This window comes from Coenobita brevimanus, chromosome 86, assembly GCF_032717465.1.
Source record: "Coenobita brevimanus isolate Jiangsu-jjx chromosome 86, ASM3271746v2, whole genome shotgun sequence".
In the NCBI taxonomy this organism is placed as follows: domain Eukaryota; kingdom Metazoa; phylum Arthropoda; class Malacostraca; order Decapoda; family Coenobitidae; genus Coenobita; species Coenobita brevimanus.
This window is the reverse complement of record NC_137039.1, coordinates 24,501,498-24,613,997: the sequence shown is the minus strand read 5'-3', so window position 1 is coordinate 24,613,997 and position 112,500 is coordinate 24,501,498. Positions and strand designations below refer to the sequence as shown.

The 112,500-nt window shown below is 41.1% G+C and overlaps 1 protein-coding gene and 1 non-coding gene across 2 annotated transcripts; one reads left to right on the top strand and one right to left on the bottom strand.

The window, feature by feature from the left end:
- Positions 1-34,262: 34,262 nt before the first annotated feature.
- LOC145410883 (5S ribosomal RNA) lies at positions 34,263-34,381 on the top strand. The gene has a single exon (XR_013899335.1). It is a non-coding gene; the product is annotated as a 5S ribosomal RNA (ribosomal RNA).
- A 10,793-nt stretch (positions 34,382-45,174) lies between these two features.
- On the bottom strand, positions 45,175-109,727 carry LOC145410616 (sodium/glucose cotransporter 4-like). The gene is made up of 14 exons (XM_080280729.1): positions 109,635-109,727; positions 103,869-103,940; positions 90,668-90,772; positions 85,361-85,525; positions 83,288-83,486; positions 76,907-77,133; positions 73,327-73,570; positions 71,266-71,470; positions 61,960-62,074; positions 60,079-60,166; positions 53,426-53,574; positions 51,629-51,803; positions 49,601-49,778; positions 45,175-45,241 (listed from the first exon to the last, which is right to left on the bottom strand). The coding sequence occupies exons 1-14, from the start codon at positions 109,725-109,727 to the stop codon at positions 45,175-45,177; spliced, it is 2,082 nt and encodes a 693-aa protein (XP_080136855.1).
- Between the last annotated feature and the right edge of the window lie 2,773 nt (positions 109,728-112,500).

Below are 112,500 nucleotides of genomic sequence, written 5' to 3'. Positions count from 1 at the left end.
TTGGAGTATTGGTATCGGCTGAAAAGTGGGTATCAGTATCGGTATCAGCCAACATCTTGGTACTGGCACAACTCTCTCTCTCTATATGTATATGTACAAAAACCCTCCTAATTCTGGCAGTGTTCTACTGTCTTTCAACTGATTTTAGACATCAAAACACACATTGCAATACAGTCACTACTTGTTATAAATTGATTGGGTATACGATAATTCGCCACACGATAACAGAAAAGTTCCACACCAAAATCCAATTTACGGTGAATTTCCTGCTATAACAATATTGCCCTCGGAAAATTTCGTACGAAGCACCAGGCACATGCAAGGCGACCGTCGCTTGTCTCAGGCAAGATGGCGACCCCGGTGTGCAGAGCATTGTTTTGTTTCAGTTGCGGTCCCACCACCCCTTCAAAACCCTGTCTTTTCCACTAGTTCAAGTGTGCCCCCCAGCTATCGTCACCTCTCAGCCATGCATCGTGCTGCAGCAGGACTATACATCGTGTAGCACCAGGCCAACGTTACACAAGTGTGAGTGTTGTGTTGTTGCAACGAATTACTGTACGTAACACTGCCTGTATTGGTGAGATAGTGTTTGTTTAGGTCTTGGAAACGACTTGGACAGACACAGGAAGTAATTAATGTGGGTTGTCATTTTGTTTCAGTCTTGGGTAGGTGACTTTGGGAAGTTGAGTTAACATAACTCCCCTTTGATAATGTATTTCAATCTGCCGATTAACGATAAATTCATTATATGTTAAGGTATGACCTGACATAACCCCATCATATAAGTAGCGACTGTATGCAATGTAATCCTAAACACTAAGAAAACAATGTATAAACAAAAAATTTAAAAATCCTACCAAAATGCACAGTGCCCCTCCCAACTTTGGCAGTGTTGTGCAGTCCTCTGGCTATTTTTAGACATCATAACACACACTGGTATGAAAAAAGCAATCCCTAAAAAAAAAAAAAAAAAAAAAACATACCCAGTGAACGGCAGGCAGGAATTGTAGCCCGTCAGATTGCAGCAGGTGTGCAGGTATCCCATGTGGTCTGGTGGCTAACATAGCAAAGGTCAAAGAACTCCTCCTCCTCCACCTGGTGAAGCCAAGCGATGAGCTGGGATGTGCGGTGAGGCAATGGAGCCCTACCCACCTCATGACTCTTCGAAGACAGTTGCAAGCTCAGGTCCAATGGCAACGTAATGGCTGTCGATGTGCTCATTTGTGGGTCAAGAGGGTGGTGATGGTCGTGGTGGGCAGAAGGGGCTGGCACTCATGGGGGTGGCAGGCTCGCAGGAGTCGATCTCCTGCTGATGATAGGTGCGGCAATTTTGTTGGAGGATGACGGTGTCCCTGACTGCCCACAGATCCATGCCCAGCTTGAGTGGCACCAACTCTCTGTCACACTGATTGTACTCAGCATATTCGAGCACCTGCTCAATGCCAGCTCGCAGCACACCAAGACAAGGAAGTGTTTGAGTGGCCAGAGTCAGGGTCCTCATCCTCGTTACTTTCCCAAGTCGGCCCTGCAGAGACAGCAGCGGCAATCTCCTCATCAGACAACGTCTGATAACCTGGATCACCACCATCGACGTCCACATCCTCATTTGCGTTTCGTAGCCACAGGAGGAAATCGTCCATGTCAAATCCTTTAAAGTCATGCACGGCCTCGCATCCCTGAAGGAGACGAGACCAACCACTTTCCAAGTTATTGATGGAAACTTCCTTCCAAGCATTGGCCCAGTTGAAAATCGCAGACTTGATGTTGTAACGCCACAGATTCTCCAAGGTCTGCTCTCCATGTGTGTTGACCCCTTCCTCATCCTCAAGCACCACCAACACCTCGTCAAGGAACTTCCAACGGAACAGTCTCTTGGCTGCCACGATAACACCCTGGTCCACTGGTTGAATGACAGCAGTTGTATTAGGTGCCAGAAACAGGCATCTAATCCACCCGTCATCAAATCCTTCTCTGACGGATGTACAAGGGCATTGTCGAGGGTCAGGGGAGCCTTCACCTGGCTGCAAGGGATTCCAAGTTCTCCCATCTGATAAAAGATAACCTCCTTGACAAAGTGTCAGTGGAACCAATCTCTGAAGACCTTTGCGGTAATGGTACCACACGACAGGCAGGCTATCCATCAACCCATGGAGACACTGTGGTTATTTTGCACATCCAACAGTAATGGGTTTGAGGTGCATCCTATTAGCACTGGCACAGCACATCATCGAGACATGTTGTTTGGACAACTTCTGACCAAGCACAGCCTTCTCCATCTCTTTTGCCAGGGTGTTGGTGGGCATTGAGCGAAAGAACAGGCCAGTTTCGTCAGCATTGTACACCTGACCGAGAGCACGGCCCCCCTCCTTCATCAGGTGCTGCACTTTCTGGCAAAACAGCTCAACATCCTCCACTGCCACACCCAAAGCCTCACCATGTGCCTTACGGCCAGCTAGACCATGTCGAAGTTACCAGAAGAGCCAACCCTCAGATGCCTTGAAGTCATGCACGTTGTGTGCCTGCAAACTTCTCGGCTCCAGCCTTCAGATTAGTCCCACGTACAGGCACCCTGCTGCTGGCAGAACCAAACCAAAGTCAACTGGTCGATGCAGGCACAGCAGGGCTGGGACATCTCCTTCCGGTCGCCTTTTAGAGTGGTATCGCTGTAGTCCTGTCCGTACTAACACAGCATCTCCCATGATTTCTTGATATCACACAAGGCTGAGTGAGGCAAGTCAAATCCATGCAGAGTATGTGAAGTTGGCCAGCCCGCGCCAACCTTGGCTAATATTTCACGCTTCATCTCCAGTGTCAAAACCTCCTTTTGTGTTTCTCGGGTGGTGTTGGGGCCAGCATCACACACACAAGAACACCACAGATGAGAATTAAGGCCTGCAAAAGGTAGGGCACCACAACAAACACTACAATGGAAGCTGCCATGTTTTAACCTCAGCCAAGCACATCCACATGCAGAGACAAAGGCGGAAATTGAGATGCGGTTGCACTTGGGAGTGTACAGCGCTGCCATGTCTCTACCCACACTTGGCTATAACCATGCAAGAAAAAAGCAGCACATTGACCTATGAGCGCAAAGGTTCTTTTTGCTTGCCCAGGCAATGATGCAACATGGCAGAAACACTGGGTCCCTGTACATCATAGGCCTGAGTGGCCGAGTAATCCGGAGGGAGATGCGACTTTGACTATTTGGTAAGGGGGTGGATGGCCATGAGTGGCCAGGAGTTTTCAACTAATCTGGGCGGCTGGGGGGATTTCAACCATACCGTAGGGACCCATACAGCCATTCTCTCTCACCTTGTGGATTACACTCTGTTCTCCTCATGCGCCTCCAGAATGTTACCAGTGATCAGGGTGGCTGGGGGATTTCCACCATTCAGTAGGGACCTGTACAGCCATTCTCGCTCACCTTGTGGTTTACATATGTTTTCCTCGTGTGCGGCCAGGATGTTTCTATTAATTGGGGTGGCCAGGTGATGTCAACCATGTGTTAGGGACCTGTACGGCCATTCTCGCTCACTTTGTGGTTTATGTCCGTTTTCCTCACGCGCGGACGAATGTTTCCGTTGACTGGTGTGGCCGGGTGATTTCGACCATACGTTAGGGACCCGTACAGCCATTCTCGCTCACCTTGTGGGTTAGTGTCTATTACCCACGCATGGACACTGAAACTGGTGAACTACTGAATGAATTTCCGGGGGCTGGCCGCCATAGCCAGAGCTTTTATGAATGATTACAGATAAATAAATCCTGTTACGGTTATAATATACCCAAGGCCTAATGAATGGTTACGGACCATGAACGGAAGGGGACTGTATGGACAATCAAGTGATTAATGTACTGTATAAATAAGCTTGTTGGTCGGGATGCCTTAACACAGTATCAGTGATTTAACTAAGCAGCTTCACTGCCCTGTTGTGTGCATGTCCCTGTATTCTCTCCTATCCACCCTAATGAAGCTGGTACACTACAGTTCACTAGGTTCATATCCAAATGAATACAAGGCCACAAAAACAAGGACAGGAATAATGCAAGTTACATAAATCGAGGTTTGATACAATGAGGGTCTAGTATAATGTACTACTAGCTTTGTAGAGTTGGAAACTGTGAGACACAGGAAAGAAATGATTGCACAATTCCTGACCTTACTGAAGTAACATCTTGCTCTGCAGTGGATGGACAGCAACACAATCTGAATTTACAGCAGGACTGGCTGTGCTGCCAGCAGCAGTGAGACAACATATTGTTCTCTAACTCATCTTCACATCCCACAGAAACTACCCTTTATACTTATTTTTGGTGGTAGGCAGCAAGCAAAGTGATATAACTACCAGTTTAGATGGGTTACAAACTTGTTTTTAGACTTTATGGTAAAAATTGAAGGAATCCAGGAAATCCTTATAGGATGATTTGAATTGTTTTGCTGGGGAGAAAAAAATATCTATACATACGGGTCTCTCACCTCATTTGGTGACACTATCTGATCAAACTTTTGGTACTCAAATTACTGCATTTTTTTTTTTTTTTTAGGGATGGCAGTGGTCTTTGGAAAACAGGCTGACCTACAGTATATACAGAATTACACTCCACGTCTGCTGTGTCGGGTGATTTCTTGTGTGCTACGGGGACAGTTGTGTCAGTGTTATCAGCACTGTGTTTGCCCTGCATCATTTACTCATTTCCTACCCCAAATGCCACAACCACACCCAGTTTAGCCAACTTGTCCATCCCTGCACCACAGAAGATACTACTACCTGTCTTTTGTGGAATGCTATTTATGCAATACCCATATACTGTACATCGCCATCTCTTTCTCAGTGTGATGTTTGCTTCCCACTGAAATTGTGTTCCATGTTAGGATAAAGCAGATTAAACATGCTCAGGTTAGGATAACTTAGGTTAGTTATGAAAACTTGTTAGGCTGGGATCAATTAGGTTAGGTTAGGACAAATTAGGTTAGATATGAGTAGGATAGAATATATGCGGATAGGTTTAGATAATCTGGGTTAGGTTTAGATAAACCAACACTGACGAGGATAAACCAGTGCTGTACTAAAATGGCGTTTTAGGATGGCAGCTGTCAGTCTTTGGCACTACTGCAACTGTAAACAAAGATCGATATTTAAACAGTATTCACTACGTATAAAAAATCATAAGCAGCACTGAAACTTGGAAACACACACTAAAAAAAAAAAAAAAAAAAAAAAAAAAAAAAAAAAAATCAAAGAAGAGGGAAAGCAGCCATGTGTGATTTGCCACAAGGGTGTGGGAAGTAAGTACTTCCATCTTGTGTGGTGTTTGTGATAAGTGGGTACATGAGAGATGTAGTGGTATTAGAGGCAGACAAAAAATGCTGATTTCATGTGTGTGGTATGTCGGGGAGAGTATGTGGAAATTGTCATGCATGAAAGGACTGAACTTGCTGGTGAGTCTCTCGAGAGTTAGGAACAGTTTTGTTATTTGGGAGACATGTTATGTGCTGGAGGTGGGGCTGGAGCTAGCTCTGTGGCTAGAATGAGGAGTGGTTGGAAGAAGTTCAGGGATCTGTTGCCTTGTCCTGACACTGAGAGGGCTCTCTTTCAGTGCTCTGGGATCTTTGTAAGCAGCCTGTGCTAGGAGTATGATGCTATATGGTAGTGAGACCTGGGCAGTAAAGGAAGAGTATATTTGCAGGCTCAAACATATGGAAATGATAATGGTTAGATAGATGTTCAGTGCGTCCCTGAGTGCGAGGACTGGGGGGCTAGGTTTAAGATTGATGAGTTGGAAGGCAGGATGGGACTGGAGTGTATTGGTGTTTTGATGAGAGCTAGATTGAGATGGTTTGGTGATGTGGAGAGGATGAGGGATGATAATTGGGTGCAGAAAGTGATGAGTGTTAACGTTAGGGGTAGGGTTGTGAGGTAGACCGAAAAAGACTTGGGATGACGTCATTGAGTGTGGCCCCAAGGATAAAGGACTGAATAGGGAAGCTGCCAGAGATCGAGCAGCACAGACTGCTGCCATTAGGTGACCAAGGCCGACATATGCAAGTATGTTGGAGTCTTGAATAACGAAACGATAAGGACTTTAATAAAGAAAAACTGGAGAAAACTGCAAAATAGGGCTGTCCCATGTCTCCTTGAGGAGTACCAAGGAAAAAAAAAAAGGATTAAAAACAAAATTTATATCTGCCACAGTAACCTGGAAACGTTAATATTTTTTTAAAGTGAGGAAAACTGCATAATGACGTTGTCCCATGTCTCCTGGAAAAAAAAAAAAAAAAAAAAATAGGTATAAAAATGTCTTGTAGTTCATTTATGTTTATTTGCATCGTTAGGTTAGACATCGTTGGTTTTCTATTATCTTAACTGTGCAATATCTGCCTTTACTTCAAATTAAAATGTTCATCCCATGATTATAATGTACTGACGATTTTTACTTTGAAAATCGTCCTCCAATCCCTATGTGCTGGCAGGTTATGAAACTAGTGATTTGCGAACCATCTTTCAAGACATACCAAACCATGTAATTTCATGTCTATAATCCAGTGTTACAGTTTTCTAATAATTTAAATGATGTATATAGATTTATAGGTCTACCTTACCTCTTAACACCTCAATCCAAAAACATTTTTTTTTTTTTTTTTAATGCTACCTCCAGACAATTCTAAATTCTCAAAAAGCCAAACATAATGTTACACAACCGTCCTAAACTTCCTCACAATTTGATATCACTCACAAGGGTGGACAATGTTGTCTGAGGCTAGCACGAATAAAAAAATAATACAACTAGTAAAATACATTAGACTGAACCGGCGACCAAGTGACGCTACTATTTTCGACGCCATTACCAGCAAAAGGAATTTAACCTGTTTTCACTTTAAATTACTTTTTAAAAACTTTATTCCATGTGTTCCAACTGATCTCGAATCTTTAATCACACGGCATATTCTGCCTATTTCACGTAAAATATGAAGGCAGGGAAACAGAAGAAACAAATAAAGACCAATCACCTGCAACAAACCGTCGCCCTCTTCCACGACTCCGTTCCAGTGATGACGCAAGCCTGATAAAGGACGAACAAAAGTAAATAAGTCACCGTAAAAACTCAAAATAATGCATTGCAGAATACGTAAACAGTTTATTCTACAATATTAGATTATTTTCTGGTTCCTAAGTCTAATAGAAATAACAAAAATCAAGGCGAGAATCCGTTTTATGCAGAATTTACTAAGATCATTTCGAGTTTTAGTGCCTGGGATTCGTCTTACCAAAGTTAATCATTTTTCTACTCGATGTGGTATTCTAATTGGGGTCAAGAGTAGCATCTAGATGTAAGAGACGTACCTTTTTTTTTTTTACAACAGTATGAAGCTCTATCAATAATTTTCGTGACTGCATATCGTTTTAAAGCTATTTTCTTCAGAGTACTGTATTTAGCATCAATCTAGTGTGTTTTGCTCTACTTCCATTTAGCAATTACATTAACTTTTAGGTGCTTGATATCTTTCTATATTCTTCAAATTTCTACATATTTATCGGTATTCCGTAGATTATATCATGTTTCTGGGATGTGCTAGAGAGTTTTGATATTCAATATTCTAGCGCAGTTTGAGCGGTCTAGAAGCATTGGTAACACTACTTCCTCCGGCATTTAAAGATGGGCGGGTCATCATCATGAACTAGGTACAGTACATCGCTACCAAATCTTCTATATTATGGTTCTTGGGAGGTACGTGGCTTGAATGCTTTTACACAAATGTTTCCACAGGCGCCATATTTAACTTCATGCAAAAATTCGTAGACCGGTTAGCTTTTCATGCTGTAAAGAGGATTGTTTATGGTCACTTGCCAGAGAAAGCCGGTAGCCCTTTAGATTCATTTAGCCAGTGATCTTCCATATTTGGGTGTCAGGAATGAATTCAGCAATCTTTAGTAACATAAAGGATATTTCCACACGACCTGGTTGTCGAAAATGGATTTACAAATGAAAAACCCCGGTTCTAAACTTAGTTTGTTAATCGGAAGTCCTGCAAATTGTCCCTATGTTATTTTGTTATTTTCTTTATCTTGTAATATATAAACATACCGTACAGAATTTAACCCATCTGTGAAAGCCGTGCACAGTAGGAATATGAACTTGAAAATTTTATGACCACAGAATATCCTATCTAACCTTAGCTCATGTAATTAATGCAAGTTAGCCAAACCTAACCATATACAATGTTCATTAGAAAATATAGGCTTCATTATCAAGATTTTTTTTTTTACATGTATGGGAAATCATCAGGAAAACGATATTAACAAGAAACAGTCAGAAAATACAATTACAAATCAGAAAAGGACACAATCCCCAATTTAACAAACCCAATTTTGCATGCCGAATCCTTTCAAATATTCCGTCTGTCAATCTATCTGTCTTCTCTTACTGCCCAATATAGCAACCATATACAGTAATTCCTCGTTATTAGCTACTTTTTTTATGGTCACTTTTGTTTATTCAGCTGGAAATGTTAGAAAACTTGGTTATCAAAGAGCCATTCCAACCCATAAAGCTGCTTTGCCACATTCACTGATTCTGCAGTACCAATTGTATAAAAGAAGTTTGTGATATTTTGGAAATGTCCTTGATTTACAGTGACGACTGCATGTACAATATATATCTTTTTGGATATATGTGTTTTCCATGCTCTCTGAAATTAGCTTCACTGTGCATGTGTGTTCTTGTTGCCCTTTGAACCCTATCACAGTGTATGTGTTTTTCTTGCTCTTTGAACCACACCTCACTGTATTCATAGGTGGGAGGTGAGCTGATGATGATGATACTGGTTTACATTCGTATATTCATCTTGAAGAGCAGTTTTCTTGCTGTCATGGATCAGGGTGTCTTCATGTGTGACTTTTTGTTTCAGGTGCCTGGTGGTCTGTTGGTTAGAATGCCTCAGTTGGGGTGATGGCCTTGCATACATTCAATTTCCAAGAGGTGGCTGGAGGTTTTTGATCGAGTGGTGCCATCCGGGGAAGAACAGACTACAGGAACCAAGGTAAGGAACTGGGGCTGGATAGTCAAAAAGTCCTTGGTATATGTTGTGTGTGTGTGTGTGTGTGTGTGTGTGAAATCCCCACTAATTTACTGAAAAAAAAAAAATGGCAGTTTAAGTTCCATTGGTATTGCTATGCCCAAAAGTTCACAGACAATCCTTGCCAGGATTATGCTCTGCCTTTCATATTTCTAAGTCCTTCCTGAATGACAGAGTACCCTTCCTCCTCATACTCTTTTATGTGCTTCATGTTATCACATGGTTGTCAGAAACCAGAGCCGAGTGCTTGTTACCAAAAAGACTCATCCTCCAGTGTGCCATTATCATTCTAACATAAGCAGTGAGGACCCCTTCTCTTTCTTAAATTTAGCCCTCCAGTGCCCAACACATACCGATGTTGTAATGATAAGCAAATGGCACATAATAGCAAGTCGTGTATACTGTGAGATTACCCACCCACCCACACATCAGTCAACCTTTTACAACCCCACGAGGAGCATAGGGACCTGGGACTTAGTGGACTGCAGGAAGAAGTACCCTTTTGAATTCCTTCAGTCTCCTTTGGGGGGATATGGATGGGACTGAGAAATGTTAATATAAGCAGGCAGCTCCTCCCCTCAGTTCTTTTGGTACCACCACATGAAGGTGTCCCTATCCATCTCTAATACTTTGGAGGTTAAGATCAGTATTGAACTCCTCCACAGAGACAGGGTTAATCACCAACATACCTGAGATATCTCCTAAAATATCTCCTAAAAACTTGTCATATTTTTTGAGGCCACTGCTTTTTCTGCTACTGCTGTGGTGGTGGTGCTGTTGCTAGGATTGTTGCTGTCACGGCTGTTGCTGCCGCTGGGGTTAGTGCTGCTCCTGCCACTGGGGTTGGTTGGACTCCAGTTGTAACATTGGACTCCAGTTGCTGCTGCTACTACTACAGCTACTACCAACCTCCTGAAATATGTGGGTTGCACATTATTTGGTTTGTCCACCTTGGCTTGGCGGAGATTTTTGTTCTTTGGCTGCCTAATTCTCAAAACTTAGAAGCAGAATAAGACAAGGATAGCAATACTGTGGTTCTGCATCTTTTCCAAATCACTTTTAAGCCAAGCTGATGTGGTCAGAGTATGTTAACAGTTGCTCCCCTACTTAGGAAATTTTTCTTGAGAATTCCACACCCCATCCTTGGGCAGGAAAAAGAGTGTGCTGCTGCTGATGATAATTGTGATCTGCAGCAAAGCCAGGCTCCATAACTAGATTATTCCATCGATAGGGTATACAAGTCCAGTTACTTCATCTAGGTACTCATTTCACTTGCTATTGGACAACAGAGATGCCGATGCAATGCCAGGAATCAGTCCCTGGCACTGTCAGGCTGACAGCTCTAAGCAATTATAATAACATAAAGCCTAATAAAATCTGAAGCTAGTAAATCTTTAACCTTGTCAACAGCAAAAGTTCATAGCTCAAATGTTTGTAAGTGGGAGAGCAACTGTCTTTATTCCATCTAACACCAGATGATTTTTTTAACCGAGAGTTATTCTTGGGGGTCTAAGGATGATTACGATCTTTAGTTTATAACCAATGTATTTATTTATATTAGTCTGCAGGTCTACATCCTTCCCATTACACCTTCTTATGACTAGCATTACTTCATATGATAAAATATAACTGTTGTTGAGGTGGTAATTTTATGCCAAGTTAGAGTAAGGGAAAAATTCTAAGCAAATTCCCCAGGTATACCAGTACCAGATAGCTTTATAGCCTTTCCATTGCACTTCTTCATGATTAGTATGTCTCTTTGCTAAGCTGTTGCATCAACTCAACATTATTTCAAGTTGACAGACAGACAGATAGACAAGTACACAGATAGATGAATAAACATTACAGATACACATAGTAGACAGACAAGTACACTGATAGATAATCATGACACAAATACACATGGGTAATAAACAGACAGCTATAAGTGTTAGCTAGATAAACTGCTAGAATTTTGAGATAGAAAGGTTCCCCATGTTATTTTTTATGCTTTTGACCACTAGTACAGTATATCTCTTAGTTGAACAATATCTGGTGTTAGTTTAATGAAAGTGGCTTGTCTTCTTTGTGGTTGTGGTGATTTCCTAACATAATTACTTAGCAGACCTCCTCTGCCACCCAAAAGACACCGTAGTGAATCACGCATGTGATTATTGACTGACCATTATTGTTATTAGCTATTATTATTTATTACTATTATTATTTATTATATACTATTATTGTTATTATTATTATTGTTGTTGTTTCTGCTGTACTTGCAAGATGTGCAGTGGACAGATTTTTATAGCCTGTGGTTTGCCCACTTGTTTCAGTTCAAACGCTTATGATTAGCACACTGTACTAGTATATATTGTAAGCTTCCAAATCAGATGATCAATTTTTCAGAAACCTCCACTTACCAGTATACGTTTTCCTGCAAATTTCCCTTCAGTGTTATCTGTGCTTGAGATTATTCCCTGAACTTTTGGAGGTACCTGCATGTTTTCCGTTTCAGTTACCCACACCAATCAACCCTGTGGTGTCGACAATTCTCTTTGTATACAAACCTCGGCCCTGTCAATTCCCCATTGTCCATAGTTAACCTTATCATTCCATCAAAGTGTGTGAGGCAGGAAAAGCGATTACGGTATTCTTAACATCAAGTAGAAATTGGATGTACTTTATAAAATGTGCTAAAAGTTTGAGTAAGGTTAGTAACAAGTGTGGTACGGTTGGCATACATTTGCACATGCTTGCAGTACATCACAAATAGATGCAGTAAGTCCTAGTTATATGCCACAGATGCTCAAAATACAGGGTGGTTCATATGTGACATGTCTAAGTACATGTGTTTTGTCCTTTCTTTTTGGACCATACTTTACCCTATCCTTAGGTGGGAAGAGAGGTTAGGATGATGATGATTATGATTGTAATGATGAGTATAATATAAAGTCTGATGTAGATTTTTATAATGATTATGATAAATAATGATGATGATTGATGTGGTGAACAGCTCAGTCAGCATTACCAATGTCTTCTGTGCATAATTTTCTGTTTATAGTGATTGTTTGCATCCACTGTTTGCATTATTTTTTATAAAGTAATCAAATATCTCCTCTTGCATTTGCTACCATTAACTGCATAAAGTTCACTCATTTTAAGTAAGCAGAAATTTTTCCCCTCCTCTGACTTTTATCTACCTAATGCCAAACACCTCACTCTCATATGGGGTGGCCACAAACAGATTTAACTCCACATCAATGTCTTCTGCCATTTGACTTCCTTCTCTCCAGCTCACAGTCCCCTCCCTTGTATCTCCCTACTCCATTCTTCCATGTCAGTCTCCCCCTCCTCCTCTCCCCCGCCATCTCACTCACATACACTCCTCTGGTCAGTCTTTCATTCTGCTTTCTCTCTACATGGCAAACCATATCAAAGTATTTCTCCTAACAGTACCACAATGTTTCATCCTCATTTGTCTTTCTGTCTGTTCATAAAACTCCACACAATTCTGCTTCATTTCTGCTGCTCTCACTCTTGACTTGTGTTCTTCCAACAGGATCTAAGCTTCACATCCATGCTAACTTCCCTATTCCTTTTCACAGCTTTCAATGATCCAGCAACCTTTCTACCCCATTGTACCCTTTCAGCACTTCCTTCCATCCTTACTCATCACACTGCTTAAGTACTTGGATACACAATCATCCTCGTTTTCCTCACCGTCCAGTCTCATTGTGTACATTGTGACTTCTTTTCTCTCGAGACCATAGTTTTACTCTTCTCTGCATTCTCTTTTAGATTCAGTTTCCTACATACACCCCAGCCTCATTCACCAAGCCTTGCAGTTCACATTCATCCTCACTTAACAATACAGTATCATCAGTAAGCAACAGTCCAGAAAGTTTCCACACCTTTCCCTCTCTCATTAGATACTCAGTATATTTACTTCCCTACTGTACCTATTCTCTCTCTTATAGCACTGTGCATATACAAATTGAACAACCACAGAGACATGACACACAGAAACAAACATGAGATACAAAAAAACATGACATAAAAGCATAACACAAGGAGATATGACACACATACACACACACAGACACACACACACACACACACACACACACACACGGAGACATAAGATTTTTGTCTTTATGCAGATTTACTTCCCATACCCAACTGGCAGAATAAGATAGCATTGTGGCCCAACTTCCTTTCCATAGCAGTTCTTCATGACTAGCACCATATTTGTCTTGTTTCAAGTAGCATTTACAAAGGAGAGATGGTAATTTAATGCCCTGAATTAAATGGAGCATAGTTGAATACCCGGTAGCTATTTCTGAAAGTCCTCAAAATACCTGCATCCCCCATACTAACAGACTGAGCTGATAACCCACAATATATATATATATGGATAGCCCTGTATTATGGTTCATTAAATTGTGGGTTGCTGTTACGGTGGTCCTGTATTCCTCTGTAGTAGTGCTGTAACCAAACCACTTCTCTGAACCAATACAGCATCATTTTCAGCATTTTTACAGCACTGTACAGTACTTGCTCCCTGACTAAGTGAAACAGAGTCAGTTGTTTGTGTAGTCTATATGTGTGTGCTGATCATCTGGCTTTTTGAATGAGATGTTGCTAATTGAGCTGTGAAATTTTGCGAAGGATATATGAGGGGGGTGTGAGTTGGGACCAGGGCAGTGAAATGGTGGAGGACAGGGTGACATGGAGGCAATTTGTTTGTGGCCATCCCATACGGGATTAAGGCATCTGGGAATAGATAGACAGATATATGCTTGTCATTTTCCAAAGAAGACTGCTGGTAGTATGAATCACACACACATCTGAAAAAGATTATTAGAGGATAATCTTTGTTGTAAGGATAATTTTGGAGCGTCTCTCACTTCGAGAAGGTAATAATGCCTGTTTTCTTTCATAAATTCGAGTATTTAGTTTCTCTAGCATTGATTGTGATTCTTATTAATTAAAATGAGCCTGGGACCACCACAACAGCATGTATTATCAGGCCAAAAGATAGAAAAAAAAAAGGTGGCAGATAAAAGGATTTCTGGAAAGTCATAGTGCTTTTTTACCCAACAATAACAACAGGTGTTTTGCATATATTATCCTACCTGGAATATTGATTTTTGCTGTGTTATATTTTTATGACTGGTTTCTTGTATTGATATGTTATTTTTTTGCAATTTTATTATTGTCATGTCTTAGTGATGTACTGCTTAGTCTGCCACAGGAAGAAATATGCTGAAAAATATGCACCCATAGTCCGTGTTTGGAAGATTTTAATTGGCAACAGGTCAACTTTGAATCTGTTGTCCTCAGTCTTTATTTCCCTCTCCCTGTGATCTCCAGTTTTAAATGCAATATGTGCAGGAATCTTAAAATTAACTGATCTTGAATCAGTCTCTCTTTTGTTTATTCTTAAAGCCCTTTGCTTGTTCTCTGCATTAAAAAAAATATATATATACTGCCCTGAATACCTTTGAGAAATTAAAAATAACGAGCATCCTTCGTGAACTATTATTGAGCATCTTGAGTTGTTTCCCTTCATTTATATCCAAGAATAACAAACAACCATTCTGAGTCTATGCCGTTTATTAAACATCCCCAATTGATTCCCTTCATTGATGTCAGAGATTAATGAGTTGAAATTTTTCCCTTCCTATACTGCATACGAACATTTGTCGTTAAAACGTTTATGTTTTTTGTTAACTGTTTATTTTCCCTGTGGCCGACTGTACAATTATATATATATATATATATATATATTTTTTTTTTTTTTTTTTTTTTTCCCCCCACCTGACAGAGATTCATTATCTCTTAGGTTGGTTGATGGCCAAGTGCTGTCAGACTAGAGAGTTAATTGTACTAGTAACCAAAGAGGCTCATCCCTACCTCATGACAAATGCTTTTTGAATTATATACACCCATGATTATTTGTGAAGTTGTAAAAGTTGCCTGGTATTGTCAGATAACAGCAACCTGACTAGTAATACATGTGTTGAATTGTATTATGTTATTTTTACTTTTCTGTTCCTATTTGTTATAGTCAGGGTAAATGTGGCTTTGTATGGTCATCTTCAGCTGTTTAATGTTGTATGGAAGCATCATAAGGTTCCCGAGTGGAGTGAATTATTTTGATATACCGTTTCAAATCACATGGCCATTTGTCATATTTTCTTAGGCATTTTCAAGAACTAAATTACCTTTCAAGGCCCTATCGTCTGTGAACCCATTGTAGCTTAGAAATCAGCAATATTATTTGAGCAGATTATTTTGTGCAGTATGCAATATTAGGTTATGCAGAGTATGTTGTATAAAGTTGTAAGGTCTCAAACATCACAGCCAATTGTTTATTAGTTAGAGTAATATATCCAAGGCTGTTCGTTGGGTATGCTGGTGATGTTTCTCACTCTTTGATGGTTTTCGCGTGTGTGTGGATCTTTTTCGTTCATGATGGTGTGGTGATATTTATGTTTATTAGGTGTATTCAAGATTGTTAAGGCTATTCTTAGGTTATGCTGTTGATGTTTCTCCTACATTGTTGCTTTTTCTTTGTCTGCGGATCTTTTGGGGTCTTTTTGATGGTGTTGGTGTCTGTCAGAATAGGTTGTTGTGCTTTGTGATTCAAGAGAGGGAGAGAGGGGTGAAGTGTCTAAATGACAGTGGTTTAATATCAGTGTTGCAGTGAGCAAGGATGTGTGATGTATCCATGTTTGTGTGTGTGTGTGTGTGTGTGTGTGGAAGATTTTGGGATGTGAATGGTTAGTGAATGAGTATGAACCATTTCAGTTTGCTTGTAATTGGCAAGTTCCTCCTTCCGTTGGGTTCCCTCTTTGATTTATGAATCCTGTACATTTCATCCATATGTAAAAGGAAAATTGGATAGGTTGGTGGTGGTGATTGCATTAAAAAAAATGGTTGCAATGCTGATTGAAAAACTAATTACTTACAGTGATGATTAGTCCACTTCACTGGGCATGGTACAGGTCTCACTCATTTTACGATTGGTATGCGTTCCTAGAAAGGCAATCGTAAACCGAAATAAAGGTTTAATGGGAAAAATAGGGATGCGTTCCTGGACTTGTGTATAAGGAACCCAAGACCCATACAAGTGATCTAATATGCAATAATAATGCTGATGTTTTATGTATTGTAGAGTCGTGCTTGTCTCCCTAGCTTTCTTAATGTTGACAGCATGCTTTATAACAGTCGATACAGTCAACTGTGCAAGACTCATGGAACAAGCGATGGAGTTTGCCCCCTCACCTGCTTCGTGCTGCTTCTCAATATTAAGCTTAGACTCCAAGGTTAAGGACGTTCTTGCTTTCTTAGGCTTCATATCACCAGCACGAGATGTTGCAGGGCTTTTACAAGACATCCCAGTGGTGGCACTAGGGGTGCAAAATATGAAGAACAGGAGAAATAGTAATGTCATGGGTACTGATGCACACAGATGCAAAGAGGTTGTATGCTGATCAAGCACGCGGGTAAGACTGGCAAAAGCGCAGGAAACTGTGTAGGTGGGGCGGGTATGCCACGCATCTCTCAGCTGATCTGCCTGTGAGTGCAGGATTTCCACATGCCGAATCGTAAATGCGAGGGAGCTCAATCGTAAAATGAACACTTGGTACTAAAGAAGAAGGATCGTAAATGCGAAATATCTTAAAACGATACAGCGAAAAGCAAGGGAGACCTGTACTGAAAATTCTTCCACATAAATACCTGGCCATTCTTAGCTCCTACCTCAAGTGGTTGTAGCTGGAAATAAAATTGAGAGAGAGAGACCTTGGTACCCTTGTTTGAAAAACCATTACAAGCTCCTGACACTCCCATCACCTATACTGACAGTCTCTCCCCTCACCTTCCCTTCAAGCAGAAAAAATAATTCTTATATTTTATTCCTTGTCAATAGATAATAAACTAATTAATTCAAGATTACACAGCTTTGAAGAATATTTACTATGTAATAGTAAATCTTGCCTTGGTTTGTGGTCTGTTTCTGGGCTCAGGCTCCTGTGTTTTGGGACAACCCCCTCTCCCTGGCTTTAGTAGCTATGTACAGATAGGTAGTGGCAATGTGCAGTCTGAAATAGTAGAAATAAAATGTAAAAAGTGGATGACGACCACTTTCATTGGCGGAATGCAGATAGCGCGGATGGTCGGAGTCGATGACCTGTACTGTGAAATACCATGTGCTTTTCACAGCATAGTTCCTTCTGAATGGGGGTCGTTTAGGTAGTGGGAAAAAAAATAAGTGAGAGATTTCGTGTTGGTAGAGGAGGAAGACAGAAGTGTAGTGTTGGGTGGAGGAGGAAGAGGGATGTTGTTGAGGCACTGCATCTAGTGTTGTAGGTTTTGAATGGCTGTAGTGGGTAGGTAGTGAGTATGTACAGGATTAAATATTCATAGAAAAAACAAATGAATTAAATAACAGGGCATAATTAAACACTAATGCAGTTCCATTCACATTTCATTTGGATGAAGGTTGCCATTTAATAAATTTGGGCCATTGGTCCAGTGAGAGCTCTAGTACAAATTCCTTGCTGGTTTTAATGGCCATAATCCATGTACTTTACTCTGATAAAGTGCAGTCAGACTGGAGGGTCAGTTGAACTAGTAGCCCAGAAGACTCATTCCTGTCTCATAACTAAGTTTGACAAAGTTTGATGTGATTGGTCCAGTTCTGTCAGATAAAAGTGAACTAACTTATTGTGATGAGGTACATAGTGAGGCTGGGGAGGAGGCAACAATCATAAGTCTGTGTGAAGGTCTTGTTGGGGTGTGGTGGTTGTTTACGTGTCGTGTTTTTCTTGATTGAGAGTCCTTCGGTTGTCTTGTGTCTGTGTGTTTAGCCACAAGGGATCTTTAGTATTGAGAACACCAGGTGGTATTGCACTGGTGTTGGTGTGGAATGGAAAAGTCATGGAGCTGATAATTACAAGGCACTTATGTAGAGAAAAATGTGAGATACTCTGGATTCCAGAGGCTTAAATGGTCAGTGAGTGAGCATCTTGCTCTTTTCACATGACATGGCCTGGTTATATCAGTGCCATCACATGGAGGTGTCTCCCGAGCACCCCATTTGTGTAGCAACTGGGTGTGGAAGGTGAGAAATATGAACGTAGGGGGAAAGGTTGAGAGAGGCAGACTGAAAAAAGACCTGGGATGAGGTCATAGTATGTGAACTCAGGGATAAGGAACTGAATGGGGAGGCTGGTCAACGCATGGATGTTGCAGCCTTTTTAAACAACATAATACATATTTTATGAATTTCAAGTTATATATTGCAGCATCTCAGTATATATATGCACAGGATTTAAATATATTTAAACATATCATTTGAGACCTAAAGTCACATTTTCCACACTATAAGAAACTGAATATTCATAAATTGTGAGTTTAGTTTGTGTATAACGCCAGCCAAAAGTAAATCCTCATTTAATAATTGATATATTTCATTCATTCACTCATTGCCAGACGCCATGTATCCCAGACGGGGTGGCCAATGGCTTAGAGTTAATTGTTTTACAGGGAGGGGCACTAATCCTCCACCAACCCCACTTGACACGTAGGGATATATTCTTGTAAATTGGTGATAGGTGAAAGGTGCTTGAAATTGGGTAAAGTCCCAGCAAGACTGAATTTTTCATAAGCATTTAAGGATCATATTCAAGACAGCAAATAAGTAACGAGATATTTATTAATGGCAAATATAAATTAGTGATATTTGTAAATGAATTAACCTTGATGTTTCACAATTTTGAGAATAATGTAGTGTGAAAAGTGATTGTCTTTTGACTGACAGATTAACCGAGAAACTGTGCTTAGTGAAAGTATCTTAAATGAGGAATTACTGATAGGTGTTTCACAGTTAGTGCTTATTGTTACTATTATTTTACTCTAACAACTTCAAATGCATATTGTTACTATTATTTTACTCTAACAACTTCAAGTGAAAAGAGATTAGGGTATTTTTTTTCTATGTATTTTAGTATTTCCTACAGTTATGTATTGTATTAGGCACCCTCCCTCTTTGCACACCCTCTTCTCCTCCTCTTTTCTTCCCTTTCCTCTTCATTTCTTCTTTACATCTTCCTCCTCCTCACCTTTCCGTGCATCTGACCATCCTACCACCACCACCCTGCAACCCACCCTACCACTATCACCCTGCTCTGCTGTATTTCCTGTCCTGCCTTTCTCTTTTCCCTGTACTCTGGCGTACCGTTTGTTGCATCCTTGCCTTGCACCCCTGCCCAGCTGTGCTTCCTTGCTATGCCATGTGCTGCACCCTTTCCCAGCATTGCTGCCTTGCCATCATTGACATGCCCTCCCCTGTTCCCTTGCAGTACACAGCCATCTCTTACCTCCCCTGCACCTTTATTGTGCCCTGTCATCCATGCTATTCTTGGCTTGTTGTGTCTTGTCCTGCCATCTCTGTTATGTTCTGTTATTATTGCCTTGTGTCCTGTCCTGTCCTATTCTTGACCTGCCATGCTCTTCATCCTCTGGCCTCTTCTTCCCTTCCTTGCCTTACCCCTTCTGCAAATTGTTTATTTTTGTTATATATTTTTTCATTTATAATTTCAATTTCTTGGTTTCTATAATTATAAAACTTCAAACAGAAATATTGTACCTTTCTGAATGTATGTTCATGCTCAGCTTTTGCATGATCATAAGACATGTTTCATATGTTGTGAAGACTTATAATTTTCTAAGTTCAGTTAGTGATAAGTGCAAAATTTGTCTAAGTTCAAAAATTTTTGTATGTCCATCAACAATCAGCTTTTCCATATATAGTACATAGTGATCTCTCCTTCGTACTATTCGTGTGTGATGTATTCTTTTTCTGATATTTTTCAAAGTCCACACTTATATATATATACATGTAAGTGATGTACGAAGGTGTAGAATAAAGACATAGTAGTATAAGACATTGGTTTTATTTCCACTAGATGTACACAGGAGTGGTGGATGTCAAAAAATAACCTATCTCGATAAATGGGCCAAAGAAATAAGGACTGGTAACCCCAAGGTGTGAGGGTTGCCAGTCCGTATTTTTGTGGCCCATTTATCGAGATAGGTTCGGCGCCCTTCCCCAAGATGCTTCCAAGAGCGTGCCCTGCTCATCACTTTGTATATGCCATGTCTCGTATTGCTCTACCCAGCTATAAGCTGACCAGAGCTATACAAAGAAACATGGCAATCAACAAATGATGAGAAGGGCTTTGTTAACATGCACTGATTGCTAAACACATTGTGCACCTTGTGTTTGCATTAATGCATGTTAAAGATAAACACAAAATAGTTTCGTACACAAAAAATCACGCAAGTCAAAATGGCATATCAAAGGACGGACTACGGACAAGTAACCTCTTCAGTACAAGGACATTTTATGCCTGCTGACACCACACGATTTTACTCAGCTTAAGGTTACGTGTTGGAGGGGAGGGCATGGAACATATGTATGGGTATAACAACGGGCTGACTTCATCCTGGAGGGGTTGGGCAGATATGGGAGGGCATAACTGTGTATAGCAGAGGATGTAGGGTAGGCCAGAGCCAGGAGTGGGAGGCAGGGATGGTCCAAGAATTCCTTCCTAAGCTGAATAAAACAGCGTGGCAGCAGCAAGAATAAACCTTAATAAATGTGGGATGTAGCAACAATAAAATGGGAAATGACATCACGGTACTGAAGGGGTTCAAAGATACTAACATGCACTGCCTGTGATGCATGCTAAATATCCATCAACATAATCACATTGTACTGAACCTAACATTTTTATACTCTTCACTGTAATTTGCCCCAATTTTTCATTCTTTTCTAGCTGTCACATAACCTGCGGCATATAAAGGCAATGCTAGGGCTCAAAATCCTTTCACAGTGTCTGTGACCAGCATCATGTTTTAAGACTATTACAACTAATAATTCAGACAAATGTTTACATTTCAGGCCAAGTTAAGTATTCCAAGTATAATCTCAGCAAACAAATCTTTTTAAATATGTCACTCAAGGCCATGTTCCTATAACTGAAAATGTGAAGGCGTCGACAAGCTCTCTCTACCTATAGCCACATTCACTCAGCCTGTAGGGGTATAAATTGCCTCCCTGTCCTTTGCCGTTTTGCTGCCCTCCCTCAGACTTACAACCCTCTCTCTCATATACCTCCCCACTACTGTACATCCCTCCATCTCATGCTCAGTAGCTACCCCCACACCACCCCCTCACCTCAGTCACAAACTCGTCTCCCACTCTCCATTCCCCCAAATAACACCCATCCCCCTCTCATACATATCTCTTCACTCCATCCCTCAGTCTCCCCCTGCCTCTTCCCTCACCTCCACCTCACCCACATACACTCCTAGTAAGTCTCACTCTCCATCCCCCCCTAACTGCACCATCCTCTCTCTACCTCTACTACATCCCTCCATCTCATCCTAAGTCTCCCCCCCCCCACACACACACACAACCTAGTTAATTTTCTCTGCAGCATCTCCACTCCATTATCTTCATATCATCCTCAGTCTCCCATTTCTAATTTTTGGAGTGAAAGACAACAGAATGATCTATTTCTGACTAGACTAAGATGTGGAATACAGGCACAGCAACCAAAAACAGGTCTTCCTTAATAAAACACCTTCACTCCAGTGATGATAAACATGGCCAAAGTTAAATATTTTACAATTTATGAAGCAATATTTCTTGCCTTTAAGACTGTTCCATTAATAAAAAAAAAAAAGGGGGGGGGGTAATAAGGGGTTGGCTTATGCATTTATGAACAGCCTCCTACAGTTTACACCCCTTAGTAAAATCTTGATCATATAATAAACAGCCACGCAACTTAACCAGAACGGGCTGAAGTTTTAATTCATTGCTCATGGTCTGGTGCAAGTAGGCAACAAGTACTGTATGTACAATATCAGTACGCTATTCCTGCCCTACCCAGCCATTTCATACCCAGGCAACTGGTCTTTAGTCCAACATGACAGATGAACACTACAGCAGATAACTTTTAGGCAACGTTGTTCCCACAGATTTAAATAAATATTTCATGGAAGGAACAACGAACCAAATGCTTGAAAGCCTGAAAAACTGTTCCCTCCAACAAAAAACTAAGTTAAGAGCCAAATTCAAAATTCATTCCTTTTGAGATGCGTGGACACAGCATTTAAAAGACTGGACGGTCATAGGCAGTAGGAAGTGAAAAGGAAGGCAGTTCCACACTTTACCTATTGCATACATGCAGGAATGGGAGTAATGGATAACTCCTGCATTAGACACTTGGACAAAAAAGGGGCAACAGTTGCAATCAGACGTTTTACAGGAAATGACCATTGACGTACGGTAGCAATAGAAATGAGGACACTGGCACACTGCATCACTGTGTGCCACTAAAGCAAAATGTCCAAAAGTTTCAAATAATTTTTTGTCTGCACCAAAATCATGAATTTTTTTTGCTGCAGTTCTCAGGTTACGTGTTTAGTATTTGGATTAAGTCACAAAAAAATTCCACTCATTGGCAAAACTGACATTAGATTGTAAAAAGCACGAGTAATTTTACTACCTCCAAAATCTCGGAAATTCTACGACTACCCTGTCAAAATCATGCTGTTTCTCATATTACAAATGTCTTAAAGGCAACAAAAATTTTGTACAGTATAAACTACACTGAATATTTAAACATTTCTATAAAAGAATCATTTATTGGAATAAAAAAAATATTTTATGGTCAGCACATATAAATATACAAGTAATGGATGTGGGACCATGAGGGGCACAATATACTATAATCTACATGAGTGAAAATCTGTTGAAAAGTCAAAGGGTCTGACTAACTGAATGGCTAAGAGATGCTCCCACACACAAATACAGACAGTGCATATACAGATGTCCTTGTTTAAAGTCACAATTATGGCCTAAATACAGTACAGTACTGTACAGTATATAGTTTTCCTTCAATCCAACTGCTAATGAAAAATTTGTACCCTGCTTAAGCTTTATAGGTACACTTTCACTGACAGGACTAGTAATAATAAAAAAAAAAAAAAAAAAAAAAAAAAAAAAAAAAAAAAAGGGGGGGGGGAATTGCTTGATAATCTTTATTTATGAGGTATGAATTAGTCTTCTTGGTTACTTCTCTTAGTATCGCTTACAAAGGCTCCATCATGCTTGCATGAGTCGCCCTTGATCACCTAATGACAACTCTCCATGCTAATCAATCTCTGGCAGTCTCCCTGTTCAGTCCCATATCCCTGAGGTCTCACTCAATGACGTCATCCCACGTCTTTTGATCTGCCTCTCAACTCCATCTTAAACAGTCACCTCTCACCCTCCAACCTCTCCATATGTCCAAACCATCTCCATCTACCTCTCCTCATCACTACACCAATACATTTAAGTCCCATCCTTCCTCTCTAATTGAAATCTTAACACCCCCCAAGGCCTGTCATTCAAGGATGCACTACATACAAATCGGTGATTTCTGTCCATCTGAGCCTATGAACATTCTCTTCCTTCACTACCCAGGTCTCACTACCATACAGCATTACACTCCTAACATGCCACATACAAAGATACCTTAACACTTAGCAGTGAGGGAGAGTCCATTCAATGTCTGGAGGCAACAGCTCCCTGAATTTCCTCCAACCACTCCTCATCCTGGACACAAAGCTAAAACCAGAACCATCCTAACACACACACGACTCACCAGCAAGATCAACCCTTTAATGCTCTGCTATCTCAACACACCACACATCAAATCTGCTATTTTTGCAGTCTGCCTCTAATACCACTACATCTGTTTATCCAACACTGAATAAGATGCAGCTACTTCCCACACCCATGTGGCAAACCGTAAATGGCCACACTCCCTCTGCTTTGGCAGTTGTGCCACCAGCTCTAGATATCATCACTTATGTTTACTAGTCATTTCAACCCTCCAATCTGACTACACACTGTCATAAACTGAGACAAAAGGGAACAGGGATCTGTCAAGTTGGAAAACACACTGGTACTATAACAATGAAATTTTTTAGGCACTGGAGAGGGCTGCCTTCATGAGATGGCACTGTCTCCTTGGTTAATGGTCATATCAAAGTGGTACAGCAGTAGACTTTACTAGGGCGGGAGACTTGCTTTCATGTGTTTCCTTGGTTACTAGTCCCTCTGGTGATGGTTATCATTCACTCACTTGATATACAGTGCAACCTCAAAAATTCAAAGTTCTTATGTCCTCAAACTATTCAAACTCATGAAAAATGTGAATTTTTTAAAAAGCCTTTCTCTGGCTGTGTCAATTCTCATAGTTTAGACATGTTTCTGACACGAGCATTCTTGTATGGGCTAACTACCTTGCTTCGGCCACCCAGTTTCCCAATTTTTATAACACCACCATTAATCTCATCTCAATTCAAGGTAATAATTATCAGTACAATACTCATTACAATCCATGAAGTGATTTTTCTGGCACATTTCTTTCCTCACCTTGTGTATGCCCACTTGTTTTAAAACTCTTTACAATTGTCCTTATATTCAACATTCATCAATAACTTGCAGGGGACAATATTGCATTAATTTACTCATGTAAAACAACTACAACACTATACATGAATATTTACTCCTTTCAGCAACCATCATCCACTCGATGTAATGCTCTCTACTTCTTCCTTTACCTTTATTCTGTGTCTGCCTTCCTTTCTTCCTATTTCTCCCATTTTTCCTGTCACTTTACGACACTTCTTTCCTTTTCAGGTGGCTTTACACTGAGTGACAAGCCTAATGGTTTCCTGTGAGACAGGAAACCATTTATAATGCTGGAAGGCAACCATATAACCAACCCATAGGTGTTCCCCACGTCACCACGTGGGTTGGTGGAGGGTTAGTGCCTCTCTCCATAAAACTAAAAGTCAAACGGCCACCCCTTACCCAGTTATGGCATCTGGCTATAGACCAATATAGCCCACCACCTTCTGTTGCATAGCAGATGATCAGACGACTGTTTATATTACCGTACAGCCTGATCAATGTGGTGTGATGCTAACACTTCTCCACATATTGTGCATTGCTCACTCACAGAATGCTTAGTTTAATCTATGATATTTTTTATGATAATGTACATGTATGGCAAGTCTGCATTATTTTAATATTGCAATCTGTGATGTAATACGTGTGTACACTGTGTGAGAGTGAAACGAGTGGAAAAATGATGGTGGTTTATGTAGGCCTATACTCAAATATACTGTAGATTGCACAGTGGTTTAACAGTGATGCAAATCATCTAAGAATTATATTAAGAGACTGCTGCCTACCAACAATCATGCTTATGTTAAAAATTAGTACAATTTCTTAGTTTATGACGTCTGATAAGTGGTGTTCCGTGGTGTTGTGTAGTTATGAGATATTTACCATTATTTCACTCAAAACTCTTATCCCCCTAATTTGTAATGTAATACCATACTGTTATGTTTCACGCGACCATTATCTTTGAGAACATCTGCAGAGAGTTATTTACTCTAGTTTCTGTTGATACAGAACTGAGTACATTCAGTTTTTTTGTCATTCATGGTTGTTTCCATCACCACACACACAAACACACACTGTGTACTTGTGCCTGGATTGTTATGTTGCATACGTTAATTTTCACAGCACTGCACCGATCAGTAATCCCAAGACACCATTTTCAAGCCACAAGTATGGTGAAATTTGACAAAACTCAAAGAATCGAGTTTCTTAACCACAATGAGGCAATGAAACTTATCGGCGACCAGACGCTTAATATTAAGGTCATCAGTACTAGATAAATGTAGCTGGCAATTTTTTATGCGAGAGTCTGGATCATGGGAAATAAAAACTACCGATTTCTAAAATTATGGTACCATATTTGAACTTTTCATGCTTCCAGCCTTTCGAGGTTCAAAGCTTCAAGGTTGCACTGTAGTACTGCCTACTTCCTTTGACTATGATTGTTTCTGTCCTCTCCCTACTTCTCCCTTTCTTTCTTGTCACTTTCTCCCCCTTCCACTTCCGGTGGTTCTACACCGGGTGCATGCCTAATATTTTCCTGCAACCCTGAAAACCAATTACAATGCTGGGCAGTAACCATATAACGGGGTGATGTGGAGCCTACTATTGTGCCCATGTTAACTGGGTGGGGAGACGCGAATGCGGAACCCATCCAAGAACCAAACTTCCACACTTTTCACCGGACCTCACTGTTGCAGGGCGCTGTTAATCGCAAGGGAACTTGGGATCACTTCGTAGGGTGACCCTGCAAGGGGCTGTCGCTTGCCTGTGGTTGATAGGTCTGCTTGGCCACACTGACTCAGGTTGATCAACAATTAGTTCTTCAATTCACAATCCCATTAAACAAAACGTCCCTCAGTTTCCTCCCTAAGGATAATGGTGTACTACAAGAATCTCCTTGGTTACTAGTCATACCTCCATATCCTACCATAAAGGATAATGGTGGACTACAAAATATGGGCAAATTCAGTATGCAGACCACCTTGTTCATGCTTACATAAGCCTGGCGACAAAATAATTCAGCACTTCTACATGACAAAATAAAATAAAACAAAACAAAACAGCCTAGAAACAATGAGTAAACTACAGTGCTTGGGGAGGGGGGAGGGGGAGTTAACAGCACTTCGTGACTATAGTCTCACCAATCTAAAACCTAGGTTTGGGTGGAGTCTAGCCGGGGATTTCCCGGCGTACAGCGTTGCCTTGTTTCCTATACTCTCATTGGCTAGTGGCTGACCTGACACCGTTAGAGTTCGTCCGCTCCCATCTCGCCACCTGGCCTGACATGACTTCACCCACTTCTGTGTGTGTGTGTGTGTGTGTGTGTGTGTGTGTGTGTGTGTGTGTGAGTGTGTGTTTGTGTATGTGTGTGTGTGTAAAGACAAACTAGTTTAAGTTATAAATATAATCAAAATAATGAATTTAAAAGTCGCATTCTCTCTCTCTCATATAATTTATGATTTTTTACCTGGTTATAGCCTTTAAATTACACTCTATATATTAAAACTTAGACTTTCTTTCCACCCCACCCAAGAGGTAAAAGTGACGGCGCGTTTTTTTTTTTTTTTTTTTTTTTTTTTTTTTTTAAGAGGTTTCCCCGATAGGCCTATTCCTCTTCTCTTACAGCATGTAAGAAATTATCATGAATCCTCCTCATCAGAAGAGGTGAGAGTGATTTTCTTGGGAGACGTAAACTCTGGAGAGTTGTTTTCTTCATTATCTCTTGCTTCTCTGCGTATTGCTTCAATCCTGCTCTTGCTAAGTCCTGTTGCTGCAGCTGTTCGATGAATTGCCCTTGACACATCATCGAAAATTCCTCCGTACTGCTTCTCCTGCAGAAAATACTGGCTTACGTTGAAGGCCATTTCTTTGGCTTGACTATGTAGATGCGAGCGAGTTGGCGTAGCTGCCATTGTGTCTGCATCAACATAGAAAGTGAATAGTGGAAGCACCTGACAGAAGCTTAAATCTCCCTCCAATGGATTAACTCCCAGTATGGGCCTGGTGTTGCCGCTCGTGAGTGTTTTAACTTATTTATTTCTATTAAGAAAATAGCGTATGTTCTACTGATTCCTTCAAATTATATTATAAACGTAACTGTTACATTACTTACCCAACTTAGAACTACCGTGAAAGTCGGTAAAAGTAACTACATATTTTTCAGCACTACTGTAAAATATGTATGCCACGTTTCTTTATTGATGTACAAGAGCCATATGCATTACACGTTTACCTTTCTTTTATATGCTAGAATACTTACGTTTATATTGTATTAGTATGTGTGTACCTATCTGTGATGCCTATTACATATATAACAGAATCTACTCATCGCTCGTTTAGGAAGTATGGCATGGCTGCACCCAGCGCCAGACTCCACCCAAACCTGGGTTTAAGATTGGTGAGACTTATAGCATAAACGAGGACTTTCTGTATATACAACTACAGTTCCTTCACTTTAACTTGGCCAAGATTTATCCTTTAGCAGTTTACTTTTCAAAAAAAAAAAAAAAAAAAAAAAAAAAAAAAAAATGGGGGGGCTCTACATCCTTTCCAAAGCACTTCATGACTAGCGTAACTAATTTTAATGTTATAGCTAAACATACGATTCAAATACGGCAATTCTAGGCCAAAATTAAACCTTCCCACAGCACTTCGTGGCTTGAATGGTCATTTTTCGGCCAAGTTAAAGCAAAAAGAGATGCAGTTTTAACACATTACCAATCTTCTTTGAACAATGAGCATTTTTCTTCACACACCTGTCATGATCTTCCTGTCTTGATATCTTCAACCATCTTAGAAGTCAACTTACCTCCTGTAAATATAGAAAGATATTAGCTGGTATGTTTTTATCTGATGGAAATGAATTATTACCAAAACTGAAATACTAAGCTGTGGTTGCTGAGGCACCAGGCGCCCAAGCAGTAGATCACCAGACACCCAAACCCACTGGACCACTAGGCACAACCCATTGGACTAATAAGCACCCAAACCCTCTAGTACATCAGGCACCTCAATCCACTAAACCACCAAGCATCCCAACTCACTGGTTCAACAGGGACCTAAACCCATTAACCTAAAAACACACACACACACACACACACACACACACACACACACACAGCATATAGACAAGATTGAAAAAGTTCAAAGGGCCGCTACAAGATGGATACCAAGCTTAAGGGACCTAAGCTACGAAGAAAGACTAAATAAACTGAATCTACCAACACTACAGGAGAGAAGGAAAAGAGGTGACATGATAATGCTATATAAGTGCAGATCAGGAAAGGAGAAAATAGACATAAATGATTACTTAACATACGGAGAAGCATCAGCAAGAGGACACTGCAAAAAACTGCATAAGAAGAGAGGTGATAAAGACGTAAGGAAATTCAGTTTCCCAAACAGAGCAATTGATCAATGGAATGCACTACCGAATGAAATAGTGTGCGCCAAAACAATTCACAAATTTGAGGATATGTACGATACATAAGGTTTAAGACACGGGACAGTACGAGCTTGACTCATTCCTGTAAAGATACAATTAGGTAAGAACAATTAGGTAAGAACACACACACACACACACACACACACACACACACAAACGTATTCAAACCCTTGTTAACTGGATCATCTAAACAAGATCAGAAACTTTAATTCCATACCTAAACAAGAACCTATTTGCTCAGACCTGCAGCAAAACTACTGTAGCCAATTTTTAAGTTTGTGAAATTGTTTTATTGGAATACTCACTTATTTGGAGTTACACAGACAGACTGACAAATGAAATGAAGGAGCATTCTGGTGTGGATGTGACAAATGTGTTAGGTTAATACACTGAGGTGGTTTGGCGATGTGGAGAGGATGGAGAGAGGCTAACAAGGAGAGATGTGAGGTGAAGGGGAGGGGGGAGGGAAGCTGAGGAGATTGAGTGATGGAGTGGAGAGCTATATGAAAGGGGGGGGGGAATGCAAGGAGGGCAGTGAAACGCCAGGGGACAGGGCGACGTGGAGATTTGTTTGTGGCCACCCCTTACGAGATTGAGGCATCCAGCAATAGGCAGACCACCTTATGGTCAAAACTGAAAATTGCCAAAAATCAGCTGATGCAACAGATGACATGTCAAAACTAAGATTATACAAGCTGAGCAATTCTGTATTTACGAAAATTGCTCAGAGCTCTCCAAGAGCAGGTATTAAAGTTTTCCTTTGAAAAGGAAAAAAAATCCCAAGGTGTGGAGATTGTCAGGCGTGAAAGGATTGGACTTGCTGGTTAGTCTATTGAGTGTATGGCAGAGTTTTAATTGGGAGACATGTTATGTGCTGGAGATGGGGCTTGAGATAGCTCTGTGGCAAGAGTGAGGAGCAGATGGAAAGAGGTCAGGGAGCTTTTTGCATCTGACGTCGAAAGGACTCTCCCTCCGTGCTAAGAGATCTTTGTATGCAGCATGTGTTAGGTGTGTAAGCTGTATGGTAGTGAGATCTGGCCAGTAAAGGAAGAGGATGTTCACAGGCTCAAACGTACAGAAATGATGATTTGGTGGATGTGCAGTGCATCCCTGAGTGAGAGGTCTAAAGGGGCTACGTTTACAAAGGAAGAGTTGTGAGGTAGGATGGGACTGGACTGTATTGATGATGTGATGAGGAGAGGTAGGCTGGGATGGTTTGGGCATGTGGAGAGGATGAGGGATGATAATTGGGTGCAGAAAGTGAGAAATGTTAACGTTAGGGGTAGGGTTGCCAGAGGCAGACTGAAAAAGGCCTGGGACGAGGTCATTGAGTGTGATCTCAGGGATAAGGGACTGAACAGAGAAGCTGCCAGAGATCGAGCTGCATGACGAGTCACCATTAGGTGACCAAGGCTGATGCATGCAAACATGCTGGAGCCTTGAAAAAAGAGAAGATAAGAAACGTACCACTTACAGTCTTGTTGGCTTCGCCACATGTGAAAAGATCATAGATTCCAAATCAATTCTAGCTGAAGCACCTTAACTCACCAAACCACCAGATATCTACAGTATTGGCAAACAGTAGCAAACACCTACTTAAACTCCAAACATATCCAATGGGAGCACCTAAACCCACAAAACAAAGTTGGCAACGATGATGCCCAAACTTTAAGACAGGCAAAAATTGTAAACAATGCTCACACACCTAATCATAATCTACCATACTCCCTGTGCTTTATAACTATCTACTGAAGTAAGCCACAGACTATTTCAAAGCTTGGATTACAAAAATTTAGAACAGTTTTTAAAAAATCTCTGACAAAAAATGGTCAAGATCCACTTGCTGAAAGATACCTGTACACTGCATTAAAAAATGTCACGGCCAAAAGGAGAGTTGTTACTAGGGGAAGGAAACATTTACAGTGACAGGCAGGAGAAACAGTCACACAAATTTAAACATACTTCTAATTCCTTTACTCCCTTAGCACCTCTTCCCAAGTGATTTATTTTTGGTTTCAGTCTTTTTCCTACCAGGCATTTTACAACTCAAGGAGGGGCTACAGTTCTGATAGGCTCCCCTAGTACCTCTTCCAAAGTGGCAGCTATTGAACTGCAGATTTTAAACAGGACAATGAAAAATTTTAAAAACTGCTTTACATCTATATACACACACCATCCTGCAAGGCGTGACCACAAAACTGCAGAAATGAACACAATCTCCACTTGAACCAATCATTCCCAGTAAATTAGCTTTTCTAGCTAGATCACTACATTCTACCCTAAAAACTGATCCATTTTAACACCAGACATTGCTCATATCACCTGTCTACAAGCGCAAAATGACACCTTTTACAAAAGACCAATTTACAACTCATGGGGTTACCAATTTTGCTACAATGGTAAAGTCCATTCAACAGCTTAGGTCTCTGACCAGTTTAAAGTTATTATTATTATTATTATTATTATTATTATTATTATTATTTTTTTTTTTTTTTTTTTTTTTTTTTTAACGGGAATTTTGTGGTTAGCTTTTGTTTCAAGTGGGAGGACCTAACAGGGAGGCAAGGTTCAAGAGAAAACCTCAAAAGCATACTCACCTATTTAGAAGCCAGTCGACTGCCTCCATGGAACGATAAGTGGCTATGGTAGTTGTGGTGGTCTTGACTGGAAGTTGTGGTCCTAGAAAGCTGGGATACAGTAAATCTTTGTTAGTTATGCTATTATACAAAATTTAGTTTCCAGATAATTAGTAACCTCTCCCTCTATTCTTCCTGTCATTATGTCAGGCGGTTCTACACTGAGTTTAGTAGCCTAATAGTTTCCTTTAACTCAGGAAACCATTGACAGTGCTGGGTGGTACGGTAACCATACAATTAAATTACGAGGTTAAGTAGGACCTCGCATGATGCCCCGGTTAAATGGGTGGAGACTGCCATCCATCCAGAAACCAAACCACACTTTACCCCGTACCTGTCCCAAGACATTGTCAACCACAAAGGAACATCAATTCACTGCATGGATTGATTGATTTATAAAAGGTTTGGCACAGTAGTGCCTGGCACTGCAGCTGCAAGGCTATTCAGCGCCATCATCAATATAAGTATGGAATATAACAATTAATCGGAAAACTGGAAGACTGTCATGCTGATTAACAGATGACCAAGGAGCAACTGATGTACAAATAAACCCTAACTTTGTATCATCACCCATGACCATGATGACTGCCACTTCGAGCAAATTCATGCTCGAAGTTTTGACAAAGTCAGAGGGAGGATTACTAAGTGGCTCACATGCATTTAAATTACAAGACTGTTTTGTAGCCTGATCTACAAGTTCGTTCTGCGTGACGCTAACGGTTCACTGCATGGGACGGTCCTGCAAGGTTGGTTACTTGCCTACAGCAAGGTGGGTCTGCTCTGTCAAAAAGACTGGTTCATCAAGTTGTTCTAGATACCCTAATACAGGCAGATAGGTAAGCATATTACTTTTAAACGTATCAATGACACCACGTTTCCTCTTAGGGATTCCCTACACTGCATGGAAGGGGACAGCTGTCTTCTAAGGACTGGAAGTAAAACTACTGTCAAAAGATAACCAGTTCACCAATTGCTAGAACTTAGAAAAACCCTGGACATGTAATAAGATTTTTAACTTTCACAGTCAATGCATCTTTGCTGTAAACAACGTAACATATCTATTCAAGGAGCAAATTAATGTGAACATGTCAAAGTGTACTATTTACGTTTGTCTTTCTCAACCCCTTTAATCCCATGACATTTTATTTTGTTTCAAATTTTTGTTTGGTAAGGTAGCTCCCTAACACTTTTTCCTCAGCAATTTCTTATATATGGCTGGTTAATATTCTTTTGTCATATATGGCTTTTGGAAGGATTCATATAACAAAAGGGCAGTAAAAAGTAAACTAAAGACCCCTCACCCAATGGGGGAATCACACCAGCCGCAACCTAATGCTTATCTAGCGCCTTGACCTACTTTTACGAATTTCGAACTAAAATTTTCATCCCTGCTACACACCTGTAAAATTTTGTGGTATCTTGAGTGGTTGCGAAGTTATCGTGCTAACAGACACACAAAGTAAAAAAATACTCGCAGATTTTCATCCCTATTACACACCTGTAAATTTGGGTGATACCTTGAGCAGTTGCAAAGTTACTTTCACCAATTTCGAACTCGTGATCGCTTTTTTTCCCTACTACACACCTGTAAAATTTTGGGATATCCTGAGCGGTTGCTAAGTTATCTGGCGAATACAAAAATTGAAAACAATAACAGCCTCGCTATCGCGGCTGGTAATTACTAGTGTTAGGGAGTTCCCTTAATATACCCTACTATCAAGACATACGGCTATATCTTACAGTGATGGGTTTAAAACTAACCAACCCAGTTTGATGTCATCTAAGCTGAACAAAAGTTTAAAGGCAGGAATAAAGTTTCAGGGGGGAAGCACTCAAAATTAATGCCACAATACAGGGCCGGCCTTGGGAGCTGCGAGGCCCAGTTGGAAACAATTTTGGTGGAGCCCCCAGGTTCACAGCCAAATCTGTAGAATCTGATATAAAGTCTATTATACTCTTTATAGGTGGGGGCGCTCACCATCCACTCAGTCGATGTAATGCTGTTCTGGGGTACCTGTCTTTTCCTCTTCCTTCTTTCTTCCTTTTCTTTCATTCCTTCATTTTCCTCTTCCTTGTCTATGACTGACTACCCCAAGTGGTTTCCTGTACACCAGAAAGCCATTTACTGTGCTAGGTGGTAACCATATAACCAAATTATAGCACCTGGTGGTTTAGTGAGCAATAAGGGCACTCTACTTGGACTGAGCTGGTGCAGGTTTATATCCACGGGAAGGTTGGGGTTTATTGCTCATATAATGCCACTCAGGGATGAGAGGCTGGGCATATGTCAAGACCAACTTGCCTGGCCCTAGCCTCCTACACTCCTCATGGGGCAACACTGGATTAAATGATATCTATGGTTGAATGGAAAGCAATAAAAATGTGCATTTAAAAAGTGCATGCGAGTTAATGCACCAAATAACGCTTAAAAAGTCCATGTGAGTTAATGGACCAAATAGATCTACGCTACATTTTAATATAAGATGGCATACATGTAAGCCTACAAGAAAAACAAAATGTATAGATCACCTTTGAAAAGCATACAGTTTTCTAAAACCTGCCATGTGGTGCTTGGTTTATGTTGCAAACGGCCATGCCACGTTGAGTACACCGCTTCCCGTCCGGTCAGCGAAGTTAAGCAACGTTGGGTCTGGTTAGTACTTGGATGGGTGACCGCCTGGGAACACCAGATGCTGTTGGCATCCCTACGTGTCAAGTGGGGTTGGTGGAGGATTAGTGCCCCTCCCTGTAAAACAATTAACTCTAAGCCGTTGGCCACCCCATTTGGGATACATGGCGTCTGGCAATGGATGGATGGATGGTGTTGTGTACCTGACACGACCTACCCCAGCTCCCTACCGCGAGGCCACCTTAGGCGCGGAGCCCAACTGGCTTAAAGCCAGCCCTGCTACCATACTCCCTGCATTTTCTTTTTACAGATGGTTAAAAGGACAGTGCAGCAGGGCAATATCTGAAAAACTCAACCTCTCATTTTAGGTATTTAAGTCGGAAATAAAAAATTCTGCATATGGGCATAATTTCAGGATGTGAATCCAGTGGCCTGCAGGTTGGCTTCCCTTTAGGGGACGGAGCCCAACTAATTAAAATTATTCCCCTACTACTGTATCTCCTATCTATACTATCCATTATTTAAATCAAATAGAAAAAATTAACTCAATGTACCAGCCACAATTTGATTTTTTGAACCTGACATGGGTGCGGCATCAAATGAGCCATTCTCTCTCTCTCTCTCTCTCTCTCTCTCTCTCTCTCTCTCTCTCTATATATATATATATATATATATATATATATATATATATATATATAAAGGTTACTACAACTCTTCCACCTTTACCCGAGATATCTTCAATGCTAGATCATGGTAACAGGAAATTTATGTTAAGATGTAGCAATGAGTCTCCTTGGTTAACTGTAAAAACCCTCCAGTTTCCATATAATTGCTAAAGGAAATACGTCTGATGGAGTAAGTCTCCTTGGTTGCTAGTGAAGACCTTGGTCTCCAAATAATTGCTAAAGGAAACGTCTGATGGAGTGAGTCTCCTTGGTTGCTAGTCGACCATGGTCTCCAAATAATGCTTACAGGATGTTTAATGTCTAGGAACGAGTCTCCTTGGTTACTACTCGAAACCCACTAGCTTCCAAATAACTGCTACAGGAAATATTTTGGAACGAGTCCTTACTTGCTAGAAAAATCCGTCTTCAAATAACTGCTACAAGATATAAGTCTAATGTAGGAGTCCTTGGTTGCTAGTCAAAACACTAGTCTCCAAACACTTCAACCGAGCCGAAAGGTAAAAAATAAATAAATAAATACAAAAATAATACCTGAAAAGCTTTCGTCGCCTGTATCCAAACACCCGTCTTCTTGGTCGCCTGTATGCAAACACCCGTCTTGGTCGCCTGAACCAATCACACCCGTTTTCTTGGTCGCTTGAATCCAAACACCCGTCCATCTTCAATCCAAACACCATTCTTCGTAGACAAAATCTATATACTGAAAAGCAAAACGAAAAATTTAAAAAGCAATACATAGGCCTTAAAAATGACTATTGGTTAACCCAGTAAAGTACTATGAAAACCTAAGCATATTAAACCTGCAAACCTAAAATGAAAATCTAAATTTAATGGGAAACCCAATGTCTCGTCCACTTTATGCTTTCTACTCCAGATGACTACAATAAAATCGTTAAGCTCTTACCCCACATTGCCATGAATAAAAAAATTGGGCGAAAAATCAAATTAAATAATGCAATTCAATAATCTATATAGCTTATTCTTCATTTTTTGCCTGATGCTACTATCATCGCCTTGAAAGTCCATCTATAACCTAGGATTAACACAATATGCAGCAAATCACGAAAAAGGTGTTAGGAAAAGTTAGGAAAAGACCAAGTACTATCTTATTTTGCCACTGAGGTACGGAAAATGTTGCAAAAGCAGAAAAATCAACTGAACGCCACCCGTTAGACAAAAAAATCCAACTAAACAGATTTACTAACTTCACAGGAAGTCAAAGTATTCAACAGTGTAAATTAATTCCAAATTAATGATTATAAGAGACACTAGAGGCAAAAATGGACATTATGCTTACCCAAAACGACGCACACCCTACCACGAGCTCGGCCTAACTCAAAATGAACCGGCGCCGGCGGTGCTTCGTCGCACTATCCGTCACCCCCCCTCCCAAAACTCTTTTCTCTCCAGTCCCTCCAGCCCTCCCCTCCTCTTCTTGGGCCCTTCTATGTCATTATGCGGTTTTCCATTTTTTCGGGTGTACATTATATGGATGTATGTACGGTATATGTTCATGTACAGTATGTGGATTTATGTATATATTTTCATTGCTCTTAATTACCGTCCAAGAGAGTAATGACTGCCTTTGTGATATGTGAATACGTACATATTTACGAATAACTGATCTGTGCATATTATGTAAAAGTTTTAACTGAATCTCAGTCTAACAGAAGTCGGTAATTTCCTCCAAACCTCCTCCTTTCCGTCCCCCACTTTCTCTATAGAACCCTCCCCCATTTCATTCCCTCCTCCTGCTCCTCCTCTCCGTCCCCCCATCTTCTTTTCTCTACTCCCTTTCCTCCTCCCCCTTCTCTCCAACCCCCTTTGCCCTCCTCCGTCCGTCATGCCCTCCATCCCCCTTCTCCCTCCCCCGTCCCTCATTCCCTCCATCCCCCCTTATTCCTCCTCTCCTTCCTCCCTCCCTCCTACTACTTTCCCTCCACGAAAAACCGGCAGAAATTCCTTTACCCCCCTTCCCTCCCTCCCTCCATCACCCCCCCCCAGCTATTCCTCCACTTCCATCCACAAGGTTCTACATTCGAAAACATTTTCTTTTTTACCTTAACCCCCATTGTGGGCGATGTGCATTTAGGTTTATTCTCACTGATAATAAACGATTATGTTCACCTCAGGAAGGATTTATTCAGGTAATTTATTAAGGCTACGAGTATATCCTCACACGTTCGAAATTAAGTAACTGAAGAAAATCCTGGAGTTTGCTAGAATGAAACGGAAATTACGTAATAAGTCTTACCATCACCACCACTACTACTGTACTATTACAGCTACTATTTACTGCTGCTGCTGTTTCTACTACTACTACAACTGCAGCTACTGCTGCTTCTGCTACCACTTCTGCTGCTGTGGCTTCTACTACTACTATTGTTGTTGCTGCTGCTGCTGCTGCTTTAGTCTCTATTATATACTACAACAACTGCTGCTGTTGCTGCTTCTGCTACTACCACTACTTCTGCTACTGCTACTACTTCTGCTACTGCTGCTGCTGCTGCTGCTACTACTACTACTACTACTTCTGCTGCTGCTACTACTACTACTACTACTACTGCTGCTGCTGCTACTACCACTACCACTACTACTACATCTGCTGCTGCTACAACTACTACTACTACCACCACCACTATTACTGGTGCTGCTGCTCCTGTTCCTCCTCCTCCTGCTTCTACTACTTCTGCTGCTGATAATGATGTCGATGATGATGCTGTCACTACTACGACTACCATAATGCTACTACTACTGTTACTGCTACTACCAGGCTACTACTACCACTATTACTGCTGCTGCTGCTGAAACCGCTACTACTACTTCTGTTGCTGCTGTTCTGCTCCTCCTCGTCCTGCTTCTACTACTTTTGGTGCTGCTGTTGGTAATGATGATGCTGCCACTACTACGATTACCATACTACCACTATTATTATTACAGCTGCTGCTGCTGAAACTACCACCACCACCACCACTACTACTACAACCACTACTACTACTGCCACTACTACTTCTGCTACTAGTAGTAATGATTCTAACGGATACGTTTATGTGAAGCTACAGAACGTGGTGAATGTTTTTGGCGTATATGATAGAGCCGGGGGCTTGAATGGCGAGTGAATGGAAGCGTGACCCATTGGACTGGGAAAATATGGGCTGTCTGGGCGTTGCTACTCCTCACCCCGCCCTAGGGTGGGAAAGGAGGTCCGGATGATGATGATGATGATAACAATAATACCGGCACTACTATACTACTACTTAATAATAATAATAATAACTAGAGACCCCCCCAAGGGGGGAATCACAACAGCCGCGAACTGATACATATCTAGCGCGGATCGGAATATGACCTTGACCTACTTTCACCACTTTCGAGCTCAGATTTTCATACCTGTAAAATTTTGTGATGATATCTTGAGCGGTTGCGAAGTTTCGTGGTAACAGAGACACAGACTTTGACCTACTTTCACCAATTTCGAACTCGTGATCGATTTTTTTTTCCCACATCACACCTGCAAAATTTTGTGATGATATCTTGAGAGCCTGCGAAGTCATCGTGCTAACAGAAACACGGACAGACTGACAGACAAACTGAAAACAATACCAGCTTCGCTATCGCGGCTAGTAATAATAATAATAATAATATGATGATGATGATGATGATGATGATGAATAGCCTACCAAGAAACGTGACACGGGTTGGAACAGAGTAACCTAGCCCCGGGCCCTAAGCTCAAGATGGGACACAAAGGGATGACTGATGGAGGAATTAAGAAAGTTTTTTCTAAAGGCCTTTGGACAATGCAAATGTTTCATTATATGAGGATGATGTGACAGTAAGAGTGGTGTAAAGAGATTTGACTGGTATCTCTAACAGATATGATGCGACAAACAGATTCCGTTCAGCTTTTACTCCCACTTAAAATAAGAGGGTGACGGATCCAAGTCTTAGAATTTTTGTTGGACATTTTGGTGTTAGATTCCTCCACAGATACATCACGAAAAATAGGATATAAAAAATATTGTTGCCTACTACATGAAACCTCTTTTAATCCAATGGTGAGGCTTATCCATCAGGCAACCAAACGGAAGCAAATAAACTAGGAAATAAGCAGCACTCGCCTCTGTCCCTGGATATATTTGTATTTCTGAGGGTCTAGGCCAGCTCAGACTTTCCCCCTCTGACTTCCTCATGGCTGACAGTAAAATTTCTTCAGCTGATGTACTTTCTGCCATCACTGGCCTCAATACTAATAAGGCATATGGGCCTGATGGAGTCCCTCCTGTTGTTCTCAAGAACTGTGCTTCTGTGCTTACACCATGCCTAGGCAAACTCTTTCGCCTTTGTCTGTCAACTTGTACCTTTCCTTCTTGCTGGAAGTTTGCTCTCATTCAGCCAGTCCCAAAGATGGGTGACCATTCCCAACCCTCTAACTATCGTCCAATTGCTTTAACATCCTGTACCTCAAAAGTTTTCGAGTCAGTTCTTAATAGAAAAATTTTAAAGCATCTTTCCTATCACAACCTTCTTTCTGATCATCAGTATGGGTTCCATCAGGGACGCTCCACAGGCGATCTTCTCACCTACCTTTCCGATTCCTGGTCATCCTCCTTTCGGGACTTTGGCGAAAGCTTTTCCATTGCACTTGACATCTCAAAGTCTTTCTATCGGGTCTGGTGTAAATCTTTAATTTCCAAACTGCCCTATTACGGTTCCTATCCTTCTATCTGCGCCTTCATCTCTAGCTTCCTTTCTGGTCGTTCTATAGCCGCTGTTGTAGACGTCCATCGTTCTTCTCCTTGATCTATCAACAGTGGTGTTCCTCTGGGCTCTGTCCGATCACCAACTCTCTTCCTTTTATTCATCAATGACCTTCTAAGCTGTACATCTAACCCTATCCACTCTTACGCTGATGACTCCACCTCTCACCTTTCCATTCGGTTCCCGCAACGTCCATCTCAGCAGTTACTTCCACAAACAAGGGATGAGCCTATGGCACACCTAATGTCTGACTTGGCTCGTATCTCTGACTGGAGTAAAAATAATCTGGTTGTTTTTAATGCATCAAAGACTCAGTTTTTACACCTATCAACCCGACAAAATCTTCCACAGGTATACCCACTAATGTTTAATAATATTCAGCTTAATCCTGCATCATCTTTGAACATGCTTGGGGTTTCATTTACTCGGGACTTATCTTGGAAAGATCATATTACACCTCTTGTAAAATCTGCTTCCAAGAGATTGAGTGTGCTAGGCCGACTCCGTTCCTTCTTTACCCCTGCTCAATTGTTGACTCTATACAGGGTTTTTTTCCGCCCCTGTGTGGAGTACAACACTCATGTGTGGGGAGGCTCCCCACATACAGCTCTTTTCAATAGGATGGAGTCAAAGGCTTTTCGTCTCATTAACTCTCCTCATCTTACCGACTCCCTTCAACCACTGTCTCTTCGTCGCACTGTTGCATCTTTATCTCTTTTCTATCGCCACTTCAATGGTCACTGCTCCTCTGAACTGTCTGCATGCATTCCTCCACCTCTACGATGGGCGCGTAGCACCCGTCTAGCAGTAAACTCTCATCCCTTTTCTGTCCAACTCTCTAATGCAAGAGTTAACCGTTACTCCCAATCCTTCATTTCTGCAACAGGTCAACTCTGGAACTGTCACGATCTATCTGTATTTCCTGCTTCCTATGATCTCCAGTCTTTCAAACGCAGTGTGTCCAGGCATCTCGACAAAAGTACACGTATGGGTTGGTTATATGGTTACCATCCAGCATTGTAAATGGTTTCCTGGCTTATAGGAAACCATTAGTCTTGTCACTCAATGTGAGCCACCTGGAAAGGAAGAGTAATAAAATGTGAAAGGAAAGATGGAAGAAATAGGAAGAGAGGAGGGCAGACACGGAAAAAAAAAAAAAATAATAATAAAAAAAATAAAGGTGAAGGAAGAAGTAGGCGGCACTACATCGAGTGAGTGGATGATGGTCCCCACCACCAACCACAATCACCACCTACCATGCATACATCACTGTACGTAATCTGTAAAACTTACTTTAAAATGGGAAGAAACAGTTTACTGTATATCAATGATAATTAAATACTATTCTGTTTTGGCCTCCATGAGGCCTCCCATTTATGGTCTTAACGTAGAAGCCCCTTGAGCAAGGTCCACCTTGACCTCGGCCTTCACCTTGTGGTTTTCTGAAAGCATTGGCTTCAACCTTCCATCCTGAGGCTTGGCCTCAGCCCCATGCCAATTCAGGTGTGTGTAGGAGGGGCGATAGTATGGATACCAATGCTACTTACAGACTAACACATACAAGCATAACCATTAAAACATTTCCACTTTTACATGCATCACTCTTCCTATGGAAATCCCTTTCCCATTCGTACTTCACCAGTATGGAAAAGGGTTACTTCTGGCTATCACTTTCCTTCTGAGGTGAAGGTCCAGCCCTGCATTGGACTTAATATGAACTGATACACATATAAACAACTGATCCAAGGCCGTGCACATGGGAGAAGTTAGGGGCCCTCCATTTGGAAAGAATGAAAATAATACTAAAAATGCAACTCATTAAATTAAATCCTGTTATGAATGTTACGAGATAGAAAAACAATAGAAAACATTAACATTCTGCAAATTCCAAGGGGCAATTGGGGTTTATTGCTCACGTAGTGCACTCTGGGATGAGTGAGGCTGGTCACTCTCATCTTAAATGTCAGGACCAACTTGCCTAGCCCCTGGCTCCTATGCTCCTCATGGGGCAACACAGGATTAGACGATCAATGAGTGAATGAAATAAAGTGAAAAAACTGTTATGAAAAGTATTTTTTACCCCCCCCCCCTCAAAAATCTTGCTCACGGTCCTGAACTGATCATAGAGCTAGAGACTCCCAGCCACCACCACCCTCTCCATTTCAGACTCCTCTTTGATATGCAAGGTACAGTTCAGTATCATTCTTTTCACCCAAACAGCATACCCACTGTGTGTGAAATTACATACAAATGATATTACAAATTTGGGAGAGACTGGAAAATCAGCATTAATAGTAGCACTGGAACTTTGTTACATAATCTTTTCGTAATTCATTGTGGTCTTAATTGCAAGAAAAGGACATAAGAGAATACATAATGAGGACATACCTTTTCATATCCTTTATAATCATTTTCAAAAGTTTACATAATTGGGAAACTGCCTGTACTGAACTAAAACATATACAGTATTTAAATAATTACCTATATTAGACATAGCTATGTAAGTTGTTAAACTTACTGACAAAACAGAAGGGATAATGTCTAGGAAGATCCTGCCTTCACTCTCGTTATGATCAATCTGGTTTATTAATCATATTACTGGTATACATTTTCATATTTAAATATTTATTTTAAGATTCATATACAGTCAGGTCTCGCTATAAGACAGGGTTGCATCATGTGAAAACCGATTGCATTACGATTTATCATATAGTGGGGTCAATATACAGTAACATGGGTTCAATGGGGCTATGGAGGGTGCCCTCAACCATGAAACCTAAAATGTCCCCCCAAAACTCTGCCATTCACCTGAAGTTTGTCCTACGCCAGTATAAGTCATCACCAACACCATGGGTCCCACTGAGGCTGGGGGACAGTTGGAAGGTCTATATGAACACTCCATGTCCTCAGGAGGAGGTGAGGAGAATCGGGGACAGGAATGCAGTGAGGACAAGGGATAGTGGTGCATTGAAATCAGTGGAGAGTGATGCACTGAGGCCGGTGAAGAGCGATGTGGTGAGGCCAATGGATAATGGAACAGTAAGGGTGGGAGAATGCGGCAGTGTGGTGTACAGGCAAGTCAAGCAGCGATGAAGATGAAGCAGACATGAAGAAGACAGGTGAAGCAGGACACGGCATTCGCACACCACTCGTTCATGGCTTTGGATTTTCCTTGGTGCTGCTGGCGGGGAAGGAGATGGTGATGAGGAGATTGTGGTCTGCCTTTTTCCTAGCTGCCAGGAGCTCCCTGTATGCTTTCAAGTGTTATTCGATGCCATTTGTTGATGTGTCACTCCTCTCTGGGTTTGGGTCCTTGTCCTGTATTACGGCAATGCCCTTGTTCATTATCGCAAGGAACTCCTTCAAGATTTTAATATACAGAAAAAAAAGGTGCCCATCCTCATCACTTTCCTGTGCCTCCACCACTCATTTCCTGAGCTCAGTGAGTTCTTCTGTAGACAGCTGCACAGTGTGGCTGTACAGGAGCTCTTACACATAATTCACATCGACCTCATCAAATTCTGACTCGGTCATGGATGTCTCAACGGACATTTTTAACCGCCGGGAACCCCATGAAGGAGTATACCCAGTCTGGCCACACTTTGTGCCAGACAGTGTTCCATGTGCTCACTGGCACCTCCTTCCACACCACTGTTATATTGTTGATGGTATGCTTGATGTTGAACTTCTTCCAAAAGCACAGCACTGCACTGCTCACCCCAGAGTCACTTGCCCTCAGCATCTGTTCCATGGTGCAGTGGTGGTAGTACACCCTGAGGGTTGCAATGACATTCTGAACCATTGGCTGGAGAAGTGGTGTGTTGGGGGGCAGGTGCACCACTTGGATGTTATCCACCCAGTCCTCCATGCACTCAGGGTGGCTAAGGGCATTGTCAACAAGCAGGAGGAAATGACTCCCAAGGATGCTCCTGCTGGTAAAGGAATGCAAGTGGGGTGACAGGTACCCTGCCATGTATAACTGGCAGAGCATGGAGGTCATCCAGGCCCTGGGGGTCACTCCTCCAAATAACTCTATGGTTCTCTTTTATGAACCCTGCCAGCACCCGGGAGTTCTCCCAGTGGTACATTACGAGCAGCTTGAGCTTCTGGTCCTCTTCTGCACTGGCAACAAGAAGGAGGGAAAGGCAGTCCTTGGCATCCTTGAACCCTGGCACACGCCATTCTTCCCCACTGATATATGTCTTCCTTGATATCTGCCACCAAAACAGACCTGTTCTGTCAAAGTTTACGAACAGCTTTGGAGAATATCCCCCCTCCTCTATAACTGCCTTCAGCTGTAAAACCTCAGCCGCCACTTGGCCTGTGCTAGTACCATGCATGGTCACATGTTTAAGGCCAGCACAGGCCTTCAACTGCTCAAACCAACTCGTGCTGGCCTTGAACTCCTCCTTGGCCTCCATATCTTCCTTAACCTTAAGGTCTTTCCACAGATCGTAAGCCTTACTGTAGATGGAGATGTGGTGAGAAGGCTGCTTTGCTCCGTTCAGGTCATAAACCCACAGACCCAGGAGATGCTCCATCTCTTCCATGACAGGCTCCCTTGCTCTTGTTAGACATTTTGTGGTCGGGGAAGGCACGTTCTGCAACACCATAACTACAGCATCCAATTTTTTTTATGACCATCAAGACTGCGGACGGGGGTGGCTTTAGGGCATCAGCTATCTTACTTGTGCCCTGCCCCTCCTTATGGCTTAACAATGTCTAATTTCACGTCAAGGGAATGGTGACGTCTTGCCCTATTAGTCTTGCCCTCAGCGGCATCAGTAGCACCTGACATGGTTTCCAAGTTCAGAGTTTCACTTGCTTCACTCTCCATTTACTACTGCACACAACACTATTCATAGCATATTTGTACTGTAACTTGGTATTAGCAATGGTCTAAAGCAAGCAAGAAAGTTAAGTAACTCGGAGAACGCAAGGGTGACACATGTATGAGACATGTGAGCGAGTGGGTGAGTGAGACTCAAAGAGTTGGTGCGAAGGCCACTGCCTGTGTAGAACCAAGATGGGGGTCACTGGGCAGCCATGTTGGCTCAGACACCTGACTGTCAGCTTGTGAGTGTGCATCACTAATAAGTCTGCATGAGATTCTTGCAGGCAGCTGTCACAAGTATCATTCTAGTGATATCACAACCAATTTTTAAACATTATTCCGAAAAAAGGTACAACTTTTGAAGTATCATTGTTGCAATTTATCACTCTGTGAACAGTTGTATAATGAGACCTGACTGTACAGCAGAAATTGTAGTTTTCATGTAAACTATCACTGTATGGGTGACAACATCATCTTATTGTTACTGTTGACTGATTTGTGCGGCCATTTTGAATGGAGCACAATTGGTTTAAGTTAATGATGCCGTCCCCCCCTTCAAGGTTGTAGATGAACAGCACATCGATATTAAGCGTAGAAACCCCAGAAGAAGGTGGCGCCAATGAGGACAAACATGGCCATTCCACTGACAATGCTGCAAAGATAGTAGTAAAACAAGTGTGATTTATACTGTACTGATATATTGTTTTCTTCATTCCTATAACTGGCTACTCCAGTACAGAACCTACAAGCAACTGGGGCTGCCACTGAATGCCACAGGTAAGTATGGTGGTAGTTTTGAGCATCCAGATTATACAATTTTGGCCTTAACCCCTCCAATCCAATGGCATTACATTTATGTTTAGAGACCTCTGACCATGCTGGTATGTGTTGATATTATTACATGATAGTGTTCTCCATGTCCTGCAATCTTAAACCATTTTCTACTCTATTCCTTATCCCATCATGGAACTCTGCATGCAGGACTTCATCTCAAGTCTTTCTCACTCTTCCTTGGAGCATTTAATTCTCCACAATCACACCTGCGATTTTCCTCAGCTGGTCATTTTCCCCCTTCCTCCCAAAATATCCAAATAATCCTATCCCACTAGTTCATATTATTTCTTTATTATCTCTTAGGCCAGATCTCTCTCACAATACACAAGTCATTCTCTGCTCTATCATTCTGTGGTGTCCTACTCATCCATCTCAACTTAGTAATTTCTGTGTGTTCCAACCTGCTGGTGCCTCCTTACATCACTGGCAAAGTCTTATATTTTTGTGTAAAGTACCCTTAACTTAGATTAAGACTCATTAGTCAGGAGTGCTAACAGTGCCCTAAACTTCTTTCATTAAGTTCTCATTCTAGCAGGGGAAATTACTTCACCTCCTGCAGTCAGCATGTTCCCCCATGTAACAGAACCCTTCCACACACTGTTGCTGTCACTCTAAACCACTTTCCATTATATCAGCAACAGCTTGAGCACCCCTATATACTGCTCATTGAAAACTTCTCATATCATGCAGTCTACCTCTAACTGTTTCAAATACCACTGTATCTCATTTGGATCCATCTATTACATGTGGTACACAAAACAGAATTCCTCCCCTCTCTTCCTACACAGCACAGGGTCACACACCCTGTTCCACAATATTCCTGCTCTATTGTTTTGTAAGCTGGGTATCAACTTCCTGTTTCTTGTTTCCGTCCCATCCCTCCACTTCTTGTACTTCTCACTGACTTCCTGAATACTATCAGCAGTCTCAAGACTGTTTTATTCACCTTAAGGGAGGTTTTTCAAACAGGAGAGGTAATATAAGTCTCTCATTTTGTTTTTGTTTTGTTTTCATATTTTTCATCATATTAGGGGTCCCTTGATGACATACACATACTTTTTTAATTACAAGCAAGGTAATCATATGTGATTTCCAGCCTACACTCACAAGCCTTCCACACATATGCTCAGGCATGAAGAATTGGCTGGGGGTGGGTTACTTCTCCAGTGGCAGAAAATTATGTTCCTTGATCCTACAGATCAACAGCCCTTCAGGATCACTAAATTACAGCTTGAAAGTATATAGTAGAGCTGCCTGCTCATGTCAGGCATATGCAAGCCAGCACTACAATATATGCCATACATGCATAAATTAGTCCAACATTAGCTCACTCCCTTTTTAATTGCCTCATACGACACAGGAAGACGTTGTTGTGGCCTCAGGCTCATCTGGAACCAGGTAGACTGCAGGCTGAAGTTACCTTGCTCTTGAAGTTCCTCATCCCTTTTTTGGAGAATAGTGGGGGAGCTGAGGGATATATGCATGAATGCATAGTGGAAGTACCCTGTATCTGGTTTTATTAGTGCCATTGTGGGAAAGGATCCTTCACCATTACCAGCCCTCTAACTATCTCCCAATCGCTTTAACATTCTGTATTTCAATAGTTTTCAAGTCTATTCTTAAAAGAAAAACTTTAAAGCATCTTTCCTATCACAACCTTCTTTCTGATTGTCAGTATGCGATCCGCCAGGGATGGCAATCTTCTCATCTATTGTACCTTTCAGATTCCTGGTCAACCTCCTTTTGGGACATTGGTGAAAGCTTTGCCATTGCACTTGACATCTCAAAAGCTTTCGATTGAGTCTGGCATAAATCTTTAATTTCCAAACTTTCCTCTTACGATTTCTATCCATCTATCTGTGTCTTTATCTCGAGCTTCCTTTCTGGCTGTTCTATAGCTCCTGTTGTTGACAGCCAACATTCTTCTCCTAGAGCTATCAATAATGGTGTTCCTCAAGGCTCTGTCCTATCACCAATGCTCTTCCTTTTATTCATCAGTGATATTCTAAGCTGTACATCTAACCCTATCCACTCATATGCTGATGACTCCATCCTTCACCTTTCCATTCGCTTCCCACAACGTCCATTTCAGCAGTTGCTTCAACAAACAGAGGATGAGGCTATGGCACACCTACTATCTGAATTGGCTCATATCTCTGATTGGGGTAAAAAGTAATCTTGTTATTTTTAATGCATCAAAAACTCAGTTCTTACATCTATCAACCTGACAAAATCTTCCAAAAGAATACTCTCCAATTTTTAACAATATCCAGCTTAATCCTGCATCATCTTTAAATATACTTGGGGTTTCATTCTCTCAGGATTTATCTTGGAAAGAACATATTACCACTCTTAAAAATCTACTTCCAAGAGATTAGGTGTGCTAAGCCGACTCTGTGCCTTCGTTACTCCTGCACAGTTGTTGACTTTATACATGGGTTTTATTCGCCCCTCTGTAGAGTACGGCTCTCATGTGTGGGGAGGCTCCCCACATACAGCTCTTCTCAACAACATGGAGTCAAAGGTTTTTTGTCTCATTAACTCTCTTCCTCTTACTGGCTCTCTTCAGCCTCTGTCTCTTTGCTGCACTGTTGCATCTTTCTTTTCTATTGCCACTTCAATGGTCACTGCTCCTCTGAACTGTCTGCTTGCATCCCTCCACCAGTACAACAGGCACATAACACCCATCTAGCAACAAACTCTCATCCCTTTTCTGTCCAACTCTCTAATGCAAGAGTTAACCATTACTCCCAGTCCTTCATAAATGCAACAGGTCAGCTCTGAAACTGTCTTCCTCTGTCTGTATTTCAAACTGCCTATGATCTCCAGTCTTTCAAACGCATTGTGTCCGAGCATCTTGAAATGTACAGATCTTGAATTTGGCTCTCTGTTATCTTGTTTTTGTTTTTTCTTGAAGGGAACGGTTTGTGGGCTCCTGGCCTTTGGTACCTTCTTCCTTGCATTATTTAAAAAAAAAAAAAAAAATTACAGGCAGTACATACTGCAGGTATAAAACACAGTAACAGCCAATCTCATTCTACCCCTCTGAGGTGTAGGGGTCTGAGACTAGGCTACTGTAGTCCAGTACATTTAAGAGTAGATGGACAGCCTATTTCTTTTTGTGGCATTACATGATTTAAAAAGTTCCAATCACTGCCTGGGAATCAAACTTTCGCATTTAAAAAGTTCCAATCACTGCCTGGGAATCAAACTTTTGCAAGACAGTCACTTTGAAAGGGGAATTCTAACCATCAGACTGGCAGGTACCCATAAATTAAGCACAATGCCATAATAAATGTGTAAAATTGGAAAGCCTACAAACAGGTAAGAATCTGTCGTAATGATGCTACCCCGATTACTGAATATTACAACAGAGTTAATACTGAAAACATAATGTAAGGTGCAGACAACAAATCCTCTTTTCTCACAAGGATGAGAGACTGATAAGGAAAGTGTATGTATGTGTGGTGGATGGAGAGATGGGGAGAGCGAAAGCAAGGATGAGGTACAGGGATTGGGTAGAGAGGTAAATGAATAGGGGTGGTGTGAGGAGGGAGGACAAGCTTACGGCAGAGAACAGGGAAACATGGAAATTATTAACTTGCTTTTGGCCACCTCCTAGATTAAAGCATCTGGAATAGACAGCACAACTTACACTTCCCAGTAGACAGACAGACAGATCAATGTACTGTACACTCCTCATTAGACTGGTAAATCAACTTACTCTCCTTATCATATAGCTAATCAGTGTACACTCTCCATCAGACAAATAAATAAACTTAGTCACCCCATTTGATGGACAGATCAATGTACACTCCCCATTAGACATACCATAAAGCAACATACTTTCTCCATTAGACAGATAGATCAATGTACACTCCCCTTTAGACAATTTAATCAACTTACTAACCCCATCAAATAGATATATCAATGTGGACTTTCCATTAGACAAATTAATCAACTTATTCTCTCCATTGGATAGACAGATCAATGTACACTCCCCATTAGACAGATAAATCAACTTACTCTCCCCATTAGACAGATCAATATACACTCCCCATTAGACAGACAAACCAACTTATTCTCCTCACTGGATAGATACATCAATGTACACTCCCCATGAGATTAATCAATTTCCTCTCTCCATTATAAAAACATAATATTTAGATCAACTTACTCTGCCCATGGCTGCTTCTCATGTATAAAAGCTGCTGCCTTCTCTGCCTTTTGCTTTGGTGTGAGATACCTGTCTGGGTCTTCCTGATTGCCTTTATTTATATTCTGTGTATCCACACCACACACACAGTTCAAGCAGCGACGCCATAAAGGGATGTTGCTGGCACCTGGTTCACCAACTATGAAGAAAAGTATTAGCTTTGAAATGGCCATATGGAAAGCATGGAGAATCAGAGACTGACTAGGAGAATGAACATGAATAGGGTGGACAGCAAGAAGGGGAAGGGTGAACCAAGGATGAAATAGGGAGAAAGAGTGAAGAGATATGAGTGAAGGTGGTGTGAGCAGGAGAAAGGGCAGCTTGATGGTGGAGGACATGGTGAAAATGAAGGCAATCTAAGGCCACCCCTTTTAGGATTAATGCATCTGGCTATAAACAGATACACTGAATCCATACATGACTGATATACATTCAGCCCTTATTGTCAGTCCCTTTTTTTCCTGTGTACTTTTTTGTGATAAACACCATTTACATATTTCCAGACAATTTTACTTATATTAGGAAAAACTTTTACTAGTGATGGGTATGCCTAACTCCTCCAGTTCAAAAATACCATCTAAAATAAATAAAACTGTCAAAGAGCAGAATGAATGAAGTGAAATGTCACTGGATTGCAGAGTAAAAGCTCCACTGTTACCTATAAAGCTGATTTGCCAGTTTCCCCCAGTTTTTTGTGTCAGCTGTATGGAAAAAGGTGTGGTATCTTGAAGCACATTCATGGGGTAGTAGTGGTGGTGGTGGTGGTCCACCATCCTCCTTTTAGAAGACTGGGAGGGAACTGAGGGATGATATGGAGGGAACTGAGGGATGTTAGTACAGTATAACCAGGTAGAGGAGCCACCCAATTATATCAACGCCACTGCATGAAGGCATACCACTTCAACACCCATCCCTGAGGCAAAATTAACTAACACTTTACAGAAATTTTCCTCTCACCCCTTAGATCTGTTTCTGCAGGATGAACTACAGCTAAAACACTCTTCTTTCTTTGTTCCTCCTGAAGAAACTGATATGACCTATGACTGTTTTCCCCTTGTAACTAAGATTCTTTTTTTATATTTATTACTATCAACTGTACTTTTTTCTTTTTTTCTTTTTTTAAAGAACAGGAAACATGGTGAGCCTCTACAACTGTCTTTTTATTTTATTTTATTTTTTATTTTTTTGTTATCCCCGGTGAAACAAATAGCTATGACAGAAAATAGATTATGAATGTGTGAGGGTTAGATCAAGAGTCCCCACATTCAGGCAGCCCTACAGAAGTCAGTCATCTGTAACTGATGATCCTTACAGTCAGATGATTTATTTATTTATTTCAATTATATATTGTTTTGCAAACCTGATATATTTTTTTGATTAACAGTAGAAATCTGGTTGCCCTGAGGTTAATGGAAAATTTCTAATGTTGTGACTACAAACGATCTCTGGCTAGCTGAGCAAAAACAGGCAACCTGGCTCACTTGAACTAGGTCTAAAACTGCCATCTTTTCATCCTGAATCCTGAGCGGTAGCAAAAGATTAATGCTAGAATATGGCACTGACTATGAAGACATGCTATGAAAAGGATACAGAACCCTGGCATTGTGTTGGTTCCACTAAGTTACTGGAAATGGGCTATAAAAGAATGAAAATCTCCACCAAGTTAAGGTTAAAAAACTACTGTATAATTATGATTAAAAAATGATGGGAAATGTGTTTGTGAATCTCAATCCTTCATCAGGTGCCAGATAAGGATGCCTTCACAAGGTGGTATTGATATAACCAAGCAGTTATTGTAATGATCCCCAGATATACAAATGTCCCTAGCAGCTTTCCTATTCCCCAAAAGGAGGATGGTTGATGGCAGCAGGGGGACAACTTAAACTTGCTGTCTACTGGGTTCACATTCAGATGAACCTGGGGCTACTACTACTACTACAACCACTACTACTACTACTACAATGGTCTACCAACCTTTTATTAGCCCACCTCCTGGAATGACAGAGCTGACTGAAGATACTGTGCTTCGGTGTCTGCCTTTTTCTTCTGTCTCAAAAGCACTAACTATTTTCTGCCTTTCTTCTTCTGCTGCCTCATTCCTCCACTCCCTGATGGACATTCGCACCTCCGTACTGTACCGGTTCCAGTAGGTAAGGCGGTGCAGCTGCGTAGGGAAGAGACCATAATTACAATCCATCTAGACCATGATTACAATACACCTGGACCACAATTACAATACACCAAGACCACAATTACAATACATCAACACCACAATTACAATACACCAAGACCACGAATACAATACACCAAGACCACAATTACAATACATCTAGACCATGATTACAATACACCAAGACCACGAATACAATACACCCGGACCACATGTACCATTTAATACACCAAGACCACAATTACAATACATCAAGACCACAATTACAATACACCAAGACCACAATTACAATACATCAACACCACAATTACAATACACCAAGACCACAATTACAATACACCAAGACCACAATTACAATACATCAACACCACAATTACAATACACCAAGACCACAATTATATACACATCAAAACCACAATTACAATACACCAAAACAACAATTATAATACACTAATACCACAATTATATATAATGCATCAATATCTCAATTACAATACACCAAGACCATAATTATATACATCCTGACCATAATTACAATACACCAAGACCACAATTACAGTACACTGAGACTGCAATTACAATACACCAAGACCACAATATTATATACAATACATCAAGGCCATAATTACAACACACCAAGACCACAGTTACAATACACCAAGACCACAACTACAATACAATGTGTGTAAACATAAGGAGGGTATTCTAAGTGGTATAGGAGGCTTTGAAGAATCTCATTCCTAAAATGGTAATGTATCTTGCTCATTTCATCATCATCACCATCATCCATTCCTCTTTTTCCATTCTTGGATGGGGTGAGGTTGGGTTCAGAAAGAGAGGAAACAAATGATTGGAGAAACTAATCAAAATCTCTGTGACTGAATGGGCCATCCTCATTCATGCCCTTGGAATCCTGACTCCACTTAACAGGAGCTATGACAATAGATTAATTCTAGAATATGGTGCTAATCACTGAGATGTCCACAGTATTCTTCTATTCTGCTAATGAGCTGGCTATGAGAAATACCTGTATGCTGGAAATGGATGAAAATCACCACCTATTTAAAACAAATGAAATATATCCATCCAATATATTACCCCTATGCCAGGAATCGAACCCTGGACTCTCAGGTGAGAGCCAGACAGCAATCCACTACACCTGAGAGTCCCGAGTTCAATTCCTGGCATGGTGGTAATATACTGGATGACTTTTCCTGTGTAAAGTACAGGTTTCTCTCTTCAGTCTGACCTGCTGTAAGTGCTTGGGATAGATTAAAAGCATCTACTTGACAAGTGCCAGGGGGTTATCTCAACCTCTTCAGGCCCACAATGGAGACAGAGGGATATTGGTAACACAATTGTGACAATGAGAGATAACTTTTACCTGGTCGTGGTGGAGTGGATTGCTGCCTGGCTCTCACCTGAGAGTCCCGGGTTCCATTCCCAGCATAGTGGTAATATATTGGATGATTTTTCCCGTGTAAAGTACAGGTTTCTTTCTTCAAATGAAGTAAAGTTGTGATATTTTCAAACACATTCCCAACTTATAAGGACCGTTTATAAGTTTCTTTTGTTTTACTTCAGAACACAGCATTCTTGATTCATCCTCAACTTACACATTTTTCAGGAATTGGTTGTGTGACATAGGAGATAACAACTGCCACGACCATGGTGATGAGAAGGAGGATGCACCCGAAATGAAGGTAATGTACGTTGCCAACTATTATCTTGATCCATTCTGGCCTCTTGTCCTCTGTGGTGAAATCTGACAGCATAAAGGAAATACTGTATATAATATAGAAGGGACGGGAGGAGACTTTGTACTGCAAAGTAATATTTCTCCCTGTATGAAATAGAGGATGAGATGGAGGAACGGAATGGAGAGGTACTGGGTATATGAGGTGATGAGAGGTGGAAGGATAGCACCCTGATGGCTTGATGGCAGAGAACACTGTGGCATGGAGGGAATTTGTTTTGGCCACTCTTTCCTGAATTAATGTATCTGACCATATATATATATATATATATATATATATATATATATATATATATATAATATAGATAGATAGATAGATAGATAGACAGATATACTGTATATACACAGTAAAATCTCATTATAATGGACTAATTGGGGTCCAAGCCATTCTGAAAAATGCGAAATTCCAATAAAAGCGACATCCAGACTTCCCCCTGCTGATCCAGACTTTGTCCGTTATATCAGACATTAGTCCGGATCACACCAATAATTTTTAAACAGTTTTCACTACCACTGCAGTACTGTACTGTAATATACATTCACTACAATAACCAAAGGGTATGTTATACATAATAATAATGTACTGTACACTGATAAACATGTCTTTTATTTACCTTATTGTGGTGAACATAGCTGAAGGGTCAGGCAGTCTGAACTGTTTCTGGCTTTATCAGACTTTCTCCGATATATAAGAATTTAGTCCCGTAGCTCCTCGATTTCAATAAATGCAAATTCTGGTCTATTGAAGTCAGTTATATCAAGGATTTATTGTACAGATGAAGGTGGTGAAAGCAGTACAGTAAAATCTCGATATAACAGACTTCAATATACAGTACTGGAATTCGCTTTTATCAGAATTGAGGAGCTACTGAACTAAATTCTTATACTGTATATCGGAAAAATTTCAATAAAACCAGAAGAGGTCCAAACTGCCTGATCACTTCAACTATGTTCACTGCAATAAGGTAAATAAAAGACATGTTTATCAGTGTGCAGTACAGTATTATTATATATATTATACCATCTGATTATTGTAGTGAATATATAATACAGTACAGTATTGCAATGGTAGTCAAAACAGTTTAAAAACCATTGGCGGGATCTGGACTAATGTATGATGTCAGAAAAAGTCCAGGTTTGCAGGGGGAAGTCCAGAAGTCGCTTTTATCGGATTTTTTTTTTTTTTTTTTTTTTTTTTTTTTTAATGGCTTGGGCCCCAATTAGTCAATTATAGTGAGGTTTTACTGTATTAGCCTCTTCACTACTGCACAGTGATGGATTTGTTATTCTTGCTACTACCAAAATTATGATGGGTATGTGGGAAGGGCATGTACTGTATTAGACTCAAGGAAGATGGACACACCTGCCCTGTATAGTCCTGGGTCAACCTTGGGCCAAGTGTAGCACCTGTTAGACAACCACAAGGAATGGCAGTCAGTGGGTGGTTACCTTTGTCCCATGAGGTACTACAATGGGAGTGATGTGGAGCCAAGGCCTGGTATCTGGCCTTGCACAAAGCTTCCCGGCAGGGAACAGACTCTATAGTCAAAGTCTGGGATGAGACTACAGCTCAAACGTATCTCCTATACACAGCTTATCCACTTGGGGGTTATGCCTCCTCCTTTTTCCCCGTATCTTGCCACGTGGAGGAACCCTGTTCCAACCCTGGCAAGATGCTGCCTGCCACAGGAAGGCAGCTGCTTGCTTGTGGTCAGTGGATCTGCTCTGCTGGACTACCAGGTAACACCAACATGAACTACCAGATTACTTTATTTTGGTAAGCTGAGTACCCAGGTAGTTCAAAAAATCTAATCTTTAAATGAACTAAATCAACTGCAGATGGCAAGAAGAATAAAAAAAATATGTTACTGAATTGAGGGGGTTAAGATGATTGTTCAAACCAAGCTACATTGATCATCAAATACTGTAAGGTTGGACACATCTCACTCTATTCTCCTTTTGCCTAACCTGGCCCAGATTTTAGTTCTTTTGCGGGTTTCATGTAGCTCAGTGGCAAAATATGATGGTGCTACAACTCTAGAGCATTTGCATGGAACTTCTTTGTAATCAGCAGCAAATTGTACTCTAGAGGTAATCTTTATTATATCATTCAAGATGGAGAAATGACATTTTATAGGACAAATTAAAGTGAAAAGAGTATTGCAACATCTGAAGCATGGAGAGACAGAAAATTGGTCTGTGAGGCAGTATATGGGAAGTTCCCATGAAGTTTAAGCTGTCACAGATATCTACCAACATCTGAGGCATAGTGTGAGAATAGCACTTTGATCTATCTATCTATTGCCAGACGCCTCAATCCCATTTGGGGTGGCCACAAACAAATCACCTCCAAGTCGCCCTGTCCCCCGCCATTTCACTGCCCTGCTCCCAACTCACACCCCCCTCTCTCATATACCTCTCCACCCCATCCCTCCATCTCATCCTCGGCCTCCCCCTCCCTCTTCCCCCCTCCACCTCACTCACATACACTCTCTTCGTCAGTCTTTCACCCTCCATCCTCTCCACATGGCCAAACCACCTCAGTGTGTTCCTCATGACGCTTCCTATCACATCCACATCCACACCACAATGCTCCTTTATATCCTCATTCGTCAGCCTGTCTCTCCATTGTGACTCCACAGGCTCCTCTTAAATAACTCATTTCCACTGCTCTCACTCTTGACTTGTGTCCTTCCAACAACGTCCAAGCTTCACTTCCGTACGTTAGAGCTGGTATCACAATACTGTCATGTAGTAACTTTTTCACTTCCATGCTCACTTCCCTGTTTCTTATCACTGCTTTCAAAGAACCAGCAACCTTTCTTCCCTGCTGTACCCTTTCAAGCACTTCACCCTCCAAACCTCCATCCTTACTCATCACACTACCCAAATACTTAAACGTACTCACATTTTCCAATTCCTCACCATCCAACCTCGCTGTACATTCACTGACTTCACCTCTCTCAAAGACCATCACTATACTCTTCCCTACATTCACCTTTAGATTCCGTTTCTTACACACTCTCCCAAACTCATCCACCAAGCCTTGCAGCTCCCCTTCGTCTTCACTCAGCAACACAGTATCATCTGCAAACAACAGTACAGGAAGTTTCCAAACACTATCCTCTCTCACCAGGGCCACTCCAACATCCACTACCCTACTTTGTACCTCTTTTATTACCCCATCCATGTACAGATTGAACAACCATGGAGACATGACACATCCCTGTTTCAACCCAACTTTCAAAGAGAAAAATTCACTTAGTTCACCATCCACACGCACTGCAGCCTTCGCACCATCTTACATACTCTTCACAGCATTCAACAACTTCCCATCTACTCCATATATTCTTAACACTTTCCAAAATCCTTGTCTATCCACCCTGTCATATGCTTTCTCCAAATCCATGAAAGCCGCATACAACTTCTTTCCCTTCTCTAGAAACTTTTCCACTAAAGATCTAAGAATGAATATCTGATCTACACAACCTCTTCCCTTCCTAAAGCCTCCTTGTTCTTCTCCAACTAATTTCTCTGTTCTTTCTCTAACTCTGTCAATAAGTATCCTACCATACACTTTTCCTATTATACTAAGAAGACAAATGCCCCTATGATTACCACACACTTCTTTTTCCCCTTTTCCCTTGTCCAAGGGAATAATTATACCTGACTTCCAATCCTCCGGGACTCTACCTTCCTCCCAGGCCAATCTGCACATCTTCCACATCCATTCTACTACTATCTCTCCCTCATGCTTCAGTATTTCACCACACACTCCATCAATTCCTGGGGCTTTCCCCGATTTAACTTTCTTCATTGCTTCCACAACTTCTATCCTACTGATTTCTTCCTGTCTTCTCACCTCCCTCCTTCTCCCAGCCATTCCCCAGCCACTTACACTTGCATTACTTCCATCCTCTATGTTCAACAATTCCTTAAAGTGTTCTCTCCATCTGCTCACTTTTTCTCCCTTCTCCACTAGTAATCTACCATTTTTATCTTTCACTCCCCTGCTAACTTCACTTCCACCCTGTCTTACTCTTTTCACCTCTTTCCAGAACATTTTCTTACAGTCCCTCCACTTTACACTCAAATTCCTTCCAAATTCCTCGTCCACTCTCTTCTTACTCTCTCTTACTAATCTTTTCACCTCTTTCTTTCTACATATAACTCTCTCTTCCGCCTCTCAACTTCTTCCACGCCCCTATTTCTCATCCATTCATTGTATGCTTTCTTCTTTTGTGCCACAGCCTGTCTCACCTCTTCAGTCCACCATGCTGTTCCTTGCACCCCCCTCCATCTTCTCTTCCTTCCAAGCATCACATCACATGATGCACATATTTCTTCTGTAAATATCCTACACACACCTTCCACGTCTCCCATCTGCTCCAATTCATATTTGCCCAATCGTTCCTCCACTTCTCTCTTATACTGTGCCTTTTTCTCATCCTCTTGTAACCTTTCCACTCTCCTTGCAACTACTCCTTCCTATCGTCTTTCCTTTCTTCTATTCCTCCATCTTACTTGAATTCTAATTCTGGCCACCACCAAGTAGTGGTCAGAAAGTCCACTCCCCCAACCTCTATAAGCTCTTGCATCCATTACGCATCTTCGCATCCTTTCATCCACACACACATAATCAATCATTGCCTTCCTTTCATTCAGTTCACCACCCACCCTTCTCATCACTCGCGACATATACCTGTGGATCATTTTATGCCTGAAGAGGGTATTGGCTATCACCAACCCCCTCCCAGCACAAATGTCCACTAATGCACTCCCATTCTCATCTATCTCAGCAGGCACACCCCACTCACCAACTATTCCATTCACCTTCACATTCCCAACTTTACCATTCATATCACCGATCAAAAACACTTCCAAACACTTCCAAACTTTTCCATGCACACTTCTACATTTGTCCAGAACTCTTCTCTCACTCTTCTAGCACGATCTTGCGTTGGCACATAAACACACACAATCACCCACATTTGTATTCCAACTTTCAACTTTACCCACACAATCCTTGACCCAACTGATCCATACTGTCTTATGCTCTTCTTCCATCTTTTACTCACAACTATACATATTCCTTCCTTTGCCCTCTCATTCTCACCTACTCCTGCATATATACCCCATCCATACTCCCATTCTCTCACACTTTCTCCTCTCCACTTTGATGCAGTGAATTTTTTATACTCTTTCTTGCTACTACCAAAGTTTCTCCAGTTTGGGACAGTACTTGTATACCAAAAAGGGTAATGGAACTTATGCCTAACTCCTCCATTCTGAATAATCTCTCATAAACTTAATCAATTTATCTGAAAATAACAAGAATAAAGTTTAAAAAATAAAGTACATTCCCAGACTGAAGGGACTAACTGTGAAGTAGTGAAAGTGAAGCCCCCCCCAAGTTTAAGTAAAACTGAACTTTCTGTGCTTTCTACATTCCAACAACCATGCCAGTCCCACTAAGTCTTTGGGCAGTGACAGCTCTGTTTATATAGTTGTGAAATTCTGCAGCATCATTCCACCTTGGATGAGCTGCACACTATATAGGATGGCATGGTCAGAAAAAGGGTATGTAAGGACCTGGCAGGTAGGAAGTAAGTGTGGGTGGCTGGGCTATCACACTGCCATATTGCAGAACTTCTGCCTAACAGAATTCATTTATTCCCTGAACTGCTTCTCTTTGGAACTTGCTTTCCCCAACTAGTTTCTCTCCAAACTTCAACCTACAGCAGTTCCAGTCCAACAGTTACAGATATTTTATGAATGGAGGAAACATGTAATCTGATGTATAAATTTTAAAAATTTGATTGGTTTTTCCTTCCTCTGTTCATCTTGCATTAAAAAAATGGAAGAAAACAGGCTTTAATTAGTACAGAAAAAAATACTCATAGCTTGTGAATATGGAGATACTGAATGTCTTCCAGAGTCGTCTATTTATGATGAATATGGCCTAATAGTAATTGCACCATCACATGTCAGAGTGCTTTGACTATGTATCAGAGGGTAAAGTGCACTAAAAGGTTTGATACTTTTTTAATTAATGTTTTTTGACCTATCAGGTGGAGCCAGGACTCTGGGGATTTCAGTGGTGAGTGAATGGGAGTGTGGCTCAATCAACTGGGCAAATTTTGGTTAGTTTTTCATTCTATCAAACTTATTTCTGGCTCTCTGGACCCTACTTCACCCAACCCTGGGGTGGAATAGGAGGTCTGGAAGATGATAATGATGATGATAATGTCTATATACCAGCTTCTTCAGCCAAGCAGTGGTGTAAATGTACTTTAACATAATAATGGAGATAATTTCTACCACATTTTGGAGAAAGCTAGTTATTTTCCATGCACTTAGAGAGAGAGAGAGAGAGAGAAAAAAAAAATTAACCCCTCCAGGCCCAAGCACATTCTCTGCATTATACTGATCCAACACCATATAGTTTTATTCAGATTAGGAGGAAACCCCTGGGGCTGATAAGGGTAATCAAAAAGAGCCATGCCTACTGACCTCCACATAGAGGAATGGTGAAGGAAAACTCCATGATGAACCTTGCCAATCCAATCACCAGTCCAATGATCAGCCCCCAGAAGGCACCCTGTTGGCAGAAGATTGTTACAATATGATTATTCTAACTTGACAGAGGTTCCAAAGCCTGTTATGGTGCATCTGTTCTAACATGACAGAGAAACCAAAGCTTTGTTACGACGCATACTGTGTATTTGTTCTAACCTGATGACAATCCCTGTTATAAAGCATTTGTTCTTACCTGACACAGATCCCTTTCTGGTATATTTGCTCTTACCTGACACATCCCTTCCTGGTATATTTGTTCTTTCCTGACACAGATCTCTTTCTGGCATATTTGTTCTAACCTGACACAGATCCCTTTCTGGTATATTTGCTCTTACCTGACACAGATCCCTTTCTGGTATATTTGTTCTTACCTGACAAAGATTCCTTTCTGATATATTTGTTCTTACCTGACACAGATCCCTTTCTGGTATATCTGTTCTTACCTGACAAACATCCCTGTTGTAGTGGATTTTACCTAGCCTGATGAAGGCCCATATGGTTGCCAAGTGCCTTTGTTCTAATCGGACAAAAATCCCTAACTTTTGGTACAGTGCATCTACTATAACCTGACACGGTGGCAGGTGGTGGTGACCATCATCCACTCACTTGATGTAGTGCTGCCTACTTCTTGCTTCAACCTGATCATTCTTTTTCTGTCTACCATCCTCTCTTTCTATTTCTCCCATCCTCCTGTCACTTTTTATTACTCTTCTTTCCACCTTTGGTGGCTCTACATTCAACAGGCATAATGGTTTCTTGTAACCCAAGAAACCATTTACAATGCTTGATGGTAACCATAGTATATAACCAAACAGCAGGGTTATGTGGAGCCTACTGTAGCACTCCTGTTTACTGGATGGAGAGATGCAAACACAGCATCTATCCAGGAAGCAAATATTCTCACTCTTTCCAGCACCTTGCTATGGCAAGGTGTTGTCCACGGTAAGGGACATCACTTTACTTCAATGGATGGTCCTGCAGGGGCAGTTGCTTCCCTGCAGTAAATAGGTCTGCTCAACTAGACAGACTGGGGTTGCTTGACACGACAACAATAACTCTAACCTAACAATGAGCCTAGGTTTGCTACAGAGTGTTTGTTCTTACCTAAGATTCCTAATTCTGATCAGCTCAGTTGATGGCCAGTTTTCTTAGACTCGTGGATCAGTTTAACTATAGCCATCTGGTTTTCACCTGAAGGAACTGGACCACTCCCACAACCTGATTAAAATGTCATGGTTGTATGAAATTTAATGAACAATGATTCTGATATGGGAATGAGCCTCCATGATTACTTGTCAGAGTGAGCCTCAAATCTGATTAAAGCTGGCCATCAACTGGGCTATAAGAAGTAAAGGGACTTCTTGTAAGATCAGATTGAAATGCACTGCTGAAATAACCAAGGAGTCTATTTACTAACTCACAGCTAAAGCCCACTGAAATTGATGCAGCCATGCAGTATGCATCCAAGCTGTGGGAGTGGCCTACTTCCATCAGGTGAAGATAGTTGGTTTCTTGAGATTATATTTACTCATTATATTTACAAACAGTTGAAATTACAGTGAATCATTGTTATATGTTCCCCTCCCCCCTTTTTTTTGATCCACGATAACCACAGAAATAATAAAAAAATTTACTATTCAAGTTCCATTGCAATCCATTTTGCCAAATCCCCCAACCTACAAGTACAGCACTAATTGTATTGGAAGAATTGTGATACTCTGGTACACATCCCTGATGCATAACAAGAACTGTCTGTGCTGTATGCCTAATTCTGACTTCAGTGTGACATCAACTACTGTAAAACTTTGGACTTACTGGCTCTGTGGTGCGGTTCCAGAAGATGGCAAGCAGATAGATGCCACAGATAGGAGGTGAGAGGAAGGAGGAGATGCTTTGAATGTACACAAACAGCTGACCACTTGCAGTGTTCCTTTGGAGATTAAGGGCCTTGTTATGAAAATGGCATAACAAAGGTTTGGACAAGACTTTAGGTTTTAACTAAGATAATTATGTGCTGATGACAGAACACGTCTGACATTGCTGTATTATTACTGACTACAATGTTTCATTTTAGTTGAGTTTGATCACATCTAACAGTTACAGGTGTTCCATAAATGACCCTGAAATATCTGGGGCTTGTTTGTATCTTTGAATTCTTATCTGTCATAAAATGACAGTAACTGTTTTAGAGCTTTCCTGAACACTGAAATAAAGTAGCAAGTGTAATTTTTATGGTGTGTGTGTGTGTTCTTACCTAATTGTTCTTACCTAATTGTATCTTTACAGGAATGAGTCAAGCTCGTACTGTACCGTGTCTTAAACCATATTTATCGTACATATCCTTAAATTTGTGAATTGTTTTGGCACACACTATTTCATTCGGCAGTGGATTCCATTGATCAATTGCTCTGTTTGGGAAACTGAATTTCCTTACGTCTTTATCACCTCTCTTCTTATGCAGTTTTTTGCAGTGTCCTCTTGCTGATGCTTCTCTATATGTTAAGTAATCATTTATGTCTATTTTCTCCTTTCCTGATATGCACTTATACTGTACAGCATTATCATGTCACCTCTTTTCCTTCTCTCCTGTAGTGTTGGTAGATTCAGTTTATTTAGTCTTTCTTCGTAGCTTAGGTCCTTTAAGCTTGGTATCCATCTTGTAGCGGCCCTTTGCACTTTTTCAATCTTGTCTATATGCTTTTTGAGATGAGGACTCCAGACTACTGATGCATATTCCAGGGTTGGTCTAATGAATGATGTTATTATCCTTCTTAGCATGTCTTCATTTATGTATGTGAATGCTATTCTCATACTGCAAGCAGTGTATACATGTTCCATACCTTCTCGCTGATGTGGTCAGCTGGAGATAGTCTGTTATTGATAATCACGCCTAGGTCTTTCTCTCTTTCTGATGTGTATAGGGTTTTATTTCCTAACTTATAATCCCAATCAGGTCTTTTTCCACTTTTACCAAACTTGATTACATGACACTTGTCCACATTGAATTCCATTTGCCATGTACTACTCCATTCATGAAGTTTATTTAATTCTTCTTGTAGCTCCCTACAAGAGTCTGTGCTAGTAATTCTCCTTTGTATTTTTGCATCATCTGCAAACATATTCAGATAGCTCTCATTTCCAGTGTTACTGTTTATATCATTTATATACACTAAAAACATGATTGGTGCCAGCACCGAACCCTGTGGTGCTCCACAAGCCCCTACACCGCGGGCTTGTTTACCAATGACTTGCATGTGCCGCGGGGTTATTCGGGCTCCGACAGACTCTCAAAAAATATTTGCCAAAAATCAGTTATTAGTCCTAGAATAATAAAATTACATATGCTTATGGCACATACATTCAGCTTTCTCCTGGAATGATTGTTGAGCCTTCGTCGGTTACCATAGGACTTGTGGAGACCTCTGAAGTAGGGTAACGAAGTCTCCACTTTACACTTCCCGACAACCCGTAATATGATTACCACAGCCAGATACAAACACTATAAACACTATTCTACAATTTTCAAGTAGTTTGGGATCCATACTCAAAAAAAAAAACACTGTGAAAGCAATGGAAATTACGAGCACGTCTGATCGTCGCACTGGCACTAGTTCGCTCTTGGTAGTCTGTCATTTATTATTCATAAAACCCCTCACACTTTATATTTCTATTACTATATAACACTTATATATATCTACAGTCTTTATCCATAAGTTTCCTTCAGTAGTATTAGTTTATTGTCACTGTAGGGATTCAATTTCTTTCAGTAAAATACGTAGCATTCACTTTCTCGTCCTGTATACTGGCATTGAGAGTGAATGTCACTTTCATCTTCACTCTCATAACTCATAGCATTCAGACATGCTAGAGTGAAACTTTCACTTTCATTACTCCTAGGGTATATACTCGTATTCTTATAATACTACTCATTTACATTTCTGTTTACGTTCTCTATTTTATTTATGTTATTTACATTTCTATTTTATTTACACTGTGTTGTGCACTGTCACTTGAAATAACTTATAAAACTATTTTCCATTGTTCACGTATATTTACATTCATTACTTTCACTTGCTGTTTACACATTATTTACACATTATTTACAATTCCACTTGCACTGTTTTACTCAATAGAAAGATCGTAGTCACTCTTTTATCAATTGTCAGCCCTTTACCTCTTTCCACACGAGGTTTAGTAGGGGGTAAAGGTCACAGAGCCATTTGCATGGGGGTGAAAAAAGGCCTTGAAGTCAGCAAGATGAAACATACGTCCTCTCACTTCGGAAGATGAGAGTACACTGATAACGCAGGGCCAGCCAGCCTGGAGGCCTGTTTTAGGGGTTATTCAGAGTTACCAATATTACTTCTTGAAACAGCTAAGTCTAGCACTAATATGATTGGCAGGAAATCTAGACAATACATTATAAATTAGGTAGTTCCAGGTGAATGTAAATATCACTTAGGCTTCTCCCTTCCCTCCTTACATGTATATTTATTACGAAAATAGATTATACGGCATATTTCAAGGGGAAAAAAACAGCGAAAATTAGCGAACGAGTGCACGTGAGGTGTTGTCAGGTGATAATTAGCCAATTCCAGGTGTATGGCACTCTCACTTACCTGATTTCTTTCTTGTATATATTATTTGGTATAAGAATACGACATAGGGCTTATTTCAATGGATGAAATCAGTGAAAAATTCCAGGGAAGATTTACTTAGCGTAGCATGGCCAGGCAGGAGAGAGAATAGGGTAATGGTGGGGGGGTAGGGAGGGGAGTCAAGAACGGGGAGAAATGGCTAAATTGTCAACAATGGATGGGAGTACAGATGAGATTAGGAGTGCTGACTAGTGTTGGACATTGTCAGTACTGATAGATGATACAAGCCCCCACTTGGAAGCCCGGGTGAATTCAAAATAACACAGAATCACAAAAGCGACGCCCCGCGGTATGATCCCTTGCTCCCAAGCGTCACGAAAGTGACGCCCCGCGGTTAAGGGGCTAGTCACTTCTTTCCATGATGAGTAGTTTCCTCTTAGTACTGTCCTCATTTCTCTTTTTATGAGAAAGTCTTGCATCCAACAAAACAGTTTGCCTCGAATTCCTCCTTGATGGTACAGTTTCCATAAAAGTGTTTGGTGTGGTACTGTGTCAAAAGCTTTCTTGAAATCTAAATAGATACTGTCCACCCATTCTTCCCTTTCCTGTACTGTGTTTGTTACTCTGTCATAGTAGCTCAACAGATTAGTAACACATGATTTTCCTTTTCTGAAACCAAACTGTCTTTCTGTTATCATACTGTGTTCTTCTAGATGATTTACCCAAGCTTTTCTTATAAGTTTTTCTAATACCTTGCTTACAACACTGGTCAGTGATACTGGTCGGTAGTTGAGAGGATTTTGTCTATTTCCTTTCTTGAATAAGGGGACAATATTTGCTTTTTTCCAAATATCAGGTAGTTTCCCTTGACTCAAGGATTTCTTGAAAATTAAAAATAATGGTTTACTTAACTCCTTTGCACATTCTCGTAATACCCAACATGAAATTTCATCAGGACCACTTGCTTTTCCTCTGTCTAATCTACTTAACTCCTCCTGTATTACTTTTTCTGCTATTTGTATATCTGGTAGTATGTGTGGACATGCATGTTCCACATAGTCCCTCTCAAAATTTTTTTCTTCTTTAAAAACTAATTGGAAATTCTTATTTAGTACTTCACAAATATCTTTCTCTTGTGTATAAGTGATTCCTTCATCCGTAATGGATTGTATTATATCTTTTACTTTGGTTTTGCTTCTGATATAGCTGTAAAACAGCTTTGGTTGATCACTACTTTTATTTATTATATCCTCCTCAAACTGTTTTTGGGCTTCCCTCCTTATTCTTGTATAGTCGTTTCTTGCCTGTTTGTAATTATTATACGCCCTTTCACTATTGTGTCTTCTGTATCTATTCCACAACAAATCTCTTCTTTCTTTTGATTTTTTACATTCTGTACTGAACCATTTCTGTATTTTCTTATCTGCTTCTTTGTGCTGTGGGATGTACTTCTGGACTCCTATTTCATAAAATTCACAAAAATTTTTATATACAGCATTTAAATCTTGTCCTCTAAGCTCATTTTCCCAATCAACTTCTAAGAAATACTTCTTTAGGTCTTGATAATTTCCCTTTTTATAGTTTAGGCTCTTTTTGTAAATGTCATTGCTATTTACTATGTCATATGCTATCCTGAAGTTATAATTTAGTACTGCATGATCGCTTTTGCCAAGTGGAGGGTGATATATTAAACTGTCAGTGTCATTTTCTTGCCTAGTAAATATTAGATCTAGCACTGAAGGTACATCAAGTCCTCTTTTTCTGGTGGTCTCCCTCACATGTTGCGTTAAGAAAAACTCTTGTACGAGATCCAGGAGCTTTTGGTCCCAACAGCTTTCTTGGCTATTTATATCTAGAGTATTCCAATTTATATTTGTATTGAAGTCCCCAGTTAGTATAATTCTTTCCGATTTCTCTTCCATTTTATGTAGCAATGATCTTATACTCTGAATTGTACTCTCTGCCAGGTCCTCATATTCATCTCTTTCCCATGTGTTTGATCTGGGTGGCATGTACAAATTGGCTACAATTACTTTACCTTCAGATGTGTCGATCTCTACTGCAATCAGTTCTACTTGTGATGGTATATCTAGGTTTATTTCCTTGACTTTTAGCTTTTTCTTAGTTAATATTATAATTCCTCCTCCTTTTTTTAAATTTCTGTCTCTTCTCCATATATTGTATTCCTCTAAGTTTAGTATGTCATTGGATATCCTTGGTGTTAATTTTGTCTCAGTTAGGCATATTATTTGTGGTTCATTTTCTCTGACATAATCATTCATCTCTAGTAATTTAGATACCATTCCATCCACACTTGAGTACATCAACTTTATCATCTTGTTTATATACTTGTCATGACATGGTTCTACTACCTTCCTCCTTTTTCTTCCATCCTGTTTGTGTACCACTTTCGTACCTGCAATCCTATTACTTTGTAAAAAAATTTCTTCTTCTCCTCTTCTGATCTTCCCTCATTTTTTGTTTTTGCTTCCTCCCTTTTCTCTTTCAGTAATTCCAGCTCCTCTTGAGTTAGGCAACTTTTTATCCATACATTTTTGAACTCCTTTTTTTCCATAAGATTCTTTTTTCATTTTTTAGTATCTCTTCCACGGTGTTTACACTCTGGAAAGTCACCTTTAGAGGTCTTGTCTTGCTTTTCTCGTATTTCCCTAACCTTTTGTGTTCCTCTATGTCTTTTCTACAGATTTCCTCTGATACTTCTTTCAGTAAGCTCATTACATTTGCCATCCCCTTTTTGTCTCTAGTGATCTTGTTTTTAACTTCTTCCTCTTCTATACCAGTGATTACTATTGACTTATTTATCTCTACTGAATCTCTGACTAACTTTGGATTGTTTTGGATTATTCTTTTCACTTCCTTTTTAATGCTTTTTTCCTCCACCCTTGTTTCTAAGTCTTTCTTTACTTTCACCATTTCAGCATACGTGGTTTCTACATCATTTTTGTAGCTTTGCACAGCTTCATTCACCTGTGTTATCTTCTCCTCAATATCACTGCTCTGGTCCATAAGACTGCTTGCTTGCCTAATTGTCTCTGTGTTATTTTTGAACTCTTCCATAACACTCTCGTGATTGACTACTGTACTTGCCATTTCACTCACTTTCTTCCTAAGTGTACTCAATTCCACTGTTAGTTCACTGATGGTTGTGTCTTTCTTATTGGCCTCCCTTCCTAGTTTTTCTATCTCTTCCTTTTGCAAGTGCATTTGCTTCTTTATTTCATCAATTTCATTTTTGAAAGCCATTTCTAGTTTGTGTACACGTTCAACCAGTCTATTGTGAGTCTCCACTTCAACCAGTTCTTGGTAGAAATCATCATTTTGCTTTTTACTTTTATCCCTTTTCTTTTCCAAATTTGTTTTGCTGAAGTATGTATCCATTTTGTAATACTAAATGAACAGAGTATGTACTTACAGAGTATGTACACTTTCCCCGTGTTGCTGTAGTCTAAACAAACCTAGCTGACTCAGCGCATCGTGGTTCTTTGTTCTGTTTGAACCAGTCTTATTTAAACTTATTATTTCTTTTCCTTTTAATAATGAAAAATCATTTAGTCTAACCTGGTACAGAGCTTGACTCATTCAAAGATACTAATTTAGGTAATGCCACTGGCCATGTTGGTCTTGTACGGAGCACCGATGACGGACGTCTACCTCCGATGACTCCCTCTGTGTGTGTGTGTGTGTGTTCTTACCTAATTGTATCTTTACAGGAATGAGTCAAGCTCGTACTGTCCCGTGTCTTAAACCATATTTATCGTACATATCCTTAAATATGTGAATTGTTTTGGCACACACTATTTCACTCGGTAGTGCATTCCATTGATCAATTGCTCTTTTTGGGAAACTGAATTTCCTTACGTCTTTATCACCTCTCTTCTAATGCAATTTTTTGCAGAGTCCTCTTGCTGATGCTTCTCCATATGTTAAGTAATCATTTATGTTTATTTTTTCCTTTCCTGATATGCATTTATATAGCATTATCATGTCACCTCTTTTCCTTCTCTCCTGTAGTGTTGGTAGATTCAGTTTATTTAGTCTTTCTTTGTAGCTTAGGTCCCTTAAGCTTGGTATCCATCTTGTAGCAGCCCTTTGAACATTTTCAATCTTGTCTATGTGCTTTTTGAGATGAGGACTCCAGACTACTGATGCATATTCCAGGGTTGGTCTAATGAATGATGTTATTATCCTTCTTAGCATGTCTTCATTTATGTATGTGAATGCTATTCTCATATTTGCAAGCAGTGTATACATGTTCCGTACCTTCTGGCTGATGTGGTCAGCCGGAGATAGTCTGTTATTGATAATCACACCTAGGTCTTTCTCTCTTTCTGATGTGAATAGGGTGTTATTTCCTAACTTATAATCCCAATCAGGTCTTTCTCCACTTTTACCAAACTTGATTACATGACACTTGTCCACACTGAATTCCATTTGCCATGTACTACTCCATTCATGAAGTTTATTTAATTCTTCTTGTAGCTCCCTACAAGAGTCTGTGTTAGTAATTCTCCTTTGTATTTTTGCATCATCTGCAAACATATTCAGATAGCTCTCATTTCCAGTGTTACTGTTTATATCATTTATATACACTAAAAACATGATTGGTGCCAGCACTGAACCCTGTGGTACTCCACTAGTCACTTCTTTCCATGATGAGTAGTTTCCTCTTAGTACTGTCCTCATTTCTCTTTTTATGAGAAAGTCTTGCATCCAACAAAACAGTTTGCCTCGAATTCCTCCTTGATGGTACAGTTTCCATAAAAGTCTTTGGTGTGGTACTGTGTCAAAAGCTTTCTTGAAATCTAAATAGATACTGTCCACCCATCCTTCCCTTTCCTGTATTGTGTTTGTTACTCTGTCATAGTAGCTCAACAGATTAGTAACACATGATTTTCCTTTTCTGAAACCAAACTGTCTTTCTGTTATCATACTGTGTTCTTCTAGATGATTTACCCAAGCTTTTCTTACAAGTTTTTCTAATACCTTGCTTACAACGCTGGTCAGTGATACTGGTCGGTAGTTGAGTGGATTTTGTCTATTTCCTTTCTTGAATAAGGGGACAATATTTGCTTTTTTCCAAATATCAGGTAGTTTCCCTTGACTCAAGGATTTCTTGTGTGTGTGTGTGTGTGTGTGTGTGTGTGTGTGTGTGTGTGTGTGTGTGTGTGTGTGTGTGTGTGTGTGTGTGTGTGTGTGTGTGTGTGTGTGTGTGTGTGTGTGTGTGTGTGTGTGTGTGTGTGTGTGTGTGTGTGTGTGTGTGTGTGTGTGTGTGTGTGTGTGTGTGTGTGTGTGTGTGTGTGTGTGTGTGTGTGTGTGTGTGTGTGTGTGTGTGTGTGTGTGTGTGTGTGTGTGTGTGTGTGTGTGTGTGTGTGTGTGTGTGTGTGTGTGTGTGTGTGTGTGTGTGTGTGTGTGTGTGTGTGTGTGTGTGTGTGTGTGTGTGTGTGTGTGTGTGTGTGTGTGTGTGTGTGTGTGTGTGTGTGAAACAATGGTGCACTTCCTGAAGATGGATCCCTGACAGTAATCTTCACAAGAGAAAAATTCCAGGTAATCTTTTGGATTCAAACAGTTACGTGTAGCCTATGCACGGCCATCTCTCACCAGGTTCTCTACCACCAGACCATCAGAATGTTTTGCATACACATTCAACACTGTCTGGATCTCCCTGCAATGCTACAAAGATACAAACATTGGAATCTGGCAATGATGATGCTGGAATATTTTTGTTAATCATATGTCTGTTTTTCTGTCCATCAGTCCAGTGCAGGAGAGGACCTTATTAATCAACAATCATATCTGAGACAACTCTAAAAAATGTGGTAACATATGTTTGTACATGTAAACTGTTAGTATACTGTATAATGAAGGTTATATTCAGGCTGTGGTCATCAGGCTTATCAATTTGACATGACAGAGCCACGTCTGTCTGTGTGAAATCTCCAGTGTCACTTCCTGATGATGCCTTCTTGGCATAAGTCACAGTCTAATTGATATGGACACTGTAGTGAAAGATAGAGGTTTGGGCCTGCTAACAGATGCTTAGATACTGATATACTCACACAGTACTATGGACCAGTCAAACCACTCTGTAAATTATTGAAATATTGTTTGCTGTCTATGCTACCCAAGCTGAGAAATGAATGTCAGCTACAGTTTAACTGGTTGCTTCTGAGGACAGGCATTATTCTTACTACCATCATTCAGTTTTACTCAATTGAAAAAAGATTTTTTGCACCAGAGAAGCTAAATATAGCTTTGGTTTGCCTTTTTAATACAAGAGGTCTCCTAAGCAATATAAAATTATCTGGCTATAACAAGACTAAAATATAAAATACATCATCACAGTGAAGGAATTAAGAGCATTTACTAGTAATGTGGGTGCTATCCCTATTTAGGGATAATCAGGAAGCTGTCAGAGATCGAGCAGCATGAAGAGCCGCCATTAGGTGACCAAGGCCATGTTGGAGCCTTAAAAAACTAAACGAGACGTGGGTGCATAACTCACTGTATAATTGGGATCCAAATGACCGAAATGATGACCATGAAGAGGATGAAGACTCTGCCCACGATGAGAAGCTCCACCTCACTGGCCTGTCTCCTGATCCTGGTCCAGATGTCGATGGTGAAGATTGTGGAGGAAGAGTTGAAGATGGAGGTGAGGGAGGACATGAGTGCTGCCATCATCACCGCAAACAACAACCCAGTCAAGCCTGTTCGGGAGGTTTACAAGACTGATGATGCTGGAGAGGGACTCCATCACATGATGTCACTGATATGACTGGGTGGTTCCACTACCTGGTCACACAAATGTCCCTCAGTTCCCTCTCTTTCTTCCAAAAGAAGGATGGTAAGGTGAAGGGGAAGAGTAACTTCTCCCTGCACTTCCCTCGGCTGACATTGAAATGAGCCTGGACTGCAACTAAAGACTGACAGAGTTTTGGATTATGATGCCAATAGTGATGATGTGGAGGAGTTGAAGACTGAGCTACGGGAAGACATGACAGGTGCCATTACCACTGCCTACTCATCTCTGACAGGACTTTGTGAGAGCAGGTACAAGATTTATGAAGCTCTGGATTTGGGACTATAAGTGGCAAAAGGAATACTGCCTACTGAAGAGACTTATATATCACATTACACCTAAGCTTTCATGTATGTTATTTATACTGTGTTAATGTTGACACAGTTTGCATCAGTAACATACCAAAGACTTATAAAAGTGTGATATACAAAATAAATAATTCAGGAAAAGGCATCATGAAATCTCCCAAGCCAACTACTGTATACTCTTTTAATTCTAACTTAGCCTAAAACTGCCATCTCTCCATCCTGAATGCAGAGTTCTAATGGCAGATTAACACTAGAATATGACGACATTTATGAGGAAGTGTTATTAAAATTAAATATGATCACAGCAGTCTTGTTCTGCCACTTCGGCTACATGACATAAGCCACAACAGGACAAAAATCTACAGTAGGCCAAGTTAAGGTCAAGTGTATAGTACTGTAATACAGTATGACCCTTGGATTAACGGCTGATGCTATCGTCCATATGTGAAACAAACATTACATTTCTCTCCCCCTTCAGACCTTACTCTTATAGCTAATTTACAAATTGAATGAGGAAAACCTACTTATTTTGTGGTGATGTTGTGTTATTTGGCTTTATTCCACTGTTTGGAAATAATTAACTTAATCAATAAAGTGCAATCTGTAACTGTAACAGTACCAACTTGCTTAGGATCAGCAAAAGAAAAATGAGAAACAGCATCACTAAGTCTATAGTCATGAATATAATATTCTCTTATAACACTGTTTTAACACTGAGATCACTCTGTTATTCTGTGGTCTACCAGCCTAGTTAGGGATGACATTAAATGTTGCTAGTAAAGCAGCACAGGTATTACAGATATCTATCTCTGTTGCCAGTTGCACAGTCATTAGATTCATTCAAGATAACTGACAAAAACACCTCCAAACCTCTGTCAACATCTTTAATTAGTAGTAAATGAGTGTGTTCACCATCCACTCACTCGAGGCAGTGCTACCTGTAGGTGATTCTACAGTGTTCTACAATGTGTGACGAGCCATACAGTTTCCCAGAGCCCAGGAAATTGTTTACATTAAAGTACTGTACCTGTACTATGTTGGGTGATAACCACAAGCTAACAAAATGCTGCCTAGTGATCTACTGGGATAAATTGCTTCAACCAGATGTGGCCTATAAGGGTTTAATTTCAAGGTATGGTTGGATTTTGTTGTGCACATACTGTATTGCCACACAAGGGTCAACAGTTGGTCTTTCTTGTATCTTAACCCCAGGCTCGAATATTCCTGACAGGGCAATACAAGACTGCAATGATCTCTCTCACTGCTCATCAATATTCTCTCTCTCTTACTGCTCATCAATATTCTTTCACTCTTACTGCTCATCAATTCCGTATTTTTTCTCCCTACTCCAAGTCTCCCTCTGTCATCTCCTCCTCATTTCTACCTGAATTCAATACACAACAGAGGTACTTGTCATATTATATGTAGAAAATATACTTATCTCTTGACAACCAACCATCTGGCAAGATGTTGAGGACCAGTTCAACATAGGCAATGTTTGTGCAGCCAGTCTCACTCCCACAGTAGCGCTTGCACTCCTCAGGGATCACACAAGCCACTTTATCTGGGTAGAGGACCCTGGCAGCCATCCCAGGGAACACCAGCATGTAGAGTGGTAGGAACTTAAGTAAAGAAGCCGCCACACACCCGGCCTTGGCATAAGTTAGGGTTTTGCTGGAGAGGGATCGCTGTACGATCACCTGGGGGATATAAAGCCATACTGCAGTTAGTTTCAAAATTTCTATCTTTCTTCCCAGGTGACCAAGGTCAATGCAAGCAAGCATGTTGGGGCAATTAGATACAATACAACTGAACAAACGAATGAAAGTTGAGGTTAAGCTAGTCTGTTAGGGTTAGGTTAGGCTGTGCTAGGTGAGTTTAAGCTAGGTCAGCTCTCAGCGAACTGACCACGATGATTATGCTTAAACTGAACACATAAAACAAAAGAAATAACAATATGATACCAGTATGTAGTTTTTATCATTTATGGAAGCAGGTCCACTTACGTCCATCATACAAGACCCCATATTCTCATCAGCTTCGGAGACTATTGTACTGTACATACCCTCCTCCATAATAGGACAGAGGTAACTTATGCATATCATGTTCATTTTTTGCATAGTATGGTATATTTATGGAAACTTCACTGACATTAAAGAGGTACAAAGTGACAGAATAACTAACAAGTAAGAGAATAATGTGTAATATTAAAGAGAATTTGCTAAGGACGATGTGTGTGATAACCTTCTAAGCTGATGTGAAAATGACCCAAAGGATCATTCTTGAGGGCTTAGGAGGATTTTTAGCATCTCTTCCTTACTACTCTATTTCTCGATAGTGCAAAGTAATTTTCTTTCATGTGACATGGAGAAGATTTTTTTATGGCCACACCTTCTGAGATTAAGACTTTAGATAGACTGACAGACAGAAAGACAGACAGACAGGTAGACAAACAAACAAATACAGACACAGACAGAAAGACACTGATAGATATTATTAATGCAATCAGTGTTAATATTAAAAACAGATGTAAGTAGCATACAAAACTACTGCACTGTACAGTACTTTGAAAAATATATTGCTAAGGAAAAGATGGTTGAAGTTTCCTAAGGTAGCAAGAATACGGTCCTGGAACCTGGAATTACATTTTTGTTGTCTTAACCCTTTGACTTACCAATGACGACCTGGGTCATCATGCATTTGTCAACCTCTGACGTCAGTATGACGACTTTGCCCGTCATCCGATGTAATCTCTAAAGAAATATTTAGGAAGTCGACATTTTTGTTGGATGATGGGCAAAAGTGGGTGGAGCTAAGCCTGCCACAGCTGGTGCATGTGTGCTCACTTAGTTTCCTTGGCTCAGTGTGGTGTGAGGTTCCTCACAGGTAGGATGTACACCTCTTGATCTCCCGCTGAACACTTATGCTTCTTTTTTTCGCGTATATATGTGGCATAATTATTTAAGAAAATACAACAAATATTACATTATTGGAAAGCCCCAGGAATTGATGGAGTGTGTGGTGAAATGCTGAAGCATGGGGGAGAGATAGTAGTAGAATGGATGTGGAAGATGTGCAGATTGGCCTGGGAGGAAGGTAGAGTCCCGGAGGATTGGAAGTCAGGTATAATTATTCCCTTGTACAAAGGAAAAGGGTAAAAAGAAGTGTGTGGTAATCATAGGGGCATTTGTCTTCTTAGTATAATAGGAAAAGTGTATGGTAGGATACTTTGACAGTTAGAAAAAGAACAGAGAAATTAGTTGGGGAAGAACAGGGAGGCTTTAGGAAGGGAAGAGGTTGTGTAGATCAGATATTCATTCTTAGATCTTTAGTGGAAAAGTTTCTAGAGAAGGGAAAGAAGTTGTATGCGGCTTTCATGGATTTGGAGAAAGCATATGACAGGGTGGATAGACTAGGATTGTGGAAAGTGTTATGAATATATGGAGTAGATAGGAAGTTGTTGAATGCTGTGAAGAGTACGTACGATGGTGCGAAGGCTGCAGTGTGTGTGGATGGTGAACTAAGTGAATTTTTCTCTTTGAAAGTTGGGTTGAAACAGGGATGTGTCATGTCTCCATGGTTGTTCAATCTGTTCATGGATGGGGTAATAAAAGAGGTACAAGGTAGGGTAGTGGATGTTGGAGTGGCCCTGGTGAGAGAGGATAGTGTTTGGAAACTCCCTGTACTGTTGTTTGCAGATGATACTGTGTTGTTGAGTGAAGACGAAAGGGAACTGCAATGCTTGGTGGATGAGTTTGGGAGAGTGTGTAAGAAACAGAATCTAAAGGTGAATGTAGGGAAGAGTAAAGTGATGGTCTTTGAGAGAGGTGAAGTCAGTGAATGTACAGCGAGGTTGGATGGTGAGGAATTGGAAAATGTGAGTACGTTTAAGTACTTGGGTAGTGTGATGAGTAAGGATGGAGGTTTGGAGGGTGAAGTGTTTGAAAGGGTACAGCAGGGAAGAAAGGTTGCAGGTTCCTTGAAAGCAGTGATAAGAAACAAGGAAGTGAGCATGGAAGTGAAAAAATTACTACCTGACAGTATTGTGATACCAACTCTAACGTACGGAAGTGAAGCTTGGACGTTGTTGGAAGGACACAAGTCAAGAGTGAGAGCAGTGGAAATGAGTTATTTAAGAGGAGCCTGTGGAGTCACATGGAGAGACAGGCTGACGAATGAGGATATAAAGAAGCGTTGTGGTGTGGATGTGATAGGAAGTGTTATGATGAACACACTGAGGTGGTCTGGCCATGTGGAGAGGATGGAGGGTGAAAGACTGATGAAGAGAATGTATGTGAGTGAGGTGGAGGGAGGAAGAGGGAGGGGAAGACCGAGGATGAGATGGAGGGATGGGGTGGAGAGGTATATGAGAGAGGGGGGTGTGAGTTGGGAGCAGGGCAGTGAAATGGGGGGGACAGGGCAACTTGGAGGCGATTTGTTTGTGGCCACCCCAAACGGGATTGAGGCGTCTGGCAATAGATAGATAGATAGATAGAAAGGAAATTTATTCTGCTACATACTGAAGCAAAAACTATTATTACATCTTGAATAGTCTTTTTTGGGGAATATTTTTTTAAGGGACAGTGTAGAACTTCACATGTCAGCTAAATTCTGCTCACTTTTTTTTTTTGTATACACGAATCACACGCGTATCATATCATACATGAAATCGAATACACTATTGACGAGTAGGTTGCCAGTGCATGATAATGACACCCTCAAAGCTGCACACCGCAACTATAGTCATGAAGAAATGCTATGGAAAGAAGGTAGAGCCATAACACTGTCTAATTTTAACACTGAGCTATATGAGATATTCTTGAAAATGATGAACATCTGAGACAAGTTAGGGGAAATGAGTATACACCATAATAAGGTCTTTCATGCTATTCATGTTTTACTGTTTTTAACAAAGCTTGCATAGTATGCTAGAGAATACTGACATATCAAAGCCACAAATAATTTGATAAGCAAGAGGTGCTATGAGAACTTCTTAAGTTGATGAGAAAAGAACTCTCAAAGTCTTCAGGCCTCACCTGGTCGGTGCACCAGTACCAGATGCTGGAGATGGTGATACCAAAGATCATGCCAGTCCAAGGCAGGTCAGACTCTCCAGGTTTGATGGACCTGAAGAAGTGCATGGCATAGCTGGGAGGCTCACCACAATTGGTCATGTTGTCAGTGCCACCATACCGAGTCTTGTTCGGGATGGCATAAAAGTAGTCATCAACCAGCTTTTCATAGCCTCCCACCTCATTAAAAGCTACCGATAAAAAAAAAAAAAAATGTTCCTTGACATACACAGTGTTGAGACTAATAACCAATTTATATACTGTACAAGGTGACTCTGTGCTAAATATGTGGTTTTAAAAAATGCACATAATGTATATTAGGGTGATAATTAATAATAAAAAGAGTGTATTATGATCCACAATGATTCCATGCACTGTATAACAGTACTAAAATTAAACAAGAGATAGTATAATAGTATTAAACTGTAAACTGAAACATGAGGCAGTCCTCATTAGAAGTCACAGATGTGCAACAAAAATCACAAATTGTATATGAACAACTACTACTGTTGTTGCTGTTACTTAACCCTGATTTGTCTGGATGAGCAGACCCACTGATCATAGGTAAGCAACTGCTTCTGTGGGGCCAACCTACAGATACAGTACAGTATGCAGCCTACACTGTGTAGGGATCAGTGACATCTTTGTTGTATACAGTAGTGCCTCATATGCTTCAGACCAGGGTCCTTCCCATGACAAAATGCAGGGAAATATGAGGAGGATTGACTCCCAGGTGAATGCTGTAGGTGTTCTACCCACGAAGCACACCATCGCCATGTGCAGACTCCTCGTCAGTGGCATATCTGGTACTGCGAAGTTGGTCAGCAGCAGAAAATAAGCAGTGTTTCTGACAAAATCAGAAATGACTGCAACTAATTCAATTTACAATACATTCACACAGTAATGAAATACTTCTTATAATGAAATACCCTGATAACAGTTGCTTCCAGTAACTGCTGGGAGGTCATCTGCTGATTTTGGGGCTTGTTTTAGCTTTCCGTCCATAGAACACATCAGTTCTACTAAGATCAGCTTCAATATAGGGATTCCTAATGAGGAAGTATGGGATTATTTTTATGTATATTGTAAGATAATACAAAAACACAGTATAGTAACTGTATCTGTGAACCTAAAAGTGCAATAAAAACACTGATTAATCAAAATATTATGATATGCTGTACGGTAAAAACTACACTACAATGTATGTATGATGGTGGACAGTAAGCTAATCCCCTGTGGATATATGCTAAATCTGATGAACCATGAACACTGAACCAAAAAGTACAGTATAGATTTCCAGTAATTGCTGATATTAAAAAATGAGGTACATGAGTCAATTCTCAATAGAAAAATTTTAAGGCATCTTTCCTATCACAAACTTCTTTCTGATCGTCAGTACGGGTTCCATCAGGGATGCTCCACTGGCAATCTTCTCACCTACCTTTCAGATTCCTGGTCATCCTCCTTTCGGGACTTTGGTGATAGCTTTCCCATTGCACTTGACATCTTAAAGGCTTTCGATCGAGTCTGGCATAAATCTTTAATTTCCAAACTGTCCTCTTACGGTTTCTATCCTTCTATCTGTGCCTTCATTGCTAGCTTCTTTTCTGGTCGTTCTATAGCCGCTGTTGTAGACGGCCATCGTTCTTCTCCTAGATCTATCAACAGTGGTGTTCCTCAGGGCTCTGTCCTTTCACCAACTCTCTTCCTTTTATTCATCAATGACCTTCTAAGCTGTACATCTAACCCTATCCACTCATACACTGATGACTCCACCCGTCAAATTTTCCATTCGGTTCCCGCAATGCCCATCTCAGCAGTTACTTCAACAAACAAGGGATGAAGCTATGGCACACCTAATGTCTGACTTGACTCATATCTCTGACTGGGGTAAAAATAATCTTGTTGTTTTTAATGCATCTAAGACTCAGTTCTTACACCTATCAACCCGTCAAAATCTTTCACAGGTATACCAACTAATGTTTAATAATATTCAGCTTAATCCTGCATCATCCTTGAACATGCCTGGGGTTTCATTTACTCGGGACTTATCTTGGAAAGATCATATTACATCTCTTGTAAAATCTGCTTCCAAGAGATTGGGCGTGCTAAGCTGACTCCCTTCTTTCTTTACCCCTGCACAATTGTTGACTCTATACAGGGGTTTTATCTGCCCCTGTGTGGAGTACAATTCTCATGTGTGGGGAGGCTCCCCACATGCAGCTCTTCTCAATAGGGTGGAGTCAAAGGCTTTTTGTCTCATTAACTCTCCTCCTCTTACTGACTCCCTTCAACCTCTGTCTCTTCGCCGCACTGTTGCATCTTTATCTCTTTTCTATCGCTACTTTAATGGTCACTGCTCCTCTGAACTGTCTGCATGCATTCCTCCACCTCTACGACGGCCATGTAGCACCCGTCTAGCAGCAAACTCTCATCCCTTTTCTGTCCAACTCTCTAATACAAGAGGTAACCGTTACTCCCAGTCCTTCATTTATGCAACAGGTCAACTCTGGAACTGTCTCCCTCTGTCTGTATTTCCTGTGGCCTATGATCTCCAGTCGTTCAAATGCAGTGTGTCCAGGCATCTCAAAATGAACGGATCTTGAATTTGGCTCTCTCTTGTATTTTGTTTTTCTCTTGGAGGGAACTCTTATTGCAGGCTCATGGCCTTTGGTTCCTTCTTCCTCGCATAAAAAAAAAATAAATAAATAAAGCAACAAGGTGCAAGACCGTACAGTTGGCTGGGTATATTTTATCTAATTTAACATGACCTAAAATTGCCAACTCTCCACCTTCAGTGCTGAACTACAACAATGTAGCATTAAAATGTGATGCTAGTCATTGAAGACGTGTTACAGCAAAAATGCTCAGCCATTGTACTGTACATTAACATTAGTAGCAAAAGTCCTGTAATCCGAATCGCAGAGGACCAAGGGTCTTCCGGACTATTGTTTTTTTTTCAGACTATTGGGAGGGCCCCTTGAAAACATTAGACATATGTACATGATCATTAAACAAATATTTAAAATTACTGTATGTGGGTTATTGTTTTACTCACTGGAAATGCACAGAAGTGTAGATGAATAGTTGCAGGCTGGTTCATCCAAGTCCAAGGGCAAGTACGACCCAAATAAATCCTTAGATAAAGCCCAGAAAAATTCGAAAAAAGCCCAGAAAAATTTGAAGAAAGCCCAGAAAAATTCAAAGAAATTTGCCATGACAATTCGGAGTATTGGGATTTTCAGATTAATGGTGGTCAGATTGGAGGACTTTTACTGTATATGGTGTTGGTCATAAATATGTACTATGAAGAGGATATACTGTCACAGTATTGTCTTATTCTGTCACTGAGCCATGGGACAAAAGTTTAAAAATGGACGAAAATCTGCACCAAATCAAGGTGGACGTGCTTTGGCATAATGTAGAGGTGTGGCCAGCTGGTCACAGGGATCAAATGGTAGCTAATATTGCAGGTTGGAAGTCTAGTGTAACTATGAGAGTTTTATTGTGGTTCATTTTACTGCTACTAGCTTCAGGGGAGGCTCCCCACATACAGCTCTTCTCAATAGGGTGGAGTCAAAGGCTTTTCGTCTCATTAACTCTCCTCCTCTTACTGACTCTCTTCAACCTCTGTCTCTTCGCCGCACTGTTGCATCTTTATCTCTTTTCTATCGCTACTTTAATGGTCACTGCTCCTCTGAACTGTCTGCTTGCATTCCTCCACCTCTACGACGGGCGCGTAGCACCCGTCTGGCAGCAAACTCTCATCCCTTTTCTGTCCAGCTCTCTAATGCAAGAGTTAACCATTACTCCCAGTCTTTCATTTATGCAACAGGTCAGCTCTGGAACTGTCTCCCTCTATCTGTATTTCCTGCTGCCTATGATCTCCAGTCTTTCAAACGCAGTGTGTCCAGGCATCTCCAAATGATCGGATCTTGAATTTGGCTCTCTATTGTATTTTGTTTTTCTCTTGGAGGGAACTGTTACTGCGGGCCATGGCCTTTGGTTCCTTCTTCCTCGCATAAAAAAAAAAAAAAAAAAAAAGTTAACCCACCCCGTCCCGTCGACGTATGGGTACGTTGCAATGATTTGCATTTGCCAGTCCCAGCGACGTACCGGTACGTCGTGCAATTGCAAGGTCCCTAATTTGCACAATTTTCAATTTTCGCGCGTGATTGTTCGTATGTATACACGGGACACCTTCCTCTATTCCTCTACAAGATCCCAAGCAGGGACAATGCCTTACACCGCATAACCCCCCCTTCCACCCTCACGCCATTGTCTCGGCAATTCACCTGTTACTAGTGACCCGGCCAATAAAGACATTCAGGGCCAGAGTGATTCCCCAATCGATGACAATGTGGAGGACAAGGTTTACATAGCATTAAAGGAAGAAATAGTCAGAAAGGATGATCAGGTAATGTGGGAAAAAAAAGGTCATAAATGGTGATTACCGGTAGTTAGTGAGTGAAACAATGCTTATAATGCCTATATTACTGCTTGAAAACCAATATACTCTCATACTACATATAAATTCGTACCAAGTAAATAAATAACTACCGTTTATGAGTAGATAAAATAGTTACCCTCCCATAGAACTCGTTTTCTTTGGTGCCAGAGTGTTAGAAAACCCAGTCAGGTAAGAAGGAACTCCTACCTGGATTGAGTATTTTAAACCTCAGGTGAGCGATTTCTCTATAAATTTTCGATGTTTCTCACCAAAAGCGGAGGTTTTAGCCAAAAAAAAATTTTTCGAAAATACCTCGGGACTGGGGGATGTCGGAGGTGCGAAAAACCTCGGGACGTGACGGGTTAAAAGATTTAGTTTACGATAGCCCACTCCTCAGGCCGTTACATACCCGACATTCCTGGGCTCCTAAGGAACAAGAGAAATTGGCTGTTACAATTCTTTTGCCATTTCAGTACTCTTCCATATGCCCACCAACATGTCATAAAAAAACCCTTGCTATTGCCAGCATGCTGCGCTGCATGAATTTCCCCAATCTCCTGTACAGAGTACTAGTTGTTACTTAGTGGTGGCATGAGCAGTATGAGTGATGGCTTGCAGTAATTCCATCTACTGTTGTAAGGTACTATGAAAACAGGATTTGCTTTACCACAGGGAATGGACTGAATGTTCTTTGTCCAGAATCAGGAACCAGTAGGTTCAATGCCACTGGTTGTGACTTCAAATTAAACTGGGAATAATATGAGCTCTTTAACTGCTGGTTTGAAACACAGACACCTGACATTACTGCAGTCTTACTGCTGGCTGAATACATTAAGCAAATGGGAATGATCTACAGTAACCAAAAGTTTTTCATTTCTGATCCTGAACATACTACAGTATTTCAGTCCTGATGACTGCCTTATATTCTTATGCTCCTTCCTCTTTTACATGATATCAGAATGAATCTTCCCATCCCAGTGAAGAATGAGTGGTTGAGTCTGAGACTTGTCTAACCTTTATGAACAGTATATTCCTAAATCTTCCATTGGCTGCTTGAGTCCCTCACCGTAACCTTGAGGAGCTGGTTCAAATTTTACAGTCCCCAATTATGAACTTGATCCCATAAGTAAACAATGGACATATATATGAAAATAAAACTGCACCTTGAAATTCCTTTAATTTTGAACATTCCCATACTGATGCTAAACACCCTAGACAGCCCAAAGTCAGTTATTTTATTCATTATTTACCCTCTCATGTTTGCATCTTTAGTATTGTATTTATTTAGCTGAGTGAGTCATAGGAACCTAAAAGATTTAACCCGCCCAGTCCCGTCGATGTATGAATACGTTGCAACATTTTGCATTTGCCAGTCCCGACAACGTGCTGGTACGGTGCACAATTGCAAGGTTCATAATTTGCACAATTTTCAATTTTCGCGTGTGATTTTGCATATACAGTACCTCGGGATTGGGGGGTGTCGGAGGTGCGAAATAGCTCGGGACATGACGGTTAATACTGTCACAATTTACCCTGTAATGGTCAGGAAAATCCCTGTATTGTAATCCACCTAATGCCAATTGATTTTATTGAGCTGAGAGGGAGTCCTAAAAGCCTTACAGAGTTAAAAGCATAGTGTGGCCTCTGCCACTTCCTTGGATTCCATCCACTGCCTAAGTGGCATCACATAAAGGATTATGGGTGTGTTGTTTCTATAATGAACTTGAGCATCAGTCTGTATGACATAATCTGCTAATCCATCATGAGTCGTAAGTTATCCAGTTGGCTAATGGTAAAGATCTATGATGCAGAGCTTTATGATAACAGTACAGTGTTACGTTTGAACAATAACAGTACAACATTATTCACTGGACCAAACTAGTAAATGTACTTACTCATGCCCATTAGGATGAAGGCACCAACAATCATAAGAATAGTCTGTGCAAAGTCAGTCCAGATGACAGCTGTGAGACCTCCTGTAATAGTGAAAATGGTTGCAATTGCCAGGAGGATCAGGATGGAAATATACATCCACTCATCACTGTTCTTGTTGAGAGCTTGCTGAACAAAGATTGCCCCTGCATAGAGGTCAGCCTGTGGAGAGAACAGTGCCAGGGTAGGGAAAGTGAAGATAACGGATGAAGGAAGTTGCTGTAAGATGAGGTTGATAAGGAGGAAGATGTCTAGAAGAGACAAGTAATGGCAGAAGAAGAAAAAGAATGCTTAGGTTAATGTCTATCAGCTGCATGAGGGTCATTCAGGCAGACATTTAAGTTTCTTGCTAAGTTCATACTTTCTCTCAGACTATGATATGAAACCACTGAAGTTGCAATTAAAGTTATTACTTCCATTCTAGGTACAGTATAACCTCGCCACATATCTCATGGCCATCCATGGGATCAAACCCAGGACTTCTGGGCTGTGGACCAAGAATGATTCTGATTTCAAGTCACTAAGAAAGACATCAAGACTTAAAGCCTGAATAACATTCTTAGAAAAAAAAAATTAGGATCTGTTCATTCTGACAATCCTGGACATACTGCATTTAAAAGGCTGGAGATTATAGGCAGACAGACTGAAGAGACAGTTTCCGAGCTGACCAGATGTATACATAAAAGATATAGTACTGCACAGCACTGGTTTACTCTTGCATAAGAGAGCTGAACAGAACTGTGAGTTTGTGTGATGCTAAATGGGTGCTGGTGCCTGCTGAAATGGGGGAGAGGTTCAAGCAGAGTTCAAGGAAAAAGTGACCAAAATACTAGTGGAACACAGTGTTCAAAGACCAGAATACTATTGACAGAAGAAAGAGAAAGACTGAAGGAAGTCATGGAGAAGAGGAGAGTTGATGAGATGAAAAGCCATTTATTTCACCCTGTTTAAAAGTGCTGTAAGTGGTGAGACTCCCCACATGTGAGAACTGTACTCCTTCTGTATTTGGGTGAATGAGACCCCATTACCAAGTCAACAGTTCAGTGGGGTTAAAGAAGGCAGGGAGCTGGTTCAGCGTATCTACCAATAACCTCTGCAAAACTGTTTCTGACAGAGAAGCTCACCATCCAGTCACTCAGTGTAGTGCTGCCCTCGGGTGTCTGCCCTTTCCTCTCCTCCATCCTTCTTTTCTTCCATCTTCTTTTGTCTTTCTTTCCTTCATTCTTTCCTCGTCCTTCTGCCTATGGGTGACTTTACACTCCCTCTTCTGTCTTTCTTGCCTTCATTCTTTCCTCTTCCTTTTGCCTGTGGGTGACTCTACACTGAGTGACAAGCCAAATGGTTTCCCGTGCACCAGGAAACCATTTACTACATTGCCATATAACTAAATTTTGGTGCCTGGTGGTTTAATCGGTAATTACGGCACTCCAATCAGATTGAGCCGGTGAAGGTTTGTATCCAAGGGATGGTTGGGGCTTATTGCTCACATAATGCCACTCATGGATGAATGAGGCTGGTCACTCTTTTCTTAAATGTCAGGACCAACTTGCCTAGCCCTGGGCTCCTACACTCCTTATGGGGCAAAGTAGGATTGGATGATGAATGAATGAATGAATGAGTAATGTAATCTTTCAAAGGCAGATTATTATAAAATGTGGCATCAAAAATATTAAAGAGAAGATGAAGAAGAATATTAGAGAGAAGATAAAGGAGGATATTAAAGAGAAGATTAAGGAGAATACTAAAGAGATGATGAAGAAGAATATTTAAGAGAACATAAAGGTAAGGGGCTAGCCATGTAGAAGATGTGATGAGATGAGAGATGGAGGATTCTGAGTTTTTTGGCATTACAAGTAACAAGATTCCTTTGATCCAAGTGAAAATAAGACAAATTAGGCGACAGGTGTTCCAAAGCCTCATCCATTGACTGTTGTTACCCCACTGGGAAGGAGGAGAAGACTGAAAATCTTTGAAAAATTGAGACTGTAGCTGGTGAGGAGACCCATTACTGTAGCCTACAAAGAAATGGAACTCACAGATATTTTAGTGAAGACGGAGAGGAGGAGGGCAAGGCAGGAGAGGTATATGCGAATTCTCTGACCCCCAAACCTCTCCCTTAGGTACTCCGGCATGGTGTAGATCCCGGAGCTCATGTACACGGGTAAGAAGAGCCAACCCAGCATCATCAGGACAAAAATGGCCTGCATGATAGGAAAAAATAATATATGAATAAATAAATAAAAATAAATAGGTAAAAAACTGCTGTACTAAGCTGACTCAAAGTAGAAAAACAAAGATTCCCAGCTAAGCTGAAAATTGTTAGTGTCAAGTGGTTGTACAGGACTGGCATGGTTCATCTACTGTAACTTGGCAGAGATTCTAGTCCATTTGCTGCCCATTTCCCTTAGTCCAGCAACAAAATTCTGTGGCTCTACATACTTTTCATAACATCCCTTACATCTTGCACTAATTTTAGGATCAAACCATTGTTACAAAGCTGCAGTGAAGCTGAAAAGATGGTACAGTACCCTCGCGTCCAACACGCGTTTGTCCAGCACAATTCGTGTCCAGCACGGAAAGCAATAATTAGTAAGATTTAATTCGGTTTAATTACTGTAAACGGGTGCATCCGCAGAGTTCGCCTCTAGCACGATCACTCCTGGTCCAACAAGGTCATACTGGACGTTCCCGTGATGTTGACAGCCAATAAAAACTTCCGATCGAGTTGCCTCCCCCACCCACTACCGTGGTGATTGTGATGTCGCCCAATTAAAAACGCTTCTGCTCTCACGTGATGTTCTGTTTAAATTTCTCCCACCACAGCGCCACTCAGTCGCATAATTTGCATTGGTAGGTGCTTTTTTCTTGCTGCATTTTCTGCCCTTGTTACTGCATTTTACCCTGCTCACAATGCCTAGGAAGCCTTCTGAGAACCCCAAGAAGCGGCGGCACCTCCCTCAGGCCACCAAGCTAGAAAGCATCGAGAGGAAGAAGAAAGGGGAGAGGAAAGTGGACATTGCCAAGGCCTACGACATGAATGAAGCCAATGTGAGGACCATAATAAAAAACCAAGACAAGATCCTGGCAGCAGTGAAGGCTTACAGAGTGCTAGGACAGGCAGAAGCAGGACCTTCCATGGCTGTGGACGAAGATAGTGATTCTGAGTGTGATTTCGAAGGATTTATGAGGGAGGTTGAGGAGGAGCAACAGCCATTACCCGCTAGTAACGCCAGCAGCCATCCTCCGAGGACCCAGTAGGACTACCTACAGCCTTGGATACCACCTTCCATTCCCAGCAAGCCCACCAACACTATCCTAAAAGGTTAGTTATCATTCATAGCACCGTACCATTTATTATAATTACAGTAGTACCGATATATGTATAGGTATATGGTAGGTATTTAGGGTGACTTTTCCTAGGGTTGCCGACATAATTCATTTTTCCCCATAAGCTCTGTTGTTTGTCCAACACATTTTTGGTCCAACACGGGTCCCATGCATGACAATATTACCGTGTTGGACACGAGGGTACTGCACTTTTTTGTCATGTTAGGGTGGACAAAGTTTACTGTAGTCTAGATACATGGATTGCATGGAAAATGATAAGTTAACTGAGAGGGTATATAGAACAAAATCATAAGGAGAGAGAGAAAAGGATGACTGTAAATGAGTCAAGAGGTATAATTAAGAAGTGCATAAAATATCTTGGTGTTGTGTTGCTGCAGTGGGGTTGTAGGGAACATCTCAATACATTACAGACAGTCCTCATTATAAGTCAGGGATGTGTTCCAAAATATCACTGTATCCATACATCTGGTACTGTAAATTGGGACAACTTGCTAATTAGCTTTACAAGTAGCAACAGACCTTCAGTAAAAGTTATTTCCGTCATTTAGTCAACTGAGGATAATAAACACTATTTCTGTCATTAAGTCTACTGTGGTCAAAAAACACCATTTCTGCCCACTGCTGTGGACATTCATATTCAACACATGCTGTGATTGCTTCATTCATGACTGGTGTGATGATATTAGCCAGGGTTTTTTATGCCATGTCAGTAGGCTTTGTGGAAGATCAGTAACGACTAAATTAACAAAAATTCGAATTGCCAGACATCACTGCCCCAGCCTGGGATGAAATATAGGCCCTTTCAGAAAACAGAAAGTTTCTCTAACTGCTTGACTACCAACATCGCAGTTACATGGCAGAGCATGTGAATCCTTCTTCCCCAAACTTTAGCACTGTCCAGCTCTCTCTTAAGTTTTGTCAGAGCTCATGCTGGCTCCATCAGACCCTGCTGGGGATAGTGCCATCTTTGTGGCAAAACCACACTTGTTAGTTCGTATCATTCCCTCCATTCATATGCCTGAGGGTGGCTTCAGTTTCAGCTTCATCTTCATGAGGCCATGGTGTAAAGGCTGCAAGTGGTTTTAGCATGATCTTTCTAATGCTGATGAACTTTGGCTTCATACATTCTAAGGGTATGTGCTTTGGCTTTAACGCCAAGAGTCTGGCTTCAGTCCCAACTGCTGGCTAGTCGATTATGGCCAAAAGTAGAAAAGATGTGTATCATGTGGGGATAAGTTAGACTGATCCATTACTATTAAAGGCAGATGACCAGCCTCCTTCCCTTGATGGCATTATATACACTGTGTATATATATATATATATATATATTATAGAGAGAGAGAGAGAGAGAGTGAAGATTTGTGCTGGGAGGGGGTTGGTGATAGCCAATACACTCTTCAGGCACAAAATGATCCACGGGTACACATCGCAAGTGATGAGAAGGGTGGATGGTGAACTGAATGAAAGGGAGGCAATGACTAATTATGTGTGTATGTGGATGAAAGGATCCGAAGATATGTAATGGATGCAAGAGCATATAGAGGTTGGATAGAGTGGACTTTCTGACCACCACCAAGTGGTAGTCAGAATCAAGGTACAAGTAAAATGGAGAAATAGGAAAAGGGAAGGACGGGTATGAAGGAGTAACTTCAAGGAGAGTGGAAAGGTTACAAGAGAATGAGAAAAAGGCAGAATATAAGAGAGAAGTGGAGGAATGATTGGGTAAATATGACTTGGAGCAGACGGGGGATGTGGAAGGTGTGTGCAAGATATTCACAGAAGAAATATGTGCAGCATATAAAGTGGTGTGTGGGGTGAAGAGAAGACAAAAGGGGGTGCAAGGAACAGCATGGTGGAATGAAGAGGTGAGACAGGCTGTGGCACAAAAGAAGAAAGCATATAATGAACAGATGAGAAATAGGGGTGTGGAAGAAGAGACAGAAGAGAGAGTTATATGTAGAAAGGAAGAGAGAGGTGAAAAGATTAGTAGGCGAGAGTAAGAAGAGAGTGGATGAGGAATTTGGAAGGAATTTGAGTGTCAAGTGGAGGGAATGTAAGAAAGTGTTCTGGAAAGAGGTAAAGAGAGTCAGACAGGGTGGCAGTGAAGTTAGTAGGGGAGTGAAAGATAAAAATGGTAGATTACTAGTTGAGAAGGGAGCAAAAGTGAGCAGATAGGGAGAACATTTTAATGAATTGTTGAACATAGAGAATGAAAGTAATGTGAGTATAAGTGGCTGGGGAATGGCTGGGAGAAGGAGGGAGGTGAGAAGACAGGAAGAAATCAGTAGGATGGAAGTTGTGCAAGCAATGAAGAAAGTCAAAATGGGGAAAGCCCCAAGGAATTGATGGAGTGTGTGGTGAAATGCTGAAGCATGGGGGAGAGATAGTAGTAGAATGGATGTGGAAGATGTGAAGATTGGCCTGGGAGGAAGGGAAAGTCCCGGAGGATTGGAAATCAGGTATTCCCTTGTACAAAGGGAAAGGGGAAAAATAAGTGAGTGGTAATAGGGGCATTTGTCTTCTTAGTGTAACAGGAAAAGTATACAGTAGGATACTTATTGACAGAGTTAGGGAAATAACAGAGGAATTAGTTGGAGAAGAACAGGGAGGCTTTAGGAAGGGAAGAGGCTGTGTAGATCAGATATTCATTCTTAGATCTTTAGTGGAAAAGTTTCTACAGAAGGGAAAGAAGTTGTATGCAGCCTTCATGGATTTGGAGAAAGCATATCCCAGGGTGGATAGACATGGAATGTGGAAAGTATTAAGAATATATGGAGTAGATGGGAAATTGCTGAATGCTGTGAAGAGTATGTATGAGGATTCTAAGGGTGCAGTGTGTGTGGACAGTGAACTGAGTGAGTTATTCTATTTGAAGGCAGGGTTGAAACAGGGATGTGTCATGTCTCCATGGTTGTTCCATCTGTATATGGATGAGGTTATAAAAGAGGTACAAGGTAGGGCAGTGGATGTTGGTGTGGCCCTAATGAGAGAGGACAGTGTTTGGAAACTTCCTGTACTGTTGTTTGCAGATGATACTGTGATATTAAGTGAAGATGAAGGGGAGCTGCAAGGCTTGGTGGATGAGTTTGGGAGAGTGTGTAAGAAACGGAATCTAAAGGTGAATGTAGGGAAGAGTAAAGTTATGGTCTTCGAGAGAGGTGAAGTCAGTGAATGTACAGCGAGGTTGGATGATGAGGAAATGGAAAATGTGAGTACGTTTAGGTACTTGGGTAGTGTCACAAGTAAGGATGGAAGTTTGGAGTGTGAAGTGCTTGAAAGGGTACAACAAGGAAGAAAGGTTGCTGGTTCCTTGAAGGCAATGATAAGAAACAGGGAAGTGAGCATGGACGTGAAAAAGTTATGACATGACAGTGTTTTGATATCAACTCTAACGTATGGAAGTGAAGCTTGGACATTACTGGAGGGACACAAGTCAGGAGTGAGAGCAGTGGAAATGAGTTATTTGAGAGGAGCCTGTGGAGTCACATGGAGAGACAGACTGACAAATGAAGATGTGAAGGAGCGTTGTGGTGTGGATGTGGATGTGATAGGAAGCATTAGGAGAAACACACTGAGGTGGTTTGGCCATGTGGAGAGGACGAAGAGTGAGAGACTGACAAAGAGCGTGCATGTGAGTGAGGTGGAGGGGGAGAGATGGAGGGAAAGATCGAGGATGAGATGGAGGGATGGAGTGGAGAGGTATATGAGAGTGAGGTGTGAAATGGGAGCAGAGCAGTGAAATGGCAGGGGACAGGGTGACGTGGAGGCGATTTGTTTGTGGCCATCCCTTATAAGGGATTAAGGTGTCTGGCAATATATATATATATATATAGATATATATATATATATATATATATATATATATATATATATATATATATATAAAGCTCCAGTCACCTTAGGGATCAAATCTATGAGAAGGTCATGACTCCAGCTGGATTGTTCTAACCATTAAACCACAAAACACTGCAGACTAATTGCAACTGCACACTCACATCAAGTTCAAAAGCACCAATACCAATTCCTGATGCTGCTCCAGACCCAGCCAAACCAATGAAATGGCCTGAACCAATATTGCTGGCAAAGAGGGACGCTCCTACCTGAAAGTAAATAAACAAATAATGAATATGATTCAATTAGCCTTTTCACTGTCACTGTAAGGGATCTAGCCTTGCCTTGCTTCAAACTGGTTATTCCTGAGTAGTACGTGTACACCACAACAATCTGTGATACAGAGTACATTTATTCAAGGAATCAAGTTCACATCACTTCTTTCTTTCACATGCACATGATTGTGAAGCACATTTCTTAGCAAGTATAAAATGCACTGGGATCATTTATGATGAATTACTGGGAGGAATCATCAGGGTTTCACAATTATTAGCAGGCAATGGGGATCCCTTTCAGTCTGAGAATTCCTAAACTGAATACAGTAGTTTGGTGGTACAGCAACCTAGAAGAAAATGATGGCTGAGTGAAATGGGGTTAACGAAGATTGCTTGTAATCCCTTCAGCCCAACAGTGCTTTTGCAGCATGAATCATCCAGAGACAGGGATAATAAAAAAAAAAAAAAAATGGTAGGGGTTCATCATAGTCAAGGAGTTAATCTCGTCCCAAATCTCCCTCCATGATCCCTCTTCTGGCCTCTCTCTAATCTCCATCCCCCTAAGCTCTCTCTAATCTTCTCACCTAATCTATTACAATCTCTCTCTCTCTCTCTCTCTCTCAGTACAGACTTTTGTGTTTTCTATGTCAGCACATCAGTCAATTTGAAATGTCCTATATTTATTTGTATGTTGAGTCTATCCATATTTCTACCCATCAAATTATGCCAATCTACATACATACACATATATATATATATATATATATATATATATATATATAATGTGTATAGTTTAGTGAGTAATTATTGCACTCCAATCGGATTGAGCCGGTGAAGGTTTATATTCAAGGGGTAGTTGGGGTTGATTACTCATGTAATGCCACTCAGGGATGAGTGAGGCTGGTCACTCTCATCTTAAATGTCGGGACCAACTGCTTAGCCTCGGACTCCTACACTCCTCATGGGACAATGTAGGATTGGATGATGGATATACAGTAATCACTCCAATATCCGGATCAATAGAGCCATCGGTAGGTTCGGATATTGGTTTTGTCCGGATATTGGGCCCCAGCTTATGGACTTGTACTTACGGACCCTAACACAGAGAAACACCTATACAACTCCCTCCGGACATGCATAGCACCTATTTAACACCCAAATCACACCAATAAGGCACATAAATGACTGAAATAAATGCAATAGACACATAAAATGTGGGTTTAGAAGTATGTTCATACATTAATAAACATTCTGGTACTTATGGACTCTAACCGAACCTAACCTAACCGAACCTAACCGAACTCTGAAAAACACATTCCTACTGCACATGCATGAGGTAAGTTTAGTATGGAAAGAAGTACAGTATGACACTTTCTGGTAAGTATAGTATGGGAAAAAATACAATATGAAACATTCTGGTAAATATAGTATGGAAAATAGTACAACATGAAACATTTTGGCTACTTACAGCAAGTCCCTGGCCACCTCGATGAATAACCGCCTCCTCTCGGACTCTGACAGTAAGAACGATTTCCTGAAGCACTTGCACTACACTCTTCCTGAAGTCTTGCACTGAACTTAGTCACTAACACACAGAAGTCCGTTCTTTTCACAGTGTTCACTTTAGTCCAAATAATGTTCCATTAAATTTAAGTGTCGCACATTAACTTTTCCCAAGTTTTTTTAAGTTTCCAAAGCCAAAACAAAGAAGGTTAGTTACGTTAAATTTCTTTTCTACTTAGTCTTTTCTCCCAACTTGAAAACCTTAACACAACACACCGTTTTTTTCACTGCACAACACTCAAAATTCCCGTGTGGTCTAGTGGAGAAGTTCTTGCTGTTTATTCACTGTCAGAGCCCGAGAGTATCACTGGCAGGCGTCCAAGGGGTGCATCGGTGGGTAGTGGTGATGGCGTACCGACTACAGAAGACTCTGAAGACAGCCGCAAACTCACGTCGAGCGGTGACTCCACTGTAGCTGATGTGCTGGGCTGTGGCTCGGAGCATGAGGGCCTGTCTTGGGGAGGCAATGGAGTGGAACCAGGGCTTGGCACAGCGGGGGTCACGGGCCTGAAAAAACTGTCAATCGTTGACTGACGCAAGGACCGACGATTCTGGCGATTGATGATGCGCTGCCGGAAAGCACGCACTTCCTCCACGAGTCCCAAGGGCCCCATCTCCCTGTCGCAGTCCGGGTGTTCCAGGTAGTCTAGGACGAACTCTAGATGTTCCCGGAGTGCGCTCAGCTTGGGGATGGCTGGAGTAGTGTCCTGCATGGGCGGAGTCTGCATCATCATCGCCTTTCGTCGTCGGAATCTTCAAGTTCGGGACTGACACCAGCAACCGAAGACGCGATCTCGATATCAGACAACGTCTGATACCCAGGATCGCCCTCGGCTGTCGTCCAACCACTCACGAACATCGTCCACATCAACATCGCCGCCGTGCACGTAGCCGTGCATGGAAGTCATCCACGTCAAACCCTAGGAAATCGTACTCCACATCTGTTCCGAGAAGCAGACGAGACCAACCATTTTCAAGAGTTTTCACAGGGACTTCCTTCCATGCACTAGCCCAGTTGTACAGCGCAGACTTGATGTTGTAGCGGCGAAGGTTTTCCAAAGTCCGCTTGCCTCGAGTGTCACGTCCTTCCCTGCGCTCGTCCTCGTCCTCGAGAACCACCATCACCTCGTCCAGGAACTTCCGACGGTACAGGCGCTTTGTTGCCACGATCACTCCTTGGTCCATTGGTTGAATGAGAGCAGTCGTATTAGGTGGCAGAAACATGCACCTAATACGGCCATTCTCAGCAACCAAGTCCTTGTCGCACGGGTGGGCAGGTGCATTGTCGAGGAGAAGGAGAGCCTTTACCTGGTCGCGAGGAATTCCCAGTGTCTTCGTCTGGTAATGTATGACCTCCTTGTGAAGTGATGGTGAAACCAGTCTTTGAAAATCACAGCTGTGAACCATGCTTTCAAAGAATGGTACCCATACGACAGGAAGGACATCCATCACCCCACGAAGGCACCGAGGCTGCTTTGCACGGCCAACAATAACGGGCTTAAGCCGGTGCATGCCGTTAGCATTGGCACAACACAAAGCAGATATCCGTTCCTTAGAAAGCTTGCGGCCAGGTACACGCTTCTCCGTCTCATCGGCGAGAGTGTTCGTTGGCACCGAGCGATAGAATAGGCCAGTTTCGTCAGCGTTATAGACTTGACCGAGAGTGAGGCCCTCCCTGTCGATCAAGCCTTTCACCTTGTGCCGAAACTCGTCCACTCCATCCTCGTTAGCGTCCAATGCTTCGCCATGTGCTTTACGGTTAGTAAGGCCATGTCGCAACTTGAACGCGAAGAGCCAACCCTCGGATGCCTTGAAGTCTAGGGCGTCGTGAAGCCTTGCAAACTTCTCAGCAGCAGCCTTCAGCTCCGTTCCACGTACCATCACACCAGCTGCACGTTGCTGTCGATACCAAATCAACGTGGAGCGGTCGATCTCTGCATACTTGGGAGTAAACATAACCTTCCTCTCCACGTTGCGTTTGCTTCTCGACGAGAAGTCAGCCGTGTACTGCATGAGCTTGTCTCGGGAACGCTTGATATCAAACAAAGTCGACAGGCCAGGTTGAACTCGCGGAGAATGCGAGAGGAAGACCAACCCGCATCAACCCTTCTCCAATATCTCCCGTTTCTTCTCCAGAGTCAACACCACTCTCTTCCTTTTCTCAGGAGGCGGGGCCATCATCACACACACTAAGAGTAGGGCAGAGAGCAGCAGGAGGCCTTGCAGCAAGTACGGCACCACCACAAAAGCGAGCACGTGGGCAGCCATTACGAAGAGCGCAGGTCCAGTCGCGGTGAGAGACAGGCGGGAAGTGGGGAGGATGCAGCGGCGCTCTATCGGACGTCGGAGGAATGACGAACCAAAACAATGCTCTCACGCGGCGCGCGCGGCAAGTTCAAATTACGGACGGCAAAAAATCGGTTTTTTTTCCAATTTTTTTGGATTTTCGGACCATTTTGGGAATGTTTGATCCCAGGACGATAAGGTTCGGTTAGTGGGGATGTTCGGTTATTGGGCGTCCGGATATTAGAGTGATTACTGTATATATATATATATTATCACTACCTACCTATATGTCAACAAAGTATCTATCTACTTATTATACCTATTTATTTATATGGTCAGTTCACCCATAATGCACAGTCCCATAACACTGATCATATATAAGGTGTTCAGGTCCTTAAGACTACTGCAACACGTTTATATCCACCACAGCACAGACTATGGGTTTAAATAATGCATTGCCTTTCACTGCATGGACCTATCTCCCACACCACAGACCATATGACTGCCCAGAGGCTCACTAGTATGGAGTGAGGGTCATGGTGTGTGTGTGTGTGTGTGTGTGTGTGTGTGTGTGTGTGTGTGTGTGTGTTCTTACCTAATTGTTCCTACCTAATTGTATCTTTACAAGCATAAGTCAAGCTCGTAAAATCTCGTATATTAAACCATTTTTATCATACATGTATCCTTAAATTTATGAGTAGTTTTGGCACACACTATTCCATTCAGCTGTGCATTCCGCTGATCAGTTGCCCTACTGGGAAACTGAATTTCCTTCCGTCTCTGTCACCTCTCATTTTATGCACTTTTTTGCAGTGTCCTCTTGCTGATGCCTCCCCAAAGATCATATACTCATTGATGTCTATTTTCTCTTTCCCTGAGATGCATTTATTCATGTCTCCTCTTTTCTTTCTATCATGTAATGTTGGTATGTTCAGTTTTGCTCGTCTTTCTTCATAGCTTAAATCCTTTAACCTTGGTACCCATCTTGTTGCAGCCCTTTGTACTTTTTCAATCTTATCTATGTAATTTTTGAGATGAGGATTCGAAACCACTGATGCATATTCCAGGGTTGGTCTGATGAATGATGTTATTAGTTTTCTCAGCATGTCCTTATTTATATATATGAATGCTAATCTCATATTGGCATGAAGTGTGCATATTCCGTATGTTGTCATTGATGTGGTCAGTCGGAGATAGTCTGTTTCTGATAACCATTCCTAGGTCCTTCACCTCTTCTGATATGTGTAGGGTTGAATTTCCTAGCTTACAATCCCAATCTGGTCTTTTTCCACTTGTACCAAACTTAATCACGTGGCATTTATCCACACTGAATTCCATTTGCCATCTATTGCTTCATTCATGAAGCTTATTTAATTCTTCTTGTAGCTCTCTGCAAGAGTTTGTGTTTGTAGTTCTCCTTTGTATTTTTGCATCATCAGCAAACATATTTGTGAGTAACAAATGGAACGTGAATATAAGAGAGTATGGGTCAGTTGGCTCAAGGACTGTGTGGGTAAGACTGAAAGTTGGACTACAAATGTTGGCGATTGTGTACATGTATGCGCCAACGCAAGATCGTGCAAGCAGAATGAGAGAAAAGTTCTGGACAAATGTGGAAGCGTGCATGGAAAAGTTTGAAAGGAAAGAGGGAGTGTTTTTGATTGGTGATATGAATGGAAAAATAGGGAATGTGAAGGTGAGTGGAGTAGTTGGTGAGTGGGGTGTGCCTGCTGAGATAGATGAGAATGGCAGTGCTTAAGTGGACATTTATGCCGGGAGGGGGTCAGTGATAGCCAATTCCCTCTTCAGGCACAAAATGATCCACAGGTACACATGAGAAGGGTGGTTGGTGAACTGAATGAAAGGAGGGCAATGACTGATTATGTGTGTGTGGTTGAAAGGATGCGAAGCTGTGTAATGGATGAAAGAACATATAGAGGTTGGGGGAGTGGACTTACTGACCACAACTTAGTGGTGGTCAGAATCAAGGTACAAGTAAAATGGAGATATAGAAGAAGGGAAGGACGGGAGGAAGAAGTAAATGCAAGGAGAGTGGAAAGGTTACAAGAGGATAAGAAAGAGGCAGAATATAAGAGAGAAATGGAGGAACGATTGGGTAAATATGACTTGCAGCAGATGAGGGACATGGAAGGAGTGTGCAAGATATTCACAGAAGAAATATGTGCAGCATGTAAAGTAGTGTGTGGGGTGAAGAGAAGACGAAAGGGGGTGCAAGGAACAGCATGGTGGAATGAAGAGGTGAGACAGGCTGTGGCACAAAAGAAGAAAGCATATAATGAATGGATGAGAAATAGGGGTGTGGAAGAAGTTGAGAGACAGAAGAGAGAGTTATATGTAGAAAGGAAGAGAGAGGTGAAAAGATTTGTAAGAGAGAGTTAGAAGAAAGTGGATGAGGAATTTGGAAGGAATTTGAGTGTCAAGTGGAGGGAATGTAAGAAAGTGTTCTGGAAAGAGGTAAAGAGAGTCAGACAGGGTGGCAATGAAGTTAGTAGGGGAGTGAAAGATAAAAATGGTAGATTACTAGTTGATAAGGGAGAAAAAGTGAGCAGATGGAGAGAACACTATTTTTAATGAATTGTTGAACATAAAGAATGAAAGTAATGCGAGTATAAGTGGCTGGGGAACGGCTGGGAGAAGGAGGGAGGTGAGAAGACAGGAAGAAATCAGTAGGATGGAAGTTGTGGAAGCAATGAAGTCAAAATGAGGAAGGCTCCAGGAATTGATGGAGTGTGTGGTGAAATGCTGAAGCATGGGGGAGAGATAGTAGTAGAATGGATATGGAAGATGTGTAGATTGGCCTGGGAGGAGGGTAGAGTCCTAGAGGATTGGAAGTCTGGTTAATTATTCCCTTGTACAAAGGGAAACGAGAAAAAGAAGTAAGTGGTAATCATAAGGGGGCATTTGTCTTCTTAGTGTAATAGGAAAAGTATATGGTAAGATATTTATTGACAGAGTTAGGGAAATAACAGAGGAATTAGTTGGAGAAGAACAAGGAGGCTTTAGGAAGGGAAGAAGCTGTGTAGATCAGATATTCATTCTTAGATCTTTAGTGGAAAAGTTTCTAGAGAAGGGAAAGAAGTTGTATGCAGCCTTCATGGATTTGAAGAAAGCATATGCCAGGGTGGATGGACAAGGATTGTGGAAAGTATTAAGAATATAAGGAGTATATAGGAAGTTGTTGAATGCTGTGAAGAGTATGTATAAGGGTGCTAACAGACTAGTACAATTTTCAGAGAAGGTGGCTATTTAAGCTGAATGAGGCATTTTGAGGGAAAAGCAAATAACATACCTTTTCTTATGGATTTTGGGGTGGTGAATACGACTAGGGGTGTTGCTAAGCTATATTTTATCATTTAAGTGGTCAAAACTGAGGTCAAAGGTTATTTGGTGCATTGTGGTTTTCCTCATTTTTTGGATTTGGCACCGCAAAAATTGACATAACTCCCTCAATAATGCGGGTAGAGAACTCAGCTGTGGCTCATATTGTAGCTTAGGATCGTTTCTATGAGATACTATGACCATAATTTTATTGATTTTACTCCATAACATGGGTACTTCGGGTGAAAAAGTCACGTAACCCCCCGGAACCCTAAATTTGGTCCCTTTTTCATTTGACTCCCAATAAATAAATAACCTGATGAGATGCTGCCTTTGTCCTAGACTTATTTGAAAAATTAATGTTGTAGGTAGTTTTTGAAAAAAAAAAAAAAAAAAAACGACTGACGATATCCGATACAGGGACTGAGATACACAGAGTCAAACTTGGGGCCTTTTCCAAACTTCCCGGAAATCGACCAGCAAATGCTTCTAGTAAAGTAAGTACTCCAATTGGTAGCATATCCTATACTGTATATCTCTTTATTTATTTATCAATATTTATTTATTAATATCCATAATCTACTTATTTATATTTATTTATTTTGGTCCCATGACATTTTTTTTTTCAACATGAACAAAACAAACGCATACAACTAGATAGCGCGCAGGTCAAGCAAATGAACTGTGTCGATTGGCACGGGGATTGTATGTCCGAAGAATGAGAACAGCCAGGCGTTGACATGGAATACAAAGTAAAGTATTTACACTGTGAAAAGTAGCATATACACTGGAAAACACAAATGACAACTGATATTCAACAATCCCCCTGGCAGCCCTGATCCCTGGCCAAGGCCGTGACGGGAATTATTAAATTTCCACGGACACAGTGCTATTCTTACAAATGTTAAATTTCTTTATTTTCATCAACTGAAAACAGGTTAGCCTTCCAATAATTTGTTACATATTAACAGCATTACTTTATGACAGCAAATGTATGTAATGTCTGCAATGTATCTCACCCTCATTACATCTGCAAGCAGCCATGCAAAGAAGGTTTGCCCTTTTGCATGAACAATTATGAAAGTTGCAGCCCTTGGTGCATCCACAAAACACGATGTTTTTGCATGCTTTCGGAATGGGAGATAGTGTGGTCAGAACTGGCCTGTTATCCATCAATATTCTCCCAGCCACTGGTAGTTGGCAATGACGGTGTAGGGGTGGGAACATGCGCTTGTCGCCATATGAAGCATTGAATATTGGCCCTTTGAATGTGAAACATTGCAGCATCACTAGTAGGAGGTAGCAACTCTGGCGATTTCAGCTTGGAGAACTGGTACACACGACCCTTATCACATGTGTCATCTGGGACTTTGCAGATGAACTGCTCTGCCTTACGAAGCCATTCATCTGAGGTGGGCCAGGGTATTCCTCAGCTCCTGCAGCAGGTTCTGGTTCTCCAGAAACAGTCCAAGCTGACCTCTTAGAATGACCCATGAAGTAGGACGCAGTGTCACACCCAGTTATTGCGTGGTAGACAAGAAGTTCCTCGAGTGTTTGTTGCTCAAATGCTAGTGATTTATGAACCTCGTGAATGGGGATGTGCTTAGTTTTTTTTTAAGTTCCAGCTTTCAACAAGAGGGTTTCGCACTTCATTCTGTGATTAATCACCAACCGAAGAACAACAACGTCGGTGTCAAGTGCAGACACAACGATATGCCTAGCAGGGGTACTAATGCAGTGCAGAATCAAACTCGTATCTGCCTCCTCATGGTCAGACCTCAACTTTTCGGTATCCATCTGAGGGTCATCTGTCTTAACCTCTAACCCCAATCCACTAGCAACAACCATGACCTTCTCTGGTGGAGCTAATAAAAGCAGCTCATCGGACAGAAAGGCAGACAGATCCTTCTTGTTGTATGACAATGCCAGGATATCAGTCCACTTGGATGGCAGTGGAACCCCTCGGTTTTCCATCAAACGTCAAATGGGACGTGAGGTTTTCTTTCGTCTTTCTCTAGTTCCCTCTCTGACTGACGTGCCAGTGTCCCTGTATTGGTCAAATGTAACATCAGTGCGGTCGAATCGTTTGCCGATTTTTAGAATGTGGTCAACAAACCTATCAGCATAATCTGCAAATGTCTTTGCCCCGCTTGGTTTACCAAAGGACACAACAGTGACCTGGCCGTCTATGACAAGACATGTGCTCTCACCATCCAGTAGTTCAAGATTAGCTGGGCATTTCACATTCTTGGTAAGGGCATCCACATATACCGACTTCGTCCCGGACCTCACTGAACCATCAGCTTCAGCAGTACTGATGGGAACTCCGGTCAGTTCGTGGCTCAGTACATCGTCCAGATCAGGTGATCTCCCTGCCTGGTACGTCGTTATCAGTTGCTGGGAAATCTGCCTATCTGCTTTGATCACAGCTGTCTTCCCCTTTCCTCTCTCCGCTCTGACATCGTAAAATTATGCAAAAGTTATTACCTTTGTTTTATGCATTTTATCTCTCAAGCTCACATCCTTGTCGATATGTCGTTTCTTAACAAAGTCATCTAACATTGCCTGTCCCAGATCCTCGGCCTTTAAGAGCAATTCCTGAATTTCTGACGTACATTAATTTATATGTAAATTAATCTGTATGTTACAGATCTGAAGGAGCTGACTAGTTACGTATCTTGTTCAGTAAAACTAAATGACCTTTGACCTCAAGTATGGCCCTTTAAAATTTTAAAATTAATTATTTGCTCCGTTACTGGCTTCTTGGATCCCATACCAGTTTAGAAAACCTCCCTGTTTGTTCCAAGCTCTCCAAGAACTGTTAACAGTGGAAAAAGTGCATTATCAGAAGCAATTTTCAGTCTATTTTATGGAAGTCTGGAAAAGGTCCCAAGTTTGATCCTTTGTATCTCAGTCCCTATATGGGATATCAGTCCGTTTTTTTTTTTTTTTCCAAAAACTTCCCATAACATTAATCATTCAAATGAGTCTAAGACGAAGGCAGCATCTCATCAGGTTATTTCTTTATTGGAAGTCAAATGAAAAAAGTGACCAAATATAAGATTCATGGGTGTCATCGACTTTTTCACCCCAAGCACTCATGTTATGGAATAAAATCAACAAGTGGTCAGGGCATCTCGTAAAGGAGATCCTAAGCTACAATATGAACCACAGCTGAGTTCTCTACCTGCATTACTGAGGGAGTTATATTAATTTTTGCGATGCCAAATCCTAAAAATGAGGAAAACCACAATGCACCAAATAACCTTTGACCTCAATTTTGACCACTTAAAATGGCAAAATATCGCTTAGCAACACCCCTAGTCGTCTTCACCACCACCATATCCATTAGAAAAGGTATGTTGTTTGCTTTTCTCCCAAAATACCTCATTCAAGCACAATTTTAGGAAACTGTACTAGACTATAAGACTGTAAAGCGTGAGGACAGTGAACTGAGTGAGTTTTTCTATCTGAAGGTTGGGTTGAAACAGGGATGTGTCATGTCTCCATAGCTGTTCAGTCTGTATATGGAAGGGGTTATAAAAGAGAGACAAGGTAGGGCAGTGGATGTTGGAGTGGCCCTAATGAGAGAGGGCAGTGTTTGGAAACTCCCTGTACTGCTGTTTGCAGATGATACTGTGTTGTTAAGTGAAGACGAAGGGGAGCTTCAAGGCTCAGTGGATGAGCTTGGGAGAGTATGTAAGAAACGGAATCTAAAAGTGAATGTAGGGAAGAGTAAAGTTATGGTCTTCGAGAGAGGTGTAGTCAGTGAATGTACAGTGAGGTTGGATGATGAGGAAATGGAAAATGTGAGTACGTTTAAGTACTTGGGTAGTGTCATGAGTAAGGATGGAAGTTTGGAGGGTGAAGTGCTTGAAAGGGTACAACAAGGAAGAAAGGTTGCTGGTTCCTTGAAGGCAGTGATAAGAAACAGGGAAGTGAGCATGGAAGTGAAAAACTTATTACATGACAGTATTTTAATACCAACTCTAACGTATGGAAGTGAAGCTTGGACGTTGTTGGAGAGACACAAGTCAGGAGTGAAAGCAGTGGAAATGAATTATTTGAGAGGAGCCTGTGGAGTCACATGGAGAGACAGACTGACAAATGAGGAAGTGAAGGAGTGTTGTGGTGTGGATGTGGATGTGATAGGAAGCATTAGGAGAAACACACTGAAGTGGTTTGGTCATATGGAGAGGATGGAGAGTGAGAGGCTGACGAGGAGAGTGTATGTGAGTGAGGTGGAGGGGGAGAGAGAGAGGGGAAGGCCAAGGATGAGATGGAGGGATGGAGTGGAGAGGTATATGAGAGAGGGGGTGTGAATTGGGAGCAAGGGAGTGAAATGGCGGGGGACAGGGTGACGTGGAGGCGATTTGTTTGTGGCCACCCCGTATGGAATTAAGGCGTATGGCAATAGACAGAGATTGATAGTATTTCCAATGTTCTTATCTACATCATTCATTACACTAAAAACATAACTGTTGTCAGCACTGAGCTCTGTGAAACTCCGCTAGTCACTTCCCTCCATGATAAGTAATTTCCCCTTAATACAATTCTCATTCCCGTTTCTCTGAGAAAATCCTGCATCCAACAGAACAAGTTGCCTTGGATTCTTCCTTGATGGTATAGTTTCCATAAAAGTCTTTGGTGCGGTACTTTGTCAAATGCTTTCTTGAAATCTAGATACATAGGCCTACTATCCACCCATCCTTCTCTTTTCTATTTCTGCAACTCTGTCATAGTAGCTTAATAAATCAGTAACACATGATTTTCCCTTTCTGAAACCGAACTGCCTTTCCGTTTTTTGTGCGTTTTTTTTCAGATGGTTTACCCAAACTTTTCTTATCAGCTTTTCTAGTATCTTACTTACAACACTGGTCAGTGATACTGGTCGGTAGTTGAGTGGATTCTGTCTATTCCCTTTCTTGAATAAGGGAACAGTGTTTGCTTTCTTCCAAATATCAGGTAGTTTACCTTGACCTATAGATTCCTTGAATATAAAATATAATGGTCTGCTTAACTCTTTTGCACATTCATGTAGCACCCAACCTGAAATTTCATCAGGACCATTTGCTTTTCCTCTGTCTAATTTACTTAACTCTTCCTGTGCTTCTTTTTTTGAAATTTGTATATCTGCTAATATGTGCAGGCATGCATGTTCCATATCATCTATCTCAAAATTATTTTCTTCTGTAAAAACTGATTGGAATCTTTTATTTAGTACTTTCCAAAAATCTTTTTCTTGTGTGTGTGTGTGTGTGTGTGAGAGAGAGAGAGAGAGAGAGAGAGAGAGAGAGAGAGAGAGAGAGAGAGAGAGAGAGAGAGAGAGAGAGAGAGAGAGAGCTTTGTGGCTACTGCTAGGCGGAGGGCTGTGTGCTTCACTCGCAGCAACTCTGGAACTCAATTATACCTATCTTTATATACATACCATATTTATACACCTACTATCCATCACTACACCTGCCCTCTGTCTACCCACTCTATTTTTTTAAATGCAATGAAGAAGGAACTAAAGACTAGAAGTCCACAAACTTGTTCCCTCAAAAAAAAAAAAAAAAAAAAAAAAAAAAAAAAAAAAAGTTCCAGAATTAAGGGCTTGGAGTACTGTTTAACTTTTGCATTACTGTAGAACTGGACATAAGGGGAGTGTGATGCAAGACGGGTGCTACCTGTTTGCTGTAATGGAGTAGGGATGAAGGCAGACAGTTAAGAAGTGCAGTGACCACCGCCGTAGCGATATAAGAAACATAAAGATGCAACCCTGCAGCAAAGAGAGAAAAGATTGATCGGAGTCAGTAGGAGGAGGAGAGTAAATGGGACAAAAAGGCTTCGACTCCACCCTGTTGAGAAGAGCCGTATGTAGAGATCCCCCCCCCCCTTTCCACGGTGGTAGCCTACTCACGGGTATCCAGTGCATGCTGCGGGAGGCCAGGAAGTACCCAGACACACTTCCTCGCTTCGACCGCCATGATGACTGAAAATAGAAGGGTAGATTAGATTGTTAGGTTGGGACTGATTAGATTACGACAGATTTTGTTTGGTTTGTTTAACTTTGGCTGAATTTGGTTCGGTCAGCTTTTAACTGGTTAAGTGAAAGTATGTAAGGGGTAGACGAGTTAGAATAAATTTTGCCGAGAAAGCTTTAAAAGTATTAACAGCCCTAATGGATTTCGACTATTATTATTATTATTATTATTTTTTTTTAATGCCATTCATGCGATTTTGAGTTTCTAGGGTAGGCCCCCTTAATCTTCGATATTGGGGGTCACGGTGGGATTATTATTATTATTATTATTATTATTATTATCCATCCATCATCCAATCCTACATTGCCCCATGAGGAGCGTGGGAGCCCGGGGCTAGGCAGTTGGTCCCTACATTTAAGATGAGTGACCAGCCTCACTCATCCCTGAGTGGCATTACAGGAACAATCAACCCCAACCACCCCTTGGATATAAACCTTCACCGGCTCAATCCGACTGGAGCGCAATTATTACCCACTAAACCACCAGGTGCCAAAATTTGGTTATATGGTTACCACCCAGCGTAGTAAATAGTTTCCTGGTGTACAGGAAACCATTTGGCTTGTCACTCCGCGTCGAGTTACCCACAGGCAGAAGGAAGAGGAAAGACTGAAGGCAAGAAAGACTGAAGAGGGAGTGTAAAGTTACCCGTAGGCAGAAGGACAAGCAAAGAATGAAGGAATGGAAGACAGAAGAGGATGGAAGGAAAGAAAGATGGAGGAGAGGAAAGGGCAGACACCTGACAGCAGCACTACATCGAGTGAGTGGATGGTAAGCGCCCCCACCTACCACATTATTATTATTAATTAATTTTTTTGAGGGGGGAGGGACGGCTGGAAATTGGTCATTTACAACGGAATGGTGCAGGAAATCGCATATTACTAAGAAACCATAGAAACCTAACTGTGAAGGGAGTTCTACCTTCCCATAAACCTCGTGGTTCATTAACCACCTAACTTCACAAACGAAGCTCAAACCTAAATGTGGGACAGGGACACTTCGTCTGAACACTGCTGAACAGGGAACTTGGTCAATATTGATTTCACAGACGTCTATACTTCGGCGGTTTTCTCATATCATCGGACTTTTTGTCATGTGTGGGTTGATTTAATGCGGAAGATTGTCGGAAACGTGTTTATAGATATTAAACAAGCGACATTAAAACAAAACCAAAGGGGATAATGACGTACTTGGCATTACGTGTACCTTCTCCATAGCAACAGTAAATGGCGCCCATCCCTCACCAAAAACACTTTGCTACCATCACTATATATCATACCCGGAGACAGAGGAGGTTAGTTTAATATCTAAAAACACGATTCCGACAACCTGCAGCTTCAAATAAATCCACACAGGATTAAAAACAAGTTGGTGGGAAGGAAAACCACTGAAAATGCGGAGCCCGTAAATACTGACGAACCTAACACTGTTTGGCTGCACCCAACTATGCTCTTTCTCCCTTCACGTAGATTCTTTTGGAGCTTATTTGATGTAGTTCAGCAGCAGAATAAGCCAATGCTACAATTCAACATCCTTTCCATAGCACCATAATCTGGTGTTCTCTTACTACAGCTCAGCATTCAGGATGGAGGGTAATTTTGGGCCATATTAAAGTAAAAACAGTAGACTAACTTTGTAGACACTGAAACTGTACATAAATAACATACAAGAGAATAACTGGGTGTAATGCTCAATATACAGGGTGGTTTATGTATAATGCTCCTCTCTGCCGGGCGATTTCTCGTGTGTAGGTGGGACGGCCCAGTCACTGTTACCTGTGTTTGCTCTACATTTACCAACTTCCTACTCCCTCTGCCACAGCCACGCCCACGTCGCCAGATTGAGCCATTCCCACACCAAAGAAGTTTCTAGTGGGGCGCTATTCATGTACTATCCTCTGAATCAGGCTTTTTTTTTTGGGGGGGTGGGGGAATAATCGCCAGTATCTGGCAGACCAATGATTACTTAGGAATAAAGAACATTTTTATTTTTCCTTGCTTTAGTGACCAGGATTATATGCTATTTCATTTACATATGTTGACCGTGATTAAAACATGCTAGTGCGTTTTGATTGATGGTTTAAATGGACTGTGGTAATTCTACTAGGAATATTCCCCCCCCCCCTTCTCCAGAGTGTTGAATTCGGCCCTGTATGTCGTTGAGGCCTTGAATCCGGTGACGTATATTTTTGATGTCATTCTTCATTCGCTCTATCAAACTATCTATCTGTCCACCTAACCATGACCAAGCGCATTAATCCTAGAGGGGTCGCCATGAGCAATTCACCTCCATTTGACCGTCCTCCACCATCAGGCTGCCCTACCACCAACCACACCAACCTCACTCATATACTGTACCTCTCCACCTCATCATCCCTTTCTCCCCCTCCACATCACTTATGTACACTCTCTCAGTCAGTCTCTCATCATCAATTGTCTCTACATGCCTACACCATCTCATGGGATCACTCAGAATGCGATCCTTCATCTTCACCTCAGTAATCTTTTTGAATCTTCTACAGTAACTCTCTCTCTCTCTCTCTCTCTCGTTACCTTACCTCCCTCTTACCTTCACCTCACTGCTAAGCTCTCTCTTCCCATTATCTTGCCTTATCACTTGCTAAGCGTAGGCTACACGGATTTTCCCAGTTAATTTTTCATCATCAATCTTGATAAACGACTGTGTGTGTGTGTGTGTGTGTGTGTGTGTGTGTGTGTGTGTGTGTCTGTGTGTGTGTGTGTGTGTGTGAAATCGTTACCATGAATGTCTGACTGAATGATACATGGGTTCTTGCAAATCTGCCAAATATTCACAAAGCTGGGCATAGTAATCAACCAACGAGCTCAAGGACGCCTGGTTTTCTAGTGGACTGAGGTGTTCCTATACGAAAGATGGTTAAAATTTACCTGTCCTGTCCATATAATGCCGCTCAGGTGAACATCGACTGGTCACCCTCACCTAAGATGTCAAAATAGGTAGAAGGAAGGATGAGTGGAAGTTGCTCATATGGTTTAAGTTATTCCATATTTTGATGTCTGAGTAATTTTGTTCCTATACTCTGTTCACTTTAACTAGGCGCAAACTGCCATCCCTCCATCTTCAGGGCTGAACTGTAACAAATTAAGACTAGAGTATGGTGCTAATCACGAAGAAGTACGCTGTAAAGATGTCGCATCGTAGTACTGTCTTCTTCTGCCACTGAGCTGGGGGAATTACACTGCAAAAAGGCGAACATTTCCGCCTAGTTATAATGACTGAGCCATAGGTTGGCCGGACTGTGCCACAAGAGGAACACCTTGCGTTACATCGTCCCACTGTAGTAATAAAAAGGTTATCGTAGTGAAGGGATTATCGCTATCTGAGTGCTCCGTCTGAATGATGTGATGATGATGCTTATCATCATCATTATTATTATTATTATTATTATTACTACTACTACTATTATTACTGATACTACCATTATTATCATCATCATTATTACTGCTACTACTACTATTACTACCGTCATCATCATTATTGTATCAATAATACCATTATTACTACTACTACCGTACTACTAACTACTACTGTCATCATTATCATTATCACTGGGCTTAAAAATATCATTATCATTATTATTAGTATTATTATCATTTTCCTACCCACACATGTTTATTCAGCTTAGGGAACTTTTCGAATTGGAGAAGTCTGACTCAAATATAGCCTTCAGTAATCCTTCCACCACCAGAGATCTTTCCAAAGTTGAACCACATCGTGTTGAAATAACTAGAATAAATAATTATGACAAATCCTCAAACTGAAGATGTTCAGCTGGGCGTACGGTACATCTCGCAACATCCTATCATTATATTAACACATTCAGTCCGATGGCGGTTTGAAATAACCCAGGTTTGAAAAGTCCAGCCCAAGTTTGAAAAGTCTAGTCCAGGTTTGAAAAGTCCAGCCCAGGTTTGAAAAGTCTAGCCCAGGTTTAAAAAGTCTAGCCCAGGTTTGAAAAGTCTAGCCCCGGTTTAAAAAGTCTAGCCAAGTATAAAAAGGCCACCCCATGTTTGTCCAACCAGGAGTGCATGGAGCCTCAGCGTGGGGTGCATAAACGGTCCCTAAGATGCAATAATATTTTACTCCTTGACAGTACCTGATCATCTGTAATTTGATATCTACTCTTGCTAACCAGGGATCATTTATGCTTCCATATCTAATTTTATCATATCCTTTATATATCTTGCTAGCAAGTGATCATTTGTAAATCTATATCTAATTAAATCATACTCTTTTAGTTCCTTTCTAGCAACTGATCCTCTATAATCCTGTATCTAATTTCACCATAGTTTTATTCCTTGCTAGCAACTGAACATCTATAATTCTATATCTATTTTCATTATATTTTGTTTCTAGTGTGAAAGTTCTAAGGGAGCATACACTTGCTTCTATACAGCTGCTTAAGAACAAAATGCAAAACCAGAAGTCCCACGGATCTTTATCCTCCTAAGTAATTCACATATGTTATTAACTTCAGCTAAATGGAGAACTTATTTGTTTGAACTTCTGAATATAAACAGGCTTTCGTTACACTGATATGGAGCAACGTGTAAATTCAGTATATTCTGGACGACAGTTTAATAGTTTCGTACAGTGCATAAAAAATCTTATGAGATGGGGGTGCGTAGGCTGGGATATATTTGGTTTAGACGGGTGCACAAAGCGAATAAAGCTTATACAGCCTTAATACTGTATATCCTGAGATGAATATAATTGCTTCGCGCTCTTCACACTAAACATTGTCAAACATGGACGAAGCTTTGTGATGTATGGACCAGCCAGTGATTAGGTGTAAATGGTACTCTTGATACTGCTAATGGTATCAATTACACAGAACAGCATATGATACAGGGTGTTATTGTTACTCTTAATTACGAGCTGAACACTCTCCGACTCAGCTAAATGTGATCGTCTGACGCGTTAATGGCAGGAAAATGAACACAACTTTGCTCGTATGACTCACCTAAACATAATCGATTGGCGTTAGAGTACACTGCTAGAGTTGTCCCGATATGAAAGGGTTGGTGGTAGTATTACGACTCAGTATTTTATGACACTCCCAGTTGGATTAAATCGCTTAGTGGTATAATAATACGAGAGGACGCTACCACGAGAACACCATAATAATCATCATCATCATCATCATTATTATCATAATCATCCTGACCTCTTTTCCCAGTTGAGATGAAGTAGGGTTCACAAAGCAAGGAGAGAGAAACCATGATAGAAGGAGAACTATCAAAAGATTTCCCAATAAAATGAAACGTTAATACACTCACAATCAACCGTTAATATACTCAAATCAAACGTTTACACACACAATCAACCGTTAATATAGTCAAATCAAACGTTAATACACACAATCAACCTTTATATACTCAAATCAAACGTTAATACACACAATCAACCGTTAATATACTCAAATCAAACGTTAATACACACAATCAACCGTAAATATGCTTAAATCAAACGTTAACACACACAATCAACCGTTAAGACTCAAATCAAACGTTAATACACACAATCAACCGTTAATATACTCAAATCAAACGTTAATATACACAATCAACCGTAAATATGCTTAAATCAAAGGTTAATATACTCACAATCAACCCAACGGCCAGGACGATGACGAAGTAGAGGACGAGGACGATAATGTCTGCAGTGTTCAGTCGGATGCCGTGTTCGGAGTCCGCCATCTTGCTCCTTGCTTCTTCCACTTCGTCTTTTCTAGTAACTTTTGGTCTTTTCTTCTGGCTCTCCTATTATTCTTCGTCTTTTTATGTGTAATTTTTGGTCCTTTGCTGTCGTTTGCTTTCTTCTTTGTAATTTTCGAGTTTTCTTTGTATTTTTAATAACTTTCGGATCCTTATTGTGGTTTTCTTCTGGTTACTGTTCTTCTTCAGTAACTTCCTCTTTTGGTTTTTGTGATATTAGTCTACTTTTTCGGTTTCTTTTTCTTGTCTTCGTCTTATTTGTCGTGGTTCCTTCCTATTAGTTGTTTTTCTCCGATTCCTTTGCTTAATATTTTTATTTCTTTATCCTCTTAGTTGTGATGTTCTTATTTCTTCATCTCAGCAGCGATTCTCTCCTTCATTATTCTGGTTTCGGTTCTCTTCCTCTTCTTTGTTTACGTTCTCTTCCCACTCGTTTTGGCGCGATTATCTTTTATCAGTTTTCCGGTCGGTGTTAACTTATTGTCACTTAGTCTTGTTTGATTTCTCGCATATTTGACTGCCTGGGTTTCTGTATCCGTTCCCTTTCTTTTTTCTTTTCTTTTTTTTACCTGGTTTCTTGTCGGTATTTTGTTTTCCCCTTTAAACTTAGGTACTACCATCCACTTTGCTGTGCGTGTGTGTTTGTGTGTGTGTTGGCGTTTATATAAGTTAGTGAGTGGCTTTAGTAGTCTGCAGATATATAGCTATTGCTTAGCTGGATTCTGGGGGGTGATTACTTATTGTGAAAGTTTATATATACTGCAAATGTCGAGGTTTTTATTTATAGATTTTGTTTAATTTTCGTCATCTGCAGTTTAGTGTCATTGGTCTGTCTGTTTTGGTTTATGAATGTTTCAACGTTTTCCCATTTTTCTCCGACCTCTCCCTATACTCTTCTTTGCCCTCTACATCTGCTTTTCTTTGACCCCTGCGTGCTTTTCTTTGTCTCCTTTGGGTGCTTTCCTATGACCTTTGTATATGTTCTTCCTTGCCTCCTTCCTACGCTCTTCTGTGACTTCTTTATATGCTCTTCTTTGTCTCCTTTCTACGCTCTTCACTGACTCCTTTGTAGGATTTTCTTTGCCTCCTTTGTATTCTCTTCAGGGACTTCTTTGCACGCCTTTCTTTGCCTCCTTTCTGTGCTGTTGTGACTTGTATGTTTTTCTTTGTCTCCTCTCGTAATCTGTGGCCTCTTCCTATCTTCTGTGACCTCCCTCTACAGTCTTTAATGCCCTTCTGTGCCTTATTTGTTTCTGGGATCCACCTAGCTGAGGAAGGGATCACGTCCAGCCACTGTGGAGGTGTGGAAGGGACTGACGGAACCAGGGATGTTCTGCCCAGAGACCCAATATATCGTACCGTAGCATGAAAATTATCGTATCTTACCCTAAAATTATCGTACAGGTAAATTTTCAATTAAAACAAGTTACCAGACGAGATGGTGTGTAAAAAAAGTATGATGAAATGGTAAATGTAGACGGGGCATCATGAGCTTGACTGAGTCAATCCAGGAGAATCACAATTAGGTGAATACAAACTAGTAATTAAGACGGTACATTACTTTTGCCTTCCTTACATTCACGTTTCCCGGTAAGAAATTAAGAATATCCTACAAAGCTTTATGTATACCAGCATGTCAACTGTACTTACGACTTTACTGAAGTCCTATACAAAGTTGCAGAGTGGGTAGTGGGTACAGCAGCACTACAGCTTGGCCAGGGCATTGAACCAGACCACTACCAAGCACCAAGTAAAGTTTGAACTTCTAAGTCCTTGACATTTATGGGGTCGGCCGGGCTTGGCCCTGACCTCCCATGGGACTGGGAGGGGAAAGGAATTTCGTGAGTGATTCATGGGAAGCGTGGGTTACTGGGGTGTGGGCACAATGAACCGTGTGGCGGGAATAGTGAGTGTTGTTAACCTGCAGTATATATATAAAAAAAAAAAAAAATCTAGGGAAGCTGAAATAGACAAAAATTATCGTATTTTTTTAATGTGATATCGTACATCGTACAGGCATCCCAAATTATAGTACAAATACGATAATTATCGTACGTAGAACATACCTGGACGGAACACATGCCGAGCTTTGGTATCGGGGTGGCCCTAATCCACACACACACACACACACACACACACCGTTCTCCCTTCCTATTCGCGCCTTGTGTGTGTGTGTGTGTGTGTGTGTGTGTGTGTGTCTACCTCCCCCCCCCCTCTCTCTGTAAGGTGTGCCGGCGAGGCGATAATGCAAGGCTTCTTATCACTCACGTCACACAAATATTTGGGATAATTATGGTTCTCTCTCTCTCTCTTTCTCTCTCTCTCTCTCTCCGATTTCTACGGCAATAACACTGTATTATCAGAAATCCATTAATTTGTTTTGAACCTGTCAGTGAGGAATTTATTATTATTATTATTATTGTTATTGTTATTATTACTACTACTATTACTACTACTTCCACCACCACGGCAACTACTACTATACTGCAACTACTACTACTACTGCTGCTGCTGCTACAATTACTACTACTACTACTGATGTCAGGGGGGATGAATCTAAACAACTACTACTGTTACTACTAGTATCATCATCCCCCCTCCTGCAGAATGGAGTAAGTTACTGTAGGATCGGCAGAGCTTGAAAATGCCTAATAGAGGGAGAAGCCACGAAAAGCCTATGCAGTTGAAAGGGCCACACACTCATTCCCTAGCCATTCAAGCCACCGGAATCCTGACTCCACTTCGCAGGCATAAT

Bases quoted from the DNA above. Each gene is read 5' to 3' on its own strand.
- LOC145410616 (XM_080280729.1), bottom strand. From the start codon at position 109,727: ATGGCGGACTCCGAACACGGCATCCGACTGAACACTGCAGACATTATC. The intron at 103,941-109,634 runs GTGAGTATATTA...TTCTATTTTCAG, and splicing joins TCCTGGCCGTTGGGTTGATT to TCATCATGGCGGTCGAAGCG. The intron at 90,773-103,868 runs GTGAGTAGGCTA...ATTTACTTTCAG, and splicing joins GCAGCATGCACTGGATACCC to GTAGGAGCGTCCCTCTTTGC.